The sequence below is a fragment of the Amaranthus tricolor genome, chromosome 1 (assembly GCF_026212465.1).
Source record: "Amaranthus tricolor cultivar Red isolate AtriRed21 chromosome 1, ASM2621246v1, whole genome shotgun sequence".
NCBI classification, from domain to species: domain Eukaryota; kingdom Viridiplantae; phylum Streptophyta; class Magnoliopsida; order Caryophyllales; family Amaranthaceae; genus Amaranthus; species Amaranthus tricolor.
Window position 1 is genome coordinate 16,726,596 of NC_080047.1, and position 144,179 is coordinate 16,870,774.

General features: G+C 34.2%; 11 protein-coding genes and 1 non-coding gene across 23 annotated transcripts; 7 read left to right on the forward strand and 5 right to left on the reverse strand.

The window, feature by feature from the left end:
• Positions 1-6,627: 6,627 nt before the first annotated feature.
• On the forward strand, positions 6,628-8,685 carry LOC130806355 (uncharacterized). Its single transcript, XM_057671388.1, has 3 exons — positions 6,628-6,787; positions 6,870-7,934; positions 8,012-8,685. Exons 1-3 carry the CDS (start codon positions 6,649-6,651, stop codon positions 8,683-8,685), a joined length of 1,878 nt encoding a protein of 625 aa, XP_057527371.1. The 5' UTR covers positions 6,628-6,648.
• Positions 8,686-8,761: 76 nt separating this feature from the next.
• Positions 8,762-9,471, reverse strand: LOC130801600 (uncharacterized). The gene is made up of 2 exons (XM_057665509.1): positions 9,019-9,471; positions 8,762-8,942 (listed from the first exon to the last, which is right to left on the reverse strand). Exons 1-2 carry the CDS (start codon positions 9,469-9,471, stop codon positions 8,787-8,789), a joined length of 609 nt encoding a protein of 202 aa, XP_057521492.1. The 3' UTR covers positions 8,762-8,786.
• A 15-nt stretch (positions 9,472-9,486) lies between these two features.
• On the reverse strand, positions 9,487-11,506 carry LOC130806357 (protein MAIN-LIKE 1-like). Its single transcript, XM_057671394.1, has 2 exons — positions 11,438-11,506; positions 9,487-10,899 (listed from the first exon to the last, which is right to left on the reverse strand). Exon 2 carries the CDS (start codon positions 10,894-10,896, stop codon positions 9,493-9,495), a length of 1,404 nt encoding a protein of 467 aa, XP_057527377.1. The 5' UTR covers positions 10,897-10,899; positions 11,438-11,506; the 3' UTR covers positions 9,487-9,492.
• Positions 11,507-12,675: 1,169 nt separating this feature from the next.
• Positions 12,676-22,517, forward strand: LOC130806378 (uncharacterized). 2 transcript variants are annotated; one of them, XM_057671427.1, is made up of 2 exons: positions 12,676-13,290; positions 20,982-22,517. In XM_057671427.1, exons 1-2 carry the CDS (start codon positions 12,984-12,986, stop codon positions 21,005-21,007), a joined length of 333 nt encoding a protein of 110 aa, XP_057527410.1. In that variant the 5' UTR covers positions 12,676-12,983; the 3' UTR covers positions 21,008-22,517. The 2 variants fall into 2 exon arrangements, with proteins under 2 accessions (XP_057527410.1, XP_057527419.1); XM_057671436.1 differs by lacking the exon at positions 20,982-22,517 and adding an exon at positions 18,392-18,586 and having other exon boundaries at positions 12,677-13,290.
• Positions 17,883-24,743, reverse strand: LOC130806364 (uncharacterized). 2 transcript variants are annotated; one of them, XM_057671416.1, is made up of 4 exons: positions 24,344-24,743; positions 22,485-22,951; positions 18,339-18,583; positions 17,883-18,251 (listed from the first exon to the last, which is right to left on the reverse strand). In XM_057671416.1, exons 2-4 carry the CDS (start codon positions 22,931-22,933, stop codon positions 18,019-18,021), a joined length of 927 nt encoding a protein of 308 aa, XP_057527399.1. In that variant the 5' UTR covers positions 22,934-22,951; positions 24,344-24,743; the 3' UTR covers positions 17,883-18,018. The 2 variants fall into 2 exon arrangements, with proteins under 2 accessions (XP_057527399.1, XP_057527390.1); XM_057671407.1 differs by having other exon boundaries at positions 22,485-23,105; positions 24,344-24,717.
• Positions 24,744-27,746: 3,003 nt separating this feature from the next.
• Positions 27,747-29,360, reverse strand: LOC130801693 (uncharacterized). Its single transcript, XM_057665609.1, has one exon. The coding sequence runs from the start codon at positions 29,358-29,360 to the stop codon at positions 27,747-27,749; it is 1,614 nt and encodes a 537-aa protein (XP_057521592.1).
• A 17,267-nt stretch (positions 29,361-46,627) lies between these two features.
• Positions 46,628-57,545, forward strand: LOC130806391 (la-related protein 6B-like). Of its 2 annotated transcripts, none has more exons than XM_057671449.1 (10): positions 46,628-47,405; positions 50,699-50,780; positions 51,554-51,648; positions 51,811-51,882; positions 53,654-53,733; positions 54,050-54,149; positions 55,414-55,461; positions 55,576-55,644; positions 56,232-56,381; positions 56,915-57,545. In XM_057671449.1, exons 1-10 carry the CDS (start codon positions 46,809-46,811, stop codon positions 57,176-57,178), a joined length of 1,557 nt encoding a protein of 518 aa, XP_057527432.1. In that variant the 5' UTR covers positions 46,628-46,808; the 3' UTR covers positions 57,179-57,545. The 2 variants fall into 2 exon arrangements, with proteins under 2 accessions (XP_057527432.1, XP_057527441.1); XM_057671458.1 differs by lacking the exon at positions 56,915-57,545 and adding an exon at positions 56,782-56,913.
• Positions 57,546-71,199: 13,654 nt separating this feature from the next.
• Positions 71,200-71,273, forward strand: TRNAI-AAU (transfer RNA isoleucine (anticodon AAU)). Its single transcript has one exon. It is a non-coding gene; the product is annotated as a tRNA-Ile (tRNA).
• Positions 71,274-71,344: 71 nt separating this feature from the next.
• Positions 71,345-86,100, forward strand: LOC130806404 (outer envelope pore protein 37, chloroplastic-like). Its single transcript, XM_057671469.1, has 6 exons — positions 71,345-71,858; positions 79,438-79,527; positions 79,919-80,089; positions 80,281-80,375; positions 80,499-80,619; positions 85,656-86,100. Exons 1-6 carry the CDS (start codon positions 71,430-71,432, stop codon positions 85,785-85,787), a joined length of 1,038 nt encoding a protein of 345 aa, XP_057527452.1. The 5' UTR covers positions 71,345-71,429; the 3' UTR covers positions 85,788-86,100.
• Positions 86,101-101,808: 15,708 nt separating this feature from the next.
• On the forward strand, positions 101,809-108,228 carry LOC130806412 (uncharacterized). Of its 2 annotated transcripts, none has more exons than XM_057671481.1 (6): positions 101,809-102,246; positions 103,324-103,515; positions 104,370-104,486; positions 104,567-104,716; positions 106,596-106,654; positions 107,842-108,228. In XM_057671481.1, exons 1-6 carry the CDS (start codon positions 102,082-102,084, stop codon positions 107,975-107,977), a joined length of 819 nt encoding a protein of 272 aa, XP_057527464.1. In that variant the 5' UTR covers positions 101,809-102,081; the 3' UTR covers positions 107,978-108,228. The 2 variants fall into 2 exon arrangements, with proteins under 2 accessions (XP_057527464.1, XP_057527473.1); XM_057671490.1 differs by having other exon boundaries at positions 102,107-102,246; positions 103,308-103,515.
• Positions 108,229-119,229: 11,001 nt separating this feature from the next.
• On the reverse strand, positions 119,230-138,336 carry LOC130806425 (probable thiol methyltransferase 2). 8 transcript variants are annotated; one of them, XR_009040310.1, is made up of 11 exons: positions 138,086-138,336; positions 135,560-135,661; positions 135,209-135,246; positions 134,717-134,803; positions 131,956-132,056; positions 131,794-131,886; positions 131,376-131,422; positions 131,169-131,247; positions 130,670-130,779; positions 120,099-121,002; positions 119,313-120,016 (listed from the first exon to the last, which is right to left on the reverse strand). XR_009040310.1 is itself a non-coding variant. In XM_057671508.1 (10 exons), the coding sequence occupies exons 1-10, from the start codon at positions 138,291-138,293 to the stop codon at positions 129,503-129,505; spliced, it is 882 nt and encodes a 293-aa protein (XP_057527491.1). In that variant the 5' UTR covers positions 138,294-138,336; the 3' UTR covers positions 129,380-129,502. The 8 variants fall into 8 exon arrangements, 5 of the variants coding, with proteins under 5 accessions (XP_057527484.1, XP_057527491.1, XP_057527496.1 ...); XR_009040315.1 differs by having other exon boundaries at positions 119,316-120,016; positions 131,787-131,886; XR_009040314.1 differs by lacking the exons at positions 119,313-120,016; positions 120,099-121,002 and adding an exon at positions 129,380-129,519 and having other exon boundaries at positions 131,787-131,886.
• Positions 129,401-129,943, forward strand: LOC130806456 (uncharacterized). Its single transcript, XM_057671549.1, has 2 exons — positions 129,401-129,536; positions 129,616-129,943. Exons 1-2 carry the CDS (start codon positions 129,438-129,440, stop codon positions 129,922-129,924), a joined length of 408 nt encoding a protein of 135 aa, XP_057527532.1. The 5' UTR covers positions 129,401-129,437; the 3' UTR covers positions 129,925-129,943.
• Positions 138,337-144,179: the final 5,843 nt, after the last annotated feature.

Sequence of the window (144,179 nt, forward strand, 5' to 3'; positions counted from 1 at the left end):
ACAAATCCATATTAGGGCAAAAACTAGAGAAAGCATTAAAGGGTTTGAAGTTCTAAAATGAGGCACTAAGGCACTCAAAATAGGCATCCCCCCAAGCATTCATCGGGTTTTACAGAAATGAGGGGTATTTATAAGCTTAGAAACAAATGGGGTAAAAAGCCCTAAAAGCCCTCGAAGTTTGGTTTGCAAAGAAAAGAAGTCGCGCAGTCTGGGGCTTGAATTCGGCCGAATGGAAGGTGCATTCGCCCGAATAGGCACCCATTCGACCAAATAGGCTCTATTCGGGGTTTCCAGCAAGTCCAGGCACATTTCCTTGAGTTCCAAAAGTCATTCGCCCGAATTGTATCTTGGTTCGCCCGAAGCTTCATCCATTCGCCCGAATGGAGTTGTGGCTCAGCCGAATGGGTTCTTTCCTTGGCATAACTGTATCTTTAAAGCTCTAGATGACTTACGGGCTTTGCGAAGACCTTGCCGAAGACTTTGAATGCTTAGGAAAGCTTCGATACACGTGTCTAATCTTCAAAGCATCTAAGTCTCGTACGCAACGTAAAATACCTTGAAATCTCCGAAAATACCTAAAATTACCTCAAAACACCATGGAGACAAGAACAAGGTAAAATCATGCGTAAAGTGTGTAAAAAGCATTCTAAAACGCGAGACTCGACACTACAATAAGGAGATAAATGTACTCTAAAAACGAGCACATCAATATGTTCTTCGCACATTAGGTTTTTGTGGTTCTTGTTCTTTGATTTATATGTTCTAAAACTTGGGGAAAAATTGCAAATATGATTCATTGTGATTTGTAGTTCTTGTTCTTCACACATTAGGTTTTTGTAGTTCTTATTCTTTGCAAATCTGATTCATTGGTGTTCTTTTCAATCAATTATGTTCAACTTATTTATGATGGAGTACTTTAAAATGATTATCAAATTACATTTAGATTTATTATGTATATTCTTCTTTCAATTATGTTCAACTTCTTTTAATTATGATTATCAAACTGTGTACAATTGGGGTAAACTGAGTAAATTGCGTAAAGCCTTTGAATTAACTAAACTGAGTACATAAGAAATGAAGATAAAGATTGAATATGACAAATAAATAGTTATAACTGTAATTTACAACTTTTGTATCCCCTAATGAAAAACATGTATCCTTTGATGAAAAATATGTACCATGTTTAAAAAATGCAAATTGTTTTCTTAAAAACACACTTATGTACTTTGTTTAGTTATATATGTATTACTTTTCAATATATATCTATATCATTTATAAGAGTGTATCTGCAGTACTTAAAATTTTTTTCTAATGCAGGTGAAAACGAAAAAGAAGTTGCAAGAAGACTGAAAATCAATTAAAAAAAGAAAAAATGTCTTGATATAAAAAAGGCATTTGAAATTCTACATTAAGAATCAAATGTGTCATAAAAAGTCTTGATAAGAAAAGCCTTTGAATTAACTAAACTGTCTACAATAAATCTTATTGCCTTTACACTATCAATGTTAGCCTTTACATCATCAAATTGTCTACAAGAGTTTAAAAGTCTACATTAAGTATCAAATGAATTCTTTTTGCTTTATATCGGGTAAATTGTGTACTACTTGAAAAGCGAATTATTTATCTTCTTAATAGGTAAATTGTGTACATATTGTGGTAAATTGAGTTCATATTGGGATAAAATGTGTACATATTATGATAAACTATGTACATATTGTGGTAAATTGAGTATATAGTGGTAAACTGAGTACATATTGTGGTAAACAGTGTACATATTGAGGTGAACTGTGAACATATTGGGGCAAACTGTGTACATATTGTGGTAAAATTGAGAAAAGCTTTTGAATTAACTAAACTGTTTACAGTCAATTAAGTTATAACCGTTACATAATCATTCTTTGCCTTTACACCATCAAACTGAAAATCACTTCAAAAAAAAAGAAAAAAAGTCTTGATAAGAAAAGGCATTTGAAATTCTACATTAAGTGTATTTTTTTGCTTTACATTGCGTAAATTGTGTACTACTTGAAAAGTGAATTCTTCATTGTCTTAATAGGTAAACTGTGTACATATTGTGGTAAATGGGGTACATATGGTGATAAACATGATACCCAATTTATTAAATACTACATCAAAAGGTATGTTATATTATGTTAGTCATGGTACATAGTTTATTAAATTCTATATAAAGAGTTTCACTATTTGTGTACATATTGCGGTAAACGGTGTACATATTAGAGTAAACATTAGGGGTGTTCAAAAATATCCGTATCCGAAAACCCGATCCGATAACCCGCTTTTCGATTTTTAAAAGCGGATAAATAACCCGGTTTCCAAAATTCGGATAAACCGGGTCGGGTACCCGGTTTTAAAACCAGGTATTCGGGTCGGATACGGATCGCGAATTTAGGAAAACCGGGTACCCGGTATCCGGTTGTTTTTTTTTTTTTTTTTTTAAATATAAAAAGAGAAATTGAAAACCCTAAAATCAGATTCTACCTTGGGCCGCCTTCTATTCCAGACTTCCAGTCTTCTTCCTTCTTCTTCCTCTGTGCGCCATTCGATTCCTTCGTCTTCGCTTGCCTTGTTCCTTCTTCTTCCTCTGATCGCCATTCGATTCCTTCGTCTTCCTCCTTCATTCTTGCTGCTTGCCTTGTTCCTCCTTCACCATTCACGCCATTATCTTTAATTAGGTAAGTTTGTTTCAATATTTTTGCCATGTTCTTCTTCAGTCGTTAATCTTCTTCTTGTTTAGTATGTATTTAATTTTTTTTTTGCTTGCCATTTGTTTCAGAATTTCAGATTTCGATTCTCTGTGACAAATTAAACAGAGTTTGTTTCAAAATTTCGATTTCGATTTCATGTAACATAGCAGAATTTTCGATTTTCAGTACTCAATTAATTTTTTTTTTCATTTTCGATTTGAACACAAATTTAATCTGCCATTTTCCGTATTGAATTGAAGATCTACATGGATTCTTACCCAACGGTTCCACCATCTAGATTTTCGGTAGTTCTTTTACTTCTTTATCAGTTGTTCAAAATTCTGATATTTATTCTGATTTTCTGTATTTATGATGTGATATTTCGTTTTGATTCATGTAAGTTGTGAGTTGATTGTGAATTGATTGTGTACAAGTAATGAATGAACTGTGATGAACTGATTGTGTTTGGGAATTACATTTGGAGAAAATAATTGATTGGGAATCACTGAATTGTGATGAACTGATGAATGAACTGATTGAAATTGATTCATGTAAGTTGTGAGTTGTGATTACTGATTACTGAATACTGATTGTGTTAGCTGAAAGGTCTTGGATGAAATGATGATGAACTGATTGTGAATTGATTGTGTACAACTATTGAATGAACTGTGATGAATTGATTGTGAATTGATTGTAGTATTGTACAACTAGCAATAAACTGATTATGAATGAATTGGTAACTTGTATAGAACATGGGGTCGTCTTTTGATGATAATGGAAATTCACCACCGAATGAAGGAACTCAATTTGAAGAGAGTGTTGATCGCTTGTTCGATGATGTTGAAGATACAAGATCACCAATTAAAAAACAGAAAAAACAACCTCGTGCAACTACTAGTACGAGGACTAATAGGTCAAAATGGTGGGATCATCACACAATTGATGAAATGGATTCAACAATTGCTCATTGTAAGTATTGCAAAACTTCTATTAGTTGTCCTAGCAAAAATGGAACAACTCCTTTGGCTAATCATATTAAAAGATGCAAAAAATATCCTCCAAATTTGGATATGAAGCAAAAAAAAATTGAATTTGATATTGCTAGAAGAGTCAATGAGGATGGTAGTGTTGATAGTGTTGGTGTTCCGAAATTGTGGGAATTTGATTATGATTTGTGTAGGAAAAAACTTGCTACAATGCTTATTGTGGATGAATTGCCTTTTGCTTTTGTTGAACGTGAAGGATTTCGTGAGTATTGTAGGGCTTTGAATCCTTTATTTAAGATTCCTTCTCGTAGCACTGCCACTAGAGATTGTTATAGTCTTTTCATTGAAAAAAGAAAAGAGTTGAAATTGTTTTTTCAAAAGTTTAAGTCACGAATTTGTCTAACAACAGACACTTGGACATCAGGGCAAAACTTAAGTTATATGTATTTGACTTCACATTTTATTGATGATAACTGGAATTTGCAAAATAAAATCATAAACTTTTGTCCCATTGCTGGTCACAAGGGAATACTCATTGGAAGAGCCGTTGAAAAATTTCTAGAACTCCTTTAGCAATAGAGGAGAGTTTGCTTGCGCTTGAAGAGATGGAGGAAGGTTAGTATAAATTTTTAATTATTTTTCAATTGATTATTTGATATTTAACAGTAAAAATATTTTTCCTTTAACCTTATATTGTTCGACTGTTCGTGCTCTTGGTTTAGGTAATGCATTAACTTTGGAGCATCCGGAAGTCATAATCGATGAAACTCTTGACGCCGTTGAAGTTGAAGATGAGTAATGGAGCATGAAGTTTGAACTTATAAATTTTAATAGTTTATGGAATTATGAATTTAAGGAATTGTGGTTGTATTTTAATTAACTAATGCTTGTATTTTAATAGTTTATGACTAAGTTAGACTAGTTAGTTAAGTATTTTAATATTATTTGAATTATATGTTTAAAAAATTGTTAAAAGAATTAAAAAAAAATAAAAAAATAAACAAAACCGGGTACCCGGTTTTCGACCCGGTTTAAACCGGGTCGGATCCGGAATATAATTTTAGCTATCCAGAAAACCGGGTACCCGGTTTTTCGGAACCGGGTCGACCCGGTATCCGGTTTTGAACACCCCTAGCAAACAGTGTACATATTGTGCTAATCTTTAAATAATTTAGAATTTATCATTTATAAAGTGAGTTATTTATTGTCTAAATAGGTAAACTATGTACATACTATGTCAAAGTGAGTACATATATAAAGTGTTAAACATGATACACACTTTAACAAATTCTACATTAAAGCTCCACTATTCGTATACATGTTGTGGTAAACTGTGTACATATTGTGGTAAACTGTGTATACATTTAAACTGTGTATGGCAGTGATTTATCATTCCTCCCAAGAAAAAGAGTTTGAATTAATTAAGGGAATTATTATTTGTCGCCACCTTTTTCATTTTATCGCCACCCCCCCCCTTATAACAAAATTACCATATTACCCCTAGATTAAAAAAAATTACAAAAATGCCACTTAAGTTAAAAAATGTTTAAGAAATGTAAATGGCACTTAATAACATTGTTATCGCTTAATGACATTATTATCGGAATTATATATATATTGAATTTTCAGAGGCTTTATGGTAGTATATTCGAATTCAAACACGATACCTTCTCTCTAAAAACTCTCTAAAAATAATACGTAAAGTTAAACAAGCTAGAACTCTAGATCGAACATCAATGGCATACCAAGACGTGCATGATAACGATCCGATATGTAATTAATCGGTTCGATTTTTGCAAAAAAAAAAAAAAAAAAAATAGGAACGTAGTCGCACAAACCAGTCGCACAAAACGTGCGACTGGTTCGTGCGACTGCTTCATAATTTTTTTTTTTTTTTTTTTTTGTATTTGAATAAAAAAAAATAAATAGAAGTCGCACAAAACGTTTTGTGCGACTTCTATTTATTTTTTTTTTTTAACTTCGAATTATAAAATTTATTTTGTTTAATTAAATTATTTTATTTTAATCTATTGTTGTGCTATAATAATGGTATTTTATTATAATTATTTTGTAGAAATAATTATTTTTTAAGTTATTATTATTTTGATATATTATGATAATGTTATTATAATTATTATTTGCAGGACTTTGAAAATTTAGGAGATAATATAGATTATTCTGATAGATTTGTTACCGATAGAGAATTTGATTCTGTAGATGATTTACATACTTGGGCTAATGAGATAGCACTAACAATTGGATTTCAATTTACACGTGCTTCATATAAAAAAAAAGAAGGGCGTTCTAGAGTGAGTCTGTACTTAAGATGTCACCGTTACGATAAAAGAAGTGTTGATTTGCATAACTTAGACAATGCTCCCCGACCAGGTTCCAAAAGTAGGGGTTGTCGGTGTAAATTTATGATTTTAGGAACTAGTCGTAACCCAAAGGAAAGACCTTGGACGGTTAGAGTGTTTCCTGGTGAAAAAGGAATACATAACCATCCGTTCTTCATGTACATAGATGGTCAAATAAGAGTAAATAGGATGACTGTGGATATCAGGCAGCACATACGAGATCTAAGTGCAACTGGCATGCAACCAGCATTTATAATGTCTTCAATTAGAAGAAATTTTCCTCGTTTTTATGCTAGTATGAATCAAATTTACAATGAGAGACTGTCAATGAGGAGAGAAGAGATGGATGGTAGGACTCCTCTTCAACACTGTCTGTATATGGCCACGGAGCATAATTATGTAGTTTGGAGGGACTTGGATAGTGAGGATCAGTTGACTAGATTATTGATTGCGAATCCAACTTCTATCCAGATGCTACGTTCGTGGCCCCATGTTGTGTTGATAGACACAACGTACAAAACGAATAAGCAAAAGTGGCCCCTTTGCGAAATCATTGGAATGACGCCAATGAATCATAATTTCTTGGTTGCATTATGTTTGATGCGAGATGAGGCGGCTGTGTCTTATTCTTGGGTGTTGGAGAGGTTGAGGGATATTTACGGGACAGTGCAGACGCCGGATGTAATCGTAACGGATCGGGATGAGGGTTTGTCTGCAGCTATTCATGCTGTCTTTCCAGGTAAACATGTTTTAATTATTAATTATCGTCGATCTATGTATTATATATTTCTGAATTAATTTTAAATTTATGTTTAATGCAGATGTACGACATCTATTATGCGTATGGCATATTGGCAATGACGTGGAGAACATGGTCGATAAATTGTGTGGCGGCAAGAAAAATCAACAGGGCCAGTTATTCAGGCAAACAAAATGGAACCCCTTGGTTAACAGTATGACGATCGCCGATTTTGAAAACAGATGGGAAGGGATTGTGTCCACTTGGTCGACTAGGAACCGGAGAGTCGTGCAATATTTGGCAGGAACATGGATTCCTCACAAAGAGAAATTTGTGCGTGCGTGGACGAATGATTGTTTGCACTTGGGTAACCAGACTACCAGTAGAGTTGAAAGTCAACACTCTTCCTTCAAGTACTACTTGGGTAGCGGTAATAGCTCATTCGATACGCTGTTTAAAAGGGCGCACGCACAAATTACGAATCAACAATCAAAAATAAGACAAGCTCTTGAGGAATCTAAGAATTCCATTTCAAGAACGTCGCGACTAAATTTTCTACGACCGTTGTATCGTCATGTTTCTATATTTGCCTTGGAACTATTGATGATGGAGCACAACCGGATGCTAACCCTGGGCAGTTGTCTTTTAGAAAAATGCGGTTGTGTCATTCAAAAAACCCACGGATTACCATGCGCGTGTTACTGTTACTTGTCTATCAGGTCTAATGGTGCTTTGTACTTGGACGATATACATCCGTTTTGGAAAACGTTAAAGTATTTAGATGCAGAAGAAGACGCGAACGAAGAAGTACGGCACGCAAACGCCGATGATAAAGAGTACTTTCAATCGTTGGTGGATGAAGTTTTAAAATCCGACCCCTCAGTACTACGACGCGTCTCTCAGGTACTTGAACATGAGCTGCACCCCGATGGTGACGACATACCTGAGCCCGAAGCAAGTCCACCGAGGAAAGGAAGACCAATGACAAGCAGAACCTTGAGGAGAAACAAAAGTGCGTTTGAGTACAGTAGATCGTCCTCAAGGGGTCGCGGATCAAGATCATCATCACGCGGGAGATCCAGTGGTAGATCAAGCAGCCGGTCGCATCAATCGTCAGTTGGAATTAACTTCAGTTTCAACTTATCAGGTACTCTTATTTCTTTTCATTTAATCTTATATGTTTTATATCAATATTGGCGTAATGATATATTGTTATTTATTCAGATGGTGCAGCAGGTCGTGATTTTTCACTTTTTCCGTGGCCAGATCACATTCCATTTATTCTTCCGCCATATCTGTTTGATTGGATTGATGTTATAGGTGACGGTAATTGTGGATTTAGAGCTATTGCCGCCACAGAGTTAGGGGGTGAGGAAGCATGGCCTCTGTTACGACGTGCAATGAGTTTGGAAATGGAAACGCATAGAGAACAATATGCACGCTTATATTTATCAGCAGATTCGGTGGAGGAAGCTATATTCAGAGTTGGTGCCCACAATAAAGGACCTGCTCCGTACGATCACTGGTTGGAAGCGACAACACTGTATTCTGCAGCAACATTTTTAAACATAGCAATTGCGTATTATGGCTCTGCGGATGGTCATCCAATGTACAATTGTTTAGTGCTTCCTTTAAGAAGAACAGGGGGAATGCATGGCGTAAATAAACTTATACATATTCTTTGGGTAAACGGGAATCATTATGTTCAGCTTTTAATGAACGATGATTCATCTCCACTGCCGCCAGTCCAACAAAATTGGAGAGCAGCTAACAATTCATGTGCAGATTTAGAAAGACAATATCGTAATAGGATATCACTTTGGAGTAGAATGTGCAACATACAACGACAACAGCATAATAACACCGCCGGAGACGCGGTGAATTTAGATTCTCCATAGTGTTTATATATAATTCAATTGTTCAAACGATTAAAAAGTTGTTCATACATAAAGATTAAATACAACAATTGTTCATGCATTACAAAACAGGTAAATGTCTATTAGGGGCTGCGCCCTCTACACTCTTGCCATTCGGAAAACAACTCTCTAAGATCCTCTAAATACATATCAGCAGCATCTCTTTCCCGAGGCGTCATTTGAGCAATAGCTGGCATCCTGAGCAATGGTGCAAGTCGAGTTGGAAATTCAGCAGCAAACTGTAAAACCAGACAATTGCAAAGTCAATACATGTTATGAAACATAAAAATAAAATACATAATTAGGAATACTAACATATTCGACTCTGTTATCAGCAGCACCAAACGCAGCAGCAGGTCCTTCACCTGGGATGAGAAAACAGTGGGAAGACACTCTAAACCAGTCCACGTAATCCGGGGCAGCCTCTGATGGAACCGATGCGCGACGCTGTGCCTGCTCCACTACGCGGGCACAGTAAGGGAACCTACTCCACATCTCCGTAAACATACAGGAAGAAGCGAATGTAACTGAGTAGGAGCCCTGTGCTGGTCGCAGAGCTTGGGTAGGTCTCAGCGGAGCCGGGGGAATCTCCTGTGCAAAACCGAGCTGCCTCACTGTCCTCTCAGGCAAATAGACCTCCACGATATCGAAACAGGTGATACCACCGATATACGAGGTACGTGGGTGCTCGTTCAATAAAGACCTATCATAAGTCAAGTATGGAGTCCACTCCACCTGCTCACAATGAATATAATAAATAATCAACATAACATCTCTGCCCTTGACAAGTTAAACAATTAAGTTTGAAGTCATGTACAAAACCTGTGCCTCTGTCATGGCATCCAGTATGCTCCTACAGTCTATCAGTCTGCTCAGCTCGCGGATTGGCTTCGACGGGGACCACATCTCTGCCCTTGTCTTGTTCGGCATGTCAGCTTGACGCGGATGGGGGCGGAAGGCTGGGAAGTACTCGTAAATCCATGTCTGCAACAGTGTCAGGCAACCAGCAATAGTCTTGCACCCAGTCCTTGTCGCCATACCCAGTTGGCGATACATGTGAGCAAGCGTCACTGCACCCCAAGCAATATCAGCCTCATCAGCGGTAACAGTAACAACAGGGTGAGGACGCATCCCGACTCTAGTCTTATCCACGAGCAACGTGGAACCTACTATAGCCATGTAGTAGGCGGTACGTTGAGTATCCATAGACTGAGAACGGTGGCATAGCTGCAACAGTGCACCAACATTAATGCTGCCGCTTGTGAAGTGCCCCTTCGCACGCAGCTCCGACAATGGCATACCAAAAAGGCCGGCCAGGCCAAGCTGCCATTCATTATCAGACGGTTGCACGGGAAGTGAACCGTCAATGCCAATTCCCAAGATGCGTTGCACGTCGTGCAACATTATGGTCATCTCCCCCCACGGCATGTGGAAGGTGTTGGTGTCAGGCTGCCACCTTTCCACAAATGCCGTAATGAGAGCACTGTCGATGTGCTGGTGCATTATATACGGCAGCCGACCAAGGGGAGTACCGGGTAACACTCTGTACAATTCATCAGACATTTCCTGAAGTCTAATGATTGAATCCAACGTTTTCTTCCGAGCACGACATTCCAAAATCGGAGGGGTGCGCTCCGATCCCTCAAATATAGCCTTTGCTACGTGCCCACCGTAGCTGGGTATTAAAGTAGTATCAACAGGGCCCCCGGGCTGGGCTGATGTGATTAACCAGTCCGTGTCCGCGGACTGCGATCGCCTCCTCCCCCGTGGAGCCGCATCCTCAGCCTGGCTTACTCCTGCCTGATCAGAAGTGCCACTCGAGCCCTGCCCTCTACTCTTGAACTTAACAGCATGGCCTCTTACGATCGTCCAATCAACAGGATGACATGCAGACTCATCCTGACCAAGAGACTCTTCCCGACTAAGAGACTCGTCGTAATCAGTATCATCGTCACCTGAGCCGACCGTATGACTATGTAGGCTACTTTGGCGCTCAAAGTGACTACGCACTTGCTCTAGGGTACTTGAACGTTGGGCCTGACTATGTATGGCCGCTTGTTCTTGCCTTGCTCGCCTTGCAGATCCCGTAACCCCCCTCTCATGGGGATCACCTCTCAGTAAAGTAGGCCTAGATCTATTGCCGCTTAATAAACCTCTAAAAAACCCTTTTCCTTTACCTTGATTTCCAGCCATTTACTAGAATTTTCATAATTTAAATTAAGACAACATTTTAAATTACTTAAAATCAAATAAATTAAAAACAAGCAACACGTAAAATATTTCACATTTACAAATAATTAAACAATTATTATATTCATAAATATTTAAACAACTCAAATTTAATAAATTAATTACACTAAACAAATTCATTACAATAAAAAAAAAAAAATTAAAACCGGTCGCACAAAATGTGCGACTGTACAGTCGCACATTTTGTGCGACCGGTTCGTGCGTCCGGTTTTAATTTTTTTTTTTTTTTTCTTTTTCGAATACGTAAATCAATAACTACTTCTTACAACAACATTATCATAATACATATTATTACAACATTTACTAAATAACATTAACTAACAACAAACTCTTTCAAAAATTTAAAAAAAAAAAAAAAAAAAAAAATTTGGTTTTGGCCCAGTCGCACAAAACGTGCGACTGTACAGTCGCACGTTTTGTGCGACTGGGCCGAATTCAAAATTTTTTTTTTTTTTTTGCTTCGATTGATTTAAAAAAAACTTACCTCGAATTTTTGTTGACGATTTCGATTCCAAAGTTTTAGCTCCGCTTAATTTTGTGTGAAGAATTTGATTTTATGGAAGTGATGAAAGTGTTATTGAGTGGATTTGAAGTGTTTTTATATAAGTTATAAGCTTAGTGGCATTTTCGTAATTTTTTAAATTTCAGGGGTAAAGTCGTAATTTCATTCAAGGGGGGTGGCGATAAAATGAAATTGGTGGCGACAAATAAGAAATGGGTTAATTAATATCTACAATCAAGTTTTAGCCTTTACACACTTTATGTATAACTTTAAAAGGAAGTACATAGTTTCAAATATCAAGTATATATGGGAAGATTATACACTTTTTAAAACCACTTCAACTAGATAAAAGTGTTAGCTCAAAAGTAGTTTCAAATATCATGAGCAACAAAACCATCAAATTGTCTACAAAAGAATAATAACAAATGTAGTTATAGCCTTTACATCATAATCGTTAGCCTTTAAATTATCATCATTATCGTTGTTAGCCTTTATAATTCCAAAAGTATAATCCCAAAGTGTCTAAAATCATCAACTAGACAAAAAATATCATCATCATCGAAGCTGATTCCATATAGTCATCAATGAAGCAACCTGGAAAATATGAGTTATAACTTGAGTTACAACTTGAGCCTATCAATCAATACTAAATCAAATATTGATGATATTTTTTAAAAAGGTACATAGTTTCAAATATTGGGTGCATATTTGAAACTATGTACCCAATTACCTCTTTCAAAGTAATATAAATGACTAACTTCTAATTTTACATCACCACACTAAAATAAATATAATAATCGAACATAAAACCAAAATTAAACGTAGAAAGGATAAAATAATACAAAAAACTTACAAATTTGGATAAACACATTATAACAGCAGCCTTGAAAACCACATAAACACAACCTCATTGTTTGATAACAATTCACCCACATTGTTTGATAGCAACTTGGCGAAACAATTTTGGAAAATATAAATACTTGCAAAATAGTTGTCTCGTTATTTGTAAAATGTAAAGATCTTATGATAAAAACTAATAGTTGTCTCAAAATACTTCAGACAACTATGTACTGAATTAAATTGATTTTGAAATCGGGTCAATTTGAGTTTAATTATAAAATTGAGTAAATATTGGATTATCAAGTCTGCTTTAAACACCTAATAGAAGTATTATTATTTTTTTTAGGGTTGGCACGACTTTAAATTTAAAAATATTCTTCATTAATTTATTAATGAAAGGGAATATTATATAGGGATAGGTATCTCTTAGCAAAACATTAATTTAAGTCAAATAAATGTCCTTATAGTGGAAGACTTACCAAACCCGCCCAGACAACTCTTGCAAGAAATTAATTAAACACAAAATAAGAAACCAAACCAATCTTGAACTCTCCTTTAACCTTAAAGACTATCCTCCTCTTTTCAGAATTCATCCTTTACTTCCAAATTTTTTTTTTTTATTTATCTTCCAAACAAAAATCCACAAAAAAAAGTTATTTATTTAATTAATTTGATCAAAGAAATAAAAATGGAAGGTTTAATTCCAATGGTTTTTAGGGCAATTAAAAGAAATAAAATACGAAGTCAATATAGATGTTTGTCTGTGGGAGCTACCCAAACTTACAACTTAGCTGATTTTTATGATGATCATCAAATTATTCATCATGATCATGATCATGAGCAAAATGGTAATAAATTGTACTCCACTGAGATGCAGCCACGTGGTGAAGGGCATCGTCGTCGGTTTTCCTCGGCCGGAGAAATGGGAATCAACGGTGGATATAATAATAATTTCATCAAGTATGATCATCATGATGAATCAAATGGTGGTATTGGTAGGTATACTAGCCCTCCTAATAATAACCAAATTATTAAGAGATATACAAGTCATAAGATGTTCATGTTCTCTTGCATTAGAGGAGCTACCTAAATATTTTTTTTAAAAAAATTTGTGTTATGTTTAAATGAGAAATTGTTGTATGAATTTAGTCCACGCTATTTTAATGTAAATTAATCTTTAAAAAAACTTTTATTAAAATAGTAAGTATTTTTGCTGAATAATAAGTATAATCAGTATAGTTATTGAGAAATACTTGTTATTTTTTAAGTTTTTATACAAGGCTTTTACATACTTTTTAATGGACCAGATTCCGATTTAGTCCATGATTATAAAAAAATAATTTATTTACTAATTTGAAAATAATGAAGTGCATTAATATATAGTGGTTAAAAGTGATGCCATGCCATAGACACTCCTTTGTCCAGCATATTTTGCATTATTATGACAAAAAACTTTTACATTGTAATTAAATTTATGTAAAATAAGTGAGATAAAAGATAATAGTGATAATTCAATAATAGAAGTGGCTGCGTGAGTGGGAATAAAATGATTGTAATATTTAATATACACAGATTTGTGCAAGTACTATAGCTATTGGCTGCTTATTTTTGTTTTGATAATTTTTTGGTTTATTTTTTTATATTTTATGCTCCCTTCTAATCTCTTTAAATGTTTCATTAATTTTAGCATATATATCAATGCATTATTTAATCATAAATATCTCTAATTTTATTTACGTAAATATTATAAAAAGTTTATATAAATAACTTTTTTTTGGTGGATTTTTGTTTGGAAGATAAATAAAAAAATAAATAAATTGGAAGTAAAGGATGAATCTTGAAAAAAGGAGGATAGTCTTTAAGGTTAAGGGAGAGTTCAAGGTTGGTTTTGGTTTCTTATTTTGTGTTTAATTAATTTCTTGTAAGAGTTGTTTGGGCGGGTTTGGTAAGTCTTCCACTATAAGGACATTTACTTGACTTCAATTTATGTTATGCTAAGAGATACCTATCCCTATATAATATTCCCTTTTATTAATAAATTAATGAAGAATATTTTTAAATTTAAAGTCTTGCCACCCTAAAAATAATAATAATACTTTATTTAAAGCAGACTTGATGATTCGATATTTACTCGATTATGTAATTAAATCCGAATTTACCCGACTTCAAAATCAAATTAAAATAAAGTAAAAATCAATGTGGACACAAAATCCTATTTTAAAATAACCTTAAAAATCTAACCGAAATCAATACGATAACCTGAATGAATACCTCTACGTCTACTATGTATTATAATTCAATAATATAATATTATTGGCTGCATTATCAATTGCCAGCCATGTCTTTCGCATCAACATTTGGCCACTTATGGATGTGTTAATAAAATATACTCTGTATAATATATAATATATATGTGAGAATCACAAGTTGAGTGCCTTAAACTAGTTGGGTCATTTAAGAATAAGAGAAATTAAATGTTTTAAAGTGAAATCTTGATCTCTAAATAATACTAAAAAGAAATTTAATTCTAAGTTTACTTTGGACAAAATTTATTCCATTTTTACTGTTTGTGTAGGATGACGTTTTTTTCCAATCTATTAAAAGGAAATGCTATTTCATGTAGTCATTTTTATTTTATTCAAGATAAATCGCGATGTAACATATAGGGGTTTATTATTTAATATCCAAACTACTTTTAAAAAAAGTAAAAAAAAAAAAAAAAATTACATTTTATAAATTGCTAAGATGAATAGCGATTTATGTACCCTTTAAGTCACATAATTATTTGCTTTTAATATAAACCACTATGTAGCCCCTTTAAAAAAACCACTATATAGCATAGCCGTTTATATATGACCATAAAGGGGCAAAATTTTTAATTTTAGCTCCACGAATTAGCAAAATTATTTGTAATAACAATTATATAACCAAGCTGCACCTCATTTCATACGCTTGAAACGTGATCATAACCCATCAGTCAAATTACTTAGGTCACGTTTTAAGGGTATTCATAGTACTTGACTATTTCACAGATTATCTTTAACTAAGGTTTAATCACACATCATATACGTTTAACTTTATTATGAGGTCTAGTTAATATTGAAATCTCCCCTCAAAAACAAATCACTCATTTTTAAATGAGACCGTCTTGCGGTGAAATCATCTCAATTGGGCTAGTCCAATATATACTTTTTGTCTTAAAATGATCACTTATAACGTTAAAATGATCACTTACAATCTTAAATAAAATATTTACTTTTTATAGTCTTAGACTGATTACTTATAAATTTAAAACGATCTTAAAATAATCAATTAAAGTAATGGATTAATTATATAGGCCCGTCTCATGATAAAACGGTCTCATATAATACGAGCTGCAAACAAATTAATTATTGAATATTCATATTGCTCAAAATACAACATATTTAACTTTTTTAGGAGTAACATTTTTCGAAAAATGTTGATACGAAGTGTAACATTTGATATGACAAATTTTAAAAAAGGATAATTCAAGGTGTCTAATAAAGCCATGAGTAGGTAGTTTCTTGTAAGTCTAGAAGACATACACACAAGTCTATGTTAATGCATTTGGTATTTGGACTTAATCCCATGAAGATTTCGGTATGATTGTCCACAAAGCGCTATTCATCGTTGAAAGATACACCATTTTCCATTTAAATACTATAAAAGCGTGAATCATGATTCATCCAAGTTGGATATACACAACACATCTATTTCTTTGTTTTATTAGTGTGTTTTGAAAGATAGAATGTTAGAACAATTCAAATTCGAATCGAATTTTTTTCATTGCATTCTATCGATTTTTATTGGCCATCAAATTATGTGACTAAGAATTTTTTCTTAAGTAAAAACGCTCTAATTTGGTACAAAACGTATAAACAAAAAGTTGGTGTATTTTAGGGTGACATATCTTTTTGAAAGGGCGATTTGCGCTGTGAGCCAAAGTTGCAATTAAAAATTTTAGGAATAACATATTTAGTTTAGACGTAATGTTTTCCAATGGCAGTTTTGAATTAAAACATGTGGCACCACCTTAATATGAGACGGTATAATTGGGCCGACGCAAAAACCAAAAATTAAAAATAAAAATGCAAAACCCAAAAAGTAATAAAATAAAAATTCAAATTTGACCTTAAAATTATCATTTCTGACATTTAAGTTATAAATTTCAACTTAAAGTAAATCTTAAAAAGATTAATTAATTTTGACCTAAAAGTGATTAATTTTAACATTAAAGTGATAATTTTCTACTTATAAGTTTATAACCTTAAAAATGGATCAACTATTTCAAAGTCTTCAATTTCGACGTTAAAAAGAACAATTTAGACAGTAAAATATCAAATATATAGAAAGTGATCAATTAACTAATCAATTATAAATTTAAATATAAGTCAATAAAAGTGATCAATTTTGAAATTAAAATGATCAATTTGTACTTACAACTTTATAACCTGTAATAAATCAATTATTTTAGTGTCTTCAATTTCGAGGTTAAACTAATCAATTCAGATGTTAAAGTGATTAATTACATATAAAGTAACCAATTAAATTATCAATTATAATTTATAAAATAATCAATTTTAACCTTAAAGATATCAATTATGACCTTAAATTGATCAATTACTGATCACATTATAAAATGTTTGATTTTCTTATTTGGTCAAGTCATCTTAAATGTGTCATTTCTATTTTGGATATGTAACTTACCATATTATCCTTACTAAATTTAATCTCTTCTGACTTTTACACCTACTAATCTCATTTCCCCCTATTAAAATTTAAAACCACAATATTTTTTTCTTTCACATATGATCTCATTTAACCACTTAAAAAATAATGAAAAGTCAAATAAGACACATTGAGTGAATAGAAGGGAGTATAATTAAATTGATTGGCTATTAGCCTTAATATGAGATGATTGCTCCCAAGACCTTCTATAATAAGATATGTTACCCCTAAATTGTTTTATGTCACCCTCGTAACCATCTGCACCAAGCTATATAAAGGTGGTGTTGGTGGTGGAGTCGTCGGTTTTGTTTTGAACAGCTTCAAACTCTTCTCCTCTTTGTTTGAATTTGTCCGAACTTATTTTCTAAATTCTATGATAGTGGTCAATACTTCAAATTTGATCTTTTCAACAGGGTAAATAACGTGTACTCCTATGTTTCAATATTTTAAAATGAAAGAATAATGAGCACAAGAAATGATTTCAAGAGCAAAAGAATTTTAGTCTGATAGTTAAGAATTTGAGTAGTTAGTCACATACAAATTACAATAGATATCCTCAGAACAGTCTGAGTTCGACCTAAAGCAACTTCAAGGATAGCTATGGATTGGTGGCTGTAGAATTGTAGCATTCCGAGAAAAATAAGAAAATATATATTTTGAACCACTACTAATTTAAAAACGCTAAGATTTCCATCGTTTTACTATTGTATTACTAAACGATACTTAAACTACTATCAATGACTTACACTACTTTAACTTAATCAAACCACTAAAATCTACTTAAATTGCTACGTAAAAAATGCTCAAAGTCTAAATTCTATGGAAAAAAAAAAAAAAAGACAACAAAATTCCGGACTGCACAACATACCAAGATATAACCGATACAAGACGATTTTATTTGTACTTCACATCATTGCAACTGCACTAATTCTCCAAATCTGCAGGCCGGAACTCCATAAAACAAGGCAAACTCCTTAAGCAAGACATTTTAGTCTTGCAAATGTCAAATAACCGGTGTGGCCTCTTGCTTCACTGCAAGGCTTTGCCATCACTGTCGTGGCAACGGAATCCTTTCCTGTTGCAGTCGAATGTTGGCGTTTTTTGCGAGGTGGTGATCGGAAGGAAATACCTTCATCTACTTCGCCAACTTCGGTACTTAATTCTTTAACTTCATAAGTTCGAAGGAGAATCTCAAACGTCCTTATATCTAACAATGGCAAACAAAAATTAATCCAAGGCCGGAGATTTTTCAAATATCTGTAACTACATACACCAAATAATTTTAGGAACCTACCAGTAAATTTTAATTTGAGTGTTTCACAAGATCGTTGCACTTGCTCGATGCAGGGTGAAAAAGAGCATATTACTCCATCTGGTTTTAACATCTTTCCGGCTGATGGAATGGCAAGCCAAGGTTGGGGCAAGTCTAAGAAGACCGCATCAGCCTTCCCTGAAAATTCATCAGGAAAGCCCTCACCCTGAATATCTCTAACTCCCACAGTAACTAAACTGCTCACTCCAGTCATCTCAAAGTCCTCCCTGTCAACGAAAATTCAAATATTTACCATAGCACTTTACATGACATCTAAGCACAAGTGTGTTACAATACTCTTAGATGCAATTTCCTATTTCCAAATGCAATTTAGTTTGAAAACTTTAATACAAGATCTCCCATCCTCTTAACTTTCATTCGTCTCGATGTAAATTTTATTAACATCAACATTTTATAATTTTTAATTAAACACAATTTGAGATATTTATGATTGAATATGTGCATTGGCAAACGTGCAAGAACCAAATGGGACAATAATAGTAAATAAGAGGGAGTATTATTTATCGTATGGTATAAAGAAGGGTAAAGTTATGTCATTGTTGCAACAAAGTTAAGAAATCACTTATTAAAGAGTAATAGAAACAATATACAACACAACCATAACAAAAGTTAAGTAATGAATTACATATTTGATTCCATTTCCCAATCCTTCAAAAACAGCTACCAGACACCCCTGAAAGTGTTGCTGCATAAAGCAACAAGCTAGGTTCATCACAATGTTAATGCTTCGCAATTGAAACACAGTCACTCACTGGACAGATTTTTCTAATTTGTTGGTGATCGTGAGCAAGCCAGTAGCGTCAACCTGAAAAAGTAAATTGAAAATGCAGCGCACATACTTGTTTATGTGAGATGTGGGAGAGTAGAAGGGAATCAGGAAGCCTAGAATAGCAGTCAAGAAGATGGTTCCCATGACTAAAAGCATGATGGCTAGCCAATTGCACATATTGTGCAGCACAACATACAAGCCTGCCATGAAAGCGACTGACATCATGCTGAGGGATATGCCAGGGATAAATCGAGGGACAACAAACTGAGCTCGATGTCATCAAGGTAAAACATGGAGTTGAACATGGCAATGGTGTTGCTGAATACGAAAACTTGGAACGCAAACTTGTGCACCAAAGTGGTCATCCCTTCATGCTCATTTGATGAGATGTACCCTCCATTTGACAAGCTAGAGGGTACAACTCATCACATGAGCATGAAGGGATGGCTACTTCGGCACACAAGTTTGTGTTCCAAGCTTTCGTATCCAGCACCACCATTGCCATGTTCATCTCCATGTTTAACCTTGATGACATCGAGCTCAATTTGTTGTCCCTCGATTTATCTCTGCCCTTTTTATGCATAGCCCTCAGCATGATGTCAGTCGCTTTCATGGCAGGCTTGTATGTGGTGCTGTATAATATGTGCAATTGGCTAGCCATCATGGTTTTAGTCATGGGAACCCTCTTCTTGACTGCAATTCTAGGTTTCTTGATCCCTCTTTACTCCCCCACATCTCACATAAAGAACAAATATGTACATCTTCAATTTGTTCTTCAGGTTGACGTTATTAACTTACTCAAGATCACTGACAAATTGGACAAATATGTCTAGTGAAAACACTGAACTTCACTACTTGCTGTAGAATACCAAATAATTCCAAAAACAATCTGCTAATTGTTGCAGAACCTCAGTTACTAAATAGGATAGTCAACTTCATCAATCAAGTTCAGTTCTCTAGGAATACAAGAGCTTAGCCACAAAAGACTACCAATCAATCTAATCCACATATTAAGTCATATCTTTAGATATCATATGATAGGTATATAACTACAATTTAGAAAAATCTGCACAAAATTTCATTGAAAAAATCATCGTGAATAATACAAACTTTCGCTTATTTTCCTACACTAATACCAACTTTTGATTAACATGAACAATACCAACTTAGGGGAAGTTTACCTCGAATAATACCAACTTTTGTTTAAGCATTAATTTACCTTTCTTTTTTGGTCAAATAAGCTACTATAAAAAAAGTTGATATTATTCTAGGCAAACATGCCCTTAAGTTGGTATTATTCATGGTTAATAAAAAGTTGATATTATTGTAGGAAAATCAAAAAAATTGTATTATTCACGATAATTTTTTAAATGTCATTTAAATGAACTACATATCAACTAATTCAAAAGAAACAATGAGAAATCATAATCTTGGAGCTGGTCCACTACACAAGCCACTACGTGGGTATAAATGTCATCAGAGATGTATCAACAATACACGCAAAAACTAATTGAGTAATAAAAAAACAATGTTTTAACCGGATAATTGGTTTTATGTAGGGGTAATTTTGGTAATTGTCATGTAGGGTAGTTTAGGGAATAAGTTAGTATTAAGTGGTAGTTTTGTTATAAATAAGGGGATTAGGGAGTTATTATCTTTAAGAAATTTGCAAACACATTGTCGGTGAGTTTTATACTCAATAGGGAGATTGCAAACATCTCGAATAGCTTGTTCTATCTTTTGTTATTTTACTTTTTTGGGGTGTAATCTTTCTTCATCCATTTTATGATTTAATTTCACTTTTGTCCTTTTATTAATTTGTTGCCATTTTACAGTATTAGTGCAATTAATTGGTTCATAGCAAACATGATATCAGAGCAGTACTATCCCGGTGAATGAAAACTCGCTAGAGATTGCGCGAATCCAAAAGATACTGAGGAAACTAATCTTGATGTATTTTTTGGGGGTTTTGGGGCTGAAATCTCACCCTTAGAGATAACAAAAAGGGTTTTCCAAATAATGTCATTCACTCATTCAAACCAACCTCGATGATTGATATTTATGAAAAATGGCAAAAAGGAATTTGAGAGTTTTGTGATGAACAATTAGAGGAAACAGAACTAGTGGGACACAATTGTAGCCAAAAGGCAATGCTCTACCTCCATGAAGGAATGAAGGATGAACTCATGGTAATTGTATACCATGAAACCACCTAAGTGGAAGAAAGCAAAAAATGTCGCTAGATTATTGAAGGAGATTGTCGGCGGCGTTGGCGAAAAACCGAGGAGGATGATATAGCTGAACACAAAAAAAAAGGAGAAAAAACATGAGAAAATAAAGGATGTTGTCAGAGTACATGGCGGCAATGGAGGCTCTGGGAAGGCCGCAGCGGCGATTCAACCTAAAGAAGAATTCGAGGGACAACTGAGAAAAGAGGAGATAAAGGAGAGAGTTGGAAGTGTGGCGGTGCAAGGTCTCGCCAACAACTTTGGGCAGTTGGCCTGCGTCTGGAAGAAGAAGGCAGAAGCAGGGCTCTAGGTTGTTGGGTTCGCCGACGTCAGAGGGGGGCAGGAAGCCACCGGGCCGACATGAGAAGGATTTAAGTGATGGAGGGGAGTGAAAGAGTTGTTATAATTTTAGGGTTCTTGGGTTTTAAGGAGAAAGAATGGGAAAATGGGAATGTAGGGTGCCCCAGCGAGGAACTTTGATTGGTCATATATGGAACTCGGATTCCTTCTCCAACCCCTTTCTCTCTCCCGGTTTCTGATGGGAAAAGAAGATTTAGGGTTAATTTTTGAAAATGACGATGTCAGTGATGTCAGCATGCCATGGGTATTTGTTGGGTTTCTCAAAAATCACTTTAAAGGTGGCACAAGCTAATTTTTATCCACCTTGAGGGCAAGGTGGAACTTCAGGCGGCTTATATTGCAATGACCTGATTATTGGTTATACGTAGGTGTAAATTTTGTAAATGTCATGTAGGGTAACTGAGGGAATAAGTTAGTATTAAGTGGTAGTTTTTTTTATAAATAGAGGGAATGAGGGAGTTATTATCATCGAGAAATTTGTAAACACATTGTGGGTGAGTTTTATACTCAATAGGGAGATTACAAGCATCTCGAATAGCTTGTTCTCTCTTTTGTTATTTTACTTTTTAGGGTTGTAATATTTCTTTGTTCATCCATTTTATGATATAATTTAACTTTGGTCCTTTTATTATTTTGCTGCCATTTTACTGTATTAGTGCAATTAACGAGTTCATAGCAGTTTTGTATATCTAGACTACAGACTATAGAGTAATATTTTAAATAAATCAATTCATTAGAAGGCAAGCTTACCTTGCTGAAGCAGCCCTTTGCTCATGAAAATCAAATGTACAAACACGACCTGAAGGAGCAATAGCCCTAGCAAGCGACGTCGTAAGAGAGCCACTACCTGTACCAGACTCTAGCACCAGACATCCTGGGACTATCTCTAAGTACATTACTACAAAGCTAATATCAGCTATGTAGAGAATCTGGGTCCTATGACTCAGAACCAACGTCCATAACTCCGGAGTTGGTGCCAACAAGTAAATAAATCCATTTTTATTGCTGAAAACTTTGGACCCAAATGGTTTACCAACCCAGTGAGAGTGATTGAATACTCCAAACCGATTTTGCAGGATGGAACCTTTAGTTACTTTGATTGCTTTCATGTGGTCATGGCGCTCATAGGCTATAACAAGGTCCCCTTCTTGGATTCGGCGTTGGAGAGTAAGTCTTTGGGTAGGGTCTGCAGGTAGCATAATGCTGGAATCTCCTCACTGTAAATAGACTCTTAAATTTACTTAAGAATTGCTAAAAACATCATTATCTGGTTTTTAGATCCCAAGTATTCAACTCAAATTATTTCCAGTAAAAGCAACAAAAAATTCACCAATATAAATTTCTTCAAACAAACTCCAATTTCTAATTTAACTGCAGTTGAAGCAATATTTAATTAGAATTGCTTACAACTAATATAGATAAAGTTAAATGACTTCTTTAACATACATGGCCCAAAATCCATGAGACCATCTTAGATTAAACTCCCTCCGTCCTTTTAGTTGGTTAATGACAAATATTAAGTGCGAAAAGATAGTGAACTTGTGGATGAGATAAAAAGATAATTGTGGGAACATTACCAAAAGAGTAAACGGTGCAAAGTATGTACGACAACACAAAATAGAAATTTAGTGAAAATCATATGAGATGGAGATAATAGCACATCTATATATCACAAAAAAAAATATGATAAGGAAGAGATACTTTGTAGCTAATCAAGCACATATACAAGATTTCTTAGCATAAAACTAACCAAGTTCATGAGAAAGAGCTAGCACACCATCAACTCATGTTAATACCCACTTTAGCAACGCAACAAACTCAGACCTATACCCGTTCATGAATCATATCATCAAATCCATACTAACCACAACAAAAGGTTTCCACTCACTTTGATAACAAAATATGTTCCAAGATTAATTTCTTTAATGAGTGAGATTCACAACTTAATAAAATTGCAACATCATGAAACGATGAACTAATAATGCTCACTTACGCCAAAATAATGGTGACAATACTTTTAATGATAACAATTCTTAAATGCATTTCTTCATATTAATCAAATTTTATAGCGATAAAGATCAAGGACAATGCAAGGAGTTACTTTACCAAGTCAAGCAACAAGTAACTATAACTTATACCAAGGCTTTTCAACCCATAACAATTAACCAACACCACAACTACAACTTGCAACACCAATAATGATTAATGTCACCAACCTCAACAACTAAGATTTACTAACAATAACGATCAATGATCTTAACAATATCAACCACCATTGACATAGATAACAACGTTAATTAACAACCACTACTAGCAACCAACAATCCTAAACATCACTAACAACTAATACCACCGTCATTTTCAACCACAAAAACCCTACAAAAGATTATATAAAGCTGTCCAAAAATTACAACACCATCAAAATGCACAGTAGTAGCACATTTAACCATTATTTTAATCCCTAACATAAACAATGACTTATCCATGTTTGATTCACAAAATCAACTTTTACCCACAACAATCTTCACTAAGATTTAATAACTACAACTCAATATGACGATAAAACTCACAAATTTAACAAAATTTGCAATTACAAACAAGAATCTTACATGAAAAGAGGAGTAGCTCAAAATGGGGATGAAGAGGGTGATGGGGCTGCAAAAATGGTGGTTCTTGTGGTGGTGTTGCGGTTGTGGAAAGGTGGAGAACGCGTAAAATGTTGCTGCAACTATGGCCCACGCGTGTGGGAGGGTGGCGCACGCGCAGGGATGTACGAGAGACTAAATACGCAGCAGGGTCGCGGCCTGCTGCTGCTTGGTTGTTGCTGCGTTTGGTGGAGTGCAGTGGTGCGTGAGGCGGTGGTCGGTGGTCGGTGGTCGGTGGTCGGTGGTGAGTGAGGAAGAGAGGAGGCGTGAGAGGAAAAGTAGAATGAGAAAAGGGGCACGAGAAAAAGTTAATTAGGGTTTCCTTTTAATTTTTTTTTTATTTGTCTTGTACGAGACCGTTTCATATGAAATAAGCTTATATATTAGCCCATTCTTTTAATTGATTACTTTAAGATCGTAAGTAATCATTTTAAGGTTACAAGTAATCACTTTAACGTTATAAGTGATCCCTTTAAGACAAAATATGCGTATTGGGTTAGCCCAATAGAAATGGTATTACCGTCTTATTTAAGAATTAGTATTCCCTTTTTATTTCTTTTCTATTATTTTACTCTTTATTGGGTTGACTCAAAGTATAATGAACACTTGTTAATAATAGTTATTTTTTGTACTTTTAAAGTGATCACTTATAACTTACGATCTTAGAGTGATCAGTTGAGAAATGAATTAATCACATAAATCCATCTCATGTAAGATGATCTTATACAGTACAAATTGTACTTAATAATGAAAATCTAACTCGTCTAACGATATATATGCTTGTTTATAAACACAAGATCAATTAGTTCAAAATGAGTAACTTAACTCTTGTTAAATTTTGTAAAAATGTATCATCATCTAATAATCCTATAAAAGTCTACTAAAAACGAAATATAAACATTTCTATACTTACAAATAAGTAATTGGTTTAAACTAATTTTAAAATGTTAATTTTAATAATAAAACTCTCCAAAAGTCATTTATATGAATAAAAATGACATCATAAAATGACGAGGTGTTACACTAGTCTAACTTTAATTAATTATGCTCTTCCTCCAAGTAAAGAACGAATTACCCAACAATACTTTGACTCGGTAGTAGATAAAAAACACATTTTTGTAATTTTTATTTTCAATAAACGACTCCCCCTGTAAACGTCATTGACTAACCAGAAGTGGATTTGCTAGAATAGCCATCTAACATAGGTTTGATGATACCAAAACACAAACAAACTCTAGAAGTACCCATGAGATACATAAGAATCAAAGTAAACTTTAAATGGTCGTCAATTGTCTCTCAATTGTCGGAATTGAGCTTATAATATATCGTTGGAAATCTCTTAAATTTTAGTTTCTAATGCCACAAATTTTGAAATAATGTGATTTTCTATCAAATGTTATGGCCAAAAGAGTAACCATGTATCAAATTTGAGTTTTTAGAAGCAAATTTTAAACAATTGTCGTTTCTCGCTCGGTTGTCAAAATTAGACATAAAATATATCGTTAAAAAGTTTTTTAAGTGTAGTTTTTAATGACGCAAACCTTGCATTAATGTGATTTTCCATCAAAAAGTATGACTAAAAGAGTGAATACGTATCAAAACCCAGCACAAAACTTTTGCATTATAACCTCTTCACTTCTCTTTTGCTTTTTTTTTTTTGCAAAAATTCTTCTACCTAGCTAAAATTAAAAATTTAAAGAAACGAAAATATAAATATTAATTAAATCAATAAATTGTATCTAGTGGCACAAAATGTAACACCCCAGTCCAATAGACCACCGGTGATTACTCATGAAGACTGTAGACTGACCCCCACAGACCAACACAAGTCTTTCTAGCGCACTTTGGTCTCATTTGTGTGCACCTGGGAAAACTTCGCAGGAGGTCATCCATTCTAAGATTGCTCCCCACCAAGCATGCTTAATTGTGGAGTTCCCAACAAATGAGCTGTCTAGAAAAGAAGATGCACCTTATTGATATGAGTAGTCTATTAATCATTTCTAATGCTTAATCCAGAGTATCATTCAAAACGTGTGACTTGGCCTAGGTCGAGCCATATAAAATGTGCAACTATGTCCATTTTTCGATTTTTAAAAATTTTTATTTTTGAATTAATATTTATTTTTAATTTAATTATTATTAATAATTTTAGTTCAATAATAAAAAAATTTTATTTTATAATTAAAAATAAATTAAAGAATATTTTTGTAATTTCATCAAATAAAGAAGCGACACAACAAAAAGGGTGGCGACTTCTAAAAAATTGTATAAATTAAACCAAAAATGAAGAAGCTTGAAGAGCCACATTGGAGTTCCAGTATGAATTAAATATTACTGCTTGTATCCAAAATGTATGCCTTTGCTTACTTAACACTTGACAGTTTAGGTTCATTCTTTTGCCCTATTCCTTGTTTTCCTATCATTTCAAGCACAAAAAATCCATTTTTCACTGTAACACTTCAACCAATGCAAATTTATCATTTATAACCCTTTTGGTTAGTGGTACTAAATGGTGATAATAAGAATGATTTATAGTGTAAAATTTCATCAAATATTCCATGTAATTCCCATGGTGATGAAACTTTGATCACAAAAAATTTTTCTTTATAAATTTTCATTGCCACCTAATAGCATCTCTCTCAATGGTAATGCATTGGAATGAATTTTATGAAGAAAATGAGATGATTAAAGTGGACAAGCGTGACCATCAAGGTAGACATGAGATATTTTTTAACCAGAATTACACTAATTTTCATTCTAATTACCATCATTTATTATCAACTAACAAACGGGCCTTAAGAGTCAAGAATATCAAACACTTCATTGTTAAAAGAAAGAAACAAAGATTCACAAATACACCCATACAAATAAATTAAATTGAACTTTGTATTCTGTAGTAAAGAATGTTGTATAGTGCAAAATTGCAAATTGAAACAAATTAAAGAAGTTGTTTATCATTCTATGGATACATTTTGGAGTACATTACAAGGAGATAAATGGAGCAAAGATGTCAGGCAAGATTTTGCAACAAATCATACTTAAAACTAATGATTTTTGCGCCCTCGCTAGCTCGAGTCTTTGGCCATATCCTAAGAACTTCCACCAACACTGCTTAACTCGAGCGATCGACTAGTTCTCTTACTAGGGAACTATTCTACGATTCCTCGGTTTGTAGGGTCATAAGCATGATCCCCATTTTTATTAGAATCACAATCCACCCCCTCAAGGAATGACTAAGATTTATAGGGATCATTGCCGATGAAACATAGTTCGCTAGTTAATTCGCCTTTTGCGATTCGCTCAAAAAGGTTTAAAAATAGCCTAAAACCGACCATAATTCGCTTTTTTCGATTTGCAAGGCGATACATTATTCATTGCTATCATTGGCATTATCTTCTTCATCAGAGAAGCACCTGCAACAATCTAAGTCATCCATATCTCTCCATGAGATCTGAACTTCTGATTCAGGTGAGTTATGAAACAAAGGTTCAGGAACACCATAAGAAATCTGATCATCAATGGCTTTCCGAAAACTGGCGAAGTCAATTGAATTATCTGGTTTAATCAGTGGCTTAAACTCAAAACTCGTCTTAGGTGAATCCAGCATAGGTAACTCACATTCTGGAGACAAGCTTACTCTGGTAAGAGCTTCAGCTACCGAATTAAGCTCACATTCAAACCAAGGTCTAGATAACTCATCTATACTCAAACGGGATAATCCAATATCTTCAGAACTTGAATTTGATTGTGGGGTTTGAATAACATTTCCACTTCCTACTGAATCTTCTAACCCTAATGTAGTTTCACTTTCATAATCATGAACATAAACCAAAGCCGGAGAGGGACAACGCACAAAATGCTCGAATGAAGGCCATAAATGGGCTCGAAACTCCGAGCTCATACTCTCACTACCATGAGAAACACTTGTGGCATCACAATCAGAGGAAAAGCCAAGACTTGATGAAGGTGAATTAAATGATTTAGAAGGCATTACAATATCATGGCTATTCAATTTAACCCCATTTGTATCCTCTTTATTATCATCTATATCTGTGCTTTTCTCATCACAAGGATATAGAATCCAATGCATTGAAGCTTCTTCTAGAGAAGGAACAAGAGAAACCCTAGACCTTTTAAGAATCCCAATGAAATTTTCATCTTTACTACTAAAAACCCTAGTTTTACAGGATCCAAACAAGTCATTATCCCCAATAGTGAGTAATCCCCTAGGCCTACATTTTCTCTTATCACTAACACCAGAAAGAACATGACCAGCAGCATAACAAGTAGTAGGAGTTGCTTTCACTACTGAAGTTGATCCACCTTGTATATCTGGAGACACTGAAGCTTGAATTGGGGGAATAGGGCTGCTTGTATCAGCAGATTTTGGGTTATTTTCAACCATTTTACATGTTTTTTTACAGCTACCATGACTACCCAAATGAAACCCATTTCCTAGTTTAATTACAGGAGTAGAATTTGGAGTATTTTCAACAGACAATTTGCTTAAACCATCAGATAGATTAGATCTAGATCTGGGTTTCTTACTGGATTTTGGGTAAACACATGGAGGGGGAGGAGGGTTTTTCTTCGTGGGTTTCTCTAGGTTATGCAAATTATTGCGATTTTTCACTACATTTCTTCCATTGTTACTCAAATTCTCCTTCAAATGTTTAACATTAGAGGTAGATTTGGGATTCTTACCAGATATACAAGATCTGGGTTTCCTATTGCAACCACTTTTAGAAACATCAGAAGAATCATGAGAAAGAAAGAATCTGAGACAACCCATTGGAGCTTCACTGGAAACGGAGTTAACAGTTGTGCCAGAAGTAGAAGTAGAAGTAGAAGAAGAAAAGGAAGAAGAACAAGAAGATAAAATGTTGAGATCTTTTACCATTAATGGACTCTTAGGACTCTGCTTCTGCTTTTTCTGTGTCTTAATGTAACGTTTTGATGCGGAAATTGTGCTGTTCTTCATGATTGAACTAGCCTAATTTGTCTCAAAATGATGGATATTGATCGAAATTTGAGGTTTTGCAGGGATTTAAGATCGATCTTGCGAGGGAAAATGGAGAAAATCAGCTAGAATTAGTAATTAGAACTGAGAATGTTTAAGATTGCCTGTGGATTTTTATCATAATGACAAAAGTTAATCTGGGCGGATGTTTTTTTAATTTTAAATGGCAACGGGCAAATCTAAAAGTTTGCATGATGTTTCCTTCTTTTTTTTTCTTTTTTTTTATTTTTGATAATTTTTAGGGAAATTGTCAATGATACTCTTGAATTTTGGTACTTTACCAATATCTCTAAATTTTTTATTATCAATAGTACCTTTGTATTATTAAATGTCTTACAACCGTAACTGTAACACCCCTGAATTTCCAATCCCTTAAACGAAACCAGAATCGTGAAGGAAGGGAGAAAATTCGGGTGTTACATAAAAAGAAAAGGGAAAAATAATTAAAATAAACGCTAAAGATTAATTGAAAAGGTGAGTAAGTGAAAATTTCGGCAGCATCTCTGCTGAAAACTGAGGATGTGACAATAATATAAAAAGGGATAACATTATTAAAATAATCTAAGGCCTTTAATGCCTTCACGAATACGTCTCGACAGAAAGAATCATCGTTGGCTTCTCAAATCATCAACTCTAATGAGGATCGTGGTTCCAGAATTAACGCATCGATCTGACGGATACTAAGGGAGTATTCTCACTACTGTACATCCAAAAACTACGCAGCGGAACTATGGATCATACAAGGAGTCACACGGCCCATACAAAAGAAATTATACAGTCCCAAAAGAAAACTTTACAAGTAATATAGAAGCTATAAGCATTTGACCATTTGTACACAATGGTTACGACCGTACTCCGCTCTTTCCCCCAATGCAAAGCAAAAGAAGCTCCTATACCTGTCATGTCAAGCTATGATCATCCTACTGCTCAACATAATGACCATAGTCAGATGTGTCATAGCAGAAACATCATAGAGAGTCATGAGCAAACAACAATAAACACATACACGTCAGTAATTAATGAACTTATAACAATTGAAGTCATTGAACAAAACTATAAACAACGATATAGTATGGGAAGAACGAGTCTACTCATCTGTCTAAACACCTCTATTTACTCATAATTTCTCTTTCAAACTACTAATCTCTCGAGTATATTCAAAGGTAGTGGATCCTTTCTTTATTCATGGCATAGTGACACGGCCAAGGGCGTTATCGGCCATCCGGCGCCCATGGCAAAGTATGAGCTCATGCCCCTTCCAGCTGACCCTCTCGGGTCCTACCTTCGGGAAAACTAACACACTGGGGTACTAAACCAGTGAAGAGGCCACCATATTGGGGTTTGCAAGGCCCGCATGGTAATACCTCGGTCAAGGGGCGGTATCGGCCATCCGGCGTCCAGTGACCCAAGCATGCTCATACTCCCCTTACGGTGGTCCCGTCGAACCTCACCTAGGGGACTACTAGATCAACCGAACATAATCCAGTTGAGTCACGACAACTAATCATAATTCAAGGCTCAATAAGTAGGAAATCACTTTGATACCACACACAACCATGGTGTGTTCTCTACTATTTAGAAATTTGTTCTCATAGTCTCCTAATGCTTTCCTTCTACTTGCCTAAATCACTATTACGACTACTCGCTAGCATGGTCTACTTTCTGGCGATCTATAATTCTAATACGATACATTAATCATGAAATATGGATAATACTTTGAGTATGAATATGATAATTAATTACTGCGCGTACGTACCTGCAAGCGTCACTGCACGACCACGAGTTACAAAAATCACCCAACTAAGGGTCTACTTTCCTCTTATAAACTGGGAACCTATACAAGTTAGGAATAGAACTTATAAGTTTTCTTAACTACTTTATCATACCAGCTAGAAACCAAAGTAACCACTATCATCCATTCACGACAAGTTTTCAATTACTTCTAGCACGTACGCATCTCATTCAATACCAAGCATAATCGTCAATTCAACAATAACACAAGTTTTTCCATCGGCAAAGAATACAAGGATTATGTTGACTATTTCATTACACCAACTAACTTTGAGTTATAACGGTTCACATCATCTTAATATAAAGCGACGATTCACACTTAATGTTGATGTAGTGCTAATATGACGACAAGGACGAATCTTAAAGTCATCACATCGCAATATCATTTATTATATTCTCCAAGGTTAGAAAGAACTAAAATCAAAACATCATACAAGTAACTTTAATAATTCTCAACAGTTGACACTATGTTCATAGCCTTACTAATATCATTAATTTATACTTTGATAATCTAACGAGAGCACTTGTAATCAACATTAATAATTTCTTTTACTTCAACAAGGCCAATTAAGACTACCATGCCCAACAAAACTCCCACATTCAACACAAATAAAGTTACTCTTGTACTAAGACACTATCAAAATAGCACACAACCATTATTTTCATTCATACTTCAAACTCTAAATCATAATTATGTTAAATCATCAAACACACTCTTACCCATAAAAGATTCAATGAAAATAATACAAAGTTCAACACTTTTCATCCATATCTCAAAAACCCAATTCATAAGTACATTCAAATCATCAATCAAATTCTTACCCATAACAAGATTCAATGACAATCATACAAAATTAACACCAAACTCATAAAGTTAGTAAAATTCTAATTAAATACTAGGAAAATTACTTAGAGTGAACTTGAGAGGCTTACAATGGGGTAATTAGAAAAGGAGTGAAGACTAGATGGTTGTGAAGGACACCACGCGGCTGGACCGTGGCTGCTGGTGGCGGCAGCCTTCACGGCAGAAGGAGAGGCTTACAATGGGAAATGATGTGAATTTCTTTTGTGTCATCACAATACCATTCTGCAAAATACTGATTTCTATCCCCAAGAAATAATTCAGTGTTCCCAAATCTTTGATACTGAATACTGAGTGTAAATGTTTCTTGAACCAAAGAATTTCTGCTTCATTTGAACCTGTTACTATTATATCATCAACATACACTACTGCTACTGTGATATCATCAGCAACCTTCTTAATGAACAAGGAATAGTCATTTTTAGACTGTTTATAACCTATATTTTGCAACTCAGAATTTAACTTTGCATACCATTACCTTGAAGCTTGTTTAAGTCCATACAAAGACTTGTTAAGCTTGCAAACATAATTGCTTGGATTGTCAACTCCTTGAGGAACTCTCATATAAACTTCTTCTATAAGTTCTCCATGCAGAAATGCATTATTAATTTCCAACTGATACAAAATCCACTTCTTGCTTTTAACACCTGGTGAAAAAGTTTCAAGATAATCAATTCCATATCTTTGTGTAAAGCCTTGTGCAACCAGCCTTGCTTTTAACCTCTCAATGCTTCCATCTGATTTAAGCTTCACCTTGTAAACCCACTTACACCCAATTGGTTTTTTTTCTTTTGGTAAAGGTACCAACTCCCATGTATTATTGGCAACCAATGCATCTAATTCTTTTGTCATTGATGCTATCCACCCTGTATCTTGAGAAGCTTCTAAGTAGCTAGATGGTTCCGAAATTTCTGAGACTTTGTTGATCAACACTTTCATTGGAGAAAGAAGTAAATCAAACTGTACAATATGACACCAATGACTGTGCAAAGAATCTGCTGTACATACATACTGATTCAGGTATGCAGGTCTTTTCTTTGGCCTGGCTGACTGTCTCAGTTGAGAAATAGGGTTAGGTATATTTTGTGGAGTTAATGTGTTTGAGGAGCTGGATTTATCAATTTCTGCAGGAACGTCAGTATGATTATGTGCTGCATTCAGAGTATCAAAATAGTCTTGAAATGGTTCTGGTATTGGGTAATCCATGGCAAGGTCCAAAGGTTTGTTTATGGGAAGAAAAATGGGATATTTTGTGGTGTTGTTCTGTGTTTCATAGTGAAAAGGTAAATGTTTCTCATAAAATATTATATCTCTAGAAACAATCATTCTTTTGGTCACCAAATCAAACACCTTAAAATTTTTCTGATTTGGTGGGTAACCCAATAGAACACAAGGGGAAGACCTCTCATCAAACTTTGTTCTGCCATTTTTCAAAGTTCATACATAACACAAACAACCAAAAACTTTCAAATGACTCAAGTCTGGTTTCTTTCCATTCAACAATTCATATGGAGAAGCAAAATTTATTGAACTCAATGGCATTCTGTTGATTACATGAGTAGCAGTCAACAAACACTCACCCCAAAATTTTATAGGAACTCTAGACTGAAAGTATAATGCCCTTGCAGTCTCTAATAAATGTCTGTGCTTCCTTTCCACGACTCCATTTTGCTGTGGAGTATTAGGACAAGATTTTTTATGTTTAATTCCATACTTTCTGTAAACAAGTAAGATATCTCCTTCACATAGCTCTTTGGCATTATCACTCCTTACACATAACACTGAACTGCTGTATTGAGTCTTGATGAAGACAAGAAAATCAGAAATAAGTCTCACAACATCAGTTTTATTTTTCATAAGAAATGTCCATGTATTTCGTGAGAAATCATCTACAATGGTAAGAAAGTAACTTAAAGAATCATGAGTCTTATTCTTATAAGGACCCCATGTATCTATATGAAGTAACTCAAAACATTTTTTAGCTTTAGACAAACTTACAGGAAATGGTTTTCTAGTTTGCCTAGCCCTATGACAAACTTGACATATCACTTCATTTCCTACTCTATTGTCAAAAACAGAGTTAACAAGATGCAACGTATTGAAAGGCATATGTCCCATTCTAAGGTGCCAAAGTTTTGCATCTTCAGCAATTTTACCAACTTTAGCTGCATCAGCAATTGCAACTTCCTGAGTCTGTAGCTTCTCTGACTTTGTCATAGTTCTGTCATCAACAGCATATAAGCCAGACACCAATTTACCAAGCACCACTGACTGACTCAAAGTTGGTCCCTGAATTAAGCAATATCATGAGTAAATACTATCTCACAATTTAAATTTCTGCATAATCTATGAGTAGAGATTAAATTGAACTTCAACCCAGGCACATGCAGAACATTCTGCAATTCTATACCATTATCAAAGAGCACAGTTCCAATATGTTCTACTGTCACATGCTTACCATTAGCAATAGTGATTGTGTTTGGACTTTTATCAAACACTTTATAATCTTTAAACAAATCTAAACTTGAACAAATATGGTCTGTAGCACCATTGTCAACAATCCAACTTTGATTTGAACAAGTTAAGAAACATGTACCTGCCACATGTACTTGAGGTTCATTTGATTCCTGAGCCTTTAGAGCTTTAAGAATACTGCTGAATTGATCTGAAGAGATATGAGTAAGTTGTTCTGCTATTTCTTCATTGCCTTCTTCCATTTGAGCTATTGCTGTAATCTTCTTGACTTTTTCTTTAGCAAAAGTTGAAGGATATCCATGGAGTTTAAAACATCTTTCAATTGTATGTCCAGGAAGTCTACAATGCTCACAGTAAGGTCTTTTTCCTGCTACCACCAATCTGTTTCCATTAGATGATTGAAAAGTCATTCTAGATTCCTGATAACGATTCTTGTAATTTCTTTTATAGTCTGCAGCAAACACCATAGCTCTATTACTTGATTCTTCATCAATCAAGCTTGCTTGCCTCTGCTTTTCTTCTTGTATGAGCAGTTTATATGCCATAGAAATGGTTGGCAAAGGTTGTATCATCAAGATGTTAGTTCTCACAGCAGTGAACTTATTATCCAGCTTCATAAGCAACTATACGAGTCTTTCTTCTTGTTGTTGCTTCATGAAAGTTTGATTACAGGTACAACCAGCACTTGTACAAGAAGATAATGGGTTCATCTGATTGATTTGATCCCAAATGGCCTTGATCTGAGTAAAGAACTCAGTAATAGAAGTTTCTGGATCTTGTTTCAAATCTTGCAAAGATTGCTGCAAAGTGTATAATTGAGGTCCTGAGGTTTGAGAAAACCTTTCCTCAAGATCCTTCCATATTTCTTGAGAAGAAGTCAAAAACAAAACACTCCGAGCAATCGAACTTTCCAAGGATCTCAAAATTTAAGAAGTTATTATAGCATCACATCTTTTCCATGCACCACAATTTGGATCATCTTCAGTTGGTTTTGGCAAGCTTCCATCGATGAACCCTAATTTATTCTTTGTTGAAAATGTAATGATCATACTCCTCTTCCATTCACCATAAGCTTCACCAGAGAATTTTTCAGAAATAATAGGTAAAGCAGTATTCTCTGAAGGATTGATGTAATAAGGCGAAGTTGGATCAGAGGTTACTGGAATTGACGAATTTTCCACCATTTTCAATCAAGAAATTGTATAAACGAAGGAAACAACAAATTGATAGATTCAATCTATGATATTATCAAAGAAAATTACTCGAACTTTCACGATTTCTTATATGAATCTGCAGAAATTCGAAGCCACTACAATTGACGGAAACAGATTATCAAAGAAAAATTGTTCAAATTCTCTGATTTCACTGTAATGATCGAAAAGAAATAAAAAAAACAAAGATCTTTGATCTCCCACTCTGATACCATGAAAAGATTCACAGTGAAGATTATATAGTTTTGAGAGGCAAGAAGAGAGAAAGAGATAAGAGAGTTTTTATTATTGATTTTATTAAGAAAAAAAGCTAGCGTACAGCTTCCAGAAAAGGATATATATACTACTAGTTACAAGCATCTAACAAATTTGTTTTACAAAGAAGACCATAGTCTACTGCTGACGTGTCTAATCATCATTAGGAAACAAGTTTAGTCAAAGCATCAATAAAATTCTCCTCAGAGAGAACCATGCAAAAACATCTATTGTAGTATATAATATAAGGGAAATTCCATGCGGTAACTCTGAGGTTTCAAGTTTTTCACGTGGTAAACAAAACTTTTAAAAAATTCACGCGGTAACCCTGAGGTTTACGAACTGTTCCACCGTGGCCTTTTTTGCACATAAAATGTTAGCAAACGTTAATTTCGAAGCTTTAAGGCTGCTGTACGCCTATATATGCTACTCACCATTCGAAATGCTATCAATTTCAACCTTTTCCTCCAAAACATAAACCCTAATTCTACCATCTTTCATCTAAATTATATTTTTCCCCCCAACCAAAGATGGTATAGTTAGGGTTTATGTTTTAGGGAAAAAGATTGAGACTGATGGCATTTGAAATGGTGAGTCACATAAGTGGCGTTCAACAACCCTAAAGCTTCAAAATTAACGTTTGTTAACGTTTTATGTGCAAAAAAGGTTACGGTGGAACAATTTGGCAAACCTCAGACTTACCGTGTGGATTTTTTAAAAGTTTTGGTTACCACGTGAAAAACCCAAAACCTCAGGGTTACCTCATAGAATTCCAAATAATACTATAATGTACGTCAGAAAAATAATTTCTAAAATGTTTCTTAATTAATTCAAAGCACAACTACATTAATACCAATGAGTAGTATGTCATCTACGCACAAAACTAAAAACACTATGCTACTCCCACTCAATTTCTTGTCTACATAATATTCTTCTTCATTTGATATGAAAGTCAAACAATTTAACTATCTCGTCAAATCTGAGGTTTCAACTCTAACATAAAAGGACAACAAAAGACGTTTTCTTTGACTATGATAAAAAAAATTTATTACATTTCTCGAACATATTTGATATACATATTACTCCTACTTGTCTTCTTAGAAATAAACTTCCTTACCAAAAGATACCATTGGGTGCAACAAACAATTTATTATTTTTCGCTTTGATTGTAAAAGTAATACCCCTTTGTCTCTCGCAGTGGCGGACCTATTAAGGTGCCTGAGGTTGCCTAGGCACCCCATTAAAAAAAAATAGAAGCTTGCTTTGGTCAAGGATCGAATGTGAAACCACTTGTTTGTGAAGCTTCAGCAGTTACCACTAAACCTACACATTTTGTTGAAAAAATTGTTCATGTTTGAAAATTTTTAATTTTAGTTTCCCACTCTGATTTCTTTCCCTGTTCTTACCCATTAGTCCTCCCAATACTCAAATGGCCAAATACCCACTGATTTCTTTCCCTATTCTTACCCAGTAGTATTACTCTTTGACTCTTCGTGTTTTCCTCCTTCAATAGACGGCCACCGGCGACGATAATCGGCAATCAAGGCGCCGTCTGTCTATTTCACATCTCTGTAAGTTTTAAATTTTTGTTAATTAGCTATATTATTTAACATTTAGGTTTATTAGTTTTGAAAATTGAATTTTTGATTGTATTTTATTTTATAATTGATGGCTATTAGTATTATTTAGTATTGAATATTGTATTGTATAATAGTTTATTAGTCTATTTTGATTGTTTTTTTTTTTTTTCATGATTGCCTCCACTGATTGTATAATACAATTTGTATTAATAGAATAATAGTGTATAAATTATAATTCATTTCAAAAAAAAAAAGTGTATAATTAATAATTGTATTTTGATTTCATTTCGTCCATTGTAAGTTTTGTTTGGGTAAATCATGATAGTTCTAAAAAAATTACCGTCAATAATATAATTTTTTGTTAATTTCGCTACAATAATACTAACTATTGATTAATTATGAATAATACTAATTTAGTGGTTTTTTTTCCTAGAATAATACCAATTTTAGTTTGTTAACTAATTTACCAAATTTTTTTTGTCATATAATCTCCTATTGTTTGATTTTTAACATGTTAGGTAAATTCTAGGAAAACACCTTATAAAGTTGGTATTATTCATGATTAATAAAAAATTGATATTATTATAGGGAAATAAACAAAATATTGTATTATTTCTGATAATTTTTTCTAGTTTTAATTGTATCTAATATAAATAGTTTTAATTGTTCTTTTATTGTTATAATTTTAGTCTTTAAAATGAAGCGAATAAAAGATTCAAATATTATAAAAAAAAAATTCAAAGAAGAAACACCAAAAATCTACGGAATCATCTAGTCCATTATTAATGGGTTAGTAAAATTATACTTTATTTATTTTACCTTTTTTGTAGTACCCCATTCTTAAAATCCTGAATCCGCATGCAAAAAGAAACTTATTAATTTTAGGTGGAAGTTCATCAAAATGTAAACCCTTTAAATTTATTTCACAACTCCAAGTGATAAAAGCATAACAATCAAGTGCAATCCCCAGAAGAAATAGGGAAGATCAACAAGACTTATGTTGTAAAACAGAATGCTTGATTAATTCATCCAGATTATGATCAGATTGTTGTCTTGAGAGCAATGAAAGGAGTGAAGAGAAATGACAGATTGCAGAGAAGATCCTCTTCTTGAAGAACTTGTCTCTTCAAGATTAATTGTTTTCTTATTATTGTTTCTCAAAATCGTAAAAAAAACTTTATAACAAAGCACCTTATTTATATACACTTCTTACAAAAAAAACAAGAACAAAAGGAACAAGAAAGGCTGTGATAGTTTGTTACTATGCTGAGTCATCAACCAAATATTAGCTGTAGCTTAGCATATATATCAAGACCCCCCCTCAAGCTAGGGAGCCTGTTCAGGAAGCATGCCTAGCTTGTGAACAAGCTTAGAGTGTTGAGTAGAAGAGAGAGGTTTTGTGAGAACATCAGCCAATTGTTCTGTTGTAGGAAGATAGGAGAGTTTTATGAGACCTTCTATCACTTTCTCCCTAGTAAAGTGGCAATCCAATTCCACATGTTTGGTCCTTTCATGGAATACTGGATTCCTTCCAATATGAATGGCAGATTGATTGTCACACCTGAGCTGAACAGGTAGCAGATTAGAGAGCCCTAACTCTTTCAGAAGGTTGATAACCCAAGTGACTTCTGCTGAGGCTGCTGCCATAGCTCTGTACTCTGCTTCCGAGGAGGACTTGGAAATAGTACTTTGCTTCTTGGATTTCCAAGAAATAGGTGAGTTGCCAAGAAGTAGAAGATAGCCAGTAACAGATCTTCTGGAGTTGGGGCAGGATGCCCAGTCAGAGTCGGAGTAAGCTTGTAGAGTGAGTTGTGTATTTGCTTTCAAGAGTATACCTTGGCTAACTGTTGCATTGATGTATCTAAGTACATGTTGGAGAGCTTGAACATGAGGAAGCCGTGGGTGTTGCATAAACTGGCTTAGGGTTTGGACAGCAAAAGATAGGTCAGTTCTGGTGTGTGTAAGAAAGTTTAGCTTCCCAACCAAAGACCTATATTGAATTGGATTATGATAGAGTTCACCCTCTTCTGCTAGAAGTCTTATTGTGGTTAGCAAAGGGATTTTAGTTGTCTTGGAAACATCCATATTACAGTCTTGAAGAAGTTCTTTTGTAAACTTCTTCTGTGTTAAAATAACACCTTGCTGCACATGTGTGACCTCAATACCAAGAAAGTAATTAAGAAGGCCAAGATCCTTTATGCTGAAGGTAGAGTGGAGATGCTATTTGAGATTTGAAATGACAGAAGAATCGGCACCTGTGATGATAATATCATCTACATAAATAGCCACAATAGTCAAGCCTGAAGTTGAATTCATTAGAAACAGGGAATATTCATTCTTTAATTGCTTGAATCCTTGTTGCTGTAACTCTTGATTAAGCTTAGTGAACCATTCTCTGCTGGCCTGCTTTAAACCATAGAGAGATTTGACCAACCTACATACCTTATTTTCTGGATTGGAAACACCCTCTGGCATTTTCATGTATACTTCTTCAGTCAAGGTGCCATGTAGAAAAGCATTATTTATGTCAAGTTGGTGCAAGGGCCATTTGTTGTTAGCAGCTATGGCAATGGCATCGGATAGTGGTCATTTTGACAACAGGAGAGAATGTTTCCTGGTAGTCAATGCCATACTTCTGTGTGAATCCCTTTGCAACTAATCGGGCTTTAAACCTTTCCACTGAACCATCTGCTTTTAACTTCACTTTATAAATCCATTTGCACCCAATTGCTTTCTTCCCTTGTGGCAAAGACACTACATCCCAGGTATGATTAGCTCGGAGGGCTTCAAGCTCCTGATTCATGGCTTCAACCCATTTTTGGTCTTGAGAGGCTTCTAAGTAATTCGTTGGTTCAATAATTTTGCAATTTTGCTCAATAATGCCTCTGTTATCAGGTGGGAGTGAGGAAAATTGACAAGATTGCACCAATGCTCATTAAGTATGGTGGCACACACATAGTCTTGCATCCAGGAGGGTTTATTATGTGGTCTAGAAGATTGTCTAGGTGGTTGAAGATTATTTTGTGATAGATCAGGCTGTGGTGAGACAATTTGAGAAGATTGTGGAGAGTGAAGCTCTTTAATAGAAGAGTGGTCAGTTTCTGTGTTTATAGATTGGTTTATGACAGAGTGGGAAAGTGGTTCAGGTAAGGGAGGAAAAGAGGAGGGAGCAATGGTTGTTTCAGTAGGGAGGAAAATAGGCGAAGAAGTTGGAGGTGAGGCAGTGAAATGAAAAGGAAAATGTTTTTCATGGAAAACAAGATCTCTAGTGATAAGTATCTTGTTAGTATCAAGGGCCTTATAGGCTTTCTGATGAGCAAGATAACCTAAGAACACACATGGAATGGCTCTTTGGTCAAACTTGGTTCTGTGAGATTTGTTGGTAGAGCAATAGCACATGCATCCAAAGATTCTGAGATGCTCCATAGAGGGCTTGCTGCCATGTAACTTTTCACAAGGAGTTTGAAAGGAGATTGTTTTCAGTGGCATTCTGTTGATAAGATGAGTTGCACATAACAAACATTCACCCCAATACTGAATAGGGACTTTAGATTGAAAATAAAGCTCTTGCAGTCTCCAATAAATGCCTGTGTTTTCTTTCCACAGTGTCATTTTGCTGTGGAGTGTTAACACAACTCTTCTGATGTGCAATACCATGCTTTATGTAAAATTGCAGAATATCACCTTCACAGAATTCCTTTGCATTATCTAGACCTTATAGTCAAGATATCAGCTTGAAACTGTGTTTTAATGAAAGTAACAAATTGATATAACAAACTTACCACATCACTTTTGTGCTTGAGTAGAAAAATCCATGTATGTCTAGAAAAATCGTCTACTATAGTCAAAAACATCTTACAATTGTCACGAGTCTTGACCTTGTAGGGGCCCCATACATCAATACGTAAAAGTTCAAAACAATTCTTGCTTTTAGAAAGACTTTTAGGAAATGGTAGCCTTGTTTGCCTAGCTTGTGGGCATATCTGACATATGAAATCTATACTCTTATTATTGTTATTTACATTACATACACGATGTAATTTCTTGAATGGCAAGTGACCGAGCCTCAAATGCCAAAGCTTGCTCTCTTCTAAACTTTGTGTGACAACACCAGTGGCAGCAGCTAAATCAGCTTTAGAATTATGATTTGTGACTTCATCTACTGCATACAATCCTGACTTCAATTCACCAAGAACCAGGGAACTTTTCTGTGAAGGATTCTGTAGAATGCACTTGTTCTTTGTAAATGTAATGGTGCAATTAAGATCTTTACACAACTGATGAGTTGATATCAAATTAAACTTGAATCCTGGAACATGCAATACATTTACTAATATGATTCCATTCCCCAAGTTAACAGAACCTATGTGTTCCACAATTGATTTCTTTCCGTCAGCCACAGTTATGGTGTTTTGAGCATGGTCATACTTCTTATGTGTTTCAAACAAAGCCAGATCAGAACAGATATGATGTGTTGCACCACTATCTACAATCCACTTATCATTGGGATTAATTAAGAGGCATATACCTGCTATATGAGTTTGAGGTTGAGTAGAACTTTCCTTTTGCTTTCTGAGGTAGCTTTTGATCTCATTGAATTCTTGCACAGAAATGTAAGCCTGAGCCTCAGGATCTTCCTGTTCATCACAGTTTTGAGTAATGACTGCTGCAACCTTCTTTCCTTTGTCTTGTGTCTTTGGCTGAAAGTTAGAAGGAAAGCCATTTAGAACAAAACATCTTTGTCTGGAATGTCCAGGGACCTTGCAATGGTCACAGTAGTAATTAATGTTGTTGTTCTTCTTGTATCCATCGTTATTCCTGTAATTATTTTGTGATGAGTAATTGTTGGATTGAAAAGGTGGCCTGTATGGTTTGTACTCACGTCTCCTGTATTCCCCCTTTTTATAGTCAGCAACAAAAGCCATAGTATTAGAAGATACTTCTTGCAGCTGACCAACAGTTCTCTGCTTTTTTTCTTGAATTAGCAATCTATAAGCCAAGGACACATTTGGTAGAGGCTGCATCATGAGTATATTAGTTCTAATGTTAACAAACCTATCATCTAGTTTCATGAGTAGCTGTATGAGTCTTTCTTCTTGTTGAGCTTTAAGAAATTTCTGAATCAAGTTGCATGAGCATCCATTGCATGTACAGACAGGTAAAGGATTTATGCCATTAATTTGATCCCACAGTGATTTGATTTTAGTGAAGAATTCAGCCACAGAACTAATTCCTTGAATCAAGTCACTTAGATTTTGCTGTAGATTGAACAACTGAGGACCTGATGTCTGATCATATCTCTCCTCCAGTTCTTGCCATATTTCTCTGGCTGTAGTAAAATAAAGAACACTTCTAGCAAGTTCACTATCTAAAGATCTCAAAATGAAAGAAATTACTAAATGATTACATCTCTCCCATGCCTTGTAATCTTCATGAGTCTCATCAGGTTTCATTATAGTTCCATCTATGAACCCTAGCTTGTTCTTAGCAGATAATGCTATAATCATACTCCTTTTCCATTCATTGTAACGTTCACCATTGAATTTCTCAGAAACTAAAGGTGTAGATGTGTTTTCAGAGGGATGAATGAAGTAAATGCTAGCAGGATCTTGTGATTTAAGAAGTGTATTTTGTGCGGTAGACATAATAAGCAACTGGAAAAGAAGATTTAGGGAAGGAAAAACAAAATTTGTGTAGAAATTGAAGGAATATAATAAAAGATCAACAGAATCACAAATAGAGATAGATTTCTGAGAAAATTTCAATGAAACAAACACGGATGAAACTAGATAAGAACAAATTAGAAAATCAAGAACAATACCACAAGACGATTACAGAAATTGCTCAATCATCAGATTATTTCTCCAGAATTTGATGACGAGGCTCTGATACCATGTTGTAAAACAGAATGTTTGATTAATTCATCCAGATTATGATCAGATTGTTGTCTTGAGAGTTGAGAGCAATGAAAGAAGGAGTAAAGAGAAATGACAGATTGCAGAGAAGATCCTCTTCTTGAAGAACTTGTCTCTTCAAGATTAATTGTTTTCTTATTATTGTTTCTCAAAATCGTAAAAAAAACTTTATAACAAATCACCTTATTTATATACACTTCTTACAAAAAAAACAAGAACAAAAGAAACAAGAAAGGCTGTGATAGTTTGTTACTATGCTGAGTCATCAACCAAATATTAGCTGTAGCTTAGCATATATATCAAGAACTTAGGATCGATCAAACTATATTAAAACTTTTGGACTAAGTACTCACCACTACGATTCAATCGCAATGCATTTATCATTTTACCCATTTTATTTAAAACTTTAATATGGAATTGTTTGAAGTTTTCAAATGATTACACCTTTTGATTTTTGAGATAAACATATTCATATATACATATATCTTTATTAAAAGTAATAAATTAATTATAAACTCTACTACATGATTTAATTATAAAACAAAATACATCTGAATGTATTGATGCTAAGAGATCACTTTTATATTGGATATGGTCTTAAGCTTCTTGCTTTATTTAAGCCACCCCACTCTCCTTGAACTCTTTTCTTTTTCAAATCTTAAGAACATATGTATTTTAGTTTCTTCACTCAAACAGCTTAATCAGATCAAGAAATTGAACGGAATAATTTAGACTTTTATTGATTTTCTTACAGTAATTCTAATTTTTGATTAATCATTAATAATCTCAACTATTATGTCACTTGCCAAGGTCCATTGTTAAGCATCTTGTAACCGATTAAATCAAGTAAAATATGTCAAATGCTATTTTCTCCCCCAAAAACTACCACATAAAATCTTATAGCATGCCTATGAAACTTGAACCTTTTACAAGTATTAAGGTTATTTTCATACACAGATACGCTCTCTGTTCATTTCTTGTATGTTTGCACCAGAAGGTGTGTTTTTTTTGTGATTTCATCTTCTATATAGATTGTTCATTTTTTTGATGGGAGAAAAAGAGTTTGTGCTTTTGGTTTTGGGATGTAACCCCGAAAAACTGATAACAGAAAAGAATGGACTTTAACGACTTAGCAAGGGAGGGCATTAATGGCAGAGCAGGAGAAAAGCTTCAATGGCGGAGTAGGAAAAAGGTTCAATAGCGGAGCAATACATAGCTCAATGATAACTATCTAACACTCATTAACATAATCACAAACATAATACGAATTATATGAATTAGGGTTGTTCAAAAATATCCGATTTTAAAAATCTGACCAGAATAATCAAGTATTCGAATTTAAAATTGGGTAATTTACCCGGTTAACAAATTTCGGGTAATCCGGGTTGGATACTCGGTTTTTTAACTGGGTATTCGGTTCGGATACGACACATTTTTTTAACAATCCAGGTACCCGGTATCCGGTTTATATATATATATATATATATATATATATATATATATATATATATATATATATATATATATATATATATATATATATATATAATATTTTTTTACTTGTTTTGGAAAATAAAAACCCTAATGCCTTAGCCGCACACGATACCTCTTCTAGTCTTCTTCACTATTTTCATATTTTCATCAATGACCAAAGTCATTGTGAAAATCGTAACTCTACCATTTCTTCATCACCATCTTCTTTAAAACCGTCTTCTTCATCACCAGTGTTGATTTATCAACGGTGTAATCATCACCATCTTCTTCACGGCCGACAAGTAGTGATGACGGCGCACGAATACCGTCTTCTTCATCACCATCTTCTTCATCAATTGACTTATGGTTGTATTTTAATTTTTAAACTCTCTTAATCCCTTATCTCATAATTTGTCTTTGATGAATTATGACTAATTAAGTTAAGTCTTTTAGATTTTAATAGCTTATCATTTAGTATTTGAATTTTATATAAAAAAATATTCTAAAACAAATAAGAGAAAAAAAACACATGTTTAAGGAAATAAATAAAACTGGATATCCGTTTTTCGACCCGGTTTAAACCGAGTTAGAACTGGGTCACATTTTTAGATATCCGAAAAATCGGGTATCTGGATTTCCGAACTCGAATCGACTCGATACACGATTTTGAACACCTGTAATATGAATACTCATTGAATTAGAACATTTGATGTGTGATTTGATTAGTCAATAAGGAAGAATGTTTCAAAGTATTATCTGATCTGGTGATTCCTTCAGCCAACACCAATTTAGAACGTATACCGAATTGATCCCCCGTATGCTAGTATTCTAAAGATACTGATTCACTCTTTTCACTTTTTTAATTTTTTTAGAGACTAGATATGGGGTTATAGGTAAAAACTATATGTTAGCCGTTAACGGTTTATGTGAAAAAATGACCAAAGTCAATAAAAAAGCTTCAACTAATAGCCTTTTAACTTTAATTTAAAACTTATTTTTCTATATTTTTAGGGCAGAAACTAATTTTTCAAGTAACCCAAAAACTATTTAATCTAAGCTTATCTTTTTGATTATTTGACCACGACAAAAAAAAACCAAAATTCAACTAAATAAGAAACCATTTGCTAAATAGTTATTTATTCGTTTCTTAAAAAAGTTTTATTTATTATTTTAGGGTATTTTATTTGTTGTTCTCAAATTAAATATTTTTATTTATATCACAAATTTTAGATAAAATTAATTTTATTCATTTTCATTTTAATATTTTTAATGATACTTATGGTTCACACATATCTTTCATTAACTTTATTTTAATATTTTTATAATCTTCACATGTTTTCCTCTAACTTTATAAAAATATTTTTTTTATTAGTTATGGTTCTTATATTTTTTTACACTAATTTTTTTTAATATTTATTTAATATTTATAGTTTTTACTTGTTATTCTTAAATTTAAAATTTAACAAAATAATATATAACACTTAAAATTTTTTTTATTTTTCTAAATTTTCATAAAACTATTATAAAATTTAAAAATCTTCGATGATAGTGGACAAAGAAGGGACCCATAAGTCACAATCAAGCATAGCAAAACCAATCAAATCTATTCGATCTATAAACCATGTGGGTCCCACCTCCACTCACTCTCAACAGTTAACCCCCTCCTTATTCTCATCCTTCGCCGCCCTCTCTCTTCTCCATTATAAATACCTCCTCCATTATCGGTGTCGAATTTTTCTCCACCGTTATTCTCTCTCCTAAATTGCCATTTTCGTTCTCTCTTCTTTCATCTTTACTCTTATTCAGGGAGTCAATATTCTTCCTTTAAACCCTAAAATCTCTCATTAATGGCTGATCAATCTTCAGAAAAAACCCTAGATTCTACTGTTTCTTCATCCGATCAACCTCAATCCACTGATTCTCCTGTGATTGAAGCCGATTCTTCTGGTTCGTTGTCGCGGAACTCGTCTTTCAGCAAGCTCAATGCTCAAGCGCCTGAGTTCGTTCCGAAGAAGACGAATCTTCCATCACCGACTTCAATAACTGCCGGTGATCCTAGGGTTTTGATTGTACCTCCCCCGCCTACTCCGCCGCCCGCAATGGTTCATGTGTATCCTCCCCCGCCTCCTCCGCAGGTCAACTCGCCGTTTCCGGTTATGCCTTTGCCTCACATGAATCACCATCATCATCACCATCCGCATCATCATCATCATCAGCAGAATTATCATGATCATCATAATAATCATCGGAATGATTCTCATCGGAATCATCATCATAAGCATCATCATCAATCACAGTTTCATGGTGGAAGTAATGGGGAGCAGCAGGAGGGAGTGGGTCAAGGGTCTAATCAGCAAGATAAGGATCAAGGGCAGGGTAATAATGGAGGGTCCAGGAATATTAATGGCTTGTCTGAAGAATCTACTCAGAAACTTATTAATCAGGCACGCCTTTGCAACTCTCTTGTTCAGTCAGTTATTCCACATTTTATTAGTTGTTTTGTTGGAAAATTATTGTCATTTACTGTTGCTGTTGCGTATGATATAGAGACATGAAAGTGAGTGCTTCTAAGTTTATAATACAATTGAAGTGCAATAGGATGCTTATCAATGACCTGATTAGATTCATGCAGTGAGACTGTGAGTGCTGAAGAGGTTTTTGTTGGTATATGGTGTAGAAGTATTATAAACTCTTTATTGAGTGTTTCATACGATTCAGTGTTTGTTTGTTGCATTGTTTGAAAATTAGCTTACGAAACTTAGTTCGTTCAGTCACTAAGTTTGCACGGATTGAATTTGAGGTACAGGGCAGGAAATGTAAATCCCATAACTTCAATAGAAGGTGTACATTACACTATTAAATGGAGTGTACGGGTATGAAGTTAAGTACCTTACATTGTACTTCAGTCATATTAATCTTATGTGCCATAATATATTTCATGTTACAATTTCAGCTTTGATTCATTAGTGATTATATGCTATTACTTGGGAATTTACAATTTGTTGCAAGTTGAGAGTATACTAAATTTGTGTTAAACTTGTTTATAGATCTCTTGAGTTTGTTATTATTGGTATGGAAAGTTGGTAAGCAAGCAATGAGGTTGTGATTGTCTGAAATGGGACTTATTAATTGTGATGGAACTGGATATGAGATTATAGAATAGGGATGTCGCCCAGTTTGAGATGTTTTTTTCACAGTACCTCGAAATACTTTCAAAAAATCATTAAATGTTATCTTTAATCCTCTCTGAGTACACATTTGACTTGCTTTAAAACCTCAAAACATATAAGACAGTTATAGAGCTTACAAGGCACAAGGAATTAATATTGTATTATAATGCTTAATATTAGCACTTATACATTCAAAACATCATTAAATATTATCTTTAATCCTCTCTCCATTCCTCTTCGTTGTTCCTACTTTAACGATCAATTCCAAAAGCCGTTCCCGTGGTCATTAAGAAACCTATGAAGACATCTAAAAAGTGACCTCATGTGAGAAACACAAAATTGAAAATTGAAATATGCCCATAAATTGAAATCTAACAATCAATGTAAACCCCAAAAAATGAGAAAAACAAAAAACTTGAATGTTCTTTATCTTCAAGGTTTGCAAAGTAAGTAAACCATTCTTTTTTGCTGCCCCTTATTCTTCATCGGAAACATTAGAAGTTTCATTTCCATCACTTGAAGTTTTAGACTTATCCTTAGTTGAAGAAGAAGGATTTGATTTTTTAGGATTTTCCATATGAAGATTATTGATTAAGAATTTTAGGGCTTCTCTTGATGGATGAGTGAAACACACCAATCAACAAGAGCAAACAACATAATGAAGAATGAAGAATGAAGAATGAAGAACCAAAGGAAGAACATAATGAAGAAGGGGATGAAGAAGGTAGAACATATTGGGAGGTTATTTAATTAAAAAATAGATGAAGAGGTGGATGGATCTTGGGTATTGATTGTGGAAGAATATGAATGAATGTTCTAAAAGCGGGGCATATGGTTAATGAATAAAGACAGGAGGAAGTTAATTAATCAAAACGAAGGAGAAGGCTAGGTAGATTTAGGAATTTAATTTAGGAAGTGTAATCTTAAAGGGGAGAGAGTAATTATGTTTAATTGTAAAGATTAGATTAATTGATGTACTTGGGTTATAAAGTAACTAAGGATAAGTAGGGTAATATATAAAATTCATAATAGGGGTGTTTAGCATGTGGGAATGGGACTTTGTGAGACTTTATATGAGACTTTTAAGATGAGACTTCGAAGATAAAAAATCTCATTCCTTGTTTGTTATGTTAGATGAGACTTTATATGTGGAAAGAGTTTGTTTGAGAAAGCTAGAAGAAAGACAAAAAAAGAAAGTCTCAACCTCCCCCGAAGACATTTATCATGGGGACTTTCTTATTTTTAGTCCCATTCTCTTCAAACAAACAAAGACTTAGACTTTGTTTTGGAATAAAGTCCTATTCCCTCCCTCAAATCCCTCATGCCAAACACCCCTAAGATTAAAATGGTAAAAAAAAAATTGCCCCAAATTTGAAATAGAAAGGTGTTAATGAGATGAATAGATTATTATTGAAACCCTTTCCCTCAACTTTTAAACCATTTACCTTCAATCATTTCCGTTGCATAACCAGAGTCACCACTTGTTTCCAACTATTATGTACTTATGCCTTGGAATAGAAGAAAAAGTTGACTCTTATGATTGGAAGATAGTTATGTTGGGAATTTGGTTGTTGATATATAGTAAGAAACCAAGACACTTTATTATTCCTATTTTTTTATTAATGTTAAGAGTTTTTTGACATGTAGGTTTTAGTAATTTTTTGGAGATTATTTTGTTTTTAGAGTAAGTCAGTTAGTTCTTAGAGGTACATGGTTGATTTTGTGGAGAAGCTGTTACATAATCATGGACATGGATTACCAGCGCTATCAAGCTTCCCATTTCTAAGTTTGCTTAGACTAGATAGAAAGAAACCTTTTTCCATTTGTCGTAGGTAAAGAAAGGGCAGCCTAAGTTGAGTGTATTTTTCATGAATTGGACATCAATGTTAGTGATACTAAGTATGAATTTTCAGCATACATATTTGTACAATCAAAGCTAATCCTTTTACTAGATTGACCTACTCATCTTCCTTCCTTTACTTGCCTCTATCTTTTTGAGGTAGGGAATGATAAGGATCTCAGGGAATCTTTTACATGGGTAGGATTTAAGAAAAATTTTACACTTTTAAATTTTGCTGAATGCTGCTCATTGATTTCAGCTTCATTACTTTTGACCACTTGTCATAAACTAGATAATGACATGTTAATGCTTAATTTCTTGTTCTTTTTTGACAAATTCTCTTCTATCATTGAGTAGAAATGAGGGGATGTTATCATATGTAATGGCTTGTTCATGAACTATACAAATGAAAACAACACAAAAACAAAATTTTCTTGAAGGTGAGGGGTGCTAGAGGGATATGGAATGTGACATTTAAGATTCATATGTATTTTTGATATTCCATCGCATCAATCTGAATGATATGCTCAATCTTTTGTCAATGTTACCAATCACAGTTTGCATTTATGCCAACTTGCAAGAACTTGAGTTCACTCGTTATAAGTAATCTTATCTCTCTTTTAGGTTGTGTTTAGTTTCTCGAACTAATCTTGTCATTTCATAATGCATCATCGATCACTTCTCTTTTTTCTGGTCTTTGACAATGTAACAAATGTATTCATTTTAGGTGGAGTATTACTTCAGTGATGTTAACTTGGCTACTACTGATCATTTAATTAAGTTTATCAACAAGGATCCCGAAGGATTTGGTATGATTTTGCTACCTTCTAAATGTTGTTTTTGTTTATAAATTACTTAAATTTGTGAGAATTTCAAACTTTCTTTTTTTTCTTTAATTCATGAAATCATGATCAAGTTTCAATTGGAAACAAACCCTTTTTATTACTAAGGGTAAGGTTGCGCAAATTTATAACCCATGGCATACGGGACGTTTGGTTATTGAAATCAAATTATGGTGATGAGATTGTGTTTTAGTTTTATCTTTCATAAATTATAACATTCCTATTGTAGGGAAGCTTGCACCCTCAAACGTGTGTTTTTTTTTTATAATTTTTTATCACCTTCTAAGACCACATTTTAACGTTGTAATGGATGAGAATAAATTTTGTAAAGAAAAAGAATGATTAGGATAAGTATGATTATAAACCTTATTACATTTTTCATCATTGTCTTTACCATTTAATACCAACTATCAAACGACCTTTAGTGATATGGAAGTATGGAGTGTTGTATTCATAATTTTTTAGATATATTTTGGCTGATTTAGCCTCAATTTCAAAAATTGATATAGGGTGTTTGGGTTTTGACCATGGAAGTTTTCTTTTTTGTCATTTTGTCATTAGAAAGGGTGTTTGGGTTAAGAATCGTGAAAAAATTCCTCTTTATGTTATTTTGTCAACTTCAAAAAGTTATTTCGTAAAAATGTCAATCTTTTATTGTTCATTTGTTGTAGAACTTTTCTAAAGCTTTGCTTCACTGAAGTAACTCCTTGTTGTGACATGATCATGGTTGAAATGTGTAGTGCCGATTTCGGTGGTTGCATCTTTTAAGAAGATCAAGGCCCTTATAAGTAGTAATTCTCAGCTTGCAGCTGTATTAAGAAACTCAACAAAGCTTGTAAGTCATATCTCTTTTTTATACTTTACCTTCATTTTGAATCATGGTCTTACTTTTTTCTAGGTTCATTTGATGTTTCCTGTTATATGTTGCTTTTCTAATCCATCATCCCATTTCATATATTATCATGTACTTATTTTTCTTGGTTGCCTTCATTCTTAGGTAGTTAGTGAAGATGGGAAGAAGGTGAAGCGTGTGCATTCTCTTAGTGGGTCTGACATGGAAGAGCTACAAGTATGGAACTAATTTTTTTTCCTATGAACTTCTGACTTCTAAATGAAAATAATGGATTTGCGCAGATATTTGCCAAGTCATATCTGCTTTTCTTTAGCGTCTCTGTACTTAATTTTCCCCTGCATGCACAAGCATGATTTTTAGGCGTATTTTAGTTTCACATCCTGCATAGTACAAAATCTGGGATGTGGTTGCAGTTGTGGGAATGGTTGCCAAATCATTTGGTGTTGTTAACGTGGATGATTTCGTGGTTATTGTGACATATATTGCTGTCGCGGTGACCTAAAAGCCTTTACAACGTGGTTGCGATGGCAAATGTGGCGATGTGATCGATTTGCATTATATTTAGATGTGGTTTTTGAGCTGGACTGGCCAGATTGATGTGCTAAGGTCTTAAATGTTGCTTTCTTTAATTTAATTGATGGGGACAAGAATTTAAGCTTTTTTTTATATTGAGGTTGTTGAGAGATTGTTTTCAAAATGAAGGATCGTCCCAAAACGTTTAGTTCGTGTTTCTTTTACGATTTTGCTCCGGTGCCAGCTTTGCTTTCTTTTTCTTGATCTAGGTATTGGATATAGAGAGGGTGAAATTGATCTGGGAATATCCAAACGTAAATGACACTTTAAGTTTGGCTTTTGTGATTTCCACCTCATTGTTTTATTTTACAATCTGAATAGGTCTTTTAACTGGTGTAAAACCTTTGGTGACTTGACAATTGTTAGTTTGTCTTTTCTTTCAATCTTTTGGATTCCATTGCAAATATTAATAATGTTATTACTCCCTCCTTCAATCTCAATTTGCTACAATTTTTTGAAAAAATTGCCCAAAATAATGACATTTCACTAATTTCCGCACAAAAATCCCAGCTTTCAATTATCCGTGAGTAGTCTGAACTCTCAACTTAAATGTTGTTTCCTAAATGGTGACCATATTTTGTAGGTTAATTACTAAAAAAATAAAAATAAAATAAAAATGCAAACATATTAAAAATTTAAGGGTGAAATAGAAAATTTAAAACTAAGATGACCTGCTTTATCTTTTATTTTCAGATTTTATCTGTCAATTATTTAATTATATTATTCTTTTTTTTTTTTTTTTTGCAAATTGACTTTGTAAAACTGATCATAGGTTATGTGGATGCACTCTTAGTAAACTAAGTTGAGATTATTCATAGCTAATCATAGATATTGATTCATAATAAATAAAAAAGTTGGTATTGTTATAGGAAAATCAATAAATGGTTTGATCATTCTGAGCAAATTTTAAATTTTAATCGGATTCCCCAATGATTTTGGTGCAATTCCTTTTATGGAAAAACCCCCGCCACTTTCTTTATTTATCGGCAACATATTTCTTCTCTCTTTTAATACCATCAGCACAGCTCCAATTTTTTGTCTTATTATCCCAACAATCCAAACAATCCTAACCATTTCTTAAAAAAGTGAACATGCCACAATGTAGTAGACATATTTCTATATTAGGAAAATGCATACATTACATAGTAAGTCTTTTGTTTTTTTACGAGGTGAATATGATGAAACGGAACACACAAAAATGCTTTGGTAAGCTTCCTCATATTGAGAATCAATTAGCAAACAGTATAAAGAATTATGATGCCTCATTGTTGTTTTGAAGTGTGCCATATTTTTTCTGGACAGATTGACTTGGGAATCACGTTCAAATTCCTTTTTCGTCCATTTGGAACTAACTTACATTACTTTGTATAGAGACAGCTATATTTGACCTCTGATTTTTTGCATTCATGTCTAGGCTCGTATAATCGTGGCTGAAAACTTACCTGAGGATCATTGTCACCAAAATCTCATGAAGGTTTTCTCAACTGTGGGGAGGTATTATATGTTCAATCAATGCGCATCTGTTCAGTTTAATCTTTGTTGCAGGAAAATATCCAATCATTAAAATTAATGTGACTGAAGAGTGAAGATATAGTTGTGTGTTGGAAATTTTTGTTTTAACTGTAAATTCTGGTTCTGAAAATCAATATAAAATTGAGAAATTAATAATGATAGGTAACTTTGTTTTAAATAATAACTTGCATATATTGGGTTAATGTTAAGTATACTTGGGCTGTAAAACTACGTGTAAGGTGGGGATGTTTATATCTACTATTTTTGGATTAGTAAAAATTCTTTCTTCTTTGTCCAGTGTGAAGAGTATTCGTACCTGTCAGCCTCAACCTTCCAATAATGGTGCTTCTTCAGCATCTAGGCAATCAAAAGCTGATAATGGAATCTATTCTAATAAGGTAATTGGGGATAATGGGGTTGTGCAAATTGCACTATTGGTGTTTACTCTTTATTTTTGACTTCCCAGTGTAGAACCCTCCTCTTGTGATAACCCTAAAACAGAAAATTTGAAGTCCTGACAGTTTCTTTTTAGGAAACAAAATACTATAAGGTAGTGTTTGGCAACGTAGAATTCATTTGAAAATAGGGAATTGAATTTTGGTTTTCAAATTTATGAGTTGTAAATGATACTTATATACTTAGAATTTTCACATTTTGATTTGTGGCACATTTTACAGTGTCATTGCAATTATTTGAAATCGACCCAATTTCACATTTCCAAATTTAGGATTTGTTAAACATAGTATTTGGGCCAATTCAGCATTCGGAAATGAATTTCAAGTTGCCTAACATGCCAAGATTTAGTGATTTACTTTGTAGTGATTAAATTTATGAGATTTTGACGGAAGACAGTACTTTTTTGAATGTAAAGCATACGTCCTTAACCACGCTATGGGGGTGTATGGTATCCAGTTTTTGATGGTCACTAACGGAAATGCGTAACTCAATCCGTTGCGCATTATTTGTTTTGACTCCAAAGTAATCGTTTACGTTACTTTTAGGAAATAAAATCCTCTAATTTGTTACCGTTCGTAATAGTCTTGTAACAGATTCTCTTACCTCTAAACTTCTTGTTTTCCAAAATGATGTCGGCAATTCGGATAGAATGGATTTGTCAATAGTGCTGTGCTGTAATAGTGCAGGATTTTGGCATTCGAATAGAATGGAAGCAACAAAATAATGTTGTATAGTAGTCTGCTGCTCATATGTGCTATCTACCCATCATTTTTTTCATTCCCTTTGCTCTCTTCATACAAAACAAATAATAACAATAACACTTACCATTATCCTTACCTCTATCTATACATCCCCTTTCCATTACATTTTAACTTGTCATAACCAAACACCCCCAATGTGGTACATGGGACATAGATCATGATGTTGTCTTTAGTTTGATCAGAGGTTGAAAGCATCCTCACCTAAATAGGATTAGGCTGTGCTAATTATTTTTTCCTTTTTGCTAGAATAAGGTGTAATGAGTGCATAATTATAAATTCCCTTAAAGCATTGTCTTGATATGGAATCTGGCATCATTTATAATAGGGTACATTGAATATAGTTCTGGATATTCAAATGTAATAGAGTCTGTAGGCATGTTTTCGGGAACCAAGTGAACATTGGAAAGCGGCTATTCTGATTAACAGTTTGAATCCTGTTGTGTAGCTGCACGCTTTTGTGGAATATGAATCGATTGAGCTTGCAGAGAAAGCGGTATATAACTTTTTCACCGTCTGTGTTCTCTCTTGCAGAAAGCTTTGGTTTTTTATACTAGTACACTTTGAAGGAAATTAATGGAAATTTTGAACTTGGCATTACTTTTTACAGATTTCTGAGCTGAATCAAGAGGGTGACTGGAGGAATGGCTTAAGAGTTCGTCCTCTACTGAAACATGGGGTATATATTTATCTACACGTTTTTCCCCTTTTTATATTGGACTCTTTGTTAACTGGAAGAACATTCGGTTTCAAACGGGGAACGGGAGCAAGGAATGCAACTTAGATTAACTCGGGAACGATTGGGTACGAAATATATTGTGTATAAAAATATATATGATTACAATATTAAAATAAAATGATTTTTTTTCTTTTAAAATTGTTTTTTAGAAGGTTTTGTGCATCGAGACGTCACCTTGAGTGATTTGGGTCGCGTTTTGTGGTGATTGGGGACGGACGTTCCTAGATCGCAAATCGTGGCTACGTTCCACATTCCATGTAACTATGATCGACTGTTCTTGGTTTCAACTTTCAACAGAGCTCTGTCTAGCTTTTTGATGATTTCGGTTTTTATTTGTTTTATTGGATACGATACTGATGAATGTTTATAAAGTTATATTGTTGAAGGGTGCAACTTGTGTTTTGCAACCTTACTGTGATTTCAGATCATGGATGTTTTGATTGGACTCCATAAATTTCCAATGATTAAGGTTCTTTGTTATTGACCTTGCTTTTCTTATATATATATCATACATATATTTTGGTCAGTCTAAGACTGTACAAACACGAGGGAAGAAATCTGGAAATGAAGGTGAAGTGACATGTGATGAAGAGGATACATCCACTTCTGAGCTTAAGCAGAATGAGAAACATTCAGAAGATCCTTCAGGACAGCCTGATATTGTCTCTCATGACCATGTAAGTCCTCTCGTCTTACTCTGAGTTTGTTGCTACGTGCTATTGTATGAAGCCGATGCTGATCACTAACCTCACTACCGACAAAGCGATGTAATTATCTCCCCTTTGGCTCCTTGATAGTGTCCATTTCTTTTGTTTGCTTGCAGTTATCATCAATTGATCTATGGAAATTACATTTAATTGACACATGATAATTGTGTTGTCAGATTTAAATTATAGGAGTGTTTGTTTATTCACGGAATTTACTTCCATATTGTTGACCATCAATTTAAAATGTCAAAAAGTTTTTGTATGGGTTAGGCTGTGTGCAATTGACCTCCCCTACCCTGCTTAGAGGCTAGAGTAGAAGCTTTGGTGAAAGCATTACGGAATTGTTTAAAATGTCAAAATGTTATTGCAGGGGGTAAGGATGCAAGAAGTATCAAGTATATAGGTTTTGTTGACCAACTATTGTCAAATTACTGGAGCTAATAGCTTATATTTTCTATTTCCTTTTGGAGCTGATCATTTAAGGTTTTCTGTCGTTGGCACAGACGGAGGAGCAAAGTGTGGAAAAAGAGGGCGGCCAGAAAAAGAGCCGTAATCGGGGCCGTGGAAAGGGTCGTGGAAGGGGCCACCATAATCATCAACAAAATAACAGGATGCATCACGTGGGATCGCCCCCTGTCATTAATGTGATCAACGGCGAGCATCCTATAGTAGCAAAGCAGCAGCCTCCTGGCCCTCGTATGCCTGATGGAACGAGAGGGTTTTCCATGGGCAGAGGGAGGCCAGTTGCTGTAAATACAGCAGCTTAAATAAAAGCAACCTGCCCCACATTTGGTTGCCAAGTTCTCTGCATTGTGTTTTCTTCTTTTGTCAGTGTGTGGCTGTGTGCTGAGTGCTGATTGCTGATTACTTGAAGCTTGTGAGGGAGAGTTTTGCCACGTTCCTTTTGGGTTCATTGCAAGATTCTACAGCAAGCTGTTAAGTTTGGCTTTTAATCCTTTGTTGTGCTTTGAGTGTCATATGATTCTCAGCAAAGATGTTATCGAAAAATGTGTTGTGCCTATTTGTTCTTATAAATCCCCTTTTCCCTCTTAAAAAAAGTAAGAAAAATGTAGAAAGTAGAACCCAAAACTCTGAATTTATATACCTGTAGAAATGTGAATGAAAAACTTACAATGAAGAGTGAGTCGTGATGTACTTGTTCTCTCTCTCTCTCGTTCGTACTTACTAGAGATAACTTGGCACTTACCCTGCTGTGTTTGGGAAGCTTGCTTCCTGCTCACATTTAGACATCACAAATTGTTGTGAGAAATGGTTTTTTAGAGAGACATTTTAGATATATGGGCTAAGTAGACAATTAATACAAATTTAAGAGAAAATAAAAATGCAGATTTTTTGTTTTAAGGTCGTTTCTTTGAGAGACGGACTATTACAAGAGTAGTTGATTAGATATTATAATTTCCCTTCACCCTAGTGATAGGAGATCGACCTACAAAGAAGAATTAATTTCTTAAAGGAATTCTTGGGCTTTATCCCTCTAAAAAAAAATTTGTCTCCATGTCGATAAATAATCAGAGCTTTACATTTTAAAAAATTTGCTTTTAGTACAACAATTTATCGGAAAATTTAAACTAAATAAGCAAAATAATTAAAAAAAATTAATTCTTAAACTAGATATGGGATAAACTTATTTCCCAAAATAAATACGAATATTCTTGAGCTGAGGTTTGAGGTTGTTTGTTGTTGGTAACAGTGAACAAAGAACACTGGTTAAAAAAAGTTAAGCCTTTAATACTCTGACTTTTTTTTGACCAAAGTCTTTGTTCGCTGTTAGTAACAACGAACAAAAACAGGCCTAAATGCGTTGTTGTCTTCATCTTCCCTATTTCCCCCAAAATAGCAAATCCTAATTTTCAGAGCAACAAAAATTCTCCACTAAATTCCTCTAAAAAAAAAATAAATTTTCAACATCTGTCCCTTTTCCAAATTAACATCGCTAGTCTTCTGAAACATAATTGGTTTGATCTTAAGTAATGTTTTAGTTGACTTGTGCTTGATTTTCAAACTTTAGGAATTTTTTTAATAGTTTTCTTATTTTTATTCAAATGCAGGTTTTACATTTGCAAATCAATACTCCTTAAAGTCATCCTTAGCTAATTAAGGTACTTAAATGTTGATTTTATTAGTTCGAGGGAGCGGGTTGTATTGTACTTGGCTAGCGCAGCCATTCTCGTACTTCCCTGAGGATGCTGTTGAGGTCACTGTTGAGAGATACACAAAGACTTATATCTTATAAGTTATATCTGATTGGTGCTGACTTGTTTACCGACAAGACTAAAAGCCAAGTACAGTTTTTATACTTGACGTTACTCGATACGCCCTGGGAGATTACGGGATACAATTGTGGATCTACGGCTCTTGGTTACCTCTACAGGAGGCTATGTGGTGCCTTCAAAAAGAACGTAAAGGAGATTGCAGGACCACTAATTATTCTCCAAGTAATACTAATTTTTAATTTTTTATTTCTTAATATGTTTGTATGGTTAAATGTAATTAATTATGTTTATATTTCATAGCTTTAGGCTTACGAGCAAATCCTCATATTGGGAAACAAATGAGGATTGTTTTCCGTGGTTCTGCTGTTCCACCTCTCATTCCACCGCTCGAACTCCCGCATGGATCGAGATGGTCCTTTGACCGACAAACAAAGACTCACACTGGATCTGATGTGGGATTCCATTGCGATCAATTTGTTTTGCTTTGACCTGACCAGGTAATTGATTGACTCTTTAACTTCATTACTATCATGTTACGTAATTTATTAATTGCTTCATAACTTGTAGTTTCGTTGGGACCCGTACCCCGCTGAGGCATATGCTGCATTGCCTAAGCACTCGGGCATACATTCGGGTGAGCGGAGAGCCTCTGTATCATTGATATGCTTCCACATAGTCGAAGTGCATCTTCTTGAGCGCGTAATGCGCCAATATGGGATGGTACAGGACATCCCGCCGCCTTGCATCACAAAGGTCAAGCTTCATCTCACCTCACATAAGGGTTAAGGAGCCAGGAACTAGAATGAGATCAATTGGTGACATGTTGCCATTGGGATCTCTTAGAGCTGCTCGGCCAAGGTGCACCCATTGATGCTGGAGGCGCACCTACTTTTGCAAATTACATGCCATGGTTCCTCTTCATTACTCGTCGATGGATGACACTACGAGGTATCATCGCAGCCGCTCAGTACGCACCTGCCACACCAACGCTCACATAGTTTGTAAGTATTCTTCCATATTGTTTAATTTAACCTAGAGCTTTCATATTATAAAATTTATTTAACTTTCAAATGATTGCAGGCACAAGGCGTCGCAGCTGTGATTACCTCTAGTAGGAGGACGCAGTGTGCAAGACAGCGCAGGGCATACTTCTAGGGACGCAGTTTCAGCTCTTTATTCCCGAAGTCGTTGAGCCGACACAACCATCTACAGATGTTCAATCGTCTCCTCCTCCTGACATTCATTTGGAGGAGATTGACATGACGTACTCCCACGAGGGAGCGGGGTCATCCCATTATAAATCACCTACCTTCCTTGATCGTCATATAGTCGCGTCTTACAATCATAAGAGGTGCAACAGACGTTCACAGTTAGAAAGGGTGCAAGAGGGTGATGAGCATTAGTTTTGTGTGTAGGTGTACATATTATTGTATATATTTTGAACATTTCGACAAAATTGACATTTGTATATATATTGTTATATATGTATATATATTTATTATGTTTATTATATACCATATGTTTTATATATTTACATTTTATATTATTTGTAATTTTAAACATAAAAAAAGAAAAAATCGCTTAAAGTTTTTTCGCTGTTAGTAACAACAATCAAAGGTTTACCTAGTTAAACGAGGTCAAACCTTTGGTTGCTGTTACTAATAGTGAACATAAGGCTTGATTTTTTTTATCAATCTTCTTTGTTCGTTATTACTGACTGCGAACAATCCCAAACCATAGCTCAGGAATTTTCGTGCTTATTTTGGGAAATAAGTTTATCCCATACCTAGTTTAAGAATTTTTTATATTATTTTACTTATTTGATTCAAATTTTCAATTTATTGTTGGGTAATCGAATTACTATTAATGGACTTGAATAGTGCCTTTTTTTAAATGTTGATTGTTATTTAATTTGACTAAATATAGTTGAATCAAATTGAAATAAATGTGATTAAAATGAATTGAATTGGAAAATTAATAGAATACGGACATGTTTAGTTCACCTCAAAAACTAAGTAATTAGTAAAATATAAGTTATTCAGTAAAATCAGTTATAATTAGCAAAAATTAGTTGTAATTATCGAAAATTGATTGCAATCAGTACAAATGAGTTTTAATCAGTAAAACTTTGTTATAATTTATAACTAAAATTCAATTACTAAAACAATTTCAATCAGTTAAAATTAATTAAAATCAATAATCATCAGCAAGAACGGCTGGAGTGACGAAAGCTAAAACCAGACCGATGTATACATATTGTCGCAAAAGGTGTACATACTATTTTATAGGGTGTACATATTTTGTGAAGGAAAACATTCATATTATATATAGATATGTTATCCATATATGTATACCTTTTAATCATGCATGTACACCTTTTAGTAAATGTTCAATTATTTAAAAATTGTCACCCCCATATGTACACTATTTAAGCATTTAATGCACTTATTTTTAGTTTTCACCACTTTAATTGATTTTTACATGATCCAAATCATATATATATATATAGGGGCACGATCAAGTGAAAACTGAAAACCAGAAAATACTTGCGTAAAAGGTGTATTTATTATCTTATAAGGTGTATATAATTTTCTGAAGGAAAAGATTTACATTATTTACAGAAATGTCATCCGAATATGTACATATACCTTTTATAGAAGGTCTAATCATTTACAAAATTGTCACGTATATATATACACCATTCAAGCTATTATATACATCTATTTTTAGTTTTCACCACTTCAATTGGTTTATATATATATATATATATATATATATATATATATATATATATATATATATATATATATATATATTGTTTATTTTTTTTTTATAATTTAATTTGCATTCTCTAATTTGCAATGTAATTGTAGAAAGTGCTGAACAGTAATTGGAAATGTTCGTGCAATACCTTGGGTTTTCGCTTAGACACAAACAAGATTTGTTCTTCCTGCTTGGCTTGAAAAGTGCCTGTCAAAAGGGTCATGCAGATGATTTACGAGCAATGTATCAGGAAAAAGCACCATTAACCTTATAGAAATGGTTTTGGGCAAGGTTAATATACCGATAGCCAAGTTTTATAATAATGAGCTTGTATCTGAGTGTAGGAGAGAACTCGGTGCACAGTTAAGAAAGGAATTAATGAATACCGAGATGTATGTGCTGGTGGTCAGTGGGCATGCGAAGCCATTGGAGGGTAACAAGACCTTGAAGAAACTGATCTAAACTAGGCTTCCTTATCTTAATCCAATGAATATGTTGCAGGTCGAGATTCTTAAGAGGTTGATGCATTGCTCATTACCATAAATGGTATTGCTGCTGGGATGAGGAACACTGGTTAGTACCCTTTATCTTTCTCGTCTTTGGGATACGTCAAAGGAAGTCACTAGGCATCGTATTCTAGCATTTCTCTTTTACTCCAACTGAGGAGCTACTGTCACGCAGAAGTTTATTAGGATATTGATATCTAAGGAGCAAGTTACTGTCACGGTTTAGACATGCACAAATACTTGAATAATGTTATGGTTGTTATTAGCATAAAAAAACATAGGGGAACCATTGATAATTTCCCTTTTATTTTTGTTAATCTCACAAATAAATTAATTGGCTATAATTACTTGAATTGAGGTGAGTTATTCTCTAATCGTATAAATGAAAACGACGATGTATTAGAGTTCGAACAATATGTTTCAAACTCCAATATTGCCAAGATCGAGTGTATGAAGTTTTAGTGACAAACAAATTACGCTATCAATAATATCGATGTTTGTAGGAGAAAATAAAGCAATAAAATGACACAAAGATTTAACGAGGTTCACCCAACTAAGGCTACGTCCTCCGGCGTGTAGTATCTCTTATATTATCAAAAGGAGTTCAAAGAACTCTCAAATATGGAGAATTACAATAGAGAAGAGATATATGCTAGTGTTTGGCTTGGGGTGTATTTGTGGATGATTACAATGTGATTGAGAGCTCTCTATTTATAGGAGAGATCACACTAAGTTACATTAAAGCTATGATTAAATGATAATGAAACATCCCTAAGTACATGAAGAGTCATAAAACAACATTCTAGAGTATCAGGGACTTCGCTCGACCGAAACAAGGGTTCGCTCGGTCGAGCGGACTTCAAGAAGCTTCTGGTTGCATTCTGTCTGCTCGCTCGACCCAACCTAGAGCTCGCTCGGTCGAGCGAGCTGGTCGAGCGGCTCTTCAGAGGCTTCTGACAGTATTGCTCGACTTGCATAGTAGAGCATCTTGAATCAACCTTTCCACTTCTTCATTAAGTCCCATAACTCTCACACTTCATTACCTTATTAATCCATACTTAATCACCATCATAAATCAATCATCAAAACTTAACTTAATACACCCACATTAACACATTCATGGGATTCCATCCCAACACACATGAATGCACCTCATCAAATGTGCACTCAAGTCACACCAATCACAACAATAAACATTCAAAAACTAAATGTGAAGTTAATGGCATCAAGAAACCAAAACACTGAAACTAAAAACAAACAACAAAAGTTAAATCAATAAAGACAACAACCAAGAATAGATGAGGGCAAGATTTTCATACATCAAAGAAGACACGTCAATTGGGTGAGAATCCCCAATACTCCTTCTCTCATCAGCAATCTCAGTAGCTTTAGCACTTTCAGCATTGTACCCAGATGGGCGAACAAACATAAAACTAACAGCTTGCATTATATCCAAGCTTTTCTTTCTTCTTTTGAGAAAGTAGCGACTTTTGGCGAGGAAAATCTTGCTCTTATGCATACTGAAAACAGCACAAATGGGAAATTGAATCGAAGAAACCGTAAAAAAACCCTAAAAATCAAAATCAAATGTAACAGAAGAACAATTTGAAGATCCAATTCGTTACAAAAATGACTTTAAAAACCCTAAATCTGACCTTAAACTCCGAATTGAAAAGAACCCTAAATCTCTGAAGAAGTAATTTCAACCAACATGAGGAAGCAAGAATAAGTGCAACAGAAAGACCCAATTTGTTACAAAAATGACTTTAAAAACCCTAAATTTGATCTTAATCTCCTAATTGAAAAGAACTCTAAATCTCTGAAAAAGTACTTTCAACGAATATGAGGAAGCAAGAATCTGTACAATAATCAAAGAAAGGGACTTCACCATAAAAATTTATATATCAGTGTCCTTTTATTAATTCTCCAAAATTAAGAAAAAAAAATAGCATAATTCGAATTTAACCATTTACAAAATTACCTGTATCAGAAACAGAACAATATGACCATCAACAAATCAAAACAACATCACAGTCAGTAGAAAATTCAAAACAGCAGCAGATTAGATCAAAAACCTTAAAATAAAAGTGAAGCCTAGAACTGAAAAAAAAAATTGGTTCAAAAACCTAAATCTGCTTATGAAATGGGAAAACAATATAGAATTTAACCATTTACAACATTACCTATATCAGAAACAACACAATATGACCATCAACAGATCAGAAACAACATCACAGTCAGTAGAATATTAAAAACAATAGCAGAAAAATAAAATTGAAGATCAATAATTTCCATTTGAAGTGAGGAATTGAAGATGAACCAATTAAGAGGGAAGCAAGAAGATGGGGAAAAGTAGGGAGAAGAGAGAAGTAAGAAGATGAGAAATAACAGACAAAAAGGACGCAAAAGAAGTATAAAAAAAAAAAAGAAGAATACCTCCAAAAGTTAATCAAATTTCAATCAATATCTTAAATTTAGAGCATTATAACTACCTTATAAAAATTAGAAGTCGTATCTAACCGCCAAAACAGTAAAGCTAATCATAAGTTATGCATCACATTGAAATTAGGTAAACGCATAAACGTGAACGATAATAAAGAACAGACATACATTGTTTCCTAAGCAACAAGGGGTATTCATGGCATTCTTTAATTCTCAAAGAGTCTCTAGCCAAGCTTCATAAAGCAGAAGATATGAAAATGATGCCCATAGCCTGTAATAAACAATATCATCAACCACAAAAAAATTCAGAATATGCATCACAACGGGTTTTTTTTTTTTTTTTTTACAAAATTCCAAAGCATTTCATAGAAGAAAGAAAAACCAAACACTAAAATAGATGAGATTAAGAGCACCGGTACAAAAAACCTTGAGAAAGGGACAAAGCCATTGGAACAAAGCTCTAACTGTAACAGGCCACCTAAACAACATGTGAGCAAACTATGTTCAAAAATCATACGCAAACCAAAAAACCAAAGACATCCAAAACAAGTCCAACACAAAATAGCCCAAGCAATGTAATTGTCTACATTTGATCGCGTTTCATTTATAAGTCTGACTAATTTATTACAAAAGTTGCCTCCACCTACAACAGCCTATTTGTGCAATGTTTTTGTTGAGTTTAATATTTGATCCAAAAATTAAGTTTAAATTTATGCAGCTAAATCTGTGGGTTCAATCATGAAGGGGTTTGAAAATATTTGTCAACAAGAAGGATTTATGGAGGAAGCAGCAGAAGGTGTAAACAGTAGTAAAAAGGAGCATAGAAATGTTGATAATGAAGGTAAAGTTGGCTCAGTCAAAAGAGGACTTACCGTGCAACCCAGTTTGTTGGTAGATATACCAGAGAATGGGAAACGAAACAGTGAAGATGAAATAACGGAAGTTGGTGACAAAGAGAGATTCAACAATTACATTATGCGTGCCAAATCAAAGCATCTTATAGATATATTTGAAGACATAAGAACAATGTTGATGAAAAATTGGTGACAAAAAGAGAGGAGGCAAAAAAATGGGATGGTTTGATTTGTCAAAAAGGTATAGGATTTGTTAGACAATGAGAAGGAGGAAGCAAGTAAATGTAGTGTTATGCCATCAACTACCACACATTTTCAAGTTGCTTACTACATGGACACTCTACAAGTTGACATTGCAAAGAAATCATGCACTTGTAAGAAGTGGGATTTGAAGGAAATTCCTTATCGTCATGGAATTGCTGCATTGTATTATATGCGTAAGGATGTTGAATCATATGTGGATAACTGCTACACAAAACAGGCGTAGTTAATGTGCTCGTTTTTAGAGCACATTTATCTCCTCATTGTAGTGTCGAGTCTCGCGTTTTAGAATACTTTTTACACACTTTACACATGATTTTACCTTGTTCTTGTCTCCATGGTGTTTTGAGGTAATTTTAGGTATTTTCGGAGATTTCAAGGTATCTTACGTTGCGTACGAGACTTAGATGCTTTGATCGAAGATTAGACACGCGTATCGAAACTTTCCTAAGCATTCCAAGTCTTCCTCAAAGTCCAGAAGGCATCCAAAGCTTCAAAAGACGAAAATAGACCAAGTAGGAAAGTATTCGGCTGAATTGATGCTCCATTCAGGCGAATGGGCTTTGATTCGGGCGAACCATACTCAAATTCGGGTGAAATGGCTTCAAAAATCCATGGAAACGTGCCTAGACTTGTTGGAAACCCTGAATGGGTGCCCATTCGGGCGAATGGACCTTCAATTCGGTCGAATGGAAGCTCCAGACTGCGCTATTTCTTTTCTTCGCAACCAAACTCCGAGGGCTTTTAGGGCATTTTACCCCTTTTGTTTCTTAGCTTATAAATACCCCTCATTTCTGTAAAAGAGGGATGCCTAGTATGGGTGCCCATGTGCCTCACTCTAGAACATCATTCTTTCATTTCTTTTCTTTACTTTTTGCCCTAGTGTAGATTTATTGTTCTTCATTTATGCTTTCATCTACTTTCATGTCACTTCATTTATGCAAGTTTATTTCTTTAATGCTTTGATGTCTTTATTGCTTTCCTGTATTGGTTTCTTGTATTGCTTTCCTTTAATGCTTTCATTTAATGCTTCCTTAGTTTAGATTTGATGCTTTCATGTTCTTCAATTCCTTTAATGCTTTCCTTGTTTATTGCTTTTATCTCTAGTATGTTAGAGTGGTTTCCTTAGGGGTTTTAGGTTAGAGAAACCCTAGGTTTGGTCTTGTCTTTAATGTTTAGGATTAGGGTTGAGGTTGATGATGGTTGTTGATAGATATTTAATTCGAATCTTGTCCTACCACTCCTAGAGAGACATAGGGCGATTATAGGTCGTTCGCGTGGCTTATAGGTCGTTTGCGTGGCTTATAGGGTTACCAACTTCCTCTCGATATCTAGAGTATCTTGATTGATTATCGTTTAAACTCCCTTGACCTAGCTTATCTTTATTTCCAATAAACCATACTAGGGTGGACGTAGTTTGCTCCCCGCTTGTCTTTCATTGTTGAGTTTTCCTTTTTATTCTTGTTATTAGTTAAGTTCACCCACCAACCAACCTTTCATATAACCTTCCCACACCAAGTCTTTAGTCTAGCATCCTTTGTCCTTGTGGTTCGACCCCCGACTTACCATTACACTCGTTGTAGTAGTTTCAGGGTGATTACAAATATTGTTTGCATAACTTGGTTCTTAGAATTAACGACGTGCTAGAAACCGGTTATCAGTACTTGGAGGCATATAGTGGTGTCATACCCCCTTTGGCAGGTGAAAGACATTGGCCAAAAGCTAATATTCCCCTCCTCCCTCCTCCTTTTAAGCTTGGACCTAGTAGACCTAAAAAGAATAGGATCAAGTCATCCCACGAGGATCCTAAAAAACAAGGGAAATTGACCAGATATGGTGTACAAATAACTTGCAAAATATGTGGTGTTGTAGGACATAACAAGAGGAAGCGTCCTGACAAAGACACTATGACTGAAGCCCCACCACCACCAAAGAGGGGAAAAGGTAGACCAAGAAAGAGTGTTGTTGATGCCACACCACAACAAACTCTTGTGCATCATGACATTTCTGCTCAACCAAGTCAATTAGGTAGGGGAAATAAAAGGCTAAGGGGTGGTCAAGGGAGTAGAGGAAGCGGTAGGGGAGCTTCTAGAAGAACTGCAACTGTTAGGGGTAGTGCTACTATCAGTGGAGGTGTGACTAAGGTATGTATGTATTCTATATAATATAGAATATATGTACTCAAATATGTTTGTTTTGATTACTAGTTCAATTATCTCATTGATGCAGGATTCAAGCATATCTTATAAAGCATTGTTGAATTGTTCTACACAAGCATCAATATCAAACGATCCCAATAATTAGTAGTAGATTAGTTAATTAGTCAAGTAATGTAATGTAATGGCAATTAGTTTTTTGCTTACTATAGTTTCCTATCACTTATTTTGATGTGTGACATATGGAATATAACGTATGTATTAACACTTTAGTTGCCTATCACTTATTTTGATGTGTATTGATCAATCACTATGTAAGAAGTGATATTCAAATGTAATGGCAATTAGTTTTTGCTAACTTTCTACGTATGTATAAACACTTTAGTTGCCTATTACAAAATGATACCATTCCATTAAATTTCAAAGTAGTTATTACAATTGACATTTAGTACAACATAAGTAATCTTGCAATGAAATCATCCTTGAGAACATAAGCACCATGATAATGACTTTAACTAAAGTAGCTTGCTTCATAACTTCAGTTTTGAGGACATCCACTTCATTCTTCAAAGTGTGTTTTTTGAGCTTTAATTTTTGAATTTTCTCCTTTAAGGCTCCATTTTCAGCTTCTAACCAATCCAATGTTTCGATTTGATTTTCTTTGGAAACCACATCATTTTCCTACTTAAAAAATTTGCAATCGATATCCTACAATTACAAATGTTCATCAAATTATAATCTGAAGTTTCATAGCTGTATACAATAACGTACAAATAAATATTTACAGGCCATTTTGGAAATGAATAGAATCTTTCTCCAGTACGAAAACCCTTCGTCGCCATTGTTGAATTTGCAACAAATCCATGCTCACATTTTACAGTCCTTTAAAAATTATAGTCACAAAATTCACCGACCGTTATTTTATAGTAGTTATATAACTCATACGATAGTTATAATATTTATATATTTTTTTAATTTAGGGCATGTTTGGATTTAGTGTAAATATTTAAGGACTAAAAAAAGTCAAAACAAGAACACGAAGTTGATAAATGAGAAATTAGTGAAATTTGATTGTTGTAGAGGTGGAAGAATAATTGCATAGTAATGAAAAATAAAGGAATCTCTTAATTTTGTTGGGTAAATATTTATCCTGGAGGAGGATGGGGGAATGTATTACCTCTATAATAGGAGAAATCATCTTCTTTTTTCTTTATTATTTTTATTTCATGCTCATTTTTACCTTTAACACAACTATCTCAACTACTTCAAATGCATCTCTATTTGCTTTCATTTTATTAGTTTGAATTTATTTCCCCCCTTAAATATTTACATCCAATTTAAGCATGGTCTTATAGTGATTATTGCTCGAAAATATTAAACTTTAAAGCTATAATTTATAGTTGATTTAAACTTCAAGTTTTTTTTTTATAAATAATTCTATTTTGTAATGAATCAAGTGGTTTTGATTTATCAACTAGAGATTACCCAAACAATTATGTCAATACTATTAAGCATACACTTGCAACTTTTGAACCCAAATCTTTGTACGAGCAATCTAGAAGAGTTGCTAAATTTTTCTTCCTTGTAGCTTAAAAATTATTTTTTTGGAAAGGTTGTTCCAAGCTTAAAAATTTTCTTTGTTTAGGTTTAGGATTAATTGATTAATTGTTCAAAAAATAGAAACTTGATTAATAAATTGTCCAATGTATTGGATTGTGGAGAGTAATAATTGAATTTGGGGTTTTGATTAGTTAGGAGGAGAATGAGGATAAAGATTGGTGAGTTTAAAGTCATTGTTGGAGCTTTACACTATGTTTGGATTAGGTTTTAGGAGGAAAAGGAAAAGAAGGGAAAGGAAAAAGAAGAGAAGGGAACGAAAGGGGAGGAATTAGTGAGAAGAATTTATCTTGTTTGAATAAGGAGAGAATTGAAGAAAAATAAAAGGAAAATTGAGTATACAAAATTCTAAATAAATTAAATACTATCAATAATATTACATATAGCTGAATATTAATGAAAGATTTACAAGAAAGTTTGAATATGAAAAATTTTCTACTTAAAAAGTTTAATTTCCTTCCAAATCTTATTGGAAAGATTTGATTATTAACAAAACTAGGGACATTAGTCTCTCCATTTCCTTTCCTTCCAAATTTGTCCTTCTCTAAAACATAAATTCTTACTTGAGACTGTCTTTACAAAAGGCACGTCTCAAATGGGACGGCCCGTAATTACTAAAGAAAACAACTACCAAAAACGCGCGTTGTGTGACCCTATTTGGAGTTGATGTTATAACCTATTGAAGTTGGTATTGTAACCTATTAGAGTTGATATTATAATCTACTAAAGTTGGTATGTGGAGTTGGTGTTATAATCCATTAAAGTTGGTATTCGGAGTTGGTATTATAACCTATTTGGAGTTGGTGTTAAAACCTATTAAAGTTGGTATTATAACCTATTAGAGTTGGTATGATAACCTGTTAAAGTTGGTTATAATACTAATTCTTATAGGTTATAATAGGTTAAAATTCCAACTCCAAATACCAACTTTAATGGGTTATAATATCCACTCTAATAAGTTATAATATCAACTATAATAGGTTATAACACCAACTCCAAATAGGTTATAATACCAACTCCAAATACCAACTTTAATAGGTTATAACACCAACTCCAAATACCAATTTTAATAGGTTATAATTCTAACTTTAATAGGTTATAACGCCAACTTTAATAGGTTATAACACCAACTCCAAAATAGGGTCACATGCGCGTATGAGTTATTAGGTTTTTCTCTCTTTTTTTAATTTTGCGTCTGAGTCTGGAGAACCGTCTCTTATAAAGACGGCCTCTCAAAAGAGGCACCGTCTCTAAAATTGTTATCCAAACAAAGAAAATTATTTCCCGCCAAATCTCTCCTTTTTCTTTTCCTCTAAATCCCTCCATCTAAATATAGTGTTAAAGTTGGAGAAATATAGATTAAAAGATGATAGAGAAGCAAATGAGCTGGTTGTGTTAGGTAAGAGGTAATTTAGGTGAGTTAAAAGTGATTTCAAACACTTAACAAATTAACTTCATTGGAATTCGACAACGTGACTATATGGCTAGCACATTTTGATTTATAATGACTATTACTCGCAAATAACAAACTTTACTGCTATAATTTATAAATAACATGAACAACATATTAATTAACAAATGATTCTAACTAGAATGAAAATATTATCTAATAAGGGGTCGTTTGGTTTGAGAGTAACTATTTAAGGTAGTAAACAAAGTCAAACTAATGTAATAAAGATAATTAGAGATGCAAATGAAGTTATTGAAATAATTGTGATTGAGGTAGAAAAAGAGTTTGATTTCACTCATTTGGAGGTAAATAATTCCTCCATCTCTCCCAGGATAAATTTATACCCCAAAATAAGAAAACTTATTGTTATTTTCTGTATTTTTCATTACTTTTTAATTTATTATTTCACCTATCTAACAATTAAATTTCTTTAATTATTTATGTAAGGTAAAATTCATTAGAGCGTAAATGTTCATTAAAAGACGCTGTAAAACATTATCAAAGTGGCCTATTAGCTCAGTTGGTTAGAGCGTCGTGCTAATAACGCGAAGGTCGCAGGTTCGAGACCTGCATAGGCCAAAATTTTTTTTTAAAAAAAAAACGTTTTTCTATTAAAATAATTTGCATTTCCATTTTCACCCTCAAAAATCAATTTCCGTTTCCTGTCTACCTTCCACTCCTTCAAATTCAACCCAGTTCTGTTACCTCCCTCCAGTCTACCTTGAAGTTCCATCAATGGCGACCGAATCACCACCAAACCCTAAGCCTCAACCCCAAACAGATTCCTTGATCCTCTTCTCCGGTCCTTCCTCTTTTCAACCCCAACCACCACCTCCGTCGCCGGAAACTCCACCGGCGGCCTCTCAAACACGGTCATTTGGACTATTTTCTTTTCAAAAAAGACCTTCGTTGAGGGTAACAACAGAGTTTGACAGTGATAGCTCAATATTCTTCCATAAAGTTTCATCGAAGCTATTCAATGGCATTGCAAAGCTCAAATTCTCTTTCCAAAATAATCCAAAGGGAGAGATCGCCGACCCTCAGGTCGCGATTATTACTAAACATCTTGCTCTTCATTATGATGTTGAGGATCAGAATGCTCTTGTTAAAGGTTTTCTTGATGTTGGTCCTAATCTTAAACTCAAAGCTTCTCATGATGTGAAGGTTTATTTTTCTTCTCTTTGTTTTACATTATATTTTGCAATACGATGAAATTTAATTATTGCATCGACTTGTTACTATTTTGGAAAATTATCGAGTTTGATTTTGGATAGTTATAGTTGTATGAGTTTGTGTTTGTCTTTATGAGATTTCATCCATCTCTGTTGTTAGGTTAGAATATTTTCCATAGAAACCATCAAATTGAAAATACAATTGATAATTGTTTTTTGTTTGGTTTTGATGAGAAGCTATTGTTGTGAAGTTGACTCACTAGCTAAGTAAAAAAATTTGCTGACAATAACAAACGAACAAGAACACAAACAATGTAAAAACAAACACAAAGTGTTTTATGAATCTTTGATATCCCTCTCCGCAAGTGATTTTGAAATTTCTTAAGGTTTTGTTCGGAAACAAGAAATTCATATTAAATTGTAGATTTTAATTATAAAATTATAAATGAAGAATTTGATAATGACAAAAGTTTGAGAAGTCATTCTCAAATTTTCAACTTTAACTACTTTTAAAACGATGGCGGAATCGGCTCAAATACAAAATTGATTATTTTTTGATTTGTCAAACATTAAATTCAAGTAAATTCTAGATTTGAAATCGTCATCTTAAAAATAGCATTATATCATTTCAACAAATTATAACTAGATATCAACTTTAAACACACTGTAAGTGTTTGATCTCAAATCAAACACTTTCAATAGTTTTACTAACAAAGAAGCTCTCACTTTCACTTGGACACTCCTGTAGGATAAAGCTCTTTTACAACTTCTGTTACTTTCCTGTTAACTCTAAGACTCTGCTTGTATTCCCAAAAAGTTTGGAGGAGTCGAATTTTGGACTCCGTGAGATCTTTATGCTGCTTGACGCATATGGTGATGTCTTACACATTGTGCTTGTCCACGCCAAACTTGCTCATTCAATGATTCAAACAATTTCCCTTTTCTTCTAATTGACCGTTTCTCACTGTTGCTCCTATCTTTGCTCGTGCCATTAACATATTGCTGGGAGCAGAATATAGCATGTTCGCGGTCATTGCTCATACAAGCATCCGAGGAGTCTTAGTTTGAGGCCTCGCTGCTACCTTTTGCTCGCTTGAACTGGCCTTTGGCTTGCATAAGCAGTTAGTAGATACTCCAGCAAGCCAGGGCCTTGTGTGCTTCCACTAGCTTGCACAAGCCTTTATCTTGCGCGCCGGAGCAAGATCCCTTCTCAACAAATTGTCTAGCCTGACAATGGTACTCTAATATGACTTGCCATGTTAGTTCACCCATGCTTCCTCGCAACTTTATTAGCTGGTCCGAGCTCCTTCCATCAGATAATTTGACTCTTATCAGCTATCAAACTAAATTAGAAAAGGACATTTTGGGAATGGGAGAGTTGTGACAAAATTGATTTCATCTTTGTTTTTGAAGAAGAATATATTTACAAGGGAATGATAAACTTTTTCCATTCTGTTTTTCCTTTTTAAATCACTTAACCATACAAAGAAAAGTAGAGAAACCAATTTTCCAAGAAAATGTTTTTCTCTGAACGAAAAACCCTTAGAGTTCTTGTTTTTTGGTTTTCGGTTTCTTTTTGGAATATTATTTGAACTAGGTGAATGTATGTGGTCATATGTTTTGTTCTTCTAAATCTACACTTCTGATCTAAGCTTGAAAAAAGGTTTTGATTTTCATTTATGAAATCAATTGTTATTTAATTGATGGTGAAATAGAACTGTATATCTTGGCTTACAGAACTTTAGCTGATGACGTCTTTTGAGAAGCACAAGTATTAATTTTTCTTTTCAAAACACAGCAAATAATCGGGTTAATTATGCTTCCTAGTACTTTATGAGCATTTTCCATTCAAAATGGTCAACGTTAACAAAATATTTACCATTTTCATTGAACTGATTATGGCTTATTAAGATTATGTTTTGAGTTGAAAGGAAAGACTGAACTGAGGAGGTCTAAAACCAAAAAATTTATTTGATCCAGATTTAGGCTTTACTCAATTGGGACATATGCATATAATATTAACTTAACCTAGTTCATTGGTGATGTTGAAACTTGTGTTCGTTGAGTGAGAGACAAGGTATTAATGGAGAAACACAGTACCATCTGCTCAAGAACTGCTTCTTCGAAGCCACTTTAGGAGGGTTTAAAATTTTCTCTTATATATTCGTCTTCCATGAACCTGTTTCCTGCCTGCAGAAAAGTAGTGATTCTTTTCCACTCCATTTTACTAAGGGCTGCTCGCCAATATCTTGATCTTGTATATGACCGTCACTTGGGCTTTTTCTTCAGACACCATTTACCAGTGTCCAGTGTCGAGACCATAGAGCAAGATCCCCAATGTGTGCTCATTCACGACATGGTTTATGTGGTGATATCTCGGCCTATGTTGCGGTCGCATTAACAAGGAGATATGAATGATGATATTGGTTTATCCTTTTGTGAAAATTTTAATTGAAACTAGTACTTTACATTTTTTTGGCACTAAAAAGTTTCAACTAGTCACTAGGGGTCTAACCATTGTTTCATTCGATATCTATTTTATCTCTATGTTCAAAATTTAAATGATATTAAAGCTCATTGTTCTTTTTAAGATGGTTCAGCATTAGTACAAAAAAGATGGGTCAGCATTCATGATATAGATGGAGTATTTCAGGATCTATTTTGGTCAAGGCCATATGGATAACTATTTGCAGTGTTATTGATCACGGTATTTAAGTTGATCATGTTATATGTGGTGAGCTTTGAAATCAGAGATTATAAAATGCTCTACATCAGTCTATGCTAAGCACAGTAGTGAAATCTTTTTTTAGCTTCAGTTGGGATTTGATAAGACACTTCTGCTAATTAAACCGGAATAGCAAAAAGTGTGAAACCTATCGACCATAACTCAGCTTATTGAGAAGGAAAATTGTCCACCCTTATTTGAAGGAGCAGAAGATGATGGTTAAAGGTTCAGTCCATCTGGGTTCCAGCTTGCAGCTGAGAGCTGCTTAAAACTTCCTCTCATTTCTCTCTATAACTTTAGGCTAGTACATGCAAGGGAGAAGAGGGAATTAATTCTTCATGTACGTGGTGAGAATCCGACCCATGTCATAAGGGTGAAAGGGAAAGCTCTCAACCACTAGTCCCTTGTGTTCTTTCACTGACTTGCATGAGCCTCTATCTTCCTCAACAGAGCAAGTGCTTTTCTCAACAATTTGTCGAGCTTAACAATGGTACTCTAACGTAACTTGCCACCTTGACTCACCCATGCTTTCCCGCAACTTTGCTAGCTCCTCCGCTCCGGATAATTTGACTCTTGATATATCAGCCATTAATCTAAGAAGGTGAAAAAGGAGTTATTGGGAATGGGAGAGTTGTGGAGAAATTGATTTTATTTGTACTTTTGAAGAAAATTATTTACAAGGGTATGAAAAACTTTATCCGTTCTATTTTTCCATTTTAAATTACTTGTCAAACAAAAAATGAAAGTAAAGGAAATAGTTTTCCGAGAAAATGTTTTCCCTAAACTAAACCTTGAATTCTTGTTTTTGGATATTGTGGTTTCTGTCAGGAGTAATAATTGTATTTGATGAACTTATGCAAGTGGTGAATGTACATGGGGTGGAGGAAGCCCAGCCCCCCAGGTCCATATGTGTGCTATATTATTTTCTCATCTATAAACAAAAAACATAGAATTTCAACTTGTTTTTATGAAATTATTTTACTAGTGTATTGGTCACTTGACCATTTGTTATATTGCCAATTTGGTCCCCCTTAGTTTAAATTTGTGAATTCACCCTATATGCATGTGATCCTACATTTTAGTCTTGTAATCCTCCACTTGTGATCAAAGCTTGAAAGAAGATTTTGGTTTGCATTAGTGAGTTAAATTGTTATATAAATATGGTCACACGAAAATGTATATCTTGGCCGTACAAAGCTTAATAGATGGCAATGGCGTCTTTGAGTAGTAGAACTACTAATTTTTTCTTTAAAAAACACAGCAAAGAATCGGGCAAACTATCATACTTTATGAGCACTTTCCCATTCTAATTGGTGAGTTTTTACAAACTATTTAGCATTTTCATTAAACTGATTTTGACTGATAAAGACTATCCGTATTAGTTGGAAAGGGAGGCAGAACTGAGGAGGTCTAATGTGGCATTGATTTCTTGTGCTTTCATGCTGCGATATGTCATGAATGGGAAATGACATATGGTCTTTAGTATAGTAAATAAATAAAAGTTAGTTAAGAGTTGTTATTTTAGGTTGTTATGTTAGTTCCTCTTTTATTCTTGTTTGTTTTCCCCTCCCACATCTTATACATAGAGGGGAGTATGGGATGTTTAGGATAGGAAATAACTAGGAACTAAAGTGGAAACTAGGATGAAACGACGATGTATTAGAGTTCGAACAATGTGTTTCAAACTCCAATATTACCAAGATCGAGTGTATGAAGATTTAGTGACAAACAAATTACGCTATCAATGATATCAATGTTTGTAGGAGAAAATAAAGCAATAAAACGACACAAAGATTTAACGAGGTTCACCCAACTAAGGCTACGTCCTCCGGTGTGTAGTATCTCTTATATTATCAAAAGGAGTTCAAAGAACTCTCAAATATGGAGAATTACAATAGAGAAGAGATATAGGCTAGTGTTTGGCTTGGGGTGTATTTGTGGATGTCCCTTTTGATGAATGAGAGTTCTCTATTTATAGGAGAGATCATACTAAGTAACATTAAGTACATTAAAGCTATGATTAAATGATAATGAAACATCTCTAAGTACATGAAGAGTCATAAAACAACATTCTAGAGTATCAAAGACTTCGCTCGACCAAAACAGAGGTTCGCTCGGTCGAGTGACTTGGTCTAGCGGACTTCAGGAAGCTTCTGGCTGCATTCGGTCTGCTCGCTCGACCCAACCTGAAGCTCGCTCGACCCAACCTGAAGCTCGCTCGATCGAGCGAGCTGGTCGAGCGGCCCTTCAGAAGGCTTCTGACAGTATTGCTCGACTTGCATAGTAGAGCATCTTGATTCAACCTTTCCACTTCTTCATTAAGTCCCATAACTCTCACACTTCATTACCTTATTAATCCATACTTAATCACCATCATAAATCAATCATCAAAACTTAACTTAATACACCCACATTAACACATTCATGGGATTCTATCCCAAAGGTCACACATGAATGCACCTTATCAAATGTGCACTCAAGTCACACCAATCACAACATAGGAGTATTTGGGAGACTCGAACATCCCATTGTATCGTATTCGTTCTTGTAATTCATCAATAAAAGTTGTTTTTGGTTACTGTCTTTGGTCCGATTCGTTACACGACGCCTGTGCTAAATTGAGCATTGGTCGGTTTGAGAGAGTGTTGAAAGCTGTACTTCAAACCAAAAAAAAAGTATTTGATTGAAACTGAGGCTCAATTTGGAAACTATATTATAATGTCTAAGGTTACCTATTTCACTGATGATATTGAAACTTCTGTTCTTTGAGTGAGAAACAAGGTATTAAGCTAGTATTGAAAAACTGGAGACACAGTTTCCTTTTGCAGGAAAGAAGTTATTCTTTTTCACTCCATTTCACTAAAGGTCTGATCTCTGGATCTTGTATATATATGACTATGTTTCTTGGGCTTTTCCTTCAGACACCATTTACCAGTGTCCATTGTCCAGACCATAGAGCAAAATCCCAGATATGGGTGCAGTCGCGAAACGGCTTTATAGGTTGTCTCGGAGTACAGACAAACATATATAAATGATGATAATGGTTTATCCTTATCCTTTTGTGGGAATTATAAATTGAAATCAATACTTGGCATTTTTACAGCACTTTAAATTTTCAAATACTCACTATGGGTGTGACTCTTGGTTCACTCCATATCTATTTTCTCAAGTTCAAACCTAATAAATTAGAGTTCATTTTTCATTTTAAAAATGGTTCAACATTAAAATCATGATATTGATGAAGTATTTCAGGATCTATTTTAGTCAAGGCCATATGGCTAATTATTTGCAAATATGTCACATCTCGGTATTTAGTTTGATCATGAAATACATTATGAGCTTTGAAATCAGATGTTATTAAATGCTCTACATTAGTCGATGCTAAGCACAGTAATAAAATCCTTTTTAGCTTTAGTTGGGAATTGGGATTTGACAAGCCACCTATGCTAATTAAACCAGAAGAACAAAAGGAGAGAAGCCTGTCGCCGGAATCCATCTTATTGACAAGGAACTTCTGTCCGCTTTCATTTGAAAGAGCAAAACACGTCCATCTGTGTTCCGGCTCGCTGCTGAGAGCTGCTTATGATTCAAAGTTTCTTAAAACTTCTTCTCACTTCACTTTCTTCTTTTCACAAATTTTGATGCGAATTATGTTGGTCATTTCCATGGGACATGTTAATTTATTAAATAGAATTAGTACGTCATGTTCTTCTAACCCCTTCAAATAGAGCGTTGACAAAGTTTACCATTAGTCTATACTTTGGATATAATTTTTATAATTGGCTGTGTTCTTTTGAGTATGATGCCCCATATATCAGGGGAATTATAATACTTTGACAGAATGAGAAGGGCACTTCAATCCTGCTTTAAAAGAGCAAATTATAGAATAACAACAACACCATGCCCACCCAATCTCTTTTCACTTTATTCTTTGGTGGGGGAGTGGGGGTGGATTTGGATACCCATTGTTGGTTGAGGGAATAGGATATTTGCTCCATACATGTCTAATATCACTACAACAACAACATTTTATTTTACATCATATCGATACCAGATTTATAAAATCATACTTGCACTTCTGAGGCTCTAAGAACTCCAGAACTTTTCTTTTCTCCATATTCCAGAAAATATTTGGTACATCGTAATTATTGATAGACATAATAACCTAAAGCAGGGCCATTGCTTGATCCTATTGCCATTCCTTCCGGATTTCGAGTACATTTATTGGTGTATATGTGGCATCACGACACGGGTTGTATATGTGTTAAAGTGTCTGCTGATTTGAAGAGCTTATGATGCAGTTTGAGTTGGAAATCAATAAGACAGTTAAGGGAGTTGTGTTAATTTCAATATTAGCCATGATTTTTGTGACTTCAGCTTTAGCTGATTGATAAGACAGCCAATGGATAAGCCTTTCCATTTGGCTAAGTTAATACATGATAATTATTGCTTCACTTCTTTCACGTATTTTGATATGTACAGTTGATGCTGAGTTTTATTGATGCTTTCAGGAACATTGACGAAGGAAAAGCTAGGTGGCTCTCTTTTTGATGTAGTATAAAATATTCTCATTGTTATTTGCCAAAAAAACACATGTTCTTCATTTTGTTCAATTACTCTGACCACATTTCATATATGCATTGTACATTTACTCAAAAAAGTTAGCCAGTAGGAAAGAGAATGTTGCTTGCTTTTGTATTAATTATTGTCCATCTTGACACGAGAATTGTTTCCTCTAGTTAGGTGTATGGCATCCTTGATGTCTGAGATGTCATTTATTAGCCACATTTATCATGAATGACTGTTGTGACCGCATAAATATCTGATGTGTCATCCATAATTGCAGGCAAAGGAGGGAGAAGTTACATTGGCTGCAAATCTTTCTGATCCAGTTTACAAAATCGAATTGTCATCTACTGTTCCATCCATTGGTTTGGTGAGGTCATTTGGTTCTTAGTATGTCCACTTTTCCATAATCCTTTTCACCAGTCAGTTTGAGAGGTCTGTTGGTTTCAGTAGAATTCCCTTTTCCATATTCATAAATATATATATATATATATATATTTTTTTTTTTTTTTTTTTTTTTTGGGGGGGGGGGGAGGGGTGGGTGGGGAATCATTCTAGTACATGTTTATTAGTCTGTGCGCATGTGAAATGTCCATTTGTTGAAATATATCCATAACATGAGGGGTTGTAGGGAAGAGAAAATCATTCATGTTATTACTTGTTGCCATGGTTCTGTGTCCATGCGTGCAGAATTAAATCCTCTTTTTTTGTGTTTTCTTAATACTTCTGAATGCTAATGAATTTCTTGTGCTTGTAAGCAGCCGAAAGCAACTTTTAAGTTTCCTTGTGGTGAAGTTTCATTAGAGGAGAAAGAGGATGATGAAGTGAAGAGAGTTTTGTCAATAAATGGTTTTGTGAAAGGTTCAATTCTTAATGGGATTGGATCTGCCTTTTACAGAGATGAAAGTTTGAATCTAAGATATTCTTATAAGGTGAGGGTTTTTAGCGTCACTTGTTCTCTATGATTTATTAGTTTTTATAGAATTTTCTTTCCTTTCGATAAACATCCCTTGTTGCAATGTCTCAATTTAGAGTTGAATTTTTCCTTATTTTTACTTTGCACTCTTTCGCCATATCTCTTGTTTTGGTCCAGACTCCAGAGTTGAATTTTTGAAATGTGCAGGATGGTGAAATGTCCTTTATTCCAAGTATTTCTTTGCCTTCAAATGCTGTTTCATTTGCTTTCAAGCGACGCTTTAGTCCTTCAGACAAATTAAGGTTCCTCTTTTACTCGATAAAGATAATTTCCATGCAACCTAGATAGGTTGTTTGAAATAATTAAATATATTGTACAAGTTCTCACTTGGCCTCCATGTTCGTTGATAAAATAACTGCTTCCAGTTACTGGTACAACTTTGATACAAATTATTGGAGTACTGCATACAAGCACACCGTTGGCGAGGATTATAAGTTCAAAGCTGGGTATGATTCTGAGGTCAGGCTTGGCTGGGCATCACTTTGGGTAAATTTTTCTATCTCTTAGTAACTGTCATTGTCTCTCTTGACATATTTACTCGTTGATAGTTTAAATGTAATTGTTCAAGGTTGTGTCAGCTACGTAATCCTTCTTTTTGTTTGAATTTCCCTATCTCTTATTGTTTGTGGTGAGCGAGGTCTATGCTATAGCATTGCTTTTTAGTAAGGCTTTGAGGGATTACAATTAACACTAGGAGGTATCACTTACAAACTTTGCCTTTGGTGGGTTTGTGAAGGGGCGTGTTTTTGAAATGAAAGATAATTCAATACAAATAGTCATCTTCCGTACACATCAGAATCAACCAAATACATGTCTAACATAACAAAATTAGTCTGACTTCAACATCTAAATGAAATTTGTTTGAACACTTATGCATGGTCTTTATGGTCCCAAATCCCAATCTCTTGAACCACCGCTGTGCAATGATTTTCTTGATTTTGTTCCATTGGAGATTTATCTGATTTATAAAAGGTGTTTATACACGTTGCATAGCAGCAACAGAAAAAGCAACAAAAGCATCATGCTAGACTATAATATGGAGTCTGGACAACTCGGGTTAACAAAAACCTCCCATACTAATCCAAATCATCTATGAACAAATGAGAAACAATGGACTTCATTGAGTGGTGATGATTATATATGAGGATATAAAGCCAATTAAGAGACAACAAAATGGTTATGTAAGTAGTTACTTCTCTGAAAGATAAAATGTTCTCTTCTTCCAATGAAAAGAAAACTGAATCTTTTAAAGTTTTTCTTTGTTTCTCTTCTCCCAAAATTATATATAAATTTCTTATCAATTTATTATTTCTTTATAGTAGTAGAGATAAAGTTGGTCCTTCAAATTGTTGGCTGATTTTTCCGTCTGTAAAAACTTTCCATTGTCATTTATCACTTGTAGAATACTAGAATTCCTTTTTCTGTAGTAAGGATATCTATAATATGTTTCATATTAGAATGAGTCTAGTAGCCTACTAACTTGCATTACACAATTGGACTTCTGATTTTCATTCACCCCCACCCATCCAAACCCTGCACGTGAGTTTCCTGGAAATTTTCATCTTTTGTGATGAATGGGTATTTACGATATTTGTAACTGCTTTCTCCTTCCGTAAAATTTCAAGAGTTTCAGTTGTGCTAAATCCAAATTCCAAACAAGAAAACGCCGTAACGAGTTGCTTACATTATGAAAGATACTATCAATGTACATAGGGCCATGGCACTTTGAACTCCACATCTGAGTTTGAATATCTCAAAGATGTGTTTGATGCAATTGACATTCCAAATGGTGGCCAAGGGGGAGGTGGTAATTTCCAATTTAAAATATGTATGTAGCTTCAACAAAGGAATGTATCCTTGTTCTGAAGTTCAGATAACAATATTAACTCAGTGCTGTTTACTTCATGAATTACTTGACATTCGAAGCTTGGATTCAATAGAAATCACTCATCTGGCTAATAGTTCATTGTTCTGTAATCTTGCTTCTAATTCATTGGAATGGTTGGATCTGACATGAATGATGATGTATGATTCTCTCTATAAACCATTGCTCATCATGTTGTATTAGAGATGCATATTGGCCATGTGTGTAAAACCAATGGTGATTTGGTGATTCCTCGCTAAGATTAACTCTACCTGTTGTGCTGTGATTTAATGATTATAACATAGGGTCTGAACAAGCGACAAAGTTGCTTCTTAAGAAGAATGTTTAGACTTTGTGTCTCTCTGGTGTTAAAAGTATTATTTGAAGGGGAAATTGATGTTTTTAAAAGTCCAGTTGGTAACTTTTTGTATGATTAATATCTCGGTCTGTCTTTACTAGCATATTGATGTGCTATTGAGTAGAGAGAGATGTACTAATCATAACTAGTTTCAAAGATGTAGTCATTATCATACAAAAGAACCAAACAGAGAATTTTTCATCATTAAGGCTTTAATACCTTGCTTGATGCTCTCCTTTCTAATAGGCAATGGAAACACATTTAAGAGAAAGATATATGGTTATTTATCTAACAAATAGTGAATATATATTCAGGTTTCTGTCATCGATTTTGGTCTGATAAGTGACTTTGTAACTTCTTTTGCTCCTTATTGATGGGGTGGCCCTATTATAGTCTCATTCTCTAGCTCTCCATGAAATCATATACTCTATACCGAGTGCAGGCATAATGACATATCACACACTGGAAGACAGTGTATGTACTATCAGTTACATCCCAACCATCTCGGCCATCATCACCAAGTATTGGTTTCCCACTATTAGACATATACTACCAGTTGTACTCAAAAGGCAAAAAGGTCTTAAAACGATGGCCAAAAGGAGACACACACTTGTAAATGATTTTAGTAGGGTGAAGTTTGTCAAAGATACACAATATATCATTCTTGTCATAGATTAAAAGATCAAGGCGTGATGGAAGGAGTACATTGACGAGTCGTTCAATAGATATTGTGGGTGACAAGAGCTATCGTGATGGATCTAGTGGAAGAGAACACGAAACTCATAAGAAAGCATAAATAAAGTATATGTTGAAGAAACTTTGAAGATAATGAAAGCGAGTCACACAATGTTATTTTTTATTGCGGCTTGGATTCTTATAGGGCATGTAGGATTAAATTAGCAATTTAATCTCTTTAACAACAAGGACAAACAAGAAATCAAAAGACTAAGGATAATTGTGAGGATTGAGGAAGTACAAACTAAAACAAGGGGGTTGCTCAAGGCTGTTGTAACTAGGGGAAATTATGTTTATGAGCCACACCATGAATTTTTGGGAGAGGGTGATGGATCACCGCCACCAAAGATGCGCAAGCATCTTCTTAAGCCTATTTAGTTTTATGCGAAGACAATTGCAAAGTACAAAGAAAACGGATTTACAATTGATTTTTATCCATCTACAGCCGTATGTCAAAGTATTGGGAAGTACGTTGGTGGGGTTATGACAAAAAAAGTTATGCCACGTAAGTATATAAATATAGTCTTAGATATTTGTGAGGATCAAGGAAGTACAAACTAATGTTAGGACATATTGAGGAATGGCTAAAGACTTCTAATCACAATTGGTTTACATCAAGGTTGTGCTTTGAGCCCTTTCATGTACTACATGAGATGACAAGACCTATGGAGGAGAAGTTTCATGGTGCATCTTATTAACTGATAACATCATATTAGTGGACGAAACTTGAGATGGGTTCAATATTAAGCTACATGTGTAGAGAGGTTAGAGTTAAAAGGAGTTTAAACTAAGTTGAAGTAAGATAGCGTATACAAAATGTCGTTTTGGTACAATAAATCACAGTAAAGGTGATGTAAAGTTAGATACAAAATACTCATTCCAAGTGATTTTCATTACAAAGGAGATATCAATTAAGATGTTATGTTTAGGATTTAGTGTGGTGGATTAGATTGGAATCGAAATATTCATGGTGTGCTACTAAGGTGAAAGAAATTTTTATTCGAATTGCTATCAAACCATGTTGAGATTTAAGAAAAGTTCATTGTAGGAAGATGTAGGTAGCTAAGATACGTATGCTAAGATGATTGAGTGAATAAAATGTGACATGAAGACATAAAAAAAGGTTAGAGGCACATATGTTGAAGATAAAATAAGATATACACATCTATGTCGCTTAAATTAAGTTAAGACCAAAAAAATCCACCAGTTAGATGAGTACAATGTTGGAATATTGAAGAGCTTAATGGAAGAAGAGATAACATGAGTAAATAAAGACATGATGAATAAAGATTTTGAAGTAGCATGTGATAATAGATTTGGAGGAATAGGGAAGAGTATATAATTAGACACATAAATGATCCTTTAAATAGATTTTTATTTGTTGAAGATTAGTATTAGATTTGGAGGAATAGAGAAGATTAGTACTTCCTTCTATTCCAATCAAATGTCTCATTTGTTTTATCGTGCTATTCACGAATCACTTAATTTGTATTTTATTTTTGATCTACACGTTGAACGGCTGTTTCAAGTGGGATCTTGTTTGATTCGTTTCAATGCAAATTTTATTTATCCTTTATTTCGTTGGGGCCAAAGATTTATGGTTTTGGATTATAATAGATTCTTTTAAATTGACTCATTAAATCATGTGTACTTGTTTACGTGATGTTGCACGTGATGTTTGCTACCAAGGGTTAATCAAAAATAACCTCTTTATTATTGTTATCACTAACAAGGGTAAGATTGTGTGCATCTGACTCTCCAAATCCTACCTAGGTGGGAGCCACTTAATGTTATTGGCATAATGCAATGTATGTATCAACTTTTTATAATTTTTAATAATGCAGATTTATAAATATTAAAAATTGAATTAGTCTATCGACAAGGGTGCAAAATCAAATGGTTTATTTGATTAGAATAGGGGGAGTATTAGATAGATCCAAAAATCTTTGTTAGCAATGACTTTCCACACTTATGTATTTAATTCATGTGATTGATCTTGCATTGTTTATATTAAGGCTTTAACACAGTTATTGGTATATACTACCACAATTTACCACAACCATTTAAAATAACATTGTATTCATAGGTATGTACTTACCGTAGTCATATTAGCCACAACCATATTTTCTACGGTTAGTAGATTTGGGGCAAGTAAAATTCCAATACATTCAATCTGAATAGAATAAGACCAACCTACCCATGCTGTAAAGTTAGTTTAGCACAAAATCTTTTCAGCAACATTGCATTTGCCCCAATGCTACCCCTTAGGCAGGCAGGCTGGAGGATTATATGGCTGACTCATGAATGCAAACATCGTTGTAGCTTATCATAAGTAAGAAACACCCATAACTTAATGAGTCATTTTACTTTCCATTACTTTAGCACAAACTAGAGTAGGAAGAACAAAACTAGATTTCACTGCCGGCATCTTATCCACTTAGGTTGTATTTTAAGCTCTAGAGCAGAAATTTGGACATCTTTCTTTTTCTGATATACCTTGTTGAAAAATTAGCTACTCTTTGGCCGAAATAGTTCCCTTATTTTGCAATGTTTTCTTGATTCCAGGTTGGAAATGAAGGTGGAAAAGCTAAAACTGCACCAATGAAAACGAAAGTGCAGTTCATGCTTCAAGTGCCTCAGGACGACATAAAGTCTTCAGCTTTGATGTTTCGAGTGAAGAAGAGATGGGATATATGACGTAGTTTGAGCTGGACTTACGTCTCCTTTCCTTTTTTTATTTTGAAATAGCGTTTCATCTTTTCCAGCTCCAAATGGAATTAGAGAAGTTAATCTATAGGTGTTTTTGTTTCTGCATATACAACTCTTGTAATCTGTTGATGTGTATCAACAAATTGGCACTTAAATTATGTTATCTGTGGAAAGCTGAGAAATTTCGGTACATAATTGGATGCATGTATCCACTATCCATCATAAAGAAGTGTAAATGAATTCCAATCATGCAAAGTTTGTAATCTAGATTTCAATCTTTCCTTCCTAAATCCTTATGTTACCCATTAGGCCCACACAAAGAGATCGGATGATGATCTTGGGAGCGAGATCATGGAACCGCAATGTAGGCAAGTGCTTGGTAAGAACTAAGGATATCAATTCGTTGATCTTTGGTGGAGACATGGCGATTGCTCAACTCATTTACAAACAAAGGGGATAAAAAGTTCTATGTGTTTAGAGCATTGTTGCAGAACAAGATTTCTAATAGTCCATTAACATAGGTTCAACCATATAGCCTACGTTTAAGTCTTGTGATATTCATTAGCCCCTCAATAATATCATCATTATCATCCTCATTACTAGGGATGGACGCGGGTCTTAGATTATAAGGGTTAAGATCTGATCCGATCCTAATTTAAGGTTTTGAATCCACTTACTTTTGGACTTTAAGGGTTCGGGTTGGATTTCAGTTCATAATCTCAAGATTTAGGTCTAGGTTCATACTCTTGAGATTCAAATCCGATCCATAAATCATTTTGCATTTATTTTTAAAATTATTATATAAAAACTATTATATGTATATGTTTATTTGATCTGAAACTTCATTATAGTTTGGAATATTCTGTGATTTGGAATTTTGACGGTTTGTGTAATTTGAAAATGTGTCATTATACTTGTATTTTATAATCGAAGCACTTGATGAATATTTATTTTAATAACGTAAATGTTAAAAGCTTCATACATTCGATTAGGGTGAAAGTTCAGTCAACGGTTTGGACTTTCATCAAAACCAAATCAAACTGTATTTTATTCAGTCTTCATAATTTCAGACCAACACCAAACCAAATTAATTTCTAAATCGAACTGTACCGATCCATATTTTACATTTACAGACCGAATCCACACCGCAGACCGAATTAATGTAGGCCGAATTGTTTAGTTTAGACCAAATAGCATTTTGACTATAATTACGATATTTTAGACAATAGAAAATCATACATTATTGACGATAATAAACATAATGTCTTACAAAAGTAAATAACAAATCTTGCAAAATACTAAATAAAGTCTTGCAAAATACTAAAAAAAAAGCCTTGCAAAATCACTAAATAAAGCCACTTTGAGCATCATATCATATGCATCAATCATCAATTTCAACCGTCTCCGAAATCATTCCATATGTTCTTCAATACATAATGGGATAGGAGATGAACATAACCAATCATGATAACAAACTAGACTTTGAACTGTTAAAGGAGCAAGGGAACTCCTAAACACATCAAGAACCTTCCTACTTATGCTAAATGCACTCTCCAATGCCACAGTAAATATAGGAACCGCTAGTACATCACGTACTATGTTTCCCGTAATAGGAAACCTACTACAATTAAACTTCCACCAATCTAAAATATCAAAGTTCTCACAATCTTTTTCGATATCTTCATCTAAATATTTCTCCAACTCAAGTTTCGATTCACCTTCTTTCTCATATTTGTGTTTCTTCCACTTATTTTTCAACATCTCAATTTTTTTTGTGAGGCAATACAAGCATTATCATCTCCATTAAAGACAATTTGATATCATCAGAATCAATAAATTCTTTCAAACGAGCAGAAATATTCACATGTTCATGAAAAAATATGTTTGCAGTCACTAAAGAACCAAAAACATGCTTAGTAAGGTCGTAAAAGCTTTCTAAAAACTAAAAAAACCTTCTAACATCATCCCAATCATTAATTTAAGGTTTACCCTTTCCATCTCTATCCTTTAACTCACTCGCATAACAAGGATCTTCTTCGCAATACCTCTCAAATGCATCCTCAAGAGCAAGTGCAACTTCTAACATGAGATAGGTGGAGTTCCACCTTGTACAAGTGTCACATAACAACTTTTTACTAATAATTTTAGCTCCTACAATACACTTCTTAAACTTTAACAACCTTGTAGGAAATTTTTTGATAAACCTAACAGCTTGCCTTACACGCACAACAGAATTATCAACGTGTTTCATATCATCACTATGATTCGATCGCTCAATTAGTATAGAGTATCAGTAAGTCCTTATTAGTTGAAAATGTTTAAATAATTATATATGAATGGACAGAAATTGCATATGTATTTTTCAATGGTTCTTTAGAAAAAATAAAAAAAAAATAGTTTTGAATCTAGATCTAGACCAATCAGACCTTAAGGTTCAGGGTCAAGATTCAAATTTTCCAAAACATATAAACCTGGATTTGTGTCTGAGTTCAATAAAAAATATAGGGTTTGAATTTGAGTCTAGCTAGGCCTGATCCAAATCCAACTCATGTGAATTATGAAAATCGAGATATGATCAACTACACAAGGGTGCATGTTCTAACTCGACCCAAGCCTCAAAGAACGTGCTTTTAGAGTTTCTATTGGAGGATGTGATAGAATTAGAGACTATGCTTATTGATAATTGTATATAATTTATATACTTTTGCATACTCATAACACATGAAAAGTGGCGCCGATTAATCTTTACTAGAAGGTGGGTCGAGTTTTCATATTAGTGCTTCTATTGAGGTTAAGCTTTGGGTAGTTTTATTTTTTGTTTAGGTTTGTCTATTTTATAACTCTAGCTTTCTATTGGTAAGTAATAAAATTTTATTTGTCCAAAAAACAACAACGAAGGACCCTGAACTAATGTGGACAAAAAACCAATGCAACATATTTTTTAGGAATATTTTCAATACACAATCGCAGTATTATAATCGATTTTTAAGTCACAATCATCCATAAAACTCTTAAAGATTACCATCTTCAAGTGGGACGATCTTATGAACTAGAGGCAAGATTCCATATTTTCACATTTATACTTGCCTATGTTGAATTCAACTTATAAGAGAGTTTGTATTGTATCTCTAATCTCGATAATTTTGAATAAAAATAACAATGTATAAGCCAATAAACAAAAAATGACTAATGCTTAAAACATAAAACAACAAAATGAATACAATGTAAATATATTTATAATTGTATATTTTATAATATTAGAGAACAAAACTTTCAATGAAATTTAATGAAAAAACAATACCATAATTTGAAAATTGACAACACTAAAGAATTTCTTCAATTTATAAAAGATGTTTAAAGCTCCTTCAACAAGATGATATTTGAAAAAATAGAGTGCAATAGATGAGAATGTATAGTAGGAACATGTTTACAAATTATTTTGTGGTCATCAACATTCTATTAAAATGGATGAAAATTGTTATATGCCTAACTAGTAGATTCCGCTTGTTCTATAATTGCCATCTCGTGACCGTTTGACTTGTGGATTTTGCTTTGAATATGTAAACCACATGAAACGGAGTAAGCGTGGGACATTAATCATAATTAGGGGAGTTTATCAGTATAAAGACCCTCAGGGACGCTAATTCTTCTCTCATAGCACAACATAGCATTTAGTGCTCTTTTAAAGGCTATTAATATTTATTGAACCATTCATTGTTCTACATTAATAACGATTTTGCGCCTTAAATAAACTCTAGCATTGTTCCTCCAAGCTAAAGGCCAATGTGCATTTGGGATTAGGCTACCTAAGTAGCCTACCAAGATACATATTGACTTAAGCACCAGTGGTGGTCCTCAGAGTCCCACTTTAGGCCCTTTAATGTTAATTTACGTGGTGTACAATCACAAGTGGTATTTATCATAGAAAAAGGCTAAAACGCAGTTTCAAACCTGTCACAACAATTAACCCAATCTTATCTTGGGTTTTGTCCATATTGATCCTAATTGTATTCAGTCCCAAATAGGAACAATTTAGCACTAGAAGAAAGGTATGTTATTCTATCTTACAAATTAAAAGTTTTCCAAAGCCAAAAGTCAAAGAGCCGCACTGACTAACCATTGCCTTAACCAGGATAAGCCTAAACAATCAAGATAATCCTACTCGAAAAGAGTTGTTGAGTCACGTAGGAAAAATCCTCAATGATAAGAGGTGATAACCATAGGATCAGCACAACCACAACACATTACTTTGACTAGTTTTGAGTTAGCCTCAATAGTCAAAGAGTTAGCTAACGTTATCAATTCAAGAAGAGAAAAGTGTTGCCCAATCAGAAGGAGAATGAATTCAGAGATGACTTAGTTCAATCTCTTTCCAAGACTTTGAGGAAGAAGTAGAGAACGAGTTGAAAACCCTTATTATACTAGTTAAGAAGGAAACTTCCTTTAGCACTATTGGGAGAAGAAACTCTCTCGAAGTAACAAAGAGGTATGGAAGAAACCATGAGCCAGCCCTCTCTAGGGAATATTATTGTTACCGAATGCCTTCTCATCCACAAGCATCTTTATAGCAAAGGATTTATCTTCAAAAGGGATGGACTGAAATGAAATACTACTAGATAGACTCCCAAACGATCAAATGAAAGTTAGTTGAATCATTAAGGTTGTGAAAAATGCACAATTCGCGGCAGGTAGGGAAAATTTAACCCACAATAAGAAAGGAAAGGGTTCTAGGCACGTTTAGGTCCTAGGTCGTCGACCTTTCACTCCCAAAGACTTGAGGGCAGGGATGTGACTTCAACTAGTACCTTAGTAGGTAAAATGCATTACTATTGGGGAAGATGGATCCATCAAGGTCAACATCACTATTAGTGACCAAAAAAAAGATAAAAATGTAGGTTGTAAGGGAGCATGCCATCTTATGTTGATGTATGTGATTTCAAGGCCATCTCCAATAGATTTTGTAAAGCATCAACCGAAAAAACAAAAAGAAAGAATAAAATGGACTACAAGAGGAAGAAAAACTTAATTAGATTGGACAAAATGTCTTAGGACTCTAAAATTTTTAAGAGTTTAAGCCACTAAGTGAAAACAAGGCAAAATTTATGATTTGTATAATATTAAGATACCTAGAAGAGACTACCTCCCAAAAAACAAGTAGGAATGGATTGCATAGCTTAATGTGACTTCCATTTCTGTCTAGGACACTAGACATAGTATTTGTAGATCCTCAAAAATGATATTGAAGATTTCATTAGAAGAGGATTTTTCAAGCAGTACCGAGATCAACTCAAACAGGGGGAGCATAGGAAAGATGAGGAACCAACGACCAAGAAATAGAAGAAGCCATTTTCATGATCTTCAAACGAATGCAATTGTAGATGTCGTATTACACTTTAGAGTTGTGAAGGCTTCAAAGGCTGAATATTGGAGCTAGTTAAATGGAGAGAGCCCTTTCACATGCACAATATGACATTCATAAGAGAATCTTGTCCAGTCATGTCTTATCCTCATTCTGACCCTTTGGTGATGGTAGAGATTGCTGAGCAACCCATTTATAAGGTGCTCATTGATAGTGGAGTGAGGGTTAATGTGACTACAAATCATGTTGAGACTAAATAGACCTAAAAGATAGGACGTTGGAGAAAGCTATTGTACCCATTATTTGATTCTATGGAGAGTCAGTCAATGCAAAAAGCCTATTGATAAAAAGCTATTGTACTAGAGAATTCAACTCTAGTTGAGGTGGATCCTAGGCCCTTTGAGAATGAAGAGATGAAAAAGCCTCCACCCTAGATGCAGGTTGATGAAGAGAGTGTTGATGTAACATAAGCGGCAATCTCGATACATAATTAACATTTAATAATAATGTTTAATACAAGACTATTGCGGAAGTCTCAAAATGCCGAACTGTTAAAAAGTTTAAATCATAAAAAGTGAAACTGTTTAAAACAAAAGTAAATATTACATCTGATAAGAAATATTGTTTGCTAAAAATGGAAAAAATACATCATCATCAAGTCATCAATAAAGATACAAAAAGCAGCTAAGTTCTCGATAAATAGTCGGCCTGGATCGGAACCTGAACTAAATCCTACAAAATGCTGCCATCCATGATACGGATGACAGCCGATTGAATCGGTCAGTGCTTAACGCCGATCATAACTTTCTATCCAGCTCAAAATACGAAAATTATACGCTATATTTACAAAATAATAATTTAAGTATGAACTTATAATTAATTAACATCACCGTATACTTTTACCATATTCTTTTTCTTTTTAAGTCATTAAGATACCATTCTCAATCCTGATAGATGTACGTTACTACCACTTATACGATTCGGTAATCTTAACACTTAAGTAAGTTCATTTCGTTAATACTCATAACCGTACCATGCATCATATCATCAACACTAATCAAGTTTATCACTGATCAACAAGCACATCAATATGACACCTGATATATGTAAGGGTCTGGTTAGGTGAGGACCGTAGTCCTAAAGACTAACTATCGTCACCCCTCCAATACACTTTATGCTCGAGCTCTACTAGATAGGTAGCTAACCCCCTGTCTTACACCGCATTTTACGTGCCGGCCAACACGGGCGCCGGGATTTTACATGTCGGTCCATGGTTCGACATTACCTTACTATCAGGTTCATTCAATTAATATTCATTCACAAGTACATCATATTTTTATTACTACAATTTGACATTGACTTTGACTTTGATCAACTTAGGTGATAACCTCTTTTATTTAATTAAATTCAAAATCATAACGTAAAATTAACCTTTATGTCTTTATACATTCATTACTAAATTTTTACACATTAAATTTTATTTATAACTTTATTTTTAATAGCTCACTAAATTCACACTAATAACTTAATATTCTATCAATAGTCTGCAAATTAATATTTTCCACAAGTAACTACTAAATCTATCTCTCTTTAAATAAGTTCCTAAAGTCAACATTTTTAACTTTACAATAAACAAAACTTTATTCTCTTCAAAAAAAATCAAATTTTCTAATTAAAATTCAATTTAAAAATACATCATTTGGATAAGTTTCCAAAATTCTACAAGTTCACAAAAAATCAATGTTTCATGTTTAGAAAAATAAGTAAACTTATTAGGTTTGCAAAAATCAACATTCTAGTTGTAAAACAAATAAAACTTATAATTTCACAAAAATCAATATTTCTAGTTTAAAAAACAATTCAAACTTATAATTTTCACAAAAGTCAATATTTCTAATTATAAAACAAGTAAAACTTGTAATTTAACAAAATTAATATATCACATATTGTTTGAGTGGCAAGTTTACTAAAAATACTTTTACATCATTTTACATAAATTTTGGTCAAATAGTTAGCAAATAAAATATTTTGTACTAAATAGTGATTAAAAGTTACTTTTATTATGAAATCTCACGTATTCAATAAAAACACTTCAATATTTAATAACTTATAAGAAGTTATACCATACTAACACTAAGGACTAATGCTAAGTACTAATTAGGAAAATAATAAGAAATAAGACCCTCTAAGATAGATAATAATGCTTCAAAGATAATTAATCCAAACTCCCAAAATAATGATGATCTTCTAAGCTCCCAAAATAATTAAATCCAAACTCCAAAAATAATACTCCCTCCACACCAATATAAATGTCCCATTTGCTTGGGCACGGATATTAAGAGTGGTGTGGGGTCCATTAAAAAGGTGGTAGTTGGGTAAGTAGTGAAGGGTAATTAGTGAAGGGTAAGTACTAAGTAGTGAAGGTTAGTTGGGTAAGTAAGATATATGGGGGTATATTCGTAATTACTTGTGTGAACTAAGGATATATAGGTAAAAAAAAGATTGACAAAAATAGAAATGTGACAATTGATATGGTTTTGCCAAATAAGGAAATGTGACAATTATATTGGTGTGGAGGGAGTAATACATTAAGTGCCCAAAGTAATAATCCAATAATGCTCCATAATGATGGTGATTTAGCTAAATAAAGGGTGTTCTAAGCTCCATCTTCTTGAATTTCTTCAACTAATAATAAAGGTATTGAGGTAGTAAGATTTAAATGAAGTGAATATAAGAAAGAATGTTAGAATGATTTGATGATGGTGGTGTAAGTGATCTCATGGCTAAGGAGGTATTTATAATGGATTTGGGCAACTTTGTAGTTTATTAGATTGTATGAAAAAGTATTTTAGGAGTATAGAAGAAGGTTAACTTGTGTAAGTGATTTAGAGTGTGTAAGTGAATGTGTAAGAGTTAGAGTGTGTAAGTGAATATGTATGAGTTTGGAGTGTAGAAGAAGGTTAACTTGTGTAAGGAAATTGTGATAACTTGTGTAAGTGAAGAACATCATGGGTTACTATAGAAAGAATTTTGGCTCATCAATTTTTTTTTCCTAGTATGCACAAGTAAATATACTTTAAAATAATGGGTAAATTTAATAATGAAAATATGTAGTTTACTTAGAAAATTTTGCTTAAACTATACTTAAAGTTAATAATAAAAATACGACTCATTTTTATATATAAAATAATTAAATCAAAGTTATAAGGTTAAAATAATAAGTTGTAATGTTAGTTTAAGGAAGAAAGTTAAAATGTAACATTTTATAAAATCGTGAATATAATAATAAAATTTTACTTTTCGTACTATAAAATAATAAAATAATATTTTAGTGCTTATAAAAAGATTTTAAACAAAATAATATTTTTTTAAAGTTTAATATTTGAAAGAAATTACAAAATCGGAAAAGGTTTAGGAATTAAAGATGGTTTGAAATGGATAACCAAAGTATTAGAGATTTGAATTGAAAATTCGGAATAATTAATTAGAAGATTATGATTAAGAATTTTGAGTCTGTTACAGTTTAAGAAGTAGCCTTAGGTGAAGGCATTGATAACTCATAAAAGTGTAAAGGCTGAGAAAGAGATGAATCTAGATGCGCGTAATCGTAGTCCAGATATTAAGAAGCAACATATGCAACACAAATCTCTTCCCATCCCCAACCACAGACATGTAGGACTTGATCTATTAATGATGACGCACAAATTGAGTATTTTGGAAGGTACGAAGCCAATCAAACAAAAGAAGAGGAGTTTAGTCCAGAGAAAGATAAGCTTATAGAAGTGGAGGTCTAGAAACTCCTAGAAGCAAATTTCATTGAACTATGTATGTACCCAAAATGGTTAGTTTGGTATTGGTAAACAAGTTTTGGCCCGAGGATTTTTTTATCCCCAACCTAAAATTGATCAGCTGGTTGATTCCACGGCTGTATATGCATTCATATGCTGTATGGACACATTAGTATGACCTCACGCCATAAATAAACCCTAAAATAGAAGCTCCAAGCTAAAGGTTATTTTGCATTTGAAATTTGGCTACCTAGGTATCTTTCTGGTGTTAGATACTAACTTGAGAGTCGAAGGCAATAACAAACATCTAACGTTTGCCAACATTTGTTGACATGTGCTAATCAAGCACATGTGGTATTTAACAAAGAACAAGGCTAAAACGCACTAACAAACATCTTATTATCATTAACTTAATCTCCTTTCAAATTATGTTTATAGTAATTTTAATTGTATTCAACCCTTAACAAAAAACCGTTGATATTGTGATACCAATAATTTTAAATCTTGATCTTTGAGAAAAAATTACTTTGAACAAAGTGAAGATTTTGATACTCCTCTCTCTCTCATTTCTCAAAACAAATGTGCAATAATAAGGATAAAAAGAAAATCCAACTTTATAGTAAGTATATAAATATAAATAATACTATTATAAAATAAAATTAAAAGTTTTCCCAAAATAATGCCAAAACTAAAAATATTTTCCAATATACATCAAAGGGAAAAATATTTCCCTGTTTACTGTCCACGTAGGACAGGTGAGGAAATTATTTCTTTTTCCTTTTTTTTTTATAAAACCGCTACCTCAAACAGCGGTTTGCTTAGGAATTCCAACAAAACCGTTAAATGAAATAGCGTTTTGCAGTACATGGAAATTAAAATAATAATAATAATAAATTATGGTAAACCGCCATCTCAAGTGGTGGTTTTCTTCGTGTACAAAACCAAACCTACTGCCTTCATTTTTCATTTCATCCCATTTTGCTTGCTGCCGGTTTTTAAAAAAAAATAAAAATTTCTACAGTCCTCATTTACTTCATATTCACAATTCCTCTCATTCAACTAAATCAATCAACTACATTGCCATCTTCTCCTTCATTACTTGTTCATTATCATCCTCATTTAAGGTATGAACATAACCCTATATTTTTTCAATTTGCAAATTGATTTTTTTGTTCATAATTGTTGTCATTTGAACTTATAATAGATTGATTGTTTGTAACATTGTCTTGATTTCATGATTTAAGCTTACATTTTACACATTTGTAGTTGAATTTTATGATTTGTTTTGTATGCATATAAAGTGTTTGATGAAATGTTACAATGAAAGTTTACTACTTTGTAGGGTTAGTTTAATGGATTTAGTATATATTCATGGTATTGTTAGTTTTATATTTGAATTGACCCTTCTAATAAGTGTTGTAATACTTTAATATTACACATTCTTGTATACACATTTATACTTCCCTTACTAATAATCAATAATAAAATGTATGTGAAATCACATGAAAAACATGCTTGTGTGTGCAGAATATGGATCATTATCCTGTTATAGTGTATTGGGGTGGGGAAGTAAGTTATACAGGATCCAATATTGTGTATAATGAAGGATTGAATGCAGTGATGTTTATCCATCATCAAAATACTACTTTTGAGGTGTTTCATAGCAAAGTCTATGATGTAATTGGTTGTGATCGCAACTCTTTTATATTAAAAATGGAGATGAAATATCCGGTGACTGGAAAAAATGTGTTAGTCCCGGTTAAGAATGATGAAAGCATAAGTGCTCTTGCTTATGCGGCATCATAAGCCCCTGGAACGGCAATGGAGGTTTATGTCGAAATGGTTGCAAATTTGGGTAATGCGAGGGAAGTCATGACTAGCATGAAACTTCCATAATTAGGTCCTAGTGTACGCCATGATACATTCACAGAAATGTTAACAAACCCAAATTACGTTAATGAGCACTAAGATAAGTTTACTTCTCCAACTCATTCACGTGCCATTGGTTGTGTAGGCGTAATGCCAACGAGGTTGACTCTTTAGATCAGGAGGATGAGCATATTGATTCTGATTCAGAGGAGGATGATGAAAAAAAAGATGCTCTAGATGCAGCGATTAGAGATGGTGCTCCATCTCAAGACTGGCTTAGAATTGATGAAGTTGATCAAAGATCGATTGATCCATGGGTGACCTGGATTAATGACAACTCTATGATTGAAAATGGTGAGTTTAGAATAGGGCAAGAATTTAACTCGTTAGACCACCTTAAGAAGAATGTTAAAGCATGGGCAATATCTAACAATTGAAACTTTCGTGTAATTGAGTCGGAGCCTTCAAAGTATGTAATCCAACGTACTAATGCGGAGGAGAAAGGTTGTGAATGGAGGATGCGAGCTAACATGAACGCCACTGGTTCATTTAAGATTGTGCGATATAAGGGTCATAATAAAGATTTCTCAGCACATTATAGTGATGACCATCCCCTCCTTACTTCTGATTTTGTTGCTGATCTTATCGTGGATATGATAAGGGTTGATCCAGCTTTCAAGGTGAAGTCAGTTGTTAATTTTGTTACAATAAATACGGATTCGTTATAACGTACAAGAGAGCTTGGTTGGCCAAAAATAAGGCTATAACCAAAGTCTTTGGGGATTGGGATAAGTCTTTTGAGGAAATTCCAAGGTACCTGCAAGTGTTAATGCAATCTAATGGAGGAATAGTGGTACATTGGGAAGTCTAACCAACAATGGATCCTACTAAAGTTATTTTTCAGAGAATTTTCTGGGCTTTCAGACTATCATTTAAGGGTTATTCCTACTGTCAACCGCTTATCTCTATAGATGGGACACATTTGTACGGAAAGTACAAAGGCACACTTATCATTGCTATGGCGATAGATGCAAATTCTCAGTTATTCCCACTTGCCTTTGCCATTGTTGAGGGAGAAAGCAAGGACACATGGAGTTGGTGTTTGGATTGTATAAGGCAGTATGTCACTAAAAGGGATGACTTATGTGTCATATCTGATTGTCACAAGGGAATTTTGCACGCAATGAACAGAGTTGGAAAAGGGAGGGAAGAGCCATATGCATTCTATCGGTTTTGTAAACGACATCTTGCTTCGAATGTGCATAAGAAGTTCAAGAACATAGCAGTTAAAAACTTATTTGGAAAAGTTTCTGAACAGACAAAGATTCGGAAATATAATTTCTATATGAATCACCTTAAAGAGTATGATGAGGACGCATATAAGTACTTAGTCGATGGTTCTATTCCTGACTGCCAATGGACTTTGATTCATGATGGTGGCCATCGATATGGAGTGAAAACTACAAACATTTCTGAAACGTTCAATGGCGTAATGAAGGGGGCCAGGTGTCTCCCAATCACTTCATTGGTTAGGATGAAATTCTACCGGGTTAACGAATACTTTGCAAAAAGGAGGGATTTAGGGAGAAAGAGATTAGATATTTGACATGTTTATGCCAAGAAACTAACTGATACGATTGATAAGAATATTGAAAAAGCTCGCTTTCATGATGTTAGGATATATGACACAGTTGTGGGATATTTGAGGTCACTACTGGTCGTAGCAACAGGATAGCAGGAAAAGGTGGAAAATGTTACATGGTTGACCTCACAGCTCTTGTAGAAACCAATCATGTTCAAGTTACCAGGCTCACATGTTCTTGCAGTTTTTCAAGCTCGTAACATTTTATATGATGCTTTTGTGGACCCTTCGTTTCGCACTACAGAATACATATCCACATATAAGAACACCTTCATGCCTGTTCCAGACATGTTCACCTGTGCTCCTTGGAATGGTCCGACAATTGTTCCAGATCCATCAACTAAGCGTGGAAAGGTTCGTCCTCGATCAACTCGCATAAGGAACGAAATGGATGCACCGGTGACGCGTCCTCATAACACACGTGGCATTTGTGGATTTAGTGGTGATAATAAGAAAACATGTCCTCGTAGGGATAGTCAAAGCTCAACTAGGTATTTTTTTTTTACTTGTATGCTAGTTTGTCATCATGTTGAGTCTGATAATAATGTATATATGTGATAGGAATAATGACGATGTCGGGCCCAGTTGTTCCATCAGTACTTACGCTTCAGGCGACCTATAGAATCTTAGCTGCATGGGAGGGCTCCTCTACCCAGTTGGTTACTCGTCAGCACTACTAGGCGAGTACGTTACATTAGCAAGTGGATGATAGAGTTTTAGAGGTAGTGGAATTAGCTGATTTTAGTTACATTCACAGGTTGTTGGGTGGGGGTTTGGAGCTCGATTAAGCTCTTATCACTGCATTAGTGGAGAGGTGGAAACCGGAGACTCATATATTCCACCTTACGGTTGTCGATGCAACAATTACGTTAACAAATATTGCAGTTATACTAGGACTGCCGATTGAAGGAGAAGCAGTGATTGGTCATGGAGAGGGACATTGGCCAGCCTTAGTTCTTGAGCTGCTGGGCGTTTTGCCAGAAAACCCTCAAGACCCCACGGAGACGAAAGATCATCACTGGATCCTCGTTGAAGTTGACTTGGCTTAGAGAACATTTCAGCATGCTAGAACACGATGTGAATGATATTACAGTCGAGAGGCATGCGCGCGCATACATTTTGTACCTGTTTTGATACATCTTGTTTTCAGACAAGAGCGGTGACTCGGTCCAGTTGATTTATCTCCCTCTCCTAGGAGACTTAGAGCGGGTAGATGAGTATAGTTGGGGAAGTGCTACCCTTGCGTATCTGTATCGTAATTTATGTCAAGCATCTTCTAAAGGTGCCAAGGACATTAGAGGCTGCCTGTTCTTGTTACAGATATGGTCGTGGGAGCATATTCATATAGGGAGGCCTAACATTCGGACGATTCGACCCGCTGGGCAACATGCTCAAGACGATGACGTAGAAGATTTTGTACCGGTCTTAGGTTCACAGCATCGACGTGGGAGGGATCCTTTAGCAGTGAGGTGGCAATAATCAATTCCCTATTCAAATTCAAATTTCACTATTTTATGATACATGGAAATATTACACAATGTTCATTTGTCACAACTGACTTCACATATATCTTTCGAGGTCCCACTGCCCAATACTCTGGTCTACTACCGAGACGCACTTGATCGACAACGGGACGACCAGGTTATTAAGATTTATTATTTTTATTAGTTGTGAATAAATTGTTCTTATTACTGATGAGTATATTGATTTCCATTGCAGATGACATGGTAGCCTTACACAACGGCTAAGATGGATGCTTTGCCAGACATATGTAGATCGGGCAATGAGATTTGGAGATCGCGTTGTCCACTAATTTGCTTTGACATCGTCGAACTACATCTCCCGGATCGTGTCATGCGTCAATTCGGTTTGGAGTAGGTTATTCCGGATGCCTGTGACACCCAACCTGAACTACATGCGATTGATAGGAAGACTGGGGACAAGAACTACATCATACGACATTGATCGCAAGTAGATGCGTGGAACGACCGAGCATCTCGATTGGTTCAGGGAGAGAACTACACCGGTCAGAGCTCTGGTGCGTACATGTATTGGTACAGGCGTATCTCCATACTACGCCTCACGAATACCACATTTGCACAGCTAGGATCACATTACCATCCTACATCTACGTTACTAGTAAGTCTTCTTTTAACAATCATAATATATAGTAATACTTTTATGTGATTCTTTTAGCATTTTAATGATAACATACAGGATAAGCGCATCAGATCGGTCCTTATACAATGCAATGACACGATGCACGGGGCCGCTACGTTGCTCGTTGAGGTAGGGTATCGGTTATGTTCTTAGACCCTTGGCTCCATTAACACGTCATTGACCGATGCATTGAGTCAAGCGGGGTATGATTACCTCATTCCGACTCCACCCATCATTGATGAGGTTGATCATACGTCCACACTCCTTCTCCTCGGAATTCGGGCCACCGAGGTAGCTTTTCTAGAGGATCAAGTAGTCGGTCCACAAAAGGTCGCGAGCGTTCATCTACTCGAGGTCGGTCTTCCAGATCTCCATCAACATGAAGTCCTATGTCGCCATTTGTTCCTCCAGCTTCCATGACCACTCCTCCACATCCATCGCCTCCGCATACGATCATTACATATCAGCGTGCTAGTCAAGGAAGAGCTCCTGCTCTTAATGTCATTGCAGAGGTTGACGAGTCTACACTATCCTCATCCACCAATACGCACTACAAAAGGGGCCGGAGATTGTAGTTTAATACACTTTGTACCACTTTATATGGCTTGAACTTCTTGTATCACTTTCGATGTTTGTAATATATGTCCGCATTATTTTCATGATTAATGTTTACAAATCAAGCTGGTTCGTAGTTGATTATTATGGAATAGATGATATTCAACTAATTTAATGCAGGTCGTGTTAATTATTTATGGGAATTGAAAGAACAAAATAAAACGTTGTAAGGGTACAGAGTAAACCACCACATGAGATGGTGGTTTACCCAGACAAAACCGCCACATGAGATGGCAGTTTACCCATACCAAATCGCTACTTCATGTAGCGTTTTACTTTGTTATATAAACCGCCATCTCATGTAGCGGTTTAGTCTGGCAAATTTAAAAAAAAAAAAAACCATACCACGTGAACGGTATATTGGAAAATAATTTTTCCTTTCATGCAAATTGAAAAATACTTTTACAATTAACTATATTTAGAATTAACTATATTTAGGGAAAAGGCTCAATAAAATTCCAAGAATAAACAAGTACTCCTAGCCGCCAGGCAGCAATGTATAGTAAAACCTAAAAAGATGCCCTTTTAACCTTTTCTAATTTTATAATTTTCTATAAAAAAAAACTTATTTATTTATTTTTATTTTGACCCCTTTAGATTTCTCCCCATCTTATTTCCATAAGGAGAGGAGAAAAGCATATCTCTCTGGTTCCTTGATTCGGCATCTCTCTTTCCTCATCATACATTATCATTCCCTGCATTTGTCTTCATCAACACAACCTCCCAATAACCCAGAAGCCCATTTCAAAATCACTGCTTCAGATTTTCAATATTTGTGAAGAATTCTTGTTTAGTGTTTTGCCAACAAACAAAAAACAGTAATTATTTCCCATTCCCAACTTGGGAAACATGTCAACCACAACCTCATTGCGGCTCTTGTTGTCTTTCTCTCCTCTTAAACCTTCTTCTTTTTCTTCTTCTTGTTTTTCCTCCCCTAGCCTTAGTTTTACTCTTTCTCCTGCTTTCCCTTCTTCTTCTTCATTACAGCGCAAATGGGGATCTTTAAGTTTAAAGGTATTCTCATTTCATCTTTTCGGCACCAGTTTGTTAATGCCCTATATGTTTATTGAGTTGTTTGATTGGAATTATTGTGAATAAAGGAAATCTGGGTTGATTTGCAAATTGGTAAAATAAATAGTAAAATGTTTAAAGCTTTGGTCCTTGTTTGTGTGTGTATGATTGGATTCATTTTTTTTCTGTTGTAGGTTTGGATAAGGAAATTGGGTTATTGGGTTTTGATTGAATTGTATAATATTTTCTTCAAATCTCCCCTTTTTGTAGTGGGGATGCTTGTTTGTGAATTGCTTACATCAGACATGAATGCTTGTTTTGAGATTATATATTTGATGTGTTTTGCTTAAATTGTGCCACTGAGCCAATGTAGAAGTTAGATTGAAGGTTTTAGATAGATCTCTAGGCATCAAAGATCCCTTTGGTTTGTCTATGTTGGAGTTTGGATCATTGAAGCCCGAAACGCGAAATTATGTTTAATATAATATTGGTTTGGATGTGGTTTCCAAATAATTTCTCTTGAGTGAATGAGAATCTGATGTGGTATGATCAAAAGTATAAGCTATTAGCTGTTATTTGAGTATAAAATTTATAATGGGAAGATGGAAGTGTTGAAGAAGTTCTAATGAGTTATGAGATTGTATTGCAAAAAAAAGCCAAATGTTTTGAGTAAAAGAAAGAACAAAGGAATTAGTATGCAAGGGGTATAAACACATTGCTATTCAAAACACTATCAAAGATCCCTTAAGTACATCTATGTGTCAAATCTATATTGATTTCTTATCAATCTGACCTGAGTACGCACCATTAGAACTTCACCTTGGACCAATAAAAGATGAAGTAATTACGAAATGGTGTCGTGTCAAATAGATGTGTCTAACACAAGTTTGAGTAATACAGGCCTACTCATAATTTAGAAAATGACTTTTCATGTACAGCCTTATATATGTCAATGAGACATTCTCTATGTAGGAACCCTTACTCATTGGTGGTCAAGGTCAACTTTTGAGTTCTATTATCTTAAGACTGTGGACATTTGGTTTTCACTAATGATTTACTACCAGGGACTCTGTTTTTTAGATTGGCGCAAATCTGAGGAGCCCTGAGAATATGGACAATGGAAGGACAGGAATTGAAAATGTCACTGATATATTTGGTTCAGATGAAGAATCTGGCATCAAAATTCCAACACAAGCACAATCTATTGTGGAGGGATCAAGCACAGTTATGGTGTCAGAATTTAAACCTGCCCCTGATGTCGATTACATACAGGTCTGGTTCTTTCTTTCAATCTTCTTATTGACTCATGTTTAGATAATTGAGCCTACCATATCAAAAGGTTCTTCACATGGGGAAATGAAAAGGGGCTAGTTTTGGGAAATGAAGGGAAGAAAAAGCATGCAAGTTACCTTCAGGAATGATGTGAAATCTATTATATTGCCTATGTTGCATTTCCAGTAACAGTCGACAACCACAACTCATGTGCTTCAGTGACTTGTACCAAAATTTAAGATTGCTGGACTCATTCCCTTCACCCATTTCTATGAACGGGATACACTGGGTACGATGATGATGATTCCCTTCACCCCAAAAATGCAGAAACTAAGGTGCAAAGTAGGAGAGTTAAGATCCATCTTTGGAGTCTTAGAGTAAGTGAGCAACTCACCTGAACCAAGGAAGAGTATGAAGGAGGCTGTTATCACAATATGATATTAGCTCTAAGTACAATTTTTTGAAATAGTTATAGTAGTAGTTTATTACTAAAAATGTTCAGTATCGTGATTTGTGTATACCATTATCTTTATCATTGGCCTCTATCTAAGCTCCTAGCTAATGTAATCGAAGTAGTACAAGAGTAACTTTGAGGCAAGAGTGATGAACTTTACAATGATCGTATGGACAACATTCTATTACCCCTATGTCATTAAGTGTTTCCCATCTAGGTAGAGTTTGAGGAGGCTGGAGTACATAGCCTTACTTTTGTTGGTGATAACAAAGAGTTTGCTTCTGATTGACCCTTAGTAGCAAACATCATTTACAACTGGCATATAGAGTACATATCACTTAATTTGCTTTCTTAATTGTGTGACTAGCCTAAATTAAATTTTGATGTGATTATTTTGCAGGAGTTATTAGCTATCCAGCAGCAAGGCCCAAGATCAATTGGATTTTTTGGAACCAGAAATATGGGATTCATGCATCAAGAGCTAATTGAAATACTTAGTTACGCTATGGTCATCACTGTAAGTCTTACTATTGGGCATTATATTAGCTGTTCAAATTTCTTTTCTTATAATGATGGGAAACTATTATCTTTCTGCAGAAAAACCACATATATACCTCTGGTGCTGCAGGGACTAATGCTGCAGTCATTAGAGGCGCTTTAAGAGCTGAGGCACCAGAATTGCTTACTGTAATTCTACCTCAAAGTCTGAAAAAGCAACCCCCAGAAAGTCAAGAGTTGTTAGCTAAAGTAAGAATTTAATGCATGACATTTTTTTAATATTTCTCAAAATTTGCATAAAGAATAGAGTATATTCTTTGTCAATTACGATCTCTCAAGTTGATTTGTTTTGATTGATGTAGCCGACCCCATGCTATCGGGATTAAGGCTTTGGCACTGTATATGTCTATCAAGTGGTGGTTAATGCATATCATTTTTGTATGGTTGGTAAGGAGGGAGATTTTGGAAGGAATAATGTTGACCTTGCTGGGTTGGTAATCAATCTCCATACTTTGGGGCTCGGATAAGGAGAGTATACCACTCTTTTTGTAATGTTTTATGTTTGGCCTTATGACCAAGCTGGGGGATCATGAATGGGTTAATGTCGACATTTCTTGGTTCAAGATGTGAATGTTGTACTCTAGAGCTTGAGGTGGAGGAGTATGCCATTGCTTTAGTAATGTGTGTATTCCAGGATTTCTTTGTTGCTTTTTGGAGCAAGTAGTCATGTTAATGTCTTTGGAAGTGTGCCAACCATCATTTATTTTCCATCTTTTAAGAATACTAGCAGATCTTTTAATTTTTTTTCCCACATTCACTTATCCAGGATTATATGTAGCATTCCGTCTTCCTGGGTCCAATCCTGACATCACTTCATTTGTTATTGTTTTCTTTAATGTGGAAGAAAATATTATTTACTATGTAAACTGTAAGTTAAACAATGTGTATTTGTGTAGCTTTCGATCAACCTTGCAAAATGTTATTTGTAGCTATTTGGGGGAATTGTCATTGGTGGCACGGACCAGCGATATTAATGGGTTGCTTATTTTCATCTTATCTTTCATGTGTGTGTAGACAAATTGGACTTCTTTTTGTTGATAAATACTCCCTCCCTCTCTCTCTCTCTTTCAATTTGCACCTCTTTCTAATTTTGTTTGTACCACTCATTTTGCACCTTTTCTTTTTTTGGCAATGACTCCACTTTCTTTTTCTAAATCTCATCCACAAACTTATTTTCTCTCTCCATCTTAACCACTCATTTCTACCATCCACCTGTTTTTTTCTTATTTTCTAACCAAATTTCACTTTCCACTAAATTTCACCCAATATAAATTGGGTGCAATCTCATAGGGACGGAGGGAGTACATCTTAGGCTCTCTACTCTTCCTTAGGAAAATTATCTCATTTCCTACTGTTTCTTTTATACCCCCGTACTCTTTTCCACTAATACAGAAGAAGCGAAACGAGGCATGAAGTTTGGTGAAAATGTAGAAAGAAGGCCAGAGATTTGGAGGCTAGAAGGTGGGGTTTCAATTTGTTCAAGGGTTTTCACTGTGACAGCGAACAAATAGGAAAGGTAGCCATTAGGACTATAGGATGTACTCATTGGAAGCCAAAAACTAAACTAGTTTCATTTTCCTGAAGCAGTAGTTGCACATGATATTTCTATGATGTCTACGGTTTCTAATAAAGTTAATGACTCTTTGTACCACGACAAAACCCATATAGTTTGATTGATGCAGAAAGCAAGAGCGCTATAAAAAAGTTATCTTGGTGCTATTGTTGATAGTGAGGTGTAACTACATGATCCTTTGCTGGCGAGTATATTATAATATATCTCAAGTTATTGATTGTAATTTCTATGATGGGTTATTTGGCTTAGTTTCTTTAAGAGACATTAGTTTCCCTAGTCTTTCTTTGGGAATTTGGCCCTTACTCGTGTTCTCTTGCATTCCCTTTCATTAACACGTGATCAAAGTTCTTTTTTCTGTTTTCATTCTGAGCCTAGCTCTGGTTCTCCCTCTTTGCGTCTTATTTTTTTTAGATGTTAATTTTCAGAAATAAGTCTCAACACTTAATTTCTCTTGTGAAACCTATTCTTCTGCTAACAGCTTTCTTGGGTTTGCAGGTGAAGAATGTCATTGAGAAGCCTCACAATGATCACCTGCCTTTATTAGAGGCTAGCAGGTACAAATATCTCATCCATCTACATTAGGCTCTTTGTCATAACTAGTGTAACATAATTCGACAGTTAATTCGGTTTTTGAATTCGCAATGTGCTCAAAATGGCTCAAAAATAACCTAAGACCAACCGTAATTCGCTTTTTTTGATTTGCGATTCGCAAGGAGATTAGTGAATCATGTGATAACTTTGAAAAAGTCACTAGGAACTGCCTCTAATTACTTGTGCGGTATGATGTCTAGAACATGAAATGAAAAGATACAGCGAGACCCATTGATGCTTGCTCTTAGCACACTCAATATCATATTAGTACAGGATGTCTTTGCATCTTTATCCGTCACTAAAATTCTTGATGTCGAAACTTCTGATAACATTTGTTGACACTTTTAGCTTTAATTGACATCATGCTCCATGCCTCCATGTATTATACCATACCTGGACAGGTAATGAAATCAACCCGAATTGGAATAAACTAATTAACAAATCAATCCTAGAATTATTGAAAAATTAGTCTACATTCTAAAATAATCATTGGCAACAGACCCAAACCTAGGCTGAACAACTCTACACCCGAATGCAACCTGAACCAAATCATTCATCGCCCAATTAGAACTTGAACATGATTGATATGATCCAAATTGCTATTCTGCATAGTATTTGAAAAGGTTCAAAGGATGTTTAATTAAACATTCGACTTTAATAGAGAAAGAGAATGAGAGATGTTAATGAATGAATAAAAAAACTAATGACCCGTTTGGTTATTAGTACTAAATAATGGTAATGAGAATGTTTTGTAGTGTAAATTTACATGATATGTACCATGTCATTCCCATGGTAATAAAACTTTGATCACAAAAAGTCACAAATTTTCATTACCACCTAATACTCGATTGTAATGCATTAGAATGAATTTTGTGATAAAATATGATTATTGAAGGAAAAAAAACATGACCATTAAACCTATCAAAAGATATTCTTACCAAAACTACATTAACTTTTCATTACCATTATCACCATATAATACCGACTACGGAACGGGCAATGTTCGCCACCAAAGCAAGCGAAGTAATATTGAATCTACTGTAGTTTTCCGCTCATGGCGATCTTGCATGTTCTCTTTGATAAGTTTTTTCCTTCACAAAAAGACGCTTTCAATGTTGGAGGATATGTGGATTAACTGTTTGAATTGCAGGCTATGCAACATGGACATTATCTCACAAGTTCAACAGGTCATTTGTTTTGCTTTTCACGATAGCAAATTACTCATGGAAACGTGTCAAGAAGCAAAGAACCTTCGGAAGATTGTAACTCTCTTCTACTTAGACTGAAGAAATAGAAACCGAACACTTTTGTGTCTGTCCATAGATTATTCTTTAAGTTGGAAGAAAGATCTCTTTTGAACAGGAAATCAATCGAGTAGAATCAGGCCGTGAATATGAATATCTGGAAGAGGAAAGCTTGTTTAGCATTTTAGAGTAGGTATACAAACAATTCATTTTTCTTTTTCTTTGCAGATTGTTATATTTGAAGGAACCAATTTGGTCCATGCCCATATATTAATTCGTAAAGTTTACTGTCACAATTCTTCTTTTGCGGAAGATCCAATCGTTTTTTTATCCCGATTTGTGTCGTTCCTACAAAGCCTGTATTCTCGGTTTTGCTTTTATGTGTTGAGGAAAGTCGAGAACGAAATGAGGGAGAAAGGCAGCATTTCATGGATGAGCTTAATTTACATCAAAAAGTAGTTCTAAATCTTTTTGTTGCTGTTTATTAGCTCAATTACTTGACTGCTACAATACAAGTATTACTCCCCCTACAGGCTACTAGAAAAAATTGGGGTTACTTGTCCTATGGCTTTGAGTGCGGTCACTTTGAGTTCGCTACTAGTAAGTACTAATTGTGGTGTTTTGAAATAAACGGATTTTAAAGTTATCACTTATGTCTTAATATGATTAATTATAATCTTAAAGTGATTATTATTTTTAATGTGATCACTTTTTAAAGTCTTAAAATGATCAATTGCAATTTCAAAGTGATCAATTATAGCCTTAAAGTAACTACTTATAATTTTAAAATGATTGTTTTTTATAGTTTTGAAGTAATTACTTATAACCTCATAAGAATTGCTTACAAAAATGGGTTGACTCAATTTAACCCATTGTTTAAAGATAAAGTCACCAAATCAATTAAAAAAAACTCATGACTTTTTTGTCAAAATTAGTAATTAATAATAGAATATTTAATTAGAAACTAAATTATGTTATTTTACTTTTCCAACATATTTTCAACTAATCAAATATTGGATTGTTATTGTCAATCATATCACACAATCTATAAATTTATTGGGAGACTTGTCTCATACATTTATGAATCATACTATCTATTAAAAACTTTGAAAAATTCGAAATGATACTTATCGGGATTTTGCCTCATAGATTTATGAAATTTGCTACCAAGTTATTTTTACACCCAATTATTTTCTACCCACTAAAAAAAAATCAGACATCTAATTAGCTATCTAACCACCCATTAACTTATATACATATGTAGCTAAATAACCTAAGTATGATGTTGCTTTAATTATTTTCGATTGGTTAAACAATTGTAAATTTTTAATATCTTCACTTTTAAAATTTATTAGCATTAGTTTATATCTATTATTGTATATTGTATTGTATTTTATTTATATGTATCTACACACTAACACATCCATACTTTGCACGGACATATATACTAGCATTAGGTAATGTGGTTGTTCTTATCTCTTTCATTTCATATTTACATTATACCCAATTAATTTGATTATCTTTTAATTATTTTAGTTTCAAAATTAGCATTAAATTTACCCATTAATAATTTAATGACACTTTAAAAACATAGTTATAACTTTAAAAACTCAATTTTAAAAAAGTCGTTGAGAATTATGGAAAACTTAGACGGAAATAAGGAGTATATATTATATGGTGCAAATTAAATAGGGGAATTAATACATTTTTGAAAGCCTCGTAAGATACACGCTTTATAAAAGTTATTGTATTTATTAAAGTTGTAACATTAGATAAAAATGACGTTAAATATCTTCTCATTTCCTATTAAAAAATATCTTCTCAATTTTCATGTTGGAAAGATATACAAATAACTGAGTACTTATTTTGACTTATAAGATACGCGTTTTATAATTTAGGGTAGCGACATTCCTTTTCTAGAAAAGCTTATTCAAATGTGCAAAACGTTCTTATAAATTATATCGATTTGCTTATTGAAATGTAGAAGAATTAAAAACTCATTTGACTGATTTAACAAGATACACTAGTGGAAAAAAAAGATATGCTGCTAATCATTAATTTGCTGCTATTTTTTATATACGCAGCAATAAATAGGAAAAAGAATTAGAAAAAAAAAATAGACAACAAATGTTGCGGTTTTTATGTTGTCCACAGCATATAACCTTGTGGATCATCAAATGCTGCGGTTTTTGCTTTGCCCATAGCATATAACCTCTTCAAAAACGCGCCTTTTTTAACGTTACAACGCAAAAACTTCATTCTTCATCATTTCTGTTGTTTCATTAAACCCACGACTGTTTCATTCTTCAAAAACCTTCTTCAAAAAACGCACGACTGTTTCTTCTCTTCAATCTCTCTTCATCATCTTAGTTCTTGCTTTTCTTCATCATTCTTGCTCTTCTTGCTCTTCTTCATCATCTACTACTTCAAACTGCACGACTGTAATTGTTGTGCTCTTCTTACACCCACGAAATTTGGGCTTAGTTCTTGCTCTTGTTCAAGGTATAATTTTTTAAAGCGTAGTTCTCAAACCCATTGTTGTTCAAGCTTCATTAATAGTGTTTTAGGGCTTGAATTTTTTTATACTAATTTAAAATAGTATAATGAGGTTGTTAAAGCTTACTTTTCTGCTGCGGTTTTAAACCGCAGCATTTAAAATAGGCCATCTGCTGCTATCACCAATGCTTGGGGCCAAAACCGCAACATATTATGGCCAAAAAATCGCAGCAAATGAGTTTTTTTCACTAGTGATATATGTATTCAATTAAAATGATTATAATGTCCTTTTTTAAAAAGAAAAATAATTATGATGTTTAAAAAGACGCTAAATGCGTGTTTTTATAAATCTATTGATGAGTTTTAGGGTTCAAGTGATATACTCAATATGTTGAGATACTTCGAAAACTAAAAGTTTATTTGAAATGATTTCTAACATTGAGATTACTCTAAAAATTGATATTGGACCTATCAAAACGGGTTGGTCGGGTCATTTTCGGTCGGGTAATTATCGGGTCGGTCAAGTTTAGGTTAAGTCGCTATCGAGTCGGTCGGGTAATTATTTAAATTTTTCTAGGTCTACTTACCGCACATTATTCAAACTTAATTTATATATTGTGGCTACTGTGTAAGAAAAAATAAAAATATAGTCAAGTAAAATCTTGTTTGAATTATATAATCCCAAGTTTTAATAATATCGAATTTTTAAAATTTTTAACTATATACAACTTAAAATAAAAATAAATAAAACAACACATTAACTTATAATAAAGTGAAATACATGGAGTATAATGTATCAGAGGAATACAATTAAATACTTCAGGTCCTCTCTTGAGAGACCGTCTTTTGTAAAGACGGCTCTTAAAGAGCCCAACCCATATTCTATATTTAGTTATACATTTTAAAAAAAAGAACTGCTTTCTCTTCCATTCACGCACATGTGGTTTTTTTTGGTATATGAAAAGTCTAATGAATAACTGCTTCCTCCCCAACCAAAATAAAGCCTCGATTATGAAGATATCAGATTTTCATCTCCCTCCTTCAACCTTCAACTATACCCTCCTTCTACAACCTAAAGATAGTCTAGTAATGGAAGACTTAACGCTTGAATTCGATTGTGTTTTTTTTTAATTAAGTTTCATCAATGGTGGAAAACAGTGATGTTGAAGAAGACAATAATATCTAGTCGTTGGAGAAGATAATAAAAGCAATTGTGGTTTTTCTAATTTTTTTTTAAATTAAGTTTCATCAACGGTAGAAAACAGGAATGTTGAAGAAGACAACAATGGCTAATTTTTGGAGAATGATAATAAAAGCAATTGTGGTTATAAATTCTATATTTCAGGATATAACCAAATATAATTGGTATTATAACTATGAACATTTGACATAGGTTGATGTAGTTGGGAGTATCACATTGTGTAGTAACATAATATATTTAGGGTTATAACATATTATATTTAGGGTTATAACATAATATATTTGAGGTTATAACATAATATATTTGGGGTTATAACATAATATTAGGTTTATAACAATATATATTTAGGTTTATAACAACATATATTTGGGTTTATAACAACATATATTTGGGGTTATAAGTTATAACATAATATATTTGGGGTTAAAACAACATATATTTGGAGTTATAACATAATATTTTCGGGGTTATAACAACGTATATTTGGAGTTAGCTTCACAACCGCTTTTCCATTGGTGTGAAATAAATGAGGTTTGTAGTTTGTGTATATGTTCTTGTCAACACTACAATAAACAAATTGCAAATTTATTAGATAATCATATATATAAAAAATGTGTAACTAACGGACGTAAAAAAAACTCCAAATATATTATGTTATAACCACAAATATATTATGTTATAACTACAAATATATTATTTTATAACCCCAAATATATTAAGTTATAACTCCAAACGTATTAAGTTATAGCCCCAAATATATTATGTTATAACTAAAAATATATTATTTTATAACCCCAAATATATTAAGTTATAACTCCAAACGTATTAAATTATAGCCCCAAATATATTATGTTATAATCACAATTGCTTTTATTACCTTTCTCAACAAGTAGCCATTATTATCTTCTTCAACATCATTGTTTTTCACCATTGATGAAACTTAATTTTTTAAAAAAAATCAGATGAACTACAATTGCTTTTATTACCTTCCCCCCAAAAGTAGACATTGTTGTCTTATTCAACATAACTATTTCCATCATTAATGAAGCTTAATTTTTTTTTTAAAAAAAAAAGAGGATTGTAATTCCAACTAATATACTCCCTCCGTTCTTTTTTTAATCTTCCACATTACTATAACGGGTAGTTTTAAAAGTTCTTTCACTTTAGAATACTTTCTATTTTTAGAAAGTTTTTATCCCACTTTTACCCCTTAAAACCCCCCTTTTTTTAATGTACCCCTTTTCTTTTATTTATAATTATTTTCTCTCTCATACTTCCAATACAATCATTATTTCACACTACTATTTAATTAAAATAATACCCACTACAACCTCATACTTCCAATACAATCATTAGTTCACACTACTATTTAATTAAAATAATACCCACTACAACCTCATACTTCCGATACAATCATTATTTCACACTACTATTTAATTAAAATAATACCCACTACAACCTCATACTTCCAATACAATCAGTATTTCACACTATTATTTAATTAAAATAATACCCACTACAACCCAAAGATTCTATCTTCCTTTAATATGTGTGTAAAAACCCAAAGTGGAAGATCAAAAAAGAACGGAGGGAGTATAATACAATTAACCCCAAAAAAATGAAATTGAAAGCTTTAAAAACGAAAATGGTGAAGATGAAGCATAAATACATACATTTGATTGTCTTACAAATGTTGAAGAACATAAACAAAGAATAAACGACAATAGAGTTTTTGAGAGAAAGATGGAGATTGAAAACCACAAATGGAGTTTGAAAGAGACTATGAGCCGTTTATTTTAGAAAAGAGTACAATAAAAACTTAAAATAAAAGTTGAAAACTTAAGAGGAGCACGTATTTAATAAGTTCAGTTATTTTATTTTTTTAAAACTTAAAAATTTAGGTCATCCCAAACTTAAGATGTCTCGGTGTCAAGTAAGAATTTATGTAAGTACTTTTATTCCCAATCCTTAAATTTCGCCACTCTTTTCATTTTATCGCCCATGAGGAAATTACATATTTGCCCCTGGATTTTCAAAAAATTACGATTTTGCCATTGAACTTAAAATTTCCTACATATACCACAATCTCACTAAAATTTTTCTTACCACACTTGAAAACCAACTTACAAAAGCAAATTGTTGGAGACAAAACTAAGTTCAATCCGCAAACAATTAATAGAGGTAATTTTTTTTCGAATGTAATTAAATTAAATTTATAAACGAAAAAAAATTTTAAATTGAATCGCCTAAATCTAGGCGATTGGACCCCGGTTCAATCGCCCAAAAAGTGGCGATTGAACCGGGGTCCAATCACCCAGATCTGGACGATTCAATTTAATTTTCTTTTTTTCGTTTGTTTTAGAATAATTATTATAATTTTTATTTATATTATTATTCTTATTCTTATTATTTTTATTACTGTTATTATTATTAATTTTATTATTATTGTTGTGATTGTTATTATTTTTATTATTAAATGTATATTTATGTTTTGATTTTTAATTTATTAATGTAAATTTGTTTGTTATAATAGTTATTATTTTTTTTATTTTTAATAACTTTTTGATATTATTTTTATTATCATTGTTATTATTGTTGTTTTTTTTCGAATGTAAATTATTTAAATTTAAAAAAAATATTAAAATGAATCGCCTAGATCTGGGCGATTCATTTTATTTATTTATTTATTTTTCGTTTCTTTTTGATAATTATTATTATTATTTTTAATTTTATTATTGTTATTATTATTATTATTACTGTTATTATTATTTTTTTTTATTATTTTTGTGATTGTTATTATTTTTATTATTAAATTATTATTTTTCTTTTAATTATTAATTTATTATTATTAAATATTTTCGGTTCTTGACTCAATGACGGAGACTCAGGTATTGTACATTACATGACATTTTGTTATGTATGTGTATTTAATTTTACATTATTCTTATTTGTTAACTTGGCTTGCATGCAGGTGGAATGGACTCCGTACAATTCTGCTCCTAGTGCGTTGCTGAATGAGCACCCACACACCACGATCATTGGGGGTATCACGTGCTTTGATATCGTCGAGGTGTATTTGCCAGAGCGGACATTGCGACAGATCGGGTTCATGCAAGCTATTGCCCCCGCTCCTATGAGACCAGCCAACGCTCTTCGACCAGCACACGGTACCTACTCTGTGACCTTTGCTTCTTCTGCTGTTTATTTGGAGGCATGGAGTAGGTTCCCCTTTAGTGCCCACCTTTTTTAGCAGGGACTTCGTCGGGCATCTGTTTCATCAGAGGCTGAACCTACTTACGTTGAGTAGTTCAGAGTGTGCTCGCACCCGTACATAGCCCCCGACGAAGATTTATACAACACGTAAGGCTATGGAGTATCTAAATTTACAGCATCGTCAGCGGTGTTATTACTTGGTCATGGTCGTGGCTCGCGTAGATTATTCCAAACCATAATCCTCGTAGTGAAATGCGTGTCAATAGGTCTGGTGAAATTGTCAACTGCTTCTCTTCAACGGTGATGGATGGGCGGCAGTGAGGCTGAATCGTCGTTCATTAAAAGTTGAACAAAATGATTTCCATTCACCCAACATATATGTATAACTTTATTTACACTATGCACGTCCGGTGCTTTCCTTAACGGAAGAACCAAACAGTTGTACATCGGGTCAGCATTACTAGAACCGTAATAAGCAATGTCAATGTTTAGAAACGTTGCTGCAGAGTACAAAGCTATCAGTGCATCCATCCAGTGAATAAAAGGAGCAGGTCCATTGCCGTGTGAACCTAATCTGAATTTAGCCTCGTCTAACGACTCCTGGGATAGATACAAACTTAGGTATTGCTCTGTGTTCATTTGCATTTCCATACACATAGCACGTCTTAAAAGAGGCCATGCTTCCTCGCCTCCTAACTCTATGACGGCAATAACTCTAAATCCACAGTTACTATCACCTAACACATCAATCCAGTCAAACAAGTAAGGTGGAAGAATGAATGGGATGTCATTAGGCCATGAAAACTGTGAAAAATCGCGCCCTCCTGGATCATCTGTAGTAATTGAAAATAAAGTTAATAAGATGAAGTTGTAACAAATGAAAGTAAATAATGAAAAGGATAGTCATGTACCGGAAAAATTGAAACTAAACTTAATTCCAACTGATGATTGCATATCTCGACCACTGGATCTGCCACTGGATCTCCCGCGGGATGAAGATCTAGAGCCTCGACCACGAGACGATGATCTGCTATATTTAAATGCACTTTTATTTCTTCTCATGGTTTTGCTTGTGCTTGGTCTTCCCTTTATAGGTGAACTTGCGTAAGGCTCAGGTATTTCGACTCCATCAGGGTGCAGCTCATTCTCAAGTACCTGAGACATTCGGCGTATAACTGCGGGATCAGATTTTAGAACTTCATCGACCAGAGATTGAAAGTACTCTTTGTCATTGGCGTTGGCGAATCATACTCCTTCGTTTGTCTCGTCTCCTACCTCTTGTGTATTTGGATCGATTATGTACATATATATATTTTTTATTGAGTTGTATATTTCAAACATTTGTATATATTTTGTTGTATATATATGTTTAATTACTTTATCATAGCCTCCAAACTTTGACTTATAAATGATCAGAGTTTAGGGGATGAATCATGTCGCCTTAAACATACATTGACTTGTAATTACTTATTCTAATGTCTCTAGTGCAAATACAACAAATAACAACACGAAAATAAAGGAAAAAAAAATTAATTATATGTTCGCAGTTAGTAACTGCGAACAACAAATAAGACAAAATAGTTGTTCGCAGTTAGTAACTGCGAACAACAAATAAGACAACCTCGCACTATCAAAATCTGGCTTAAATCAACCTCCTTGTATGTTGACTCGCTCATGTGGTAGACTTGGGCTTTCCCATCTCTCTTTGGAAAGGTTGTAAGCCTCTCAATCATCTTTAGCTCAATATTCGGTATGGTCCTATCACTAAAAGCTACTTGATCCCTTAGATTGTTCCCAACCTTTACATTCTTCTCATAGCACTCAATCACTGCCCTGTGTTTACCTAGCCAGTCCATTCCTACAATAATATCAAACCCTCCTAAGTCAAATACAATCAGGTCTACATGAAACTCCTTACCCTGGATCACTAATAGGCAATCAATCAACTTTGTATTACATGATACCGTTGATCCATCAGGTAAGTCAACTCTATGCATTATAGGGCATACATTAACAGAACAGTCCAAGGATCTCACAAATGACTTTGAAACATAAGACTTGTCGGCCCCAGAATCAAATAAGACAAGGGCGGACTTACCAAGAAATAACAGTAATCTGAAAATGACTTTACCTTCTGTCTTAGGAATCAAGGTGCTAGGCTTCTCCGCTGTAGTAATGGCAAAGAATTTTCCTTCTCCCGGACGCTGGTTCCATTGGTCTCCAGAAGATGAGGCTTTATTTCCTCCTTTATATTCAAGGCAAAGCTGAGAGTTATTGTTACGCTGATTCCCTTGATTTCCTGAGTATCGTGCTCCACAATTCCCGAGGTTTCCCCGGTTCTTGCCCCAACAATCTCAAGCCAAATGACCTGGTTTTCCACAATTCAGACACACAGCCTTACCCTCACAGTTTACTCCCTTAAAGTGTCATTTCTTGCATCTATCACACAGTTGACTTTTTAGCGGGTTGGAGTTTTGTGGGTTTCTATTGCTATTGAAGCGGTTTTGGTTTTGAAAGTTAGTTTCCCTCAGCTCTGGACTTCTTATTCTGACCTCCCTGGTCTCCTCCAGATCTCTTTTTCCTCAAATCTTCCTCTCTCTTGCAGACCATTTCTTTCTCCACAACATGTTCATACATAGCTTGAAAAGACTCATATTGACCCATCAACTTTTGGTAGCTGAAGTTGAGATCATTGTAGAAGCGATCCATCTTTTTCTTTTCATCAAGCACATAATCTGGGGCAAATCGAGCCAACTCCAAGAACTTGTTATATTTGACCATTTTACAATTTACCGTTAAACAATTTAACGATTATTCAAAAATCATAAAAAAAATTCCAAACTTAATATATTCTGGCCAAATCTTGTTGGAGACATTATAATATGTTTTTATTAATTATTTTTGATGACGAAGAGGTCATCTAATACCATGTTTTATAATAAGAGTATTTAACACCTTAAAATCCTTTAAAATATCAAATTAACGAATAATCTCATGTCCGTGTCCGACACGTGTCCGACACGCGACACGCAGATTCAGTGGCGTGTCGGTGTATCACAGCTCACAATTGGATTTGGTTTATGATATGTATAAATTTATGGGCAAAAGTTTTAAATAAGATAAGTTTCAGAATCTTATCTTATTCTTTTTCAAGTTGGGGACTCTTTGACCACACTCTTTTTTATAGGTATGAATTGCCGCCGTCATTTCCTCCCTGGACCCTATTCATAGTTTTCTATGGGCGGAATACACTGAGTATAATGATGATGATGGTTTCATAGTAAGACTATCTTTTGATGCGCTGATTTATATAAATTTAGCCAATTAAATTAAAAAATTACCGTGAATAATACAATTTTTCGTTAATTTTCTTACAATAATACCAACTATTGATTAACCATGAATAACACGAACTTAAGGGTTTTTTTCCTAGAATAATACCAACTTTAGTTTATTAACTAATTCACTAATTTTTTATCGATCATATAATCTCCTAAAGTTTTATTTTTAACATGTTAGGGATATTCTAGGAAAACACAAGTTGGTATTATTAATAGTTAATCAAAAGTTGGTATTATTATAGGTAAATAAGCAAAAGATTATATTATTCCTAGTAATTTTTCCTTAAAATAACAATTTATAATTTTAAAGTGATCAATTGAAGATATGAAATAATTATAATAAATGTGTAATGATGAAATAATCTCATACTAAATGAGCTACTTTGTGGAAAGTTGGAGTATATGTGATAAGTCTTGTACTTAGAGAGCTTAGTGAATAGATGGTGGGTATTAGGTTTTATTTGTCCTTATACCCATCTGCCCTCGCAAAAAACTGGGCTTCTTTTGCATAATATATCAATATTTTTATACGGGGTACACTAAATAGGAATAATTATCCTAAATAACCTCATAATGGTTGATCTGTTTAAATATTTTCGTACTTTTTCTTAGTTTTAAATAATTCAATCTTTGTATAGTTTTTGCTAACAACACTCCTTTTCACATTTTAACCGGCAATTGTAGGTAGCACTTAGCGGGTACTTACCACCAACGAGTAGGGAAACTCCAACAAAAAAACATAAGGAGGAAGAAGATGTGAGTGTAACATAGTACGTACCTATAGTACTCGGTTAAATTGTGGTAAGAGTTGCTATCAGCAAAAAATATACAAATGTTGATATTTAGAAATAATCAATAGTATGAATTATTCACAATAGATAGACAATAGGTGGGATTATTCAGGATAATTTTTCCTAACAAATATTAGCGAGCTAGCAAATAGTATTGAGACCTAAATTATTCTTAATTTTACCATTTTGAGCCTAAACTATAAAATTATACTCCCTCCTATTTTTCTCGGTATTCTCATTTACATTTTAGTTACTATTCACTTATTATTTTTAATTTGTATTTTATTATTATCTATAAGTTAAAATATATTTAAGTGAAATCTTGTTTCATTCGTTTCATTGTAAGATTATTAATAGGAATATTCTATATAGTAGCAATGTAGTTTTAACACCATGTGAACCGATGCACATATGTAGATAACATGCACACGGCAATCCATGGGTTTGTTGAAGTACACAACCGCATTTGTTTAATACAAAATCACCCAGTTCTAACATGCGGTTATACTCAAGCTGGAGCTGCTCCAAGGCATAGATAGATACGTGGCGATATAAAGGTCTAAAAAGAAATGCTGTCGCAACGACCTTGCTACAGAATTCATGGATTCCTGTAGCGCTTGTCGGATCTTGGCTTGCTGATTTATAATCTGTGCATGTGCACTTTTAAAAACGGTATCGAATGAACTATTACCGCTACCAAGGTAATACTTGAAAGACGAGTGTTGGCTTTCAACTCTGCTGGTAGTCTGGTTACCCAAGTGGAAACAATCATTTGTCCACGCACGCACAAATTTCTCTCTAAGTGGAATCCATGTTCCAGCCAGATACCGAACAACCTTTTTGTTCCTAATCGACCACGTACTCACGATCGCTTGCCATCTCTGTTCAAATTCCCCGATTGTGGAACTTTCAACCAAGGGGTTCCATCTGCCCTGTCTGAATATTTGGCCTTGTTGATTTTTTTTCCCGCCACACAACTTGTCCACCATGTTCTCTACGTTGTTGGCAATATGCCAGATGCATAACAAATGTCGCACATCTACATTAAACAAAATATTGAACGTAATTAAGACATATTCAATAGATACAACGACATTAATTAATCAACAAAACATTTTTACCTGGGAAGATGTCACGAATAGCTGCAAATAAACCTTCGTCTCGATCGGTTACAATGACGCTAGGAGTCTTAGTAGTGTCGAAAATATCTCTCAATCCCTGCAACACCCACGAATACGACACAGCCGCCTCATCTCGCATCAAACAAAACGCAACTAAGAAGTTGTGATTGGTTGGCGTCATTCCGATCACTTCACATAGTGGCCTCTTTTGTTTGTTCGTTTTGTACGTTGTATCTATCAGCACAACATACGGCCACGTACGTATCATTTGGATAGAGGTAGGATTTGCAATTAATAGTCTGCTCAATTGCCCTTCGATATCCAAGTCTGTCCAGACCACGTAATTAAGTTCTGTGGCCATATGAAGACAATGTTGAAGGGAAGTCCTACCCTCCATCTCTTCTCTCCTTATTGATTGCCTAATATTATATATCAGATTCATACTAGCATAAAACCAGGAAAATTATCTCTAATAGAATTCATAATAAAGGCCGGTTGCATTTCGGTTCCACTAAGTTGTCGTATGTGCTCCCGAATATCTATATTGATCCTATTCGCCCTTACATGACCATCTCTATACACGAAGAACGGGTGGTTATGTTTTCCTTTTTTACCAGGACACACCCTTACCGTTCAAGGTCTTTCTCCTGGTTTACGACTACTTTCTACAATCAAAAATTTACACCCGCAACTTCTATTTTTAGAACCAGGTGGGGTTGTATTATCTAGATTATGTACATCACCCCTAATATTACCATAGCGGTGATATCTTAAATAGACACTAACTCTAGAACGTTCTTCTTTCTTTTTATAAGAAGCACGTGTAAATTGAAAACTAATTGTTATTGCTATCCGTAACAAAGCTACCGGAGTAGTCTACGTTGTCTCCAAAGTTTTTAAACTCCTGCAAATTTGAAATAAAAATAATATAAATTAATTACATTAATGACGAAAATTTAAATAATAATTATAACAAAAATTAATAAAATTACTAATACTAAAAAAAGAATTAATAAAAAAATAATAATAATAATACTAATAATAATAATAATAATAATAATAATAATAATAATAATAATAATAATAATAGTAATAATAATAATAATAATGACAATAATAATAATAATAATAATAATAATAAGAATAATAAAAAAATTACGAAAAGTAAAATTAATAATGACGACGACGACGACAACAACAACAATAATAATAATAATAATAATAATAATAATAATAATAATAATAATAATAATAATAATAATAGTTATAATAATAATAAATTACGTAAATAAATAAAAAAAATTAAATCACACAAAACTGGGCGACTGAACCATGTTTCAGTCGCCCAGTTTTGTGCGATTTAATTTTTTTTTTTTTAAATTTCCAACGATTCAAATTAAAAAATTTACGTACCGCATCCGATTCATAGTCGCTTTCGTTAGCCATAGTTAATTAATTACAAGTAACAGCTTGTTTAAGAGTTTTTAGAGAGATAGTACCGTGTTTGAATTCGTACTTCATACGCGTTTGAGAATTCGATATATATAGACAAATCTTACGAATTAAAGTGTTAATAGTGATATTAAGTGTGATTTACTATTAATAAAAGGGGTGGCGAAATTTAGTAACTCCCGTTTTATTCTCGTGCTGTTTGAATGTCTCAATCTATTGTTGTTTTCTCCTTCAATTTACCTTCGTCCCTCCCAATATCTCTTATCATTTCTTCACTCTCTTCAAAAATGTCTACCGATGAGACAATAGCAATTCCGCCGAAGAAAACACCGACCAGGCCCCTAAACTCAGCAAGAAAGCTGCCAAAACGAAAGCGCGAAACTCGAACGGAAGTGAAATCTCTGGTCGTAAATGAACGGAAGTGAAATCTCTCTCTTGTGATCTTAAGGACATGGAGGTTCTAATACGAGGACGAGTTCAGGCAATTCGCGCTGTTTCCAAGAAAATGGCGTTTGTTGTGGTGAGAGAATCTGGTTATACCGTTCAATGTGTTTTAATGGTTGCCAAGGAGAAAGTTAGTGAACAGAAGGTTAAGTTTGCCAATACTTCGAGCCGTGAATCGATTGTTGATACTTGGTGTTGTTTTTGTTCCTGGTGACGCCATTAAAGGAACCTCTCAGCAGGTAATATCGAGCAAATTAGTATTTGTAAGATTTTGCGATGTTTGTTTAATGTGATGAATTTGAGGACATTTTAATGACAATTTTCTCGTCAATTGTGCAGGTGGAGATTCAGGTGCGTAAGATTTGTTGTATTAATAGAGCTATGCCAACTCTCCCAATTAATATTGAGGATGCAACTGAAGTGAAGCTGAGATTGACGAAGCTTTTTAAAGGTATTTTACCAGTATTTTTTTTGCACAATTTGAGGTGTTAGGTTAGTTACAGGAGATAAGTTTGATACTTTTTTGTGAAATTGGAATCATGCTACTGGATAATGAAAGTAGAAAATAATTGAATACATTATTCTAAATGTTGAAGCTATATGATATTGTGATTTAGCTCTGCTGATTTTATACTTTTTTGTGATGCACTTCTTTTCCTTCCCTCTTCATTTCTTGCGTAAACCTAAACATATATAGTTTGAAACCATGAAGTATACATTTTATTTTCAGGCTCTTGGATAAAAGCATTCCATGTTGGACTTGTCTTTATACATTCAATATTATTGTTATGATCTTCCATGTAGTCTTCAAGGAGAAATTCAATGTCAGTAGACATATAAGTTCGAATAAAATTTATGCGCAAGTGCACAAGTCAAGATAATTCTTTTAACGGTCTTTCTTAAGCATATTTCATGTTAATATATTCTGATACACACAAGCGTACTAGTGCACAAACCAAGTTGTATGTCTAAGGATACCCCATTTCATTTTTAATTACCTGAAATTTTTTAATGGTATTTTTTATTTGAGTGTTTCATGTTAAAATATTGCATCGCTTATATTTATTGACACGGAGTAAAATATATTACAAGGAGCAAAGTTCTCTCAACCAATATTTAAAAGATAACATTTTCAGTTAATGATAGACGTGCTATCCAAATATGGAAGACCAACTCCTATTTATTTCAACAACATGGCCAAAAATACCAACAATTTATTAAAGTCTTCGATTAATGCCAAGGGCTTTTGAGGCTACAAATATTTTCAAGGACTTCAAGAAAAGAAGTACTACAACTTACTTTATTCTAAATTCTGAATGAAAGAGAACGGTCCGGACCCAACAATAGTAGAATTATGAGTAGAAGTTGAGTGAAAAATAGGACATAAACAAGAGACAACAAACAACAACACCAATGTGTTATGAGGTATCTAATGATACCTCCCCTCAAAAGACGATTACATTCATTAATCTATTCAACAATACATTAATGACTAACCAAACACACTTGAGAACAAGCTCTCAAGATAGTGATTCCATTCAACAATGGAGATCACCCACAATCTAATACATAGTAGAAGAAACTCTCTTGGTTCTCAAACCCTAGCCTTTCTAATGTGTATTAGCCTCACCTCTTTCTTCTAATGATGTTCTAGGACCCCTTTATATAGTCCCTCAACATATTAGAAGCTCTAGGACAAAACCCTCAATGTCCAAGTAAAACAGCCCACGAAACAGAATACCCGCAAAAACATGTGCTGAACCTTGCTCGGTCGAGCCAAGCTGCTCGCCTGCTCGAGCGAAGGCTTCAACAGCCTCTGACTGCTACTGCTCCTTTGTTGCACCTTCTGCCTCGATCGAGCCACACTCTCCTAGGTTCCTTGCCTTGATCGAGCACCTATCAAGGCCTCTTAAGTCCTCCCATGCCTTGCCCATTGCACCTCACTTGCATCACACACTTGTTCTTCGTCGCACTCTCATCACGGCACTCCGAAGACCCTCCACATGAGGGTGATTTGGGTGCTTGCTCTAACACTGAAAAATTTGGCCTCAATTGTCTCGATGTGTAGGCAATCACTTTCCCCTCTTGCATGAGTACACAACCCAAGCCCTCTAAAGATGCGTCACTGTATACCGTGAACTCTTTCCCATCCTCAGGCAATACAGGCACTGCAGTCGTTGTCAACCTTTTCTTCAATTCTAGGAAAGCGTCTTCGCACTTTTGTGACCACACAAATTTGGTATTCTTTCGAACCAAACTGGTGATCGGTAGTGCGATCTTAGAAAACCCATCAACATATCTTCGGTAATAACCTCCCAAACCCATAAAGCTTCTTACCTCAGTTACACTAGTCGATGCTGGCCAATCAATGATAGTCCTTATCTTCTCGGGTCCACTGTTATGCCATCTTTTGAGATTACATGACCTAGGAAGACAACTCGATCCAACCAGAATTCACTCTTGCTCAACTTCCCATAAAAGCTTCTTTCCCTCAATCGTATTAATACCAATCTTAAGTGCTCCTCATTATCTTTCTCTGTCTTAGAGTACACCAAGATATCATCATTGAAAACCACTACAAATTTATCAAGATAGTCATGGAATGTTCGATTCATCAAGTCCATGAATGCTGCAAGGGCATTGGTTAACCCAAACGACATCACTCTAAACTCATCGTGCCCATATCTGGTGCGGAAAGCAGTTTTAGGAATGTCTTCTTCCGCTATCCTAAACTAATGGTAACCAGATCTCAGATTAGTTTTAGAGAAAACACCGGCTCCTTTCAATTGGTCAAATAAATCATCAATTATAGGAAGTAAATACTTGTTCTTGATGGTGATTTTGTTCAGCTCCTGATAGTCAATGCATAGCCTCAAAGACCCATCTTTCTTCTTCACAAACAACACTGGAGCTCCCCATGGTGATACACTTGGTCTGATAAACCCTTTATCTTGTAACTCCTCGAGTTGGGTTTTTAGTTCAGCCAACTCAAGTGGTGCCATTCTATATAGTGCCTTTGAAATCGGGCTTGACCCTGGAACTAGGTCAATGTGGAAATCAATCTCTCTCTTTGGAGGTAACCCAGGTAGATCATGAGGGAATACATCAGAAAATTCTCGCACAATCAAGATCTGGCTTAAATCGACCTCCTTGTATGTTGACTCGCTCATGTGGTAGACTTGGGCTTCCCCATCTCTCTTTGGAAACGTTGTAAGCCTCTCAATCATCTCTGGCTCAATATTAGGTATGGTCCTATCACTAAAAGCTACTTGATCCCTTGGATTGTTCCTAACCTTTACATTCTTCCCATAGCACTCAATCACTGCCCTGTGTTTACCTAGCCAGTCCATTCCGAGAATGATATCAAACCCTCCTAAGTCAAATACAATCAGGTCTACGTGAAACTCCTTACCCTGGATCACTAATAGGCAATCAATCAACTTTGTATTACATGATACCGTTGATCCATCAGGTAAGTCAACTCTATGCATTATAGGGCATACATTAACAGAACAGTCCAAGGATCTCACAAATGACTTAGAAACATAAGACTTGTCGGCCCCAGAATCAAATAAGACACGAGCGGACTTACCAAGAAATAACAGTAATCCGAAAATGACTTTACTTTTTGTCTTAGGAATCAAGGTGCTAGGCTTCTCCGCTGTAGTAATGGCAAAAGAATTTTCCTCCTCTCGGACGCTGGTTCCATTGGTCTCCAAAAGATGAGGCTTTTATTGCCTCCTTTATATTCAAGGCGAAGCTGAGAGTTATTGTTACGCTGGTTCCCTTGATTTCCTGAGTATCGTGCTCCACCATTCCCGGGGTTTTGGTTTTGAAAGTTAGTTTCCCTCAGCTCTGGGCTTCTTGTTCTGACCTCCCTGGTTTCTTCCAGATCTCTTTTTCCTCACATCTTCCTCTCTCTTGCAGACCATTGCTTTCTCCACAACATGTTCATACATAGCTTGAAAAGACTCATATTGACCCATCAATTTTTGGTAGCTGAAGTTGAGATCATTGTAGAAGCGATCCATCTTTTTCTTTTCATCAAGCACATAATCTGGGGCAAATCGAGCCAACTCCAAGAACTTGTTAGCATATTTGGTAACGCTAAGAGAATGCTGCCTCAGGTAAAGAAATTCTGATTCTTTTTGTCTCTGTAGAGCTGCTGGATAGAACCTCTCCCTTAGTTTCTTCAAGAAATCTTTCCATCTCCAACTGGTGGGTTGTGCTGCTCCACCAGCAGATGTGGAAGCAGCTGAGACACCTTCTAGGGCTCTCCACCAAAGCTCTGCAGGTCCCACTAGATAGAATGCTGCAAGTTTAACCTTAAGATTTTCTAGACAGTTTACCACCTCAAGAATTTTCTCGGTTTCATTGATCCAATCTTCAAGGACAACTGGATCTGTAGCATCATTGTAGGTCTTAGGCCTGTGGGTAGCAAGCCTTTTGTAAAACTTAGTCTCGTCATCCACACTAGCATGTTGGTTGGCTATGAACTGGACTAATTGAGCATTGGTCTCTTTGATGACTCTGAGTTGCTCGGTTAGGAGATTCAATTGGGCTCAAGGATCCATTCCTTCCCTAATTTCCTCTAGGTCCCTGCCAAGAGTTAATAACTAATTTATAATTATGCCTTTAAGACAAATAGATATGCACTTGCATAACACACTTTCTTAACTTTATTAATTTAATGACTTAATAACTTCATCAATTTTCATCCCATTGGATCACTTGTTTAGCAGCTTCAACACTTTTAATGATGATTCATCAACTTAATTTACCATCATGCATAGGCAACTTAGCCACATAATTGGATAATCACTTGCTTACAAGAAACCTTTAAGACTTCTAGTTTACTAATGATACTTAGTTAATAATCTGATTTAAGTTAGATTTACTACTTAAATCCTTTCTTTACCTATAATCCCTAAATTTTAAGTTCATTTCCTAATTACTTCAACTTCAACTTCTTTAAGTTAAACTCGTTCTCTAATTTTCCTGATATTTTAGACAAGCTTCCAAAGCCTTGGCTCTGTTACCAATTGTAACCGCCTCAAATTATGAAGGCAAACACTAACCGGAATTTAGTATTAATCAAGCAGAAGCTTAATTTTGCCAACACAATTAAGGGGTTACTTAAAGGTCAAACCAATATTCAAGTATAATACTTGAACCAAACCAAAGCAATATAACGGAAGTCTTAACTGTCCAAAATATAGGAAAATTACAACCAAATCGAAATAAGTCCAGAGTTCAAATTACATCCTTAAAATAGTCTAAATCTAAACTAATAGTCTCTCAAATACAATAAAGAGATCTAAACAAAAGGGGAGTCATACTCCAACTCGGGTTCAACTTCCGCTCGCATATCCATTCTCCGTCGAGGTGCCATAGGGGTTAGCACTTGATTGGTATTTTAAAGAGGACAATGACACAGGCGTATATGTGATACCTAATATTAGGACCTTCTAATGTGTCTTTTAGGCCTTTAAACCTTGCATTGAAGGCTTAAATTATTGTAAACCTCTTATCGCCATTGACGGCACACACTTGTATGATAAATATCGTCATACGTTATTGACTGTCATTGCCCAAGATGGTGATAAGGGAATCTTTCCATTGGCCTTTGCCTTGGTAGAGAAGGAGAATATAAGTGCATAGTCGTGGTTTATGGCTTGTATTCGTAAACATTTCACACAGAGGATGAGTTTATGCGTTATTTCTGATAGACACGCTGGTATTTTAGCAACCATGGAAGAGCCGGAGTCGCAACCACCTAATGCTTATCATAGGTTTTGCTTACGCCATTTGCTTAGCAACTTCAATCGTGCTATGGATAATGTTCAGTTGAAGAAGTTGTTTGGTAAAACAGTTGAGCAAAGAAAACAAGTTAAGGTAATGAATGGTTTAAAGGCAATTGCGACTGCAAAACGAGAGGCAATTTTCTAGATTGATGACGTGGGTGATATGTCTAAGTGGTCGTTGTGTCATGATGGAGGTCATAGGTATGGCGTTACTAACACGAACTTAGCTGAAGTTTTCAACTTTGTGATGAAGGGTGTACGTTTCTTACCTTTGACAACACTTGTTGAATTCACCTTCTATCGGGTAAACGACTACTTTGTTCAAAGACGTGAACGTGCTAGCGCATGGTTACTTGGAGGACACATGTACACAACACATGCCACTAGGATTATCAATAGAAATACTAAGAAGGCAAATTTCCATGATATAATCGCATTTGATTATAAAAGTGGTGTATTAAAAGTTAAGACTGGAAAGGGTACTAGAGGATCGTCCAAGGGGGGTAAGATTCAACATGTTGACTTGAATCAAATTAAGTGCACATGTAACAAACTTGAGATATACCACCTTCCTTGTTCACATATACTTGTTGTTTGCATCAAACGATACCTTTCATATGAGAGGTTCGTGGATCCGTGCTATACATCTCAAAGTTATGCAAGTACATATGAACATTACTTCATGCCAATGATCGATAAGAGATCATAGCCGCAATACACGGGCTTAGAACTTAGACATGATCTCGATCAAATTCGGGGTAAAGGGAAGCCTAAGTCTAGGAAAATACAGCTCCATACTTAACTTTACTTAACTTTACTTAACTTTACTTGACGACCCGTGGGAGCGCATCGCCGAGTATAGCTGAGGCTCCGCAACCCTAGGATACTTGTACAGGAGGCTATGTGGTGCTGCCCAAAAGAATGTCAAGGAGATTGCAGGATCACTAGTCATATTACAGGTAATAACAAAAACATTTAATTCTAATCCACATTCGGTGAGTTACATTCTAATTACATTTGCGATCGTTAGCAGTGGGCTTGGGAGTATATTCTTATCGGCCAACTTTATAGAACCGTTGGTTGTGGTGATACTGCTCCTCCACCACAACCCCCACCAGATGTTGCGTACGGTTCGAGGTGGAATTTTGCACGACGGACGCGCAAGCACACCGGCAGCGGTATCGGATTTTACCGAGATCAGTTAGACCTGCTACGACCCAACCAGGTAAACATTTCAGTACTTATTAACATTAGTACAATTTAATTAACATATTACTTACCTTTTCATAACATGTATTTTAGTTTTTGTGGGACCCATACCCTGCGGAAGCCTACGCAGTTGTACCCGAACACTCAGAGATTCATTCAGGTGCGTGGAGGGCTTCTGTGCCACTCATATGCTTCGACATTGTCGAAGTACATCTACCAAAGCGCATAATGCGCCAATATGGGTTGGTACAGGGCATTCCACCGCCTTGTGACACTGAAACCCTGCTGCACCTAATTTCGCGCAAAAATCAGATTGGGGCAAACTGGATGGAGATCAATTGGTGTCATCGCTCGTTGGGATGGTAGACTTGAGCTGCAGGCACAAGGTGCGTCGATCGATGTTCATGGCGCACCTACTACACCAGACTACATGCTGTGGTTCCTCTCCATCACGCGTCGATGGATGACACCACGTGCCATCTTCGCAACAGCACATTACGCACCTTCTGTGCCTACGATGACCCAATTTGTAAGTCTTCATTTGCATTTATATGATTATGTTGCCGATTAAATAATATAACGTTACATTAACTAAATATTAATTGCAGACGCAAGATGCGGCAGACGTGATGCGGTACAGCCACGAGGAGCCGGTGAGGGAGATATTAAGTGCTGTAGAGTCCTCACCGACTACCGCCCATACGCACGTCTCATCTCCTACCTATGACTACCATTTGGAGGAGATGGGCCATTCATACCCCGTTGACGTTGCGGGGATCTCGCAGGCTGGACTATCACAGCCATTACAGTTCCAGTCCCTTCCACTGCCAGAGCGACACCCAAACGCCTCTTACTACCGTAGGAGGCATAGGAGACCAACTCAGTTGGATAGGGTAGATGAAAGTCGTGAGCGTTAACGTTTAACTTTTGTGTATTTGAATCAACTATATACATATATATTTTTTTATTGAATTGTATATTTCAAACATTTATATATATTTTGTTGTATATATATGTTTAATTACTTTATCATAGCCTCCAAGCTTTGACTTATGAATGATCGGAGTTTAGGCGATGAATCATGTCGCCTTAAACATACATTGACTTGTAATTACTTATTCTAATGTCTTTAGTGCAAATACAACAAATAACAACTCGAAAATAAAGGAAAAAAAATTTAATTATTTGTTCGCAGTTAGTAACTGCGAACAGCAAATAAGACAAAATAGTTGTTCGCAGTTAGTAACTGCGAACAACTAATTTGTCTTATTTGCTGTTCGCAGTTACTAACTGCGAACAGCATCAAACCATAGGTTTGAGATTTTCACACTTACTTTTGAAAATTTTTTGATCCTTAGTTTATTTAATTGATTTTTTTTAGCTTAGGTATTTCAAATTTTCAAAATAGTTAAGATGTGGCCCGTGGACCATGACCGATACCCAACCAATTACTCTTTTTTGGAGAGAATTGACCCGCCATTTAGGGGTCGACTAAAGCAGGTTGGGTTACACCCCTGCATGCCACTACACCGAACACCAAACCATGGTTTAATTAACATAAGCCTAGTGCAACATATGCATTTGTCTAAATGCAAAGCTCAAATGAGATACATGAGATACAGTAGATTCTTAATTGAAAAGAATTACTAATCCATCACGTACATCTTAAAGCAACAATGGCTACATTTGCGCGTTTTTTGCAAAGGGTTTGGTTGTTTTCAAAGCGGAGAGACTTTCGCCATCCAGCGCCATCTCCCAAGCTTCTCTCGTCCCTAAATGGGAACAAAAACATTGCTCATAATTTTACGAGAATAAGCAAACAAATCAACTCCTACCAGCATATACGAGGAGAATATTGAGGTATCATTGACACTAACCTCTAAATAATGGACCATATGAACTTTCAATCTCAAAACTTGTCAACTTAGATAGGGAACATTTATTCCTTACTCCTTTTGTTCCTTTTTGTTTGTTTCTATTTTTGTCTCTTTCTTTTTGTTTTGCTTGCCATATTAGAATCTTTCCATATTTGACTATCTTCTCTCTAGTATATTGTCAGTTCACTTTAGGGCTTACCTACTCTCACGATTATTTCATCGACCTTTAATTATTATATTTCTTTGCCTTATGAAAATCTAGCACATGAACGAAGACACACTACCTTGCGACGATCCACTGCGAGCTCATTGTCGACAATAGATACAGCGTGGAAACCCAAGGGACGCAGAGCCTCTTCATAACTGCATAAAAAGAAATAGATAAGTAAACCTAAATAGCTAAGAATGATAACCAAGAGCATAGGTTATTAGCCAGTGAGGAACAGGGTAAACTAGGAAACAAACGTTGAGGAAGGGAAAGGAAGAGTTACTCGGTAACAGATGTTTTATATGGAGGTCCACCATCATGATCATCAACCTACACATAACGTTAAGAATTGAAATCAATTACCAGAAACTACTTCAAGGCAGCAAACACAAGAAATTTAGCAACTTGAATCTCTGGAAGACCTTTCAGTACTGAGTTTCTAACATTTATGATATAGATCTTTTTATTCAATGATACAATTAGAATCAACTTCTATCCATTTTTTAGGCCCCGTTTTGCTTAGCTTTTCTGTTTGAGATTTGTCACAACGGACAACTCGCGAATGTTCCAATACACAGCCAAGTCAATTATAATGCATTTTCCATGGATGTTCAAGGACGAAGGAATGATAAAGTAACAAACTAAAATGCAGTATCACATTATGAAAAAAAGCATGACAAGTCTAGAGCAGAACTGGAAACATTAAGGTTATAAGTTCTCCATCTGGTTTCAAGAGATCTCTCATACGAGCTGCCCAAGCTGACCGCAAGTGTGGTTGGATTGCACAAAAGAATCTGCAATATAAGACCAAATTGTCTTAATAAATCTTTTGGAAGTACAGAAGGAAATAATCAGTTACTTACGTGTAATCAAAGATGAGATCAAACAATTCAGTAGGCTGCCAAGTGAAGAAGTCTACTTGTAGAAAGGAAAAATAGTTTGCATTTGGGGATGATGACGCCAGCTGATTAGAGAAAATGTCTGAGTTAGAAACAGTTCAAAACGACTAAATTATTCAGGATAGTACATCAATAAGGATCAAACAAACTCAAATGATAGTATATATTTCCTCTATCTTCGAATAGTCACAACATATTTTGCAACTTCAAACATCAAAAGAGGGAGGAAGTATGAAACAAGACCAAGCAGAACTCACCAATATCCAATTTCTTAAGGCATTTTTACATAGGAATAATAATTTTATGACATGGGATGCTTTTGTAATATTATTATTCAATGCTCAAATGCCACTAAAGAGTCTAGAATAATTTGAGACTATAAAATCAAGAATCCAAAGATCAACTAAGGCCTTGAGGCAAAGCTTGATACAACATTCAATTACCTTTAACACCATGATGGGGTTTGGGAGAGTCAGATGTAGCAACCTTATACTTGAACATTTTAATTCATTAACCTAAGATAATTATGTTGCTCCCACCTAGGCGGTGATTAGGATGGTCGGGTGTACGCTACCTTATCCGTCTTAATGATAACACAAAGTTTGTTTCCGATTAATCATTAGTAGCAAACACCGTTATAAGTGGACATGATTTAATGAGTCATTTTAACATTGCCCATTATAATCCGAAACCAAAAAATAAAACTCTTTGGCCTGCCGAAATAAGCAACCTTACAGTAATAAAAATGAAACCGTTGTTTTAGATTAACCTTAATAGCAATTCTTATACCACCTACGCTATCTTAGTATACTAGAGCATATCATTTAATATCCGAGGCACTTTATTTTAGGTGATCCCATGCAGTCAGGCATGTGCAGGACCTCCCATGTTGATAATTATATGCTTGGGAGATGATTTGGGTCATCTTAATGGCCACTCTATGGCATGCACATTGGAAGATGAAATTGGGAGTGCAAGGAAGTATGAGGGGTTAAATTTTGTATCACTCCATGAGGTGAACAAGGATATGCAAATAGAGTTCCTTGAACAAGGTACGAAGGAGCACAAGGAGAAACTCGGTTCATGCCTTAAACGAGGCAAAAGGAAGGAAGGTGCCTTGAATGAGGCACAAGTGCACAAGGAAGTCAGTTGAATGGTCTGCAACACTCGTTTGGGCAGCCATGGTGCTCGTCTGAGCGGCCGAGCCAAAACACGTGTTTTTGTTTTGGTCGATACTTAGGTGACAAGTAGCCCATTTGTCCTAGGGTTTATTCCAAAGATTTAGAGGCCTATATAAGGGACTAAAATCAGCATTGGGAATGTATGTGGGAGTTTAACACATCGATAGCAACTAGTGTTAAGTGCCAAGAGAATTTCTTCTTGTATTAGAGTGTGTTTCCATTAAAGGTGGAAACTTTGTGCCTGAGAGATTGTTCTAAAGGTGTGTGAGGGTTGGGTTATTAATGTAACGTTGATTAATTAATGATATACAACATTGTTTGATGGGGAGGTATCCAAGATACCTCATAAATCATCTTTGTGTTCTTGTTTTAATTTTGTTGCTTCATTGTGTATGCCCAGTTTTCTTAGCTTTATTTCTTCTTGTTCTTCCCTAAAAAGGGTCCTTTAGCTTTTCATTTCAGTAAAAATTTACAAATTGGCATATTTTAATATATCCATTCTAGTCAGACTCACAATGCATACAATATTACAATGTTTCTTTATATGCAGCAGCATCTACAAAGCTTGAGACAAAGATATATGAAGCACTATTTCCATCTTTGACAGGGACAGGAACCCAAACTGTCTTTTATCCATTGCTTTTTTTTTCTAATATTAGATGGTCTCACTTCGAATAGGATGCCTGCCTTAGGTTGAATATAGGAACAAAATTGCCTGGGTAAAAGAGTTACAGATCTTACAAAACTACATTCTTGTAAATCATTTACTGTATGTATATCTGTACATGCTTCCCCAAAATGGATGATTTACTTTCAATGTAAGAGTTTTTCACAATGAAGGGTTGAACCCAAGAGGCGTCATATCAGCTGGGGTTGAAACTCTCTTAAAGTAAATACTCCTACTAATTCAGTTGACAGCAAGATCCTAAAAAGAAAAATATCACCAGAGGGGATTTGAAGTTTTCAACTTGTACTTTTTGTTCAAATGCAACTGCTAAAATAGCTCCAAACAAGAAGTCTTCCTTCTATTCTCTTTATCTATCTTCGACAGATGCAGCTCATCCACTCAAGCTCGCCAATAATACCGAAATCAAAAAATATTCTAATTGATTCTTAAAGGAAATAAGAAACAAATTATACTTGCCGGTTGCAAGTGCAAATTTACTCCAGTAGAGAATAGATTGATAGAAACAAATCTACCAAAATCATCAATTCCCACCACCAGCAAAGCAGCAAGTCTTTCCTTAAATACATCAGGCAAGGCATAAAACATTAGATAACTGTTGCTTTCTTCCTAAATAGTTTTTTCTTCGTATTGTAACTACTTCATCAACATACTAAGAAATAAAAACTGAAGGACGACAAAAAGAAGCAGCAAAACAAATAGTAGCTAAATACCATTTTAGCTTTGCTGAAAATCACATATTTTTGTTGTTTGTTTACAATAATTCATTAATATTAAAAATAAGCGGAGAATAAGGGAAAGAGAAACTAAAGAAAGCAACACAAAAAATAAGCCAAATGAAATATATATAGTCAATGACCTCTCTTGCTTTTTGTAAGGCAGCCTCAGATATATCCAACCCAACAACGTATCGCTCAGGAGAAGCAAGTGCCACCACATCATGGCCCTGAAATAGAAGAATGTGATGCATTTACTTAGGAACGATGCACTTATAAATGGAGGCGTTAAAAAGTCTGCATGGGGTTCAAACTAGTTATAAAAAAGCAAAAAATGAAGAACAATCTATCATCCGAGGCATTTTGGGCAGGTATGTAAAAATCAAGGATAAAAAGGTTCCCTCAAAAGACAGCTGAGTGTCTAGTCAAAACCTCAGAACACAAACTGTGGGACGAAAAGATGTATGTTGAAATGGAGTTAACCACAACACCAAAAAACAGTTAAATTCTTGTAGTAAAACTCTCAAAGCATCCTACTAAAAGACACATAAAACGAGATGGATTTGGTGAACTGCTAGATTTGTTTCATACAATTAAAAGTATGCACAAAAAGGACAAGTCAAATTTACATGTACCAGATTAGGTAGACTGCTTGTCAATGACAAAGGTAGATCTGTGAAGCAACATTTATAAAAGTTATGAAATGCATTAAATAACCACTAAATTTAATGGATCAATGACTAAAAGAATAGTCTATTTTATATGGTGTTGTTTTTTCAACTCTCTTTTCTAGCATTTCATCCCACCCCCCACCATTTAAATGTATGTTTTTAAGTAACATACCCAATCCATAAATTTATAAATAAGCTCAAATAGGCATGAATCAGGCAGCAAGGGGATTGGTACTTGGAGAAATCATGAATATGCTAATCAATGTAAACCATCAATGAAACTTACACTACCACATCCAGGGACTAGAACTCTACCCTTAGGAAGAGAATCGGTTTGAAGAAGGTGTTGAAGAACTGGTGTTGGCTTTCCCAAATCCCATGGTGTTAATCCTTCCTCCCAACATCGCTCCCACCCATCTGATAATGTACACATAAAAATAAAATACTCTATTGTCAATCCAAGTTAAACACATAATATAAGGGCTAAAAATGCATATAAAGAGACAAGAAATATTTCAAAGTCACTCTTATATACTTACAACAAAGTGAACAATAAGAAACCTCTTATTACCAATTTTAAGATTGTAATCGCAACTATAATTACCATATCTCAATTACCATCGTCCAATTTTATATTCCATTATGTCACCCAAAGACAAATACAAGCCTTTAAATATGTGTATCCTCCCCATTATATCTTAGAAGTTGGAACGCTAAACGGTGCGGTACATGGGACGAGAAAAGGAACGGGTAACCTGCTTATAGAAACCGAAGGGGTTAAATAAGAAAGATATTCAGTCTTTGAGCCCGCATAAATGTGTTATGTGCTAGGTAGACGGTGAGGATAATGATTATCTCATTTTGCATTGCAGCTTCACAAGAGAACTATGGGACGTACTCTTTAAGATAAGTGAAGATCTTTTGGGTTGCTCGAAGGAGGATTGGCGATTTTATATTCTTTAATTTGCAGGGTTTTGGATATAAGAGGGAGCTCAAAAGTTTGTGAAGATATTATTGCTATGCAATTCTTTGGTATGTTTGGTTGGAGAGGAATAGACAACTTTTTAATGATCGAGTATTACTATTGGATATCATTTGGGAGAAAGCTAAGTTCTTAACATCTGTATGGGCAAGAGAAAATGGTCTTTTTGAGCACGCTACTCTAACTGATCATTGTAGGAGTAATTGGAGGATTATAATGTAGATTAGTAATTGATCTCTTTCGGATTTATCATCCCTAACCAACACTTCCCATTAAAAAATTTTGTTTATCAAAAAATATTCACAAACATTCCACAACCTCTCATACACTACTCGCATACTCCAATATGTAAAAAATGTCATCTATAGAAAAATCATCGGTAATTTCAATGTTTATGAACTATCTATTTAGGTTTAATGAATTCATCTCTACAATTAACTGAAATTTGAAATCGACTAGAATAGTCAATCTTTTCTATCACCCTTTCAATAGTGTTGCGATGTAAGAGTAATAAGACAATGCTTATGCCCCTCAATAAACTTGAAAACAAAACATAATTCATTCATTTTATCAAATTTTAATATCAATTTAGCCTTATTTTGGTTCCCCTTTAATATTATATAACACTATTTTTATTTTTCTAAAGTCCAAATACCAAAAACCCCTCTATACTACAAACTAAATACTTTAAAATATAGCACCTTTGTGTTTGTTGGTAGTAGTCGAAAGTGTTTTAAAACTACATATTTCAGCATACATACCCATTGCAAAATTCAATGCTTTTCTAAATTCTCAACATTCATGCAAACATATGGCTTTTTCCCCATACAAAAATCACTCTTTGAAACCATGTGAATAGCATGTGTTACAATTCTAGGAGTATTGACCTCTGTATGACAAATAAAAGGTACTATGACATTAGAATTAGTAATAATCAAGCTACGAAGAAAATTCACTAATGCGTTACAAAGTATTACATATGAAAAATAAGGTACTATGGCTTTAAAATATACAAAGCACAACACAAAAACAAAACAAAGACAAGTCTATTTTTTCAAGAACAATGCAACAAGTTTATATTCATAAATGCACTTTGTGAATTCACTAACATCAAAAAGAAATTTGACAAAATTCAAACTCATTTCACGACTTAAATTACTTGAAAATTTCAAAGGCAAATTATTGAATGAGAGATTAGAGAAAGTACCCATTACCAAGATTTTAATCAGGTTACACAAATTTGAAACTGTTAGGCTTCAAATGTAGCCTGAATATACTTATTCAACAATTTCATTTGCAAAAACTCATTTCACGACAAAAACGAAACCATTATCAAGATTTTATTTAGTCTACACATCAAAATTTTCACAAAAAAATTCTTTCTCAAGATGAATCACGAAAAAATTTTTGAATTCACCAATTGTTTACGCAAAAACGCATGTATCTAACCAATTTCAAATTTCAATCAATTGTAGAGATTAATTCAGAAACCCAAAAAGCCGGTTCACAAACACCGAAGAAGTTACCTTCAATCTTAGTCCATGGTATGGATCAATTTGAAGATTCCAGCTCATTGTGGATGATTTTTTGTGATTTGTACGAGAGGTTGTGGAATGTTGTTTGTGATTATGAAATTGGAATTAGAAAAGAAGATCGGTACATCAATGAATTATGAGGGGCGTCGGAGTGCTAGTAGATCAAAGCATGAAAAGTTCATATCCTTTTTATTTTAACCCCTTCCATGTTTAAAACCCACTGAATATCCCGAAAAAGTTTGATTACTTCGTTATAAAAAAAATTATCCAAGTATTCAAATAAACATCAAAAAATTAACAATAAATTAAGGGTTAAACCATTACCAGTGGGATTGGAGTGAAGGAATGCATGCAATTTGTCAACTGCAAATTGAATAGTTCCTGATGAATTTTCTCCGGATTTTCTAGGTGCCGCCATTAGAGGTGGAGTTACAGCGCGGTGATACAATCGAGGAAGAATTTGAATTTCAGACACCGAAGACGTTGGAGATTTAATGAGCAGCGGAGAGAGAAACAATGAAAGTCTCCTCATTTATCAAAATTCAAAATTAATTTATTTTCAATTTCAATTTTAATTTCAATCTAATCTAACCTCAAAATATATAGGTATATTATATTTGTTAATAAGAATGTCACGCGGCTATAATTTTACCGCGGCTATAATTTTACCGTTTTGTATTGCATACGTCATAGCTCACAAGTCACAAGTCACAATTGGATTTGGTTTATGAATATCTATGGATTTGTGGGCAAAAATTTTAAATAATATAGGTTTCAGAATTTTATCTTATTTTTTTTTAAGTTGGGGGACTCTTTGATCGCACTCTTTTTTATTAGTATGAATTGCCGCCGTCATTTTCTCCCTGGTCCCTATTCATAGTTTTCTATGGGCGGAATACACTAGGTATGATGATGATGATGGTTTCATAGTAAGACTATCTTTTAATGCGCTGATTTATATAGATTTAGCCAATTAAATTAAAAAATTACCGTGAATAATACAATTTTTCATTAATTTTATTACAATAATACCAACTTTTGATTAACCATGAATAACATGAAATTAAGGGGTTTTTTCCTAGAATAATACCAACTTTAGTTTATTAACTAATTTACCAATTTTTTATCAATCATATAATCTCCTAAAGTTTTATTTTTAACATGTTAGGGATATTCTAGAAAAACACAAGTTGGTATTATTAATAGTTAATCAAAAGTTGGTATTATTATTAGTAAATAAGCAAAAGATTATATTATTGCTGGTAATTTTTTCTTAAAATAATAATTTATAATTTTAAAGTGATCAATTAAAGATATGAAATAATTATAACAAATGTGTAATGATGAAATAATCTCATACAAAATGAATTACTTTGTGGAAAGTTGGAGTATATGTGATAAGTCTTGTACTTTGAGAGCTTAGTGAATAGATGGTGGGTATTAGGTTTTATTTCTCCTTATACCCATCTGCCCTCGCAACAAACTGGGCTTCTTTTTCATAATATATCAATACTTTTATATGGAGTACAATAAATAGGAATAATTATCCTAAATAACCTCATAATGGTTGATCTGTTTAAATAATTCCTACTTTTTCTTAGTTTTAAATAATTCAATCTTTGTATAGTTTTTGCTAACAATAATCCTTTTCACATTTTAACCAGCAATTGTAGGTAGCACTTAGTAGGTACTTACCACCAACGAGTAGGGAAATTCCAACGAAAAAGCATAAGGAGGAAGAAGATGTGAGTATAACATAGTATGTACCTATAGTACTCGATTAAATTGTGGTAAGAGGTGCTATCAGCAAAAAATATACAAATTTTGATATTTAGAAATAATCAATAGTATGAATTATTCACAATAGTATGAATTATTCACAATAGGTGAGATTATTCAGGATAATTTTTCCTAACAAATATTAGCGAGCTAGCAAATAGTATTGAGACCTAAATTATTCTTAATTTTACCATTTTGAGCCTAAACTATAAAATTATACTCCCTCCTATTTTTCTCGGTATTCTCATTTACATTTTAGTTACTATTCACTTATCATTTTTAATTTGTATTTTATTATTATCTATAAGTTAAAATAAATTTAAGTGAAATCTTGTTTCATTCGTTTCATTGTAAGACTATTAATAGGAATATTCTATGTAGTAGCAATGTAGTTTTAAGAAACGTCAGTGATAGCAAATCTTAAAAAAATTTCACAGTGTAACATTTTACTGTTGTACTTAAAGCTACCGTAACATTATTACTCAAAATCATATGATTTTCTCTTAAAATGTATGAAATTACTTATGTGCCCTTGTCTTGTTTCTTTGAATCAACACTCACCATTTTCATTCTTGTAGCTGAATTTTCAAGTGAATATTCCCAAGATCAATACCTCACTTTCTACAATGGTCTTCATTATAGGTTGACCACCATGAAAATTTGAATAGTAAGTGGTAAAGATAATGGTATACTGATAGAGGTTCGAAGTCGTAGTCCTATGGTCGTTGATGATTTGATTAAGTCCACTCTATACAATAATTTAATTATACACCTTAAATACTTCCAATGACTAGCATTAAGTGGCAAGTAAGGGGTCGATCCACAGGGAAATGCTTAGCTGACAAGTAGATTTGTTATGACAATGAAGATTTTCGGGATTTGGTTTGGTGAGTTATAAAAACAATTTATAATTTAAATTTCAAACATTAAAGAAAAGACTAGAGTTTGAGGAATTAACTTCTTAATTTACTAAAGGGATGGGTTGAAAATATGTTTTTAATCAAGTTTTATGATGAGAAAAGTCTCTATATTTTAGCTCCATAACTTCTGGGCATAGGAACTATATAGTTATTAATATGGTTTGGGAGATTCGGCTTTTGGGCGTAGAACTCGACCATACTACTAACTTTCTAATATAAGCTTATGACTTCCAATTTATGTTGAACAAGAAGCAATCATACAAGATAGACATGGTTCATTATCCTTAGGAGTGACTAGGTCTCGAAGGAATCCTAATAAAGTTAACTTTTGGGCTACTCATTACTAGCATGAAATCATACATTACAAGTGTACAATACATTCAATCAACATAAATTGTCCATGGATGGAGATCAAAATGGACTTTCGATTCCTTACCATGGAACTCACGTATTCATTCATGTACGTATTTATACTCAACCCATTTTCCCCACAAGCAAATCAATATATTAACTACATCCCCAAACTCTAGAAAGTGGACTACTCACTCATGATCATGGAACAAAATACATAGACTATCTTAGCATACATATTCGATAAACTAAAAGAAGTATGAGCTTAGAATAACTTACTACCCTCAACTATGGTGGGGGTTGAGAATCACAATAATGAGAACAAGAGCTTCAATATTCAAATGATAAAAATACTCCACATCAAGTTGCACACTTAAAACCACAAAATTCTAAAATATCTAAGTACTTTGATTGATTACCAAATGAAAACCAATTCTAACTACTAGTGTTTATCAACTAGTGTTTATGTAACATCCGCTTTTTTTTAAAAAAAAAATAAATAATAATAATAATAATAATAATAATAATAATAATAATAATAATAATAATAATAATTAATAAATAAATAAAAAAGTAATAATAAATCTACAAAAACAAATATCAGAAATTAAAAAAAAAAAAAAACTCCCCATTAACAAATAACTTCCCACTTCTCCCTCTAAATCTTATAACTAACCTCATTTACCCACTATAAATTAAATCAATTACCCTTAATTCATTCACATTATTACTCACACTTCCTTTTTCCCTTACAAACTACTTCCTCCATCTTCCAATTGCTTAAAATTTAATCAAGAAAAGACAAGATTTTGATATTAAAGGTATGAATTTCATCTATTTGTTAGAAATTTTTTTTATTCAAAACCCAAAAAAAATTATGCTATTAATTGAAAAACACCCATCTTTTTTTTGAAAAATGGAAAAAAAAAAGTATTTTTGACCTTAGTTTTCCGGCGATACAGCGGTCACCGGGATACCAGCGGCGTGCGACGGCGGCCACCGGAGACACTGTCAGCCGACAAATTTTTCCTTCTCCCTCTTTCTCTCTCTCTCCTTTTCTCCTCCATTCTCTTCTTTCCCCTATTTCTTTTCATGGATATTGGTAACCAGTACCAAATTTCCTAAGTTTTCTAAAGCACCTTTATATGTATTTTTTCTTTTTTTATAATCCTTTTATTATTTAAACTTTGTCCTCTTCTTTTAAAACTATTACTACTAATCTTTAAAATTTTAACTACATTTTAAAATTTGTCATTTTAAATAAATTATAAAATATAAATCGAGAGTCTTTTAATTTATTTATTTCAATTGGGTTGATCAGGGCATTAATTTGAGATATATTATTTTATCGTGTAGACAACAAATTCGTAGACAAAGATTATTGGAAGCGTGCGTTTGTCTAGGATCGCGTGACAAGGTAATTCTCAATGTCCATCTAATTAGGACTATCCCATTAATATTATGTGCTAAGTGATAATTGATGTGTTTAAATATAATGCATGATTCTATATGACATTATTTTGTATGATATTATGTTTTATATATTCTCAAATTATATCTACTATTATTTTTGTCAAACTTGAATTTATAATTACTATTTTGATAATATTTATATTATTATTTTGATAACGAAATTAGATACGGTTTAATTTGAAAAAGAAATACTTATAATATTATTATTTTGATGAAAGTTATATTAATGTTTTAATAATGATTTTAAATGCGATTGAATTTGGGAGAAAAATATTATGATATTAATGTTGCAATTGAATATTCTTGAGATATATTTTTCTTGGGAAAACCTATGATCATAAAATAAAATGTATAATGTATGTTTGATTATATGTTTGTGTGCACGCGAGTAATTATTAAAATATATTAAATCACGTAAAGTGTAACACGAGAGAAATGAAGCTCTTATATTTGTATTGATCCAAGCATAAGGGTGATGAACATGTTGTCCTGTTTGGTTAGTGTAACTGCCAACAGGTATTATTATTTCTGATACTTGATTCGATGTTTGGTCTTCCTTCTATTTGTTGTGATCCAAGAAGAATGGGTGTGCACACTAGGGTTTCCTGAGACTACTTTGTTGGCCTTGAATTATTTAGGGTGACGACCTCTTGATGAAGTAGGTATAGGGGTAAAGCCTCGGCCTACTAACGTTTTCGTTCCCTCAAATTAAAAATTGATTATGTATTTGTCATTATTAAATATCAAATAAATAAATTGGTTTGTGTGATATTATATATATTGTTTTCACAAATTGTTTTTTTTAAACTCAGCTATATATTATTTTCTAAAATTAATTCAATTTGATTATATTTTATTTTCTTAAATCATTTTCAAACTTAATCGTTTTATGTGATGAAGTTGGAATTACTCAATTTCCTGATTTTGGGAGTTTTTCCCTTGTTTTTCTTGCATTCTTATGTTGCAGGTTATTGATTGCGTGGGAATCGTGGAGTGAGGATCACCTAGAAACATAGTTTTTATCAGAGTCGTATTTCAGTTTAAATTTTACCTTAAGTTGTTTAAATTTTATATGAACATAGATTCCGTTTCAGTCTTTTCTTATGTTGTAAGACCCTTTGTTGGATTTAAAGTTATTAAGTTATTTCTTAGTCGTTAAGCCTTACATTTATTTTATTATTAGAAATAGATGTGGCGGTAACATTTCCACGAGTAGGTTTTGGCTCATGTTTTTCATTAAAGGTGTTTTCAAAAGTTCGACCTATTTTGAAGGTGTTACGGTATCGAAGCTAACGAACCCTAATTTAATCTCCAATAAATATATCTACCAAATTTTAAGTCTGGTGAAGGATATGATCACTTTAAGTGGACCCTTGTGCATTTGATGATCGAAAAGTGTAGCTTTGTTTTAGATGGACTTATTTTCATTAATTTGGCTTCCCTTTTGTCACCAACTTAGTTCCGAAGGTCACCAAGCCTCCGAGAGTAAGAGGATAAATATAATTAGTGCTAGTGACGGCTCGATCATGAAGGAAAACTACAAAAATTGACAAAACAACTAACACTATACCAAAAGAGTAATATTCTCGAAAATAAGCATAAATGGACTAAATCAAAAGCATAAGAATAGCATAAATATGAGTGAAAATTAAGTGATAAAATGTACAAAAATCGTGCGTATCATATACTAAGACAAATAAAAATGCAAAAGTCAATGAAAATTTAATATGAAATTCGGTTATAGAATATACTAATCTAACAATAGTATACACAAAGTATGTAATGGTTATATACTGCAAAATAAATATTTAATTAGTCATATGTTAAATGATAATTACAGTGTAGTGTTAAAAGTAACAAAGTGATTATCAGACCTTAAGCATGTGTGAGTGGTA

Excerpts from the sequence above, each read along its gene's own strand:
- LOC130801600 (XM_057665509.1), bottom strand. The coding sequence starts at position 9,471 with ATGTTGATTATTTATTATATTCATTGTGAGCAGGTGGAGTGGACTCCA. Across the intron at positions 8,943-9,018 it reads CTGATAACAGAGTCGAATAT|TTTGCTGCTGAATTTCCAAC; the intron begins GTTAGTATTCCT and ends CTGGTTTTACAG.
- LOC130806412 (XM_057671481.1), top strand. The coding sequence starts at position 102,082 with ATGTCAACCACAACCTCATTGCGGCTCTTGTTGTCTTTCTCTCCTCTT. Across the intron at positions 103,516-104,369 it reads CTGATGTCGATTACATACAG|GAGTTATTAGCTATCCAGCA; the intron begins GTCTGGTTCTTT and ends ATTATTTTGCAG. Across the intron at positions 104,487-104,566 it reads GTTACGCTATGGTCATCACT|AAAAACCACATATATACCTC; the intron begins GTAAGTCTTACT and ends ATCTTTCTGCAG.
- LOC130806364 (XM_057671416.1), bottom strand. The coding sequence starts at position 22,933 with ATGCTACCTGCAGACCCTACCCAAAGACTTACTCTCCAACGCCGAATC. Across the intron at positions 18,584-22,484 it reads CAAAGGGCTGCTTCAGCAAG|GGAGGACTTTGAGATGACTG; the intron begins GTAAGCTTGCCT and ends TTTCGTTGACAG. Across the intron at positions 18,252-18,338 it reads ACTCAAATTAAAATTTACTG|ATATAAGGACGTTTGAGATT; the intron begins GTAGGTTCCTAA and ends TGCCATTGTTAG.
- LOC130806357 (XM_057671394.1), bottom strand. The coding sequence starts at position 10,896 with ATGGCTGGAAATCAAGGTAAAGGAAAAGGGTTTTTTAGAGGTTTATTA.
- LOC130806391 (XM_057671449.1), top strand. The coding sequence starts at position 46,809 with ATGGCTGATCAATCTTCAGAAAAAACCCTAGATTCTACTGTTTCTTCA. Across the intron at positions 51,649-51,810 it reads TAAGAAACTCAACAAAGCTT|GTAGTTAGTGAAGATGGGAA; the intron begins GTAAGTCATATC and ends CTTCATTCTTAG. Across the intron at positions 53,734-54,049 it reads GTTTTCTCAACTGTGGGGAG|TGTGAAGAGTATTCGTACCT; the intron begins GTATTATATGTT and ends TTCTTTGTCCAG.
- LOC130806404 (XM_057671469.1), top strand. The coding sequence starts at position 71,430 with ATGGCGACCGAATCACCACCAAACCCTAAGCCTCAACCCCAAACAGAT. Across the intron at positions 71,859-79,437 it reads AAGCTTCTCATGATGTGAAG|GCAAAGGAGGGAGAAGTTAC; the intron begins GTTTATTTTTCT and ends CCATAATTGCAG. Across the intron at positions 79,528-79,918 it reads CTGTTCCATCCATTGGTTTG|CCGAAAGCAACTTTTAAGTT; the intron begins GTGAGGTCATTT and ends GCTTGTAAGCAG.
- LOC130806355 (XM_057671388.1), top strand. The coding sequence starts at position 6,649 with ATGCGAGATGAGGCGGCTGTGTCTTATTCTTGGGTGTTGGAGAGGTTG. Across the intron at positions 6,788-6,869 it reads TATTCATGCTGTCTTTCCAG|ATGTACGACATCTATTATGC; the intron begins GTAAACATGTTT and ends TGTTTAATGCAG. Across the intron at positions 7,935-8,011 it reads CTTCAGTTTCAACTTATCAG|ATGGTGCAGCAGGTCGTGAT; the intron begins GTACTCTTATTT and ends TTATTTATTCAG.
- LOC130806456 (XM_057671549.1), top strand. The coding sequence starts at position 129,438 with ATGCTGTGGTTCCTCTCCATCACGCGTCGATGGATGACACCACGTGCC. Across the intron at positions 129,537-129,615 it reads TGCCTACGATGACCCAATTT|ACGCAAGATGCGGCAGACGT; the intron begins GTAAGTCTTCAT and ends TATTAATTGCAG.
- LOC130806425 (XM_057671501.1), bottom strand. The coding sequence starts at position 120,540 with ATGAATCTGATATATAATATTAGGCAATCAATAAGGAGAGAAGAGATG. Across the intron at positions 120,017-120,098 it reads TATTCGTGACATCTTCCCAG|ATGTGCGACATTTGTTATGC; the intron begins GTAAAAATGTTT and ends TGTTTAATGTAG.
- LOC130806378 (XM_057671427.1), top strand. The coding sequence starts at position 12,984 with ATGGAAGGTTTAATTCCAATGGTTTTTAGGGCAATTAAAAGAAATAAA. Across the intron at positions 13,291-20,981 it reads TGAATCAAATGGTGGTATTG|TATTAGTGCAATTAATTGGT; the intron begins GTAGGTATACTA and ends GCCATTTTACAG.
- LOC130801693 (XM_057665609.1), bottom strand. The coding sequence starts at position 29,360 with ATGAAGAACAGCACAATTTCCGCATCAAAACGTTACATTAAGACACAG.